This window comes from Schistocerca nitens, chromosome 11, assembly GCF_023898315.1.
Source record: "Schistocerca nitens isolate TAMUIC-IGC-003100 chromosome 11, iqSchNite1.1, whole genome shotgun sequence".
NCBI classification, from domain to species: domain Eukaryota; kingdom Metazoa; phylum Arthropoda; class Insecta; order Orthoptera; family Acrididae; genus Schistocerca; species Schistocerca nitens.
The window spans coordinates 123,276,362-123,417,904 of record NC_064624.1 but is presented as its reverse complement, the minus strand read 5'-3'; the positions used below and the strand labels follow the sequence as shown (position 1 = coordinate 123,417,904).

General features: G+C 42.4%; 1 protein-coding gene across 1 annotated transcript; it reads right to left on the bottom strand.

The window, feature by feature from the left end:
* Positions 1–27,220: 27,220 nt before the first annotated feature.
* Positions 27,221–129,587, bottom strand: LOC126213200 (ATPase family AAA domain-containing protein 3). Its single transcript, XM_049940832.1, has 10 exons — positions 129,245–129,587; positions 126,155–126,368; positions 105,336–105,596; positions 92,774–92,931; positions 81,876–82,026; positions 72,862–72,964; positions 68,362–68,612; positions 57,613–57,780; positions 47,427–47,625; positions 27,221–27,875 (listed from the first exon to the last, which is right to left on the bottom strand). The coding sequence occupies exons 1-10, from the start codon at positions 129,432–129,434 to the stop codon at positions 27,630–27,632; spliced, it is 1,941 nt and encodes a 646-aa protein (XP_049796789.1). The 5' UTR covers positions 129,435–129,587; the 3' UTR covers positions 27,221–27,629.
* Between the last annotated feature and the right edge of the window lie 11,956 nt (positions 129,588–141,543).

The window sequence follows — 141,543 nt, the reverse complement described above, 5'->3', positions numbered from 1 at the left end:
TACATCAGGATGGCCGGACGGGGGATTGAACCGTCGACCTACCGAATGCGAGTCCAGTGTCTAACCACTGCGCCACCTCGCTCGGTGCTCTGGTAAATCTTGCGTAGCCCCATTAGTTCATAACAGTTCACTGATTTTGGGAGTCAATGAAATGGAGTATAAATACATCTATTCATCCTAGTATTGTAGCAATGTATATTTTCTCTGTGTTTAGCTTCGGGTAGCTTCCTTTTTGTATAGATTAAGACATGGTATACAGGGTGCTCCATTGATTGTGACCGGGCCAAATATCTCATAAAATAAGCGTCAAACGAAAACACTACAAGGCACAAAACCTGTCTAGCTTGAAGGAGGAAACCAGTTGACGCTTTGGTTGGCCCGCTAAATGGTGCTGCCATACGTCAAACTGATATCAAATGCGCTTTTTTTTAAAGAGGAACCCCAATTTTTTTTACATATTCGTGTTGTACGTAAAGAAATATGGATGTTTTAGTTGGACCACTTTTTTTGCTTTGTGATATATGGCGCTGTAATAGTCGCAAACATATCGCTCGTAATTTTAGATGAACGCTTGGTAACAGGTAGGTTTTTTAAAATTAAAATGCAGAACGTTGGTACGTTTGAAGATCTCTGCAGGTACCTCAAAAGAGTACCGCCCTTCGATGAGTGCATAGGCATTTATCGAAGTCTTAAGTGTTGCAGGTCCGGCCAGCCAGCAGGAGCAATAGCAACCATTCGTGAGCAGCAGCAGCTGCAGCCCAGCTGTCCCTGCAGCCCAGCCATCCCTGCTGCAGCCCAGCTGCCCAGCAGCCCCTGCTGTCGCCCTCCCACCAGTGGCAGTGGAGTGGGGCTCTGGACCCAGTCTGCATCTACGTCCGTCCGTCCTTGTCCGTCCGTCTTTGTCTGTCCATCTTCATCCGTCCGTGTTCATTCGTCCATCTTTCTTCGTGAGTTCCTTTCCTTCTTTCGTTTTCTCGAGTCCTGTCCTTCTCTTATTCCCTTCTAATCATGACTACGCCCACCAACACTGCCACCACCACAGCTATCATCTTTACGTCACCATCCACCGCTGCCAATACAATTACGTGGTGTGTCCAGTCGCTGCCCCCCCCCCCCCATTGCATTCCCCCACTTCTCACCCTCCCCTCTCCTGCACTCTTTGTCGCCCTGTCCCTGGCTCATTCTCCCCTTGCCTTCTCCTCTGATTCCTTCCCTCCCCTCCCTCAACCTGTTGCCGCCGTTCCTGTGGCCCCTACCAGGGTGATGCCCGCAGGGCCATGAGCCCACGCACAGCTGTCACCATCGTCATCACCATCAGCATCACCTTCCCCATCATCGTCACGCACACCAGCTCCGGCGCCCACAGCGGGACCTGCCACCTCCCTCTATCTTCCGGTTGCTCCTGTCCCCCATGCACCTTCTCACCCTTCCGTCGCGGTTAAGCATCCCAGCGGCACACCCGCCTCCTCTGCTCCCAAAAAATTCCAGCCTCTTCCTCCTCCCACCCCTGTAGATGCCATGGATGTATCCTCGCCTGTCCCTTCTACCACCTCCTCTTCCTTCTCCCCCTCCTCCTACAAATACCTCCTGTCCCGTCCGGATTCCACACTCCTCGAAGCCCGGAACCTTGCCCTGCTCTTCAGCGCGCATTTTCCCGGAGCTACCATTCCCTTCTCTCTCCCCGCCGAGACTCCATTCTCATCACCTCCCCTAGCCCCACCCTTCACACAGACATCCTCTCCAGAATCCCCATTACCCGCTTTGGCCCCAGTGCCTCTCTCACCTGTGCTCCTTTCCCGTCCCCCTCCTGCAAACCCCTAACCCTCGCATAATCCTCTGACATCAACCGCCGCAATCATTTGGCTTAGTCTGATGATCACAGAGGAGGAGGAGGTGGTAGAGCTTAAGGTACACACGTACTTAGAAATACATGATGTACGCCGGATTTTTCAACCCAGCCAGCCGAACCCGCTTTATGCGGGTGCCACTTCGATCGACCTTCTCCTGAATGTGGGTACCCTCCTATTCCATCTACAGTACAAAGTCGATCCCTCCTGTTCCCCTCCTCAATCCCTCTACTACCAGAGGTGCATGTATTATGATGCACACCTTACATCTGAGTGCCGCGAGGCCCCTGTCTACCCACACTGTAAACTGGCGCACTTCCTCCGGCAGTGTCCCAACCTCCAGTCCACTCCTTCCTGCAACACCTGCAACCTCCCGCACCCTACCTACTACCAGAAGTGCAAGGTCCAACCCCCCCCCCCCCCCAAACCACTCCTGAACTCACTGTACCCATCTGCCCTTTGGATGCCCCCATCCTCTCCTGGCAATTCCCTTCATCCCACTGAAGAGCACATCATTAGGCTCATCACCATTATCCTCCAGAACGTCCACCCATTCCAGCGCCCCCATACCCTCCAGCAGATATCCCTCACCGCCCGATCCATCTTCCACCTTAACACTTATGCCACCTATTCCCATCACCAAGCCCTCTTCACCTTTTTCCGTCTCGTCACGTCTAAACCAGTGTCATGGCCCAACAAAACCGTATCTTGTTCAGTAACATCCGTTCCCTTCCCGCAAATAAGAAACTCCTCCTGCACACCCTCACAACCCTCCGCGTGGATGCCTTCCTCCTCAATGAAACCTTTCTTCAGCCCCAACATACCATACATGCATCGCCCTACCTCCTCCACCGCTCTGGTAATCCCATCACGATAGCGTGAGGTGGGGTAGCCATCGGCCAAAATCGCCAGATCCCTGTGCGGCTCCAACCCCTCCTTCCCGACCCCACAGAACACCTGATCCTTAGTCTCTTCTTCCCCGGCCTTACCATTACCTGCGCCACCATCTATGTCCACCCTAACGCCCCTATTCCTTTTGACTTCCTTTCCCACATTGACCTTACCTTCTCATGCTACAAGATTGCCGCCAACCATCCATAGTCATTCCTCTGCTCAGTTACAGTGGTGGCATAAGTTCCTCTCCTCCCTCCAATGCGACCTCATTCCCATTCCTCAGCACACCCACCCTGAATCCAATACCACTCCACATGTCGTCCTCTTCTCCCCTAACCTCCTTGGCCGTATAGCGGTGGATGACCTTGACCCTGTTGGTAGTGACTATCTCCCTGCCCTCCTCACCATATCAGATGGTCGTTTCCACTATCCCGATCCTTGCATCGACCCTTCCCTGACATACGTCCATGATTATTCCCGTGTTGACTGGAATGCCTACCGGGATACCCTCTCTACCCAGGTCGATAGCCACCCCCTTACCTGCCACCACCTTGATGATGTTACCCAAGCCGCCTCCTTTCTCCAGCAGACCTTGTCTGAGGCCGTGGAGGTCAACGTCCCCACCGTCGCCATCCACCCACACCGTCCTACTTTACCCCCACACGCTGTCATCCCCCTCCAAGAATCCTGTTGTCTCTAGCATGCTTTCCTTCACATGCATGTCCCAGACACACTATGACGCCACCGGCAAATACAATGACACATCAGGAACTTGCTCGCAACTAAGAAACGCCGGGACTGGTGACAGACATGCACCGTCTTAATGCTACACTTGCGATCAACTCGTCCAAGTCCGCCTTCCGCCATCTTTCCAGATCTAAACCCCCTCCCCTCCCCCCTACTAACGTCTCCTTCATGATGACCAACCCTTCCCTGACACCCTTACTAAGGCCAATCCCTTTGACTCCCACCTTTCCGATGTCTTTACCCTCCCTGACGATTCCCAGTTTCCGGCCAGGGTGGTCGAGCGGTTCTAGGCACTACAGTCTGGAACCGAGTGACTGCTACGGTCACAGATTCGAATCCTGCATCGCGCATGAATGTGTGTGATGTCCTTAGGATAGTTAGTTTTAAGGAGTTCTAAGTTCTAGGGGCCAGATGACCTCAGATGTTACGTCCCATAGTGCTCAGAGCCATTTTTTGAACCCCCACTTTGATTACCCCCTTTTCCCAGATGTCCACGATCGAACTGACACCTCTGTCCCTCCACTCGCTCCTGGCTTCCTGTATTTGGACAACATTACACACAATGAACTCAATGCCCCCTACACTACTTAGCATATCATCACTACACTCTGCACAAAATGCAACACCACTCCTGGTCTTGATCGTGTTACCTATCACCACCGCTGGGAAGCTCCCGACTCCTTCCTCTCCACACTGGCCCAGCTCTACAATGTCGTCTTGTCCACCGGCTACTACCCCGACCCCTGGAAAACCTCCCGTATCCTGATGTTCCTCAGACCCAACAAACCGCCATCCACTGTCTCGTCCTACCGCCCCATGAGCCTTACCTCGGTCTTGAGCAAGTAGCCGGCTGAAGTGGCCGCGCGGTTCTGGCGCTGCAGTCTGGAACCGCGAGACCGCTACGGTCGCAGGTTCGAATCCTGCCTCGTGCATGGATGTGTGTGATGTCCTTAGGTTAGTTAGGTTTAACTAGTTCTAAGTTCTAGGGGACTAATGACCTCAGTAGTTGAGTCCCATAGTGCTCAGAGCCATTTGAACCATTTTAATCTTGAGCAAGTTCCTGGATTCCATCCTTACCCAACTCATCCACCTGCATCTCTGCCAGCACCGCCTCCTTCCCGCTAACCAGTGTGGCTTTCGACCACCTTTCTCTACTGATGACCTTCTCCTTCACCTTACTCATATCCTCTCTGAACAGCTCAACTACCGTCGGTCCGTCATCTTCCTCTCCCTCGACCATGAGCGTGCTTACGACCGTGTATGGCATTCCGGTCTCCAACCTCCAAACCATCGACTTTCCTACCAATTACGTCCGTCTGATCAGCTCCTTTCGTTCCCAACATCCTTCCTATGTCACTATCCATAACACGGATTCCTACAACTTCAACACCTCTGTCGGTGTGCTCAAGGTTCTGTCCTCTACCCTCTTCTCTACCTTCTGTACACGGTGGACATGCCGCTGCCTACACCAACTGTCCACCTTCTCCAGTATGCAGATGACACCGCCTTCCTTGCCTTCGCCCCCACCCTACAATGCTCCCAACACCTTCTCCAATCCCATCTTGGCTGGTTCACCACTTGGTGTAACCAGTGGTTGCTCAAGGTGAATCATTCTAAAACCCAGGCGATCATTGTAGGCAAAACCACCCCTTACTTCCATCTCCTTGATTTCTACATCACCATTTATGGCCGTCTTATCGCACTCACCCCCAACCTCAAGTACCTTGGCATCACCCTTGACTGTCACCTCTCCTAGACCCCCTTTCTCCAGACAATCCAAACCGAGGCAGACTCCTGACTCCGTCTCCTCAAGCTCCTTTCTGGCTGCACATGGGGTCTGGACCCCTCCACCATCCTCCACACCTATAAATCCCTCATCTGCCCTATCCTCTGCTATGCCCACCCTGCCTGGATCTCTGCCCCTCCTACCTTTTACAAATCACTTCAAATCCTAGAACACTATGCTCTCCGCTTTGCCTATAGCATCTGTCTCCCCTTCCCCATGCGAATCCTGTATGACCTTATTCCATTCCCACACCTTATCCTTTTCCTCAAATAGATACGGATCCTCTACACCTCCTGTAAACTTGATCCACCTCACCCGCTTGTCTCTCCCATCCTTTGCCACCCCTGTCCGCTGCTGCGCCTGTATTCACATGTCCCACCTGCTCTCCATCTCTCCACTCTCCATACCCTCGCCCAAGGTGGTTTCCACCAACTCCCCCTCCCTGAGTATGCCCTCATTCCCTCCATCTACCCCTCCTACCAACTTTGATCCTCCCCTTCCACACCCTCTTTTTTCCTTAGGGCACCCTCTCTCCCTCCTCCCTTCCTCCTCCCTCCTCCCCCCAGGCATCCCCTACCACCCGTACCTTATTTCTTCCCCCTACCATCTCCTCTGCCACTGGCATCTACACTCTCCCCTCTCCCTCCTCCCCCACCTTTTCCCTTTTTGGCAGGTCCCCATTCATGTGCCGGAGTCATCAGTGTTCGTGTGCAGTGCTGACTGTTTTTTATTTTCTACTACACCTGTGAATGGCTCCGTGTTTTTTACTCAAGGGTCTACTGTTTTTTGTCCACCATTCTGTCATTTTTTTCTGTGTCTTCCTTGTTTCTACTTGTGCAGTCTGTGGCTGAAGAGCGGCATAATATTGCCGCTACCTGCCCACCTTTTGTATAAGGTGTCAAAATTACAATAAAGAAAAAAACATTTTATTTCGGTTTTTCCAGTGTGAGACATGTACCTTTGTGAACTTATCATTTCTGAGAACGCATGCTGTTACAGCATGATTAAATGCATTTGGCAATATATGTAACGACATTCATTTACACAGCGAGTAGTTCACCTTCCGTAATGTTTCCACATGCATTGACAATGTGCTGACGCAGATTGTCAGGCAATGTCGGTGGACCATGATAGCATATGTTCTTCAACTTTCCCCACAGGAAGAAATCCGGGGACTTCAGATCCAGTGAACTTGCGGACCATGGTATGATGATTCGACCACCAATCCACCTGTCATGAAATATGCTATTCAATATTGCTTCAACCGCACGTGAGCTAGGTGCCAGACATGCATCATGTTGGAAGTACATCGCCATTCAGTCATGCAGTTAAAAATCTTGTAGTAACATCGGTAGAACATTACGTAGGAAATCAGCATACATTGAACCATTTAGATCGCCATCGATAAAATAGGGGCCAATTATTCTTCTTCCCATAATGCCACACAATACATTAACCCACCAAGGTCGCTGATGTTCCCCTTGTCACAGCCATCGTGGATTTTCCGTTGCCAATAGTACATTTCATTCCCGTTTACATTACCACTGTTGGTGAATGACTTTTGTCGCTAAATAGAACACGTGCAAGAAATCTGTCATCATCCTGTAATATCTCTTGTGTCCAATAACAGAACTGTACACAACATTCAAAGTTGTCGCTATGCTATTCCTGGTGCATATAAATATGGTACGGGTGCAATCGATGTTGATGTAGCATTCTCAACCCCGACGCTTTTGAGATTCCCGATTCTCGCGCAATTTGTCTGGTACTGATGTGCGGATTAGCCACGACAGCAGTTAAAACACCTACTTGGGCATCATCATTTGTTGCAGGTCGTGGTTGACATTTCACATGGGGCTGAACACTTTCTGTTCCCTTAAATAACGTAACTATCTGGCGAACAGTCCGGACACCTGCATGATGTCGTACACGATACGGAGCAGCCTACATAGCACACACCCGTTGGGCATTTTGATGACAGCAGCCATACATCAACACGATATTGACCTTTTCCACAATTGGTAAACCGTCCATTATAACATGGGTAATGTATCATGAAGCAAATACCGTCCACACTGGCGGAATGTTACGTGATACCACGTACTTATACGTTTGTGACTATTACAGCGCCATCTATCACAAAGCAAAAAAAGTCGTCCAACTAAACATTCATATTTCTTTACGTATTACATGAATATGTAAGACAAAGTGGGGGTTCCAATTTTTAAAAAAAGCAGTTGATATCCTTTTGACCTATGGCAGCGCCATCCAGCGGGCCAACCATAGCACCATCTGGAATCCCCCTTCAAGCTAGACGAGTTTCATTCTTTGCAGTTTTTGCATTTGATGCTTATTTCGTGAGATATTTGGCCCAGTCACTATCAATGGACCACCCTGTATACATAAGTTTAATACTGTCATAATTTTTTTCTCAGAAAACAAAGGTTTACTGCGTGTCTTATATGATGAACATGTAATCACCCTAATAGCTTTCTTCTGCAGTAAAGGGATGTCACACACACAACTGGAGTTTCCCCATAAAATGATACCATAGATTGATTATGCTTTGGAAGAAGGGTCTCCACTTAACAAATAATGGTGACTGCAACCACAGTGCCCAATGTGCAACTGTGCTAGAAGCATCTCTGCATGAAGAGAGAGGTGAAGGAAGTCTGTTCAAGCTGTTGGTAGCTGTTTAATTTCCTGGAGCTTGTTCTCATATACAGAAGATCAGTGTTCATGCCAGAGGGATACAATAGCCCTACGTGCAGCAACGCAGAGATAATCTGAGAGGCCTAGGTAGTCGGACTAGAGTCTCGGGAGCAGCTTCGGCAGCTTCAGTACCCACACTCCAATATGACCAGGGATACACATGAACATCACGTTGGCTCCATCACGAGCGAGCGAGTGGAGGCACTCGGAGATTCTTTGTACTAAGCAGTGGTATCTGTATAGCACACAGAGGCTCTGGAGGACACTACAGAACATCAAAACATAATAAACAATTGTGAAGCCTATGGCATCATAATTATTGGGTGGATTGGTAGAGGGTGGAAAGCTGTGCAGTAAAAATCGAGCATTGGTCTACAAGACTGTATCTTAAATGTTTGTTACCAATAACAAAGTAGTATCCAACGCCATGACTGGCCTTAGAGCTATCAGTGTAGAGGAAGGTGTTGTCTCCAGATTACCTGCAAAGTTCGAAACACTTACAGCGATAGATCGAATCTAGAGTAGTGATCTTTGGAAGCAAACTTAAGTCGAAGATGAATGCGGACCTCTGCTCGGAGCCAAGGTGGTGATGGACTGTCACCCATCGAGACCGTGGGAGGTTAAGCTTACGAAGCAGTATATGAAAGTGAAATTTGGGAAGCAACAAAGAAGTTGCTCATACCTGATACAGGCAGTGAAGGGAATTATCAAAAATAGATGCTTTTTAGTGGTGGATTCTGTTTACCAGTAGGTAATATGAACGTCAATACGTGGTAAGTGTGTGATGAGAAAATGTTTGCTGGTTAACAATCAACTGCATTTCTTCTCATAATACAGGTGTGTTCACAAACAGGAGAGTTCAACTTGAGTAAAACAATTTTTATGTTTTCTGTTATTTCCCAGACATGATTCACTGATGCATCAGCAACATCAGTGGGCATAAACACACACACACAACTGACCATTAAAATTGCTACACCAAGAAGAAATGCAGATGATAAGCGGGTATTCATTGGACAAATATAATATACTAGAACTGACATGTGATTACATTTTACACAATTTGGGTGCACAGATCCTGAGAAATCAGTACCCAGAACAACCACCTCTGGCCGTAATAACGGCTTTGATATGCCTGGGCATTGAGTCAAACAGAGCTTGGATGGTGTGTACAGGTACAGCTGCCCATGCAGCTTCAACACGGCACCACAGTTCATCAAGAGTAGTGACTGGGGTATATTTTGACGAGCCAGTTGCTCAGCCTCCATTGACTAGACGCTTTCAATTGGTGAGAGATCTGGAGAATGTGCTGGCCAAGGCAGCAACTGAACATTTTGTGTAACCAGAAAGGCCCGTTCAGGACCTGCAACATGCGGTCGTCCATTATCCTGCTGAAATGTAGTCTTTTGCAGGGATTGAATGAAGGGTAGAGCCATGGGTCGTAACACATCTGAAATGTAACGTCCACTGTTCAAAGTGCCGTCAATGCGAACAAGAGTTGACTGAGACATGTAACTGATGGCACCCCATACCATCACGCCGGGTGATACACCAGTATGGCGATGACAAATGCACGTTTCCAATTTGTGTTCATCGCGATGTCACCAAACATGAATGCGAGCATTATGATGCTGTAAACAGAACCTGGATTCATCCGGATAGATGACGTTTTGCCATTCGTTCACCCAGGTTCGTCGTCGAGTACACCATTGCAGGCCCTCCTGTGTGTAGAGAAACAGCATCAAGGGTAACTGCAGCCACGGTCTCCGACCTGATAGTCCATGCTGCAGCAAACGTCATCAAACTGTTCATGCAGATGGTTGTTGTCTTGCAACCGTCCCCATCTGTTGACTCAGGGATCGAGACGTGGCCGCACAATCCGTTACAGCCATGGAGATAAGATGACTATCACCTTGGCTGCTGGTGATACGAGGCTGTTGGGATCCAGCACGGCTTTCCGTATTACCCTCCTGAACCCACAAATTCCATATTCCGCTAACAGTCATCGTATCCCAACCAATGCGAACAGCAATGTCTTGATATGATAAACCGCAATCATGATAGGCTATAATCTGACCTTTATCAGAGTCGGAAATGTGATGGTACACATTTGTCCTCCATACACGAGACATCACAACAACGTTCTACCAAGCAACACAGGTCAACTGCTGTTTGTGTATGAAAAATCGGTTGGAAACTTTCCTCATGTCAGCTCGTTGTAGGTGTCGCCACTGGCGCCAACCTTGCGTGAATGCTCTGAAAATCTAGTCATTTGCATATCACAGCATCTTCTTTCTGTCGGTTAAATTTCGCGTCTGTAGCACGTCATCTTCGTGGTGTATCAATTTTAATGGCCAGTAGTACACACACACACACACACACACACACACATATATATATATATATATAACAGAGGGAAACATTCCACGTGGAAAAAATATATCTAAAAAGAAAGATGATGAGACTTACCAAACAAAAGCGCTGGCAGGTCGATAGACACACAAACAAACACAAATATACACACAAAATTCAAGCTTTCGCAACAAACTGTTGCCTCATCAGGAAAGAGGGAAGGAGAGGGAAAGACGAAAGGATGTGGGTTTTAAGGGAGAGGGTAAGGAGTCATTCCAATCCCGGGAGCGGAAAGACTTACCTTAGGGGGAAAAAAGGACAGGTATACACTCGCACACACACACACATATCCATCCACACATACAGACACAAGCAGACATATTTAAAGACAAAGAGTTTGGGCAGAGATCTCCTGGAAATTGAAATAAGAACACCGTGAATTCATTGTCCCAGGAAGGGGAAACTTTATTGACACATTCCTGGGGTCAGATACATCACATGATCACACTGACAGGACCACAGGCACATAGACACAGGCAACAGAGCATGCACAATGTCGGCACTAGTACAGTGTATATCCACCTTTCGCAGCAATGCAGGCTGCTATTCTCCCATGGAGACGATCGTAGAGATGCTGGATGTAGTCCTGTGGAACGGCTTGCCAGGCCATTTCCACCTGGCGCCTCAGTTGGACCAGCGTTCGTGCTGGACGTGCAGACCGCGGGAGACAACGCTTCATCCAGTCCCAAACATGCTCAATGGGGGACAGATCCGGAGATCTTGCTGGCCAGGGTAGTTGACTTACACCTTCTAGAGCACGTTGGGTGGCATGGGATACATGCGGACGTGCATTGTCCTGTTGGAACAGCAAGTTCCCTTGCCGGTCTAGGAATGGTAGAACGATGGGTTTGATGACGGTTTGGATGTACCGTGCACTATTCAGTGTCCCCTCGACGATCACCAGTGGTGTACGGCCAGTGTAGGAGATCGCTCCCCACACCATGATGCCGGGTGTTGGCCCTGTGTGCCTCGGTCGTATGCAGTCCTGATTGTGGCGCTCACCTGCACGGCGCCAAACACGCATACGACCATCATTGGCACCAAGGCAGAAGCGACTCTCATCGCTGAAGACGACACGTCTCCATTCGTCCCTCCATTCACGCCTGTCGCGACACCACTGGAGGTGGGCTGCATGATGTTGGGGCGTGAGCGGAAGACGGCCTAACGGTGTGCGGGACCGTAGCCCAGCTTCATGGAGACGGTTGCGAATGGTCCTCGCCGATACCCCAGGAGCAACAGTGTCCCTAATTTGCTGGGAAGTGGCGGTGCGGTCCCCTACGGCACTGCGTAGGATCCTACGGTCTTGGCGTGCATCCGTGCGTCGCTGCGGTCCGGTCCCAGGTCGACGGGCACGTGCACCTTCCGCCGACCACTGGCGACAACATCGATGTACTGTCGAGACCTCACGCCCCACGTGTTGAGCAATTCGGCGGTACGTCCACCCGGCCTCCCGCATGCCCACTATACGCCCTCGCTCAAAGTCCGTCAACTGCACATACGGTTCACGTCCACGCTGTCGCGGCATGCTACCAGTGTTAAAGACAGCGATGGAGCTCCGTATGCCACGGCAAACTGGCTGACACTGACGGCGGCGGTGCACAAATGCTGCGCAGCTAGCGCCATTCGACGGCCAACACCGCGGTTCCTGGTGTGTCCGCTGTGCCGTGCGTGTGATCATTGCTTGTACAGCCCTCTCGCAGTGTCCGGAGCAAGTATGGTGGGTCTGACACACCGGTGTCAATGTGTTCTTATTTCCAGTTCCAGGAGTGTAGAACAGTCAAAAGGACTGTGTCTGTGACACAGTATCCATAGTCAGCTTTTGTCTTCAGGAATTCTGGGAACAGGGGTGATACAAAACTTTTTCTGATTCACCCTGGTGCCCAGAATACTGTATCACAGAGTCCTTTTGACTGCTCGGAGATGTCACTAAACCCACCCAAAGATGAAACAACCATGCATCAGCAGCACCTATTAGACGGAGGAAGTCCGCCAGATGATCAGTTACAGTCCTTCCACCAGGCTGGAGGTACATGGCTCGTGGTGTCTGTAGTTCAACCACGTTTAGACGGAAGTGTGCTGGCGTCTCGGAGTAACCAAAGTGATGTTGCTCGATCATGGAGGAGATACGGAGAGAGAGGAACTGTCTATGACATGCCTCGCTCAGGCCACTCAAGTACTACTACTGCAGTGGATGACTGCTACCTATGGATTATGGCTCAGAGAAACCCTGACCGCAACGCCACCATGTTGAATAGAGCTTTTTGTGCAGGCACAGGACGTCGTGTTATGACTCAAACTCTGTGTAATAGGCTGCATGATGCCCAACTTCATTCATGACGCCCATGGTGATGTCCATGTTTGCAACCACGACACCATGCAGCACAGTACAAATGGGCCCAACAACATGCCAAATGGACCGCTCAGGATTGGAATCATGTTCCCTTCACTGATGAGTGTCGCACATACCTTCAACCAGACAGTCGTCGGAGACGTGTTTGGAGGCAACCCGGTCAGGCTGATCACCTTAGACAAATTGTCCAGCGAGGGCAGCAAGGTGGAGGATCCCTGCTGTTTTGGGGTGGCATTACGTGAGGCCAATTTACGCCGCTCGCTGGTGGTCGGGGAAGGCACCACAAGTGCTGTACAATAAGTGAATGCCATCCTTCAACCGATAGTGCAACCATACAGGCTGGATATTGGCGAGGCATTGACTTCATGGAAGACGATTTGTGTCCCCATCGTGCACATCTTATGAGTGACTTCCTTCAGGATAACGTCATCACTTGACTAGAGTTGCCAGCAAGTTCTCCAGACATGAACCCTATCGAACATGGCTGGGATAGATTGAAAAGGGTTGTTTATGGACGATATGGCCCACCAACCACTCTCAGGGATCTACGCTGAATTGCCATTGAGGAGTGGGACAATCTGGAAGAACAGTGCCTTCATGAACGTGTGGATGTATGCCACGATGAATACTGGCATGCTTAAGTGCAATAGGATGTGCTACTGGGTATTAGAGGTACCAATGTGTACAGCAATCTGGACCACCACTTCTGAAGGTCTCAATGTATGTTGGTACAACATGCAATGTGTGGCTTTCATGAGCAATAAAAAGGGCGGAAATCATGTTTATGTTGATCTCTATTCCAATTTTCTGTACAGGTTCCAGAACTCTGGGAACTGAGGTGATGCAAAACTTTTTTATGCATGTACAGGGTTATTACAAATGATTTTCACAATGCTTTGCACACACATACAAAAACTCAAAAAGTTTTTTTAGGCATTCACAAATGTTCGATATGTGCCCCTTTAGTGCTTCGGCAGACATCAAGCCGATAATCGAGTTCCTCCCACACTTGGCACAGCATGTCCCCATCAATGAGTTCGAAAGCATCGTTGATGCGAGCTCGCGGTTCTGGCACGTTTCTTGGTAGAGGAGGTTTAAACACTGAATCTTTCACATAACCCCACAGAAAGAAATCACATGGGGTTAAGCCGCGAGTGCGTGGAGGCCATGACATGAATTGCTGATCATGATCTCCACCACGACCGATCCATCGGTTTTCCAATCTCCTGTTTAAGAAATGCCGAACATCATGATGGAAGTGCGGTGGAGCACCACCCTGTTGAAAGATGAAGTCGGCGCTGTCGGTCTCCAGTTGTGGCACGAGCCAATTTTACAGCATGTCCAGATACACGTGTCCTGTAACGTTTTTTTCGCAGAAGAAAAAGGGGCCGTAAATTTTAAACCGTGAGATTCCACAAAACACGTTAACTTTTGGTGAATTGCGAATTTGCTGCACGAATGCGTGAGGATTCTCTACCGCCCAGATTCGCACATTGTGTGTGTTCACTTCACCATTAAGAAAAAATGTTGCTTCATCACTGAAAACAAGTTTCGCACCGAACGCATACTCTTCCATGAGCTGTTGCAACCGCGCCGAAAATTCAAAGCGTTTGACTTTGTCATCGGGTGTCAGGGCTTGTAGCAATTGTAAACGGTAAGGCTTCTGCTTTAGCCTTTTCCGTAAGATTTTCCAAACCGTCGGCTGTGGTACGTTTAGCTCCCTGCTCGCTTTATTCGTCGACTTCCGCGGGCTACGTGTGAAACTTGCCCGCACGCGTTCTACCGTTTCTTCGCTCACTGCAGGCCAACCCGTTGATTTCCCCTTACAGAGGCATCCAGAAGCTTTAAGCTGCGCATATCATCGCCGAATGGAGTTAGCAGTTGGTGGATCTTTGTTGAATTTCGTCCTGAAGTGTCGTTGCACTGTTATGACTGACTGATGCGAGTGCATTTCAAGCACGATATACGCTTTCTCGGCTCCTGTCGCCATTTTGTCTCACTGCGCTCTCAAGCGCTCTGGCAGCAGAAACCTGAAGTGCGGCTTCAGCTGAACAAAACTTTATGAGTTTTTCTACGTATCTGTAGTGTGTCGTGACCATATGTCAATGAATGGAGCTACAGTGAATTTATGAAATCGCTTCAATCATTTGTAATAGCCCTGTATATATATAAGGCAATGTACAAACTGACAGACAGTCCAGCCAAAACCGCTAAGGTTAGAAACTTCAGATATGTAGAGGGTGTGAATCTCACACTGTAAACTTCACTTAAGAAGTGATTTTCGAAATTCCTCTCCTGAAGGGAAGAGAGACTTTTTGAAAATATGTCACTATTAACCATCACATGTCATCAGCTCTGGATAAGCATAGTGTATGCCTGGGGTCCTTTTTGACCCCCAGAGTGATTCAAGCAACTTTATGGTGATAAAATTTGAAATAAGTCCACAAAAATAAAAATAATTTATTGAGAAACATATGCACAATGTTGATATTACAACTCCATAGTTTCTTAATATAATTAAGTTACATATAAGTTGTAATTATTTACTGCATTTGTTTCAAATATGAAAACATATTTGTTTAGATCCAAAAATTATTTTAACATTAAATATTCATAACCAACAGAATGTGTAACAATACTGTAATTTATTATATTATGTGTGATATCACTTATATGGAATTTTATTAGAAATACACTACTATTCGCTTTCCGAGTCATATGACAAACAATCATTACACAACACACTTATCCAAGCATGTTTTTTACAGACAAACTTGTGACATCCATCACATTGTTGATTCACTTTCTTGTCCTTTGACCTTGGGCAGGAATCACACCGTTTTCTTTTCAGATCTGGAACATCAGCTTCCTGGTTATCATGTTGTTTTTCATTTAGAAGATCCTTGAAGCCTGAAGATATTACTGCTGAGCGAATGAGTTGTTTTCTGCACAGGAGTGACAGGATTTGTCTTTCAATGTGAGGTATAACTAGTTCATTTCCTAGTTCTGACAGGAATTCTTTCCTCGCATTTTTACTTCTCATATCATGTAATAAATTGGAATACAGAACATAAGCATTGAGACAAGCTAAATCTGATATATCAAAAAAATACAGCTAGTGGTTACCTTCTTGTTCCACGTTTCACTGAATAATGTCAAGTTATCTTATCAATTGTATGAACTCCTGACTTCCTTGAGCTGTGGAGCATTATTATTTAAGGTTTTTTGTGCTCATGCTCACTTGCATGAAATTTTTGGTGCATAGTAGACAACAAAATGAGTAATTTATTTTGTGTAGGAACATATGAAGCTACAACAGTATTCTGTTGTGGTCGATAATGGATGCCTCTGTTTTGATGGCAACATTTCTTTTGGTATCTCTTTTCGAATGGCCCAAAAAGTTTCCACAAGTGTCAATTTTTTTAGCAAGAAGTTCTTGTCCCAAATCAAAACTAGTGAAAAAGTTATCAGTGGTAATGTTCCTACCAGATCGCTTCAGGTGATCAACTAAATCATGTACCACTCATTTCCCTTGATTTATTTCCCTTCCTTCAGCAGATTTCTCCATATACACTTGTGCATTCTGACATAACTGGTCTCACTATCTACAGCAGCCCACAGTTTTATCCCATACTTTCCAGGTTTCGAAGGAATGTACTCCAAAATTCACCCAAAGGCTTCCCACGTGCCTTATGCAAGCCAGCTGTTATAAGCAGACCAAAGAATGATTGCAGATCTGTAGAATCAAGTTCAATGCACTGTTCAAGAGTTGGGTACAGAATTTTACTATCTTTTGCATGATTATTGGTACACATTATTATTGCACTCTGCATCTGATTGGTGATAAAAAGATTGAAACTATCTGTCCTTATCTGTAACTGCGGTCTAAGGTGACGTGGAATATACACAGTTTCACATATTACATTCCTTGAAATCTAGCATGCGCGCATGAAGTGGTCCTATGTTATATGTTATCTGTCCACTTCTAGACACGAACGTTACCAGAATACCATCATCATCTTCTTCACAGTCACTCATATCCACTTCATCTCTGACTTGTATATCTGTCCCTATCATAACTCCATCAGCATCACTGTCAGCCTTGTTTCCAAAAATTGATTTATTATCTCTATCACTCTTGTGCTAAGTCTGCCAAATGCTGCTCGAGACTGCAGCCCCTTGCAAAAAGTATATCACCATGATGAATAAACTATAACACCACGTCTTCCTTCCACAAAATTCAATTATAAACTGTGAATTTGTTGTAACAATGCAAGTGAATGTGTTTTCTATTCACTGTTTAGAACAATGTACAAATGAACGTTATTTGATGAGGTGCACTGTTGCTAAGATTTATTTTTGTAACAAAACTTACATATAATGCTGAAAATCACATATTGTATACGTGGGGTATTTTCTGACCCCACTGCAAAAATTTGAAGTTGTTGTACTACAAACTGTGATATAATCATAAATATTTTACCCAGTTATAATAAAAAGTCCGTGAACAGCATATCTGGAGGACGAGTAGTCTACACCCGTGCGTCTTCTCCGAAGTGTAGCAAACAGAAACCACACTGTTACTAGGTGTGACTTATCTCTTGCTAAGAGGAACGAGACTGTCGCCGTGTTTTTTAAGTGTCTGTCTACTACTGTACCTGTCTGCTTACTGTGTTTTTCAACTACCTTCACCAACTCTTGTATTATATCTTAACTCCCACAAATTTCCACCATTTTTAAAATTTAAATGTCACCGCTTTCTTGCCTGCTTTTATCATTATAATTTTCTTATTTTGTTTTTAAAATTCTGTAGGCTGAAGAGCGGCATACTAAGCTTCTGCCAGTCCACTCCCTTGGGGGGGGAATAGAACACCAATAAAAGAAAAAACAAAACCACAAACAGTTGATAAACATCATTAAGTAACTACATTGCAAAGCATGCGATTGGTGTATGATTCTTGAGCGTTCTGTATAATGAAGTAATGTTGCAAATAAAGGAATGTTGAAATTTTGAAGGATTTGTCCTAGAGAAAATAAAGAAAACTTTGGAGAAACCAGAAGCAGCTGCTGTTTGTCCAGAGCTCAGACAAAAAAGTAGTCCTAAGCACCGCAGGTCAAGGTAAAAGAAGAATATAGAGAGTCTATACAATGGAGATGATCGTATCAAGGAATTGTTATCGAAAGTGAAGATGTCGTAGATGAAGATGAGATGGGAGATATGCTATTGGGAGAGGAATTTGACAGAGGACTGAAAGACAGAAGAAACAAGGCCCCGGAGCTAGACTATATTCTGTCAGACTGAAACCCTCGGGAGAGCCAGCCATGATGAAATTATTCCATCTGGTATGCAAGCATTATGAGAGTGGCGAAATATCCTCCGACTTCAAGCAGAATGTAATAATTTCAGTTTCAAAAAAAGCAGGCGCAGATAGGTCTGAATATCACTCAACTATCAGTAATTCATAAGTCAGGGTTATAAAAATACAAATTCTTTTCAGTGCAATACCTGCTCTTAGTATAATTGCTAGATATGTAATGGAACTGATACAGATTTTATCTCCCCTCTGTCCATCTCCTCTGCCTACTTCCCTGTCTCAATGTCCATTTCCTTCCTTCCTCCCTGCACAAACTTTCATTCACTTCAGCCACCCACACCCCTGTCACCCCAACCCCTTCTGTCTAATCTTGAGTCTTGTTTATACCTCATTTCCTACCATCCAAACTTCGCAGAAGCTCACCAGCAACCTCGCAGAACTAGCACACCAGGAAGAAAGGATTTTGCAAAGACATGGCTTAGCCACAGTCTGGCGGATGTTTCCAGGATGAAATTTTCACCCTGCAGCGGAGTGTGCACTGATATGAAATTTCCTGGAAGATTAAAACTGTGTGTCAGACTGACATACACTATGTGATCAAAAATATGTGGACACCTGGCAGAAAATGACTTACAAGTTCGTGGCGCCCTCCATCGGTAATGTTGGAATTCAATACGGTGTTGGCCCACCCTTAGCCTTGATGACAGCTTCTACTCTCGGTGGCATAGGTTAAATCAGGTGCTGGAAGGTTTCTTGGGGAATGGCAGCCCATTCTTCATGGAGTGCTGCACTGAGGAGATGTATCGATGTCGGTCGGTGAGGCCTAGCACGAAGTCGGCATTCCAAAACATCACAGAGGTTCTCAGGAGAGCTTCTGTATCTGCAAAGTCTGGAAGGTAGGAGACGAGGTACTGGCAGAAGTGAAGCTGTGAGGCTGGGGCGTGAGTCGTGCTTTGGTAGCTCAGTTGGTAGAGCACTTGCCCACGGTAGGCAAAGTTCCGGAGTTCGAGACTCGGTTCAGCACACAGTTTTAATCTGCCAGGAAGTTTCATCCCAGAGGTATTCTACAGGATTCACGTCAGGACTCTGTGCAGGACAGTCCATTACAGGGATGTTATTGTCGTGTTTTGACTCTGCCACAGGCCGTGAATTATGAACAGGTGCTCAATCGTGTTGAAAGATGCAATTACCATCCCCGAATTTGTCTACAACAGTGGGAAGCAACAAGGTGCTTAAAACATCAATATAGGCCTGTGCTGTGACAGTGCCATGCAAAACAACAAGGGGTGCAAGCCCCCTCCATGAAAAACATGACCACACCACCACCTACGAATTTTACTATTGGCGCTACACACCCTGGCAGATGATGTTCACTGTGCATTCTCAATACCCACACTCTGCCATCGGATTGCCACATTGTGTATTTTGATTCGTCACTCCACACAATGTTTTCCACTGTTCAATCGTCCAATGTTTATTGCCGATTATAGCTATATATTACAGCACAAAAGTAAACATATTGTTATAATTAGCGACTACGAATGGGGACATTTATAACTGTATGTTTATGTATACACATTACGTAAACATATCGTTATACACGGCCTTATTGGCCGACTTCTGTGCTCGTGCCTTTGGGTGGGGGGTTTGACTGTGTTGCACCCATTATGTGCTGCTCCACTTGGTCACCCATGTTTCATTAGCAGTGATAATGTTTTGCCACCAAGCATTGCCCTCATCCTCAACACACTGTTTCTTATAGTGTCCCACATCAGAGCGAGCTCGTATCTGCTGTGCAGTGAGCAGCTGCGGTACACATCGTGCGCGCACCCTAGACATTTTGAAGGTTCTTTCAAAATTGTGTGAGTACTGGAGGTGTGCAAGCTATCTCAAAGTTAGATGTGAGTCATGACAAATACCTCCCTGAATTCAGCATTTTCCTTTCTATTGTTGAGATCATGATGCCAATTACTGAGTCCCCATAAGCTCTCTTCAGGTCGTCGTACGTTTCAGTAGTTTTTTTCTTGGAGAGAACAAAAAACTTTATTGCGTAACACTGTTCGTTAAAATTAGGCATGACGATGTTTTGAGTCAATTATGAAACACTTCACTCTCACTAACTGCCAATACTCATTTGAAGGAACTATTGCTGTGAAATTTGCAGCAACTACTGATTAAATTCCATAGTTCAATGGTGCACAAACAGATATCTCAAGCAGACACTTAAGGGAAGGAAAACTGTTCAGTGCCAATCTTTATCGAACATACCTTGTATATTTACCAAAATGTTAGGTCTAAAATGATTTTTTTGCGTTTGGTTGTTGTTCTTGTTGTTGCTATTGTGGTCTTCAGACTGGTTTGATGCAGCTCTCCATGCTACTCTATCCTGTGCAAGCCTCTTCATCTCCCAGTACCTACTGCAGCCTACATCCTTCTGAATCTGCTTAGTGTATTCATCTCTTGGTCTCCCTCTACGATTTTTACCCTCCATGCTCTCCCTCCTATATTAAATTGGTGATCCCTTGATGCCAGAACATGTCCTACCAACTGATCCCTTCTTTTAGCCAGGTTGTGCCACAAAGTCTTCTTCTCCCCATTTCAATTTTGTACCACCTCATTAGCTACATGGTGTACCCACCTAACCTTCAGCATTCTTGTCTAGCACCACATTTCAAGAGCTTCTATTCTCTTCCTGTCTAAACTGTTTATCATCCATGTTTCCCTTCTGCAAGGGGGCTACTTTCAGAAAAAGACTTCCTGACACTTAAATCTATATTCGATGTTAACAAATTATCTCAATCTACACTTTATATCCTCTCTACTTTGGCCATCATCAGTTATTTTGCTGCCCAAATAGCAAAACTCATCTCAATTTGATTTCATTCCATTATTCGCGTTTTGCTTTCGTTGATGTTCATATTGAATCCTCCTTTCCAGACATTGTCCATTCTGTTCAACTGTTCTTCCAAGTTCTTTGCAGTCTATGACAGAATTACAATGTCGTCAGCAAACCTCAGAGATTTTATTTCTTTTTTCTGAACTTTAATTTCTACTCCAAAATTTTCTTTGGTTTCCTTTACTGCTTGCTTGATGTACAGATTGAATAACACCAGGGATTGGCTACAACCCTGTCTCACTCCTTTCTCAACCACTGATTCCTTTTTGATTCCCCTTGACTCATATAACTGCGAACTGGTTTTTGTACAAGTTGTAAATAGCTTTTTGCTCCCTTATTTTATCCCTACTACAGGGTGTATATATGGATAAGGAAAAAAGATTCCTGCATTATTCCCGGATTCCCCAGTTAAAAATACACTTTCTCCCAGGTGAAAATACACTTCTTTCCGTGTCAAGTGACAGTATACTTTTCCTCGGCACTGTAAAAGTCATCAATCCTTTGAATGTTTACGGTTTTATGTACCGACGTAGAATTTCTTGGCACTTTAGAAAATGAAACTCGGGGGGGGGGGGGGGGGGGGGGGGGGGGAACACGTTTTTAAAGACCTTTGATGTGCAGCAACATGTATGCTGCGTATTTTCGTATTACGAAGGTATAAATTTGAATTCCACCAAACACCGCATGTCACTTTCCGAAGCACTGAAATCGAGATTCCGCTGTGCTTTTGGTAAGCCAGTCACAGCTCATGTCACGTGATCTCGCCAGCTGATGACAGCGTAGGACACGTGATGTAGTCAGCCAATAGCAAGATCACTCGTAAGTAGCGCGAACACACAAATAAGAAAAGTTAATGGCTTAAATTAATATACATAGCATTCACATATAATATTGGTCTCTAAGATTAATAAGTTGGAAGAGAAGCTAAGCTTCCACACATAATGATGATATTTTTTGCGCATGTTACACTTTAAGATACATCACACACATGTGCCAGTAAAATTTTTAATAACAACGCAAATGTCTGATCTTCTGGGCTTGAAATTCTTCTAAATGTTCATCGTCAAAGAGTTGATTTTTTAAATGAGAGTCAAACGCTTTGTGATTTAAGAAATTCATCGTACATTCTTGCACATAGTTCATCTTGCGTAAAAGGAAATCTGCTTTGAATGTAATGCTTTTCAAACCACCATTCGCAATATTTTCCCGCGACCTGTTAGAAATAGGTTCCTTTCAGCAGTTGCAAGAAAGCATCACCACGCTTGCGCAGCTACGATGATGCAGGAAGCCCTTTTTGTACGTGTAAAACATTCAAAGATCTTACATTATGTCATAAAAGAAACAAGACATCAAAGGATACTTCAAGGTTGTTGGGATTTCGTAAACCATACTAAAATGCATAATTCAGCTTAAAATGCACATCCGTATGTAAATTCTCTTGGAGTACCAGTACTCATGTTTGGTTCTTTATTACGGCATAATGCCATACGTGCACTTGAAATGCAGCAAACAGCTAGAACTAGCCAATAGTGTGAAATTAAACACTTCGTTTCAAATAAATTGTCTGCCTCAATAAAAAGGATTAATAAAAGCCAAACCTCTTTAGCTTACTGGCAAAAAATAACTTCATTGTTCTGGAAGGCGATTAATGCTTGACTGTCAGAAAGGTGGAAATAAAATCTGAAACTATTAACATATTGTAGCCTGCCGTAATTATGCAAATGTATTTTAATTCATTTGATAGCTCCCGGCCACAAAAATCCGTTTTTGTTATCATTTAACGTGAGAGCAATAAACGAAGAGGAAACAACAAAATCACTGAACATAGACACAGGTCATGTGGAGACTCCCCACCACAACTTGGAGTGCTCTGTGCATCAGACTCGGATCTACGGTGTTTCCGAACCCGGGCAATGTTAAGTAGTGGCGCCCAGCCACACTTCTGTAACCAGAAGCGGGAGAAGGTACTGCTCATACACAACTCAACTGTGCATGCGCAAGAGCCCGCCCGCAATTGCTCAAACGAATCTAATTTAAACAGCTGTCACGTCATGCTCATCTGAGGCAATTTGTTGCTATAAAGCATTGCATAGTGTTCCTAAAGCCTTTGACACACTTTACTGTTGGCAGACGCTTGTATGAGCACTGTTTTGTTGTTGTATACGGCACATTTCCTTTGTAATTTAAGTTTTATTTTCGTTTTTTTCCCTCACATTCATGTTTTGTTGCTGCAGTATTATTCTGCAGTAGCAGGATACAATAATATCTTTTGTTAGCGTTTGGTTCTTACCAGTCAAAATCACAAAAATTTAACTAAAACAATGAAAAATTCCTGGAATTCTAAAGAATTCCCAGGTTTTTCCCGTTTTTTTTCCTGGATGAAAAAGTTCCCGGATCTCCCGGGTCGTATACACCCTGTACTACCTCCAGAGTTTTATATTACTGCAATTATTTATGCTACAGTCTGTTGTTGACAATGATATCTTGCATTAACCTAGCAAACAACAGTTAAAGGATAATTAACAGCTTTCAAAAACGATGTGAGACCACATTACTTGTGATGAGCTTTGCAAATTAGTAGGTAGGGGAGAGGGAGTATTTATATGTAACTCCCATAACAGAATCCATGCCATGATGTTTGGACACTTGCATTCAGAACTGTTGGGGTTCACTGCCATACTACTACATACGTTTTGTGGCCGTGTAGTGCAATAAATGTTGGTCCTCCAAACTTGAAAGCGTAATTATTTTGTATGTGTGGTACCATCTACCTGTGTGCCAAAAATGATCGCAATCTGTCTTGTTCTTATTGGTGGAGTTCTTTTTATGATGATCAGTGTATGAACTAAAAGTTTTGTTGGAAATACTAGGTGGAAAAAGCAGCTGGGTAATTTAGGGGGAGCAATGACTTTTCTTTGTAAATGTTTTTCTCCAAATGTACATGGACACACAGTAACGTAAAAATGCTTTCCACAACCATCAGTGTGAGTAAATTAGCACTACTGATACGCCAAGGTGATTATTTCTGCATGTTAAGATATAACTAGGCTTGTTCCACAGCCGTGAAGGCTTTCCTTCTCGAGTGGAGTTCTGGAACGTGGTGTGTGAATGAACGGGGGATCAGTATTTTCTAATTTATAGCGACACGATTTCAGTTCGGGCTGTAATAAATCATTTAAGCGATTATTTCAACAATATAAAAATCACTGAAACTTTCCTTTCCACCACATAAAATCATTTAAGCCATTGTTACTTCATTGTTTCATCTTGGCTTTTATAGAAAGCCAAGGGTACAATTGGTATATACGCTGCCTATTCCACAAGACTAGTGTATTTGGGAGGCAAGGGATCTTTGGATTCCCTCCCAGCACTCACGAAGTGAAGTGTCAAGTTACACTTGTGTAGAACATACGAGTAAGAGCTTAAGAGTTGTAGCTCTGCTGTCCTGCAGCTGAATACTAGCTGAATTCTGAGAAAATTGTTGAGTGCAAAAAAAAACATTGGACAGAAAACAGGCAACACGCAGCATTGTGAAACTCATATACAATACCATTTGACAGCATCACACTTTCTTGTACTAGTGCATTGCAGCCTAATATAGCCATTTCACACATTTCCTACATTTAAACACACTTTTTTCAGTATAGATTGGGTTTCCACACTTTATTTACACTGTGTCTTAAGCTCTACAGGTTGTTCCATCACTTTCAAACCATATCTATTTAGTACCTTCTTTTTTTTACATTTTTCATTCATTTATGGAAACAAGCATACTATATCTTGAAACAAAGTGATATGGATGCAATATGGCTGACATCAACACAAGTGACATATTGTGATATGCGTGCAAAGAAGGTGAACTTCAGTTCTCTCTCTCTCTCTCTCTCTCTCTCTCTCTCTCTCTCTCTCTCTCTCTCATCCATCGCCCCCCTCTCCATGTTGTACTTTCAGTTTTGCCTCACTTGTTGCTTTGTTTTGGGTTTATTACAATGCAGATGTGTTGGAGTACATTATACAAGCAGAGAAGGTGGCAGAGATTACACAAAAGTTGTAAAGGAAGAAAGGTTACAAGAGGGGTAACTTCAAGGCCATCAGGGACTGAACACGAGTTTGGATGAGGAAAGGGTGGGTGAAGGAACAGACGGAGACTTCAACGAAGGAGGAATCCCAGCATTAGCCTTAACTAGCAACATACAAGACCTGAGAACTAATTTTGAGACAGTCCAGGTCGATTTTTTATCTATTTCTGGTGACTCAGTTCAGTTGAACAATCTTCAGGCCAAAAGTTCCATGGTAAGGGGGCAGCACTGATGGAGTTGTGGCTTCCCGAAGTGCCAGTCAACTGTGTAGAGTAAACAACTTGTTAGGGTGCAGTTGTAGCTATTCCCAGGGTACGATGGTTTTGAACTGTTCTCAGATATTGAACTAGATGCCGTCACCTGGATAGTATATGTTACTTTGACAAGCTGACTTGTAGCCATCCTCATTCAATAATGATTACTATTGTCATTACTGCCCGAGGGTGATATGCCGGCTCATTAAAATATTACACCAAATGAATGACCACATGCAACTAAATAACAGAGAATAATTCAAGCAGTCCCGCAAGTAAACAAGCCCGCGAACAAACATTTAGTTCCATTTACAAAGCTGACAAATACTTAGTACATGGTGCGGCATGTAAAAGCGGCCCGTAGTACGCAACAGTAGTATTCCATTGTGTCTGTGCATGTCGTCAATCATGCAAAATGAAAAATGTCGTCCATACAGTTGTGCACAAACTAAACATTTCCTCTGACATACCGACACTGCGTGAAAGTTTGTTGTTGTGTACGCCAGCTGCAGCCAGCGAAACTTGTTGAAACCAGTTGAGAAAAAAGCCTCGTTGTGTGAACCCGGGTAAGTGCGAGTGTGTGATAATGCCATATTCGTTATCTGAGTGTGTCGTCATTGTTGAAGCATGCATTCATACCGGATCTTTTGTGAAAACAAAGAATTTGTTTTAGGAGACATTTCCAGGGCGTTTTGGGCCAGCAAAAAGATACACGGATTGATTGAAAAATGGTGGCATACAGGACCGGTTCAAAATGCACCCAGGAACCGACCACCACCTCTCTCCACACCTGAATTAAATAAGTAGGTACAGTAGATAATGACAAGAAGTCCTCGTAAGTCAACCAGGAGATCGAGTCAACACATTCAGGCGAGTGAGAGGTCACAGATGTGTTTTAAGGGGACTGAAGTTAAAACCGTGTTGTGCAAGAACTGAAGGTGTCTGACCTGCAAAAGGAGTGCATTTCTGTTCATGGCTGTTGAGAAATGTTGCCAGTGGTGTCTTGGACCCACTAAGGCTCATCATGAGTCATGAGGCGTGGTCCCACCTGCCTGGGCACATAAATTCCCAAAACAACTGGTATTGGCTGACAAAAAATCCACACTCTATCTACTAGGTACCCTTGCATGATGAGAAGATTGGTGTTTGGTGTGCAATTTCCACCACGTGTGTTAGGGGGCCCATATTCTTTGTGCTGACAGTGAACTGTGACGTGTATTTGGAAATTCTGAGAGAGTTTTATTCAAACTTGACAGACTAGGAGTGTCAGTTGTGTTACTTTCAGCAGGACGGTGCAACGTGCCACGCATCAGGTGCATCATTGTGCACGAGATGTTTACACCGGAGAGGACAACCAGCAAAGGCTTGTGGGCTCCTCGGACACTAGACTTGTCCACTTGTGACTTTTCCTTGTGGGTACTGCACTGCACACAACTGAAGGACACAAGACCAGGATCCAGCATGTCATCAATAGCATCACAACACACAAACTGACAGGGTACATACGAATCCCCTCAAGCACGCTCACGTGTGTGCAGAAGTGGGCGGAGGACACTTTCGGCACATACTGTGAAGGGGAGTAATCGATCGTATTCACTACATTACATTTTATTTTAAGTTCATGTGTTGACTTTACAGGCCAGTTCTATGTGCCGCAAAGTGTATTAGATGCTACTACATCACTTTGATCTGGAGACTGTTTAACTGAAGACAGCTAGCAAGAATAAATAAAAAACAAAATTCATTTCTAAGTAATCAGTTGCTGCAGTTCCACAGGTGCCACAACTAAGCTCGTCAATCGCATACGAGACAAAGCAGTACGTCCAGGTGTGGACTAGAATGCTCGCTCTTTCCGAGTGGCAGGAATCAGTAGAAATTACGAGGATTGGAAGTGGTGTAGAAACAGGAAAATCGATTAAGACAAATACAAGTGTTGCAGCACTTTTATGAATCGCACGAACACGGCACGCTACAGGAATTGCAATATAACAGCAGAAGGATCAGTTCTGAGAAACTACAGAAAATGCCCGCGCAGCAGCGGGACGGCAGGTACATCTGCGTGCCGATACACGTACTCGGACCACATACGTACACATATATCCACGTGGCAAGTGAAAAAAATTAATAACAATAACAACAGATACACAACTGTCTTAACTCCGAATCGGAACGAGACGTCTTTCCTCAGTACACTACAGCGTCGAGGCGATACGTCGGGAACGTGCCTCACAGACTACGTGCTCCATTCTGCATCCCACAGAGCCGGGCAGTGGCGTCCACGCACGTGACACTACAGCTGCCGTGCAGCGCTCCGGGCGAGATCGCGCCCGTTCCTCGCTACGTCGGCGGCCGAGGGGCGTCTGCGAAGGTGGCGCCGACCTCCGGCGCGGCGGGTCGCGGCCGGTCGCCCAGGAGGATGCGCTCCACCTCCTGCGGGGTCAGCAGGCCGCGCAGGGGGTCCTCCGCGGCAGGCGGTGCGGAGCCGGGGGCCGGGGGCGCCTGCACCGCCGGCCGGTACGAGCCCTTCTCCAGGTACATCAGTGACTTGTGCTCGCGCCGCTCTTGCTCGCTCTGCCACTGCACCTGTGGTAACACAATCATTTGAAACTTGTATATTATGCACATTTTGTTTCAGTAATTACGTACGGTGTAATTGTCTGGGGGACTGAGGAAACTGATCTACTCAAAGCTTCTGGATTACAGAAAAAGGGTCATCCGAGCCACAGTGGGAGCTAAAAAGAAACAACACTGCAAGTCTTTATTTGAAAAGCTCAATTTAATGTCCATTCTGAGTGTGTATACGAGGTGAACAGAGAGGTAAGCCCACCTTTCAAGAAAACATGTTATATGGACATGGGTCTAGAAACACTATCTCCACATTAAGCTGTTTCTGCAAGGGTCACTCCAAAAGAAATGCACACTTTTTTTTTTAAGTCCATCTTTTATTCTACATGTTTGAAAGTTTTACAGTGTGTATATACATCCTTTAGGAACAATATTTTCATTTCTCCACATAATTTCCATCCCAACTGCCGTACGCCATCTTGGGACCAGCGCCTGTATACCCGCACGGTAAAATTCTGGACCGACCTATCGGAGCCTCTGTTTGGCAGCATGCACAAGGGAGTCATCATCTTCAAACCTTGTTCCACGAAGAGAGTCTTTCAGTTTCCCAAAGAGATGATAGTCACATGGAGCCAGGTCAGGACTATAAGGCGGGTTTTTCAGTGTTGTCCATCCGGGTTTTGTGATCGCTTTCACGGTTTTTTGACTGACACGTGGCCGTGCATTGTCGTGCAACAGAACATGCTGCTTTTGCCGATGTGGTCGAACACAATTCGTTCACTGTGATGCGTCTGTCAGCAGTCACCAATTCGGTAACTCCCTGCACATTGTCTGGAGTGTGTGCAGTACGAGGCCTGCCGCTGCGAGGACAATCCTCAATATTGCCGTGCCCACTTTCGTCACGTAACCTGCTCGACCACCGACTAACTGTACTGCGATCGACAGCAGCATCTCCGTACACCTTTTTCAACCTCTTGTGGATGTTTCCCACTGTCTCGTTTGCACACCACAGGATTCTATGACAGCACGTTGCTTCTGACAAAAGTCAAATGTAGCAGTCATCTTTAAGACATGCTGTGATGGCACCACTCAGAGGAACAGGTAGAACTAAGTTTGAAAACAAGTGGGAAGGATGTATCTACACACTGTAAAACTTTCACACATGCAGAATGAAAACTGTATTTTTACAAAAATATTGTGCATTTCTTTTGGAGTGACCCTCATATAACTCTTCAACACACAGTGCGAAACACGCATGAAAAGAACTTTACAGCACAGTACCTCACACCTACCTAAATGAAACGTTCAAAAATCCCTCCATTTGCGAGGAAGCGAGCATCAAACCTGACATGCTGATGTATGCCTGGAGAACTGTGTATTGTTTCACAGCCTTCCACAACAGGGCCACGAAGACAGTCTTATACCAGGATTCTGAACACCTGAGTGTTCAAATTCTGCCACACATAAAAGTCTATAGTGGGTTGAGGCACGGAAAATGTAGAACCAGTTCGTCTCTACCTATCCATCTGTCACAGTATTTGTTGTTTAGAGGCCTTCTAACACTAACATTGGAATGATGAGGAACACCACTGTACATGAAGTACAGGTTTTGTCTCTGGTTCTTGGAAGTAGTGGAAGGATTGGTGGATGTAAGAGGAAATGGCATACGAGATCTGTTTCCAGACTAGGACTGGGGGATAGTGTATGTCTGTGAAGGCCTTGGTGAGACCCTCAGCATACTGGGCAAAGGAGTCCTTGTCACTACAGATACGCCATCCCCGGGTGTATGGAAGTAACTTTTTGGTGTGGAAGGGATGACATGTTGAAATGCAGTTAATGTTGGTGGTTGGCGGGTTTAATGTGAAGAGAGGTGTGGATGGAGCCATCAGAGATGAGGAGATCAACATCCAGGAAGGTGGCACTCTGGGTTGACGAGGACCAGGTGAAGAGGATAGGAGAGAAGGTGTTCAGGTTGTGAAGAACTGGACACACGATGTCTTGGCCCTGAGTCCAGATCATGAAGATACTATCAATGAACCTGAATAATATTAGGGTTCTGACAGTTTGGAAGGCTAGAAAGGTCTACTCTAGATGGCCCATAAATAGGTTGGCACAGGAGGGTGGTTATGCCACAGATTTGTTCGTACATGTGCCCTTCAAAGGAGAAAAATTTTTGGGTTAGGTTACAGTCAGTAAGGTGTATGAGAAATGAGGTAGTGGGCTTGGAGTCTGAAGGAAACTGGGAGAGGTAGTTTTCAACAGCAGTTGATGAGGGATGTTGGTGTATAGGGAGGTGGCTTCAACAGTGACGAGTAGGCATCTAGGAGGTAAAAGGGTGCAGCTTGTGGGGAGTTGTTGAAGGAAGTGTTTGGCACCTTTGAAGCAGGAGGTTAGATTTCCAGCAATCGGCTGGAAGGTGTTGGTCAATTAGGGCCAAAATTCTTTCAGAGGGGGCACAATAACCAGCTACAATGGGGTGTTCAAAATTGTTGGGTTCGTTAATTTTGGAGAAATGGATTCGGGGGAGAGGTTCTAAACGGGCCTAAGGCTTTAAGCACGGATTTGGAGGTTATGTTGAACTCTGCGATGAGCTCAGTCATGCAGAGTGTATAAGTGGAGGAGTCAGATAATTGGCAGAGACCTTCATCCAAGTAGTCACTGTGATTCATAACAACAATGAGGGAACCTTTGTCTGCAGGTGGGACGATTATGTCAGGATTTGTTTTGTGGTTGTGTATGGCTGCCCTTTCTTCTGCTGAAGGGTTGGTGTTTTGAGGGAGCGGCTAGGGAAGGGTGGTGAGGCTAAGATGGAGGTAAGGAATTCCTGGAAGGTGACCAGCGAGTAGTTAGGTGGGGAGCATCATAGTTGGATGGTGGTATGAACTGGTAGAGTGAGGATTCAATGTTGGTATTAGGTTGGCTTTGGTTGAAGGTTTGGTGGCAAGTAAGCGTTTCCTCTGTAAGGATCAGGAGGGCAGTAGGTCACTGACCAGTCCAGCATGGGGAGTAGGGCTAATGGTGAGGCCTTTGCATAGAACCGAAACTTCTGTGGGCTAAGGGTTTTGGTGGAAAGGTTAACAACAGTGTTACAGGAATGTTTAGGCTCTGGACTTGATGGATTTTGTTGGTAGAGCTGTTGGGGGTTGTGGCAAGTTGATAAGGTCAGCTGGGTAGGGTCCGTGTGCTATGAGGGGTTGACGAGAAGAAACACTGTAGGTAGGGTAGCGGTTGGGCAGTGGCGTCCCAAGGCGGCAGTAGAATGTCAGCAGGTTGGATTCCTATGGAGGTGCTGTCTGGGATGCTCCTCCAGGTGCTGCAGTGCAAGGGATTCAATTTCAGGGATGTTATGTATGTGGCACATACTGCACAGAAGTATTATCTTGCAGAGGGATCAGAGGTGGTTCTCTGATGCCTATGCTTGGAGATATGTTTTTGCAATAAGGTTTCTGAGGGCCAGAGACTGGTAGAATCTGAAAAGGAGAAAGTTACTCTGAAAGGAAGGGTGGTATCCAGAGATAGGAATCTTTTTTTGGGAGGGGAGGGGGCGGGGGGGATCCATAGTTCAGGTAGCTTTTAAGAAACAGAATGTGGGGCTGAGGTTTAGCCAAGGAAAGGTATACTTTTCTAAACTGGTGCAGAAAGATGGAGCATGGGTCCATAGAGGTAGGAATGGCGTACGCGAAACGGGACCGATGTGGAAATGGGCAAATGAAGATGTTAGATGATTGTGAGGGGAAGTCACACACACATGACTTCTATCTCTGGCTTCTCGGGCCAGACAAACTAAAAAGTGTCAAACGAGAGCAATAATATGTAGTGGAGGAGAGATGGGGGAGGGGAGAAAAAGCAGGGTAGAGGTGGGGAAGAGAAAACATGCTGCCTGGTGGAACATGCGGGGACTAGTCGTGGCAGGGAAGGCTACGTGGCGCAGTGTCAGGCTTACGACCCACCCTCACAACGTCACTTCTGGCAGTACCTCACCTCCTATCTTCGTCAACAGACGGAATGGCTGCGGATGCAGAAAGCATTTTCAGTGTATGTACAGATTTTCAGAAATCCAAATCCATGATCTTTTCACAACTTTTTTTGTGAAAGCTTAAAGCACAAGCTTGCGTTGCCTGCACTGCACACTTAAAGTACATGGAAGCTGAGCAAGTTCATTCCCCCACCCCACAACACTCAACCTCTTCCTGCAGGAACCACACTGCATTCTCCCCGCTCCCTCCGTTCTGCAGATGGCAAGTTATGATGTGGAAAAAATTTTTTGGCTGTGAAAAATGAATTTCACTCTGATTGGCGTTGTTGTTGTTGTTGTTGTTGTTGTTGTGGTGGTGGTGGTCTTCAGTCCTGAGACTGGTTTGATGCAGCTCTCCATGCTACTCTATCCTGTGCAAGCTTCTTCATCTCCCAGTACCTACTGCAGCCTACATCCTTCTGCATCTGCTTTGTGTATTCATCTCTTGGTCTCCCTCTACGATTTTTACCCTCCACACTGCCCTCCAATACTAAATTGGTGATCCCTTGATGCCTCAGAACATGTCCTACCAAACGATCCCTTCTTCTAGTCAAGTTGTGCCATAAACTCCTCTTCTCCCTAATTCTATTCAATACCTCCTCATTAGTTATGTGATCTACTCATCTAATCTTCAGCATTCTTCTGTAGCACCACATTTCAAAAGCTTCTATTCTCTTCTTGTCCAAACTATTTATCGTCCATGTTTCACTTCCATACATGGCTACACTCCATACGAATACTTTCAGAAAAAGACTTCCTGGCACTTAAATCTACACTCGACGTTACCAAATTTTTCTTCTTTAGAAATGCTTTCCTTGCCATTGCCAGTCTACATTTTATATCCTCTCTACTTCGACCATCATCAGTTATTCTGCTCTCCAAATAGCAAAACTCCTTTACTACTTTAAGTGTCTCACTTCCTAATCCAATTCCCTCAGCACCACCCGAGTTAACTCAACTACATTCCATTATCCTCGTTTTGCTTTTGTCGATGTTCATCTTATATCCTCCTTTCAAGACACTGTCCATTCCGTTCAACTGCTCTTCCAAGTCCTCTGCTGTCTCTGACAGAATTACAATGTCGTCAGCAAACCTCAAAGTTTTTATTTCTTCTCCATGGATTTGAATACCTACTCCGAATTTTTCTTTTGTTTCCTTCACTGCTTGCTCACTGATTGACCTTAACACCTTTAAAACAAGATTAAAATTAAAATAGTTTTATATTAATTATTAAAAACCTTTGGTATATGAATTAAAGAGATTTAAACAGAAGTTAAGTGGGCACAATTAGACACACAGCTGTTCTAGCCGATACTCCTCCAGCAAACTCATGAGCAAGCAGCACAGCCGTGGGCAGAGCTACAATTTATACGTCACCTCCACTGGGTGTATACACCGTAAATAGCTCAATGAAGCTATGCCTCCAAATTTTTCCATTCGCACCCGGCCCTCGAGGTTGCAAATCACAGTAGCAGACACTTTGCTAACATGGCTTGCACAGACGGACACACAAGTCCCCAACAGATAGAAAAGACTTGTAAGAATTCTGGTGAATATTGTATGTCTAATTTTATTAAATGGACTGCTGGGTATTACATTTTTTGGGGTAGCGCTAACTTGCTACTCCATTCTAGAACCACACCTAACTGACACACAAAAACTGATTCTGGCATTGTGTTAGTAGTAGTAGTAGTAGTAGAAGAAGAAGAAGAGGCTGGATTAGCAAATCTCTTAAAGGAAATGTCACACACAGAACCTGATAATTACATCATCTTACTCTGAATTGGCAGTGAAACTTGATAAATGTTTTTGATTTTCTTCATTCCCACATAGAAAAATCAGCAAGTACTTGAAAGTTTATTTGCCTCTCCTTTGGTCCCCTAATGACAGTTCTTCAAAATGCCACAAAGAGGGAATATAAAGCCTACATCATCTGTGGAAGAACTGAGAACTTCAATTTTTTTTATTTTATAGCATTCCTGCTTCTATGTTGTGTGTAGAATATTTATTTCCTATTTCCTGTGTGATATACGGATGGGAAATATGTGACATTTTTACCATTTTGGTAACTGCCAGTGCTAGTTTGCTTTTATTCTAGATCATAGTTTTCACAATTGTGGAAACCCGCAATAAAATGAGACAGATTGTAATAAAACTCTTTTACACTAAACATATGTGGCAAAACTGACACAAGCAATGTCATTCATGTTGTAAAATTTTCCATCAATCAAAATTTCTGTCACACATGCTCTATGTTTGACAACCATGTCAAACAGCACCATACACAGTCAAATACACTGACAGAAAAAGAAATCTCAACACCAAGAAGCAGTTGTGTGACAAACAAAAGATGGTAGACATTTTTCTACATCTGAAAAATGATACCACCAGTTGCATAAGAGTAGCAACATTGTGGGCCACACTAATTACAGCCACATACAATGTGCAATACATTTCTGGGCCACAACTGTTTAAACAGCCTTATTATGGCTACAAAATGGACCAAAGCAAGCTATAGTGGAAGTGAGTGTGGCTCCCCCACATTTACATGCCACAAGCAAAAATGTTAGTAGGTAAGAGAGATATCCAGCTTCAAGGTTGTACTCTTATTTAAGTAGTCAAACTACGTTTGAAACTTGTGAACTGATGCCAGATACATACTTCTCCAGGATCTTGAAACACTATTTTGAATATATCATAAAATTAATTGGCCAACAACTGGTAAGACCAATATCTATATGAAACGCTGTATACCAGTTGCAACCAGATTGGGGATCACCTTTTTTTTGGTTACTGGTGATCCACACGGAAGTTTGACGCATCTCTTTTAAGTTCACTTCTCACCAATATTCCTCTTGATACAAATTTCCAGCTTGGTCCTACAGGTATTTTATCTTTTCAAGTGTTGCTTTGTTTTCCGAAGCTTGAAGTCAAAGACTTCTTACATTTATCTTAGTTGGTATGGTACTAGCTAATACACAAATCCTTTCAGTATTGAGAACACAATCACTGGTGAAAGCTGACTTCACAGTTCTTATTGGACTGGCATTGTGTCTACTGAGCATTCTTCTCTCGCTAGGAACCGAATTGGCTTTTTAGAGGGTGGGCAACACCAAACAAGTGTGCATTAGTGACCTCAGCTCTAAAGTGACGTGTCATGTCCGACTGTGACGACTGCTCATCAGTGTTGTTATTGGACTAATGTGTACTTCACACTTTTGGTTAGAATGCTTTGTAATCAGCACATGCTGAACATGCACCTGATGTGTGGACTTACAAACAGCAATGCTTCTGCAGCTGGACATTTGTATACTGAACAATACCCTAGATATTTACAGAAAAATAAAGACCTTTCAAAAGAATACATATACATCTTATGGACACAGGCCCTTTTGAGAGGAGATTCTTTCATCATGGAAGATCAAATAGTGACAGAACACTTGCTTTACAAGACTGAGTACTTCATGATATTGAAGACAATAACTGCTGTAGTATGGAAGAAATAGTAGAAAAATAAGAATATGAGTCACTGAAACAGATTGCAAATCCATGAAAGCTCGGTCACTGGGAACGTGTTCAGTACCACACATTCTGTCTACCATACTACTCACTGACAAAGCACAATTTACCAGGGATGGAGTGCAGCACAGAATTTTCACAACACTTGTGTATGGACAAACTCAATAGCTGACAGTTGATAGTTGATGGTTGGAGAGATGACACATTATCTGCAAATCCAGTAATGCTGGCAACTGATGGGTTATGCATGGGGATCGTATCAACCTGTACCGCATCAAAACAGCCTGAAGATGACGCAATGAAGTGTCGAAACTGGTAGTGGCAAAATAAAATAAAATCATAAGGACGGCTGTAGGTTTTTTTTATTTTTTGTCACGATTGACAAAAGATTCCAGAATAGTCCCCCATTCAGATCTCTGGGAGGGGACTGACATGGTGGCAGTGACCATGAGAAAAAGATTGAATAATCAACAAAAGGATAATGTTCTACGAATCAGGGTGCGGAATGTCAGAAGCTTGAACATAGTAGGGAGACTAGAAAATCTGAAAATGGAAATGCAAAGCCTCAATCTAGATATAGTGGTGGTCAATGAAGTGAAATGGAAAGAAGAAAAGGATTTCTGGTCAAATAAGTATAGGGTAATACAAACAGCAGCAGAAAACAGTAAAATGGGAGTAGGATTCGTTACGAATAGGACGGTAATGCAGAGAGTGTGTTACTGTGAGCAGTTTACTGATAGTGTTGTTCTTATCAGAATCGACAGCAAACCAGCACCGACAATGATAATTCAGCTATGTATGCAGATGTCGCAAGTTTAAGATGAAGAGAGAGAGAGAGAGAAAGTATATGAGGATATTGAAAGGGTAATACAGTATGTAAAGGGAGATGAAAATCTAACAGTCGTGGGAGACTGGAATGGAGTTGTAGGAGAAAGAGTAGAAGAAAAGGTTACAGGAGAATATGGGTTTGGAACAAGGAATGAGAGAGGACAAAGACTAATTGAGTTGTGTAACAAGTTTCAGCTAGTAATAGCGAATACCCTGTTCAAGAATCACAAGAGGAGGAGGTATACTTGGAAAAGGCCGCATGATACGGGAAGATTTCAGTTAGATTACACTGTCGTCAGACAGGGATTCCGAAATCAGATACTGGATTGTAAGGCATACCCAGGAGCAAATATAGACTCGGATCGCAATATAGTGGACATGAAGAGTAGGCTGAAGTTTAAGACATTAGTCAGGAAGAATCAATACACAAAGAAGTGGGATACAGAAGTACTAAAGAATGACAAGATTCACTTGGAGTTCTCTAAGGCTATAGATATAGCAATAAGGAATAGCTCAGTAGGCAGTACAGTTAAAGAGCAAAGGACATCTCTAAAAAGGGCCATCACAGAATCTGGAAAGAAAAACATAGGTACAAATAAGATAACTGCAAAGAAACCATGGGTAAAAGAAGAAATACTTCATTTGATCAATGAAAGGAGGAAGTACAAAAATGTTCTGGGAAACTCAGGAATACAAAAATACAAGTCGCTGAATGAAATAAAAAGGAAATGCAAGGAAGGTAAGATGAAATGGCTGCATGAAAAATGTGAAGAAATCAAAAAAGAAGTGATTGTCGGAAGGGCAGACTCAGCATACAGGAAAGTCAAAACAACCTTTGGTGACATTAAAAGCAACGGTGGTAACATTAAGAGTGCAACGGGAATTCCACTGTTAAATGCAGAGGAGAGAGCAGATAGGTGGAAAGAATACATTGAAAGTCTATGAGGGGGAAGATTTGTATGATGTGATAGAAGAAGAAACAGGAGTCGATTTAGAAGAGATAGGGGACCCAGTATTAGAATCAGAATTTAAAAGAGCTTTGGAGGATTTTAGGTCGAATAAGGCAGAAGGGATAGATAACATTCCAACATCATTGGGGGAAGTGGTAACAAAACGACTATTCACTTTGGTGTGCAGAATGTATGAGTCTGGCGACATACCATCTGACTTTCGGAAAAATATCATCCACACAATTCTGAAGACTGCAAGAGCTGACAAGTGTGAGAATTATCACACAATCAGCTTAACAGTTCATGCATCCAAGCTGCTGGTAAGAATAATTACAGAAGAATGGAAAAGAAAATTGAAGATGTGCTAGATGACAATCAGTTTGGGTTTAGAAAAGGTAAAGGCATGAGAGAGGCAATTCTGATTTTGTGGTTGATAATGAAAGCAAGACTAAAGAAAAATGAAGACACGTTCATAGGATTTGTCGACCTGGAAAAAGCCTTCGACAATGTAAAATGGTGCAAGGTATTCAAAATTCTGAGAAGAATAGGGGTAAGCTATAGGGAGAGATGGGTAATATACAATATGTACAATAGCCAAGAGGGAAAATAAGAGTGGACGACCAAGAACAAAGTGCTCAGATCAAACAGGGATGTAGTCTTTCCACCCTACTGTTCAATCCACATATCGAAGAAGCAATGCTGGAAATAAAAGAAAGGTTCAGGAGTGGAATTAAAATTCAAGGTGAAAGGATATTAATGACACGATTCGCCGATGACATAGCTATCCTGCGTGAAAGTGAAGAAGAATTACATGATCTGCTGAAAGGAATGAGCAATGTAATGAATACAGAATATAGACTGACAGTAAATCAAAGAAAGACGAAAGTAATGAGATGCAACAGAAGTGAGAACAGTGAGAAACTTAACATCAGGATTGATGGTCACGAGTAGATGAAGTTAAGGAATTCTGCTATCTCGGCAGTAAAATAACCAATGATGGATGTAGCAAGGAGGACATGAAAAGCAGACTAGTAATGGCAAAAACTACATTCCTGGCTAAGAGAAGTCTACTAGTATCAAATACTGGCCTTAATTTGAGGAAGAAATTTCTAAGAACATACGTCTGCAGTACAGCACGGTATGGTAGTGAAACATGGAAACAGGAGAGAATCGAAGCATTTGAGGTACGGCGCTACAGACGGATGTTGAAAATTAGTTGGACTGATAAGGTAAGGAGTAAGGAAGTTCTGTGCAGAATCTGAGAGGAAACAAGTATGTGAAATACACTGACAAGGGGAAGGGATAGTATGATAGGACATCTGTTAGGACATCAGGGAATGACTTCCGTGGTACTAGAGGGAATGGTAGAGGGCAAAAACTGTAGAGGAAGGCAGAGATTGGAATACCCCTAGCAGGATGTGGAAAACCGCCTAAAAACCACATCCAGGCTGGCCGGCATAGCGGCCCTCGTCGTCAATCCGCCGGGCGGATTCGATCCGGGGCCGGCGCACCTACCAGATTCCAGGAAGCGGCACGTTAGCACTCTCAGCTACTCTGGCGGGTGGTTGCAAATATGTAGACGTGAAGAATAAATTTACTTTTCAGCACGCCTTCATACACGAAACAGAAGCTGTAGTTGAGAAGGGAGACAGATGGAGCTGTAGCCTCTCTGAAGTTCTTCTATCGAGAACAGAAGCACGTCAGCCAAGTTTGCATGGAAAGCTCCCAGAGCAGTAATCAAAAAACCTCCATTACAAAAGTAGTCCTCCACAACACTGTATATCAGGGTGTACTGAAAGCTAATGCCTCCGAATTGCTTATATAAAAACTCATAAACTTTTTTAGTATAACAAACATTATTAACGTTTTACATCTTTATTCCTCATTTCGATTCCCGGCCGGGTTGGAGATTTTCTCTGCCTGGGGACTGGTGTTTGTGTTGTCTGCATCATCATAATCATCAACATCATCACCTGTGACAGTGGCTCGATTGGATTGTGAAAAAAACTGGACTGTGTAACAACTGGGACTTTGTACGGTCGCTGATGACCGCGATGTTGAGCGCCCCACAAACCAAATATCGTCATCATCATCATCATCGTCATCATTCGACATTTATGCATATTTGCAGACTTCTGCCACTAGAGAGCTCCGAATTGTGGCTCTATGTAACGTAACTATGAGGGCGTGACAAAGAATACTGTAATCTAATTTCGAATTCGACGAGTTGGAAGCACACATGGAACATCTTCTCCTGTAGCATGGCAATGTCGTACCACATATGATTGCTGCGACATCTGTAAGAATCCTTGGGTTCATTGTCGTCGATCATCCTCCATACAGTCCCGGCTCGCCCCATTTGTTTCCAGATCTTCACTTTCGTAGCGTTCAAGCGGTACAAGCAGAGGTGAGGTTGAGACTCCGTCAACAGAGTCAGATGTTCTACAGTGACGGTATCAGCGAACAGCTCTCGCTAGGAGAAATGTGTTCGTCGCCGGGGTGAGTTTGTTGAGAAATAAGTATGTCGGCATGAAGAACACAAATATAGAATGTGGATAATGTTGTTTTATTAAGATTTTTCACATAAAAAATCGGAGACGCAGACGTTCAGTTTCCAATGAATGGAAAGGTTGTCAGGGGCTCGTATTTCTTAGCCAGTCATTAGATTATAATAATAGTTAGGAAATGTATCTTTTAGATAAATACACTTTTTTCAAATTGAGGAGGAGGAGGACGAGGAGATTAGTGTTTAACGTCCCGTCGACAACGAGGTCATTAGAGACGGAGCGCAAGCTCGGGTGAGGGAAGGATGGGGAAGGAAATTGGCCGTGCCCTTTCAAAGGAACCATCCCGGCATTTGCCTGAAGCGATTTAGGGAAATCACGGAAAACCTAAATCAGGATGGCCGGAGACGGGATTGAACCGTCGTCCTCCCGAATGCGAGTCCAGTGTGCTAACCACTGCGCCACCTCGCTCGGTTTCAAATTGAGAAAAATAGAAACGTTGAGGTTCGCCGACAACATGTACATTGAGCAGACAGTAAAAGAAATTAAGGACAAATTAAAAAAGAATTAACTGATTGATTGAGGGGGATAGGGACTAAACAGCGAGATCATCAGTCCTGTGGTTCCAAAGTTACACACTGAAGAGAGAGGGTCCATTAAAAGTGGGGAGAGAGGAGTCAAACTATAAAACGAGGAAGTTAAAACACAAATAGTAGAAGGTATAAAACGGTAGTCCAAATCTAAAAACAGGGAACACAGAGGGATAAAAGGGTCGTCTTTGCAAGTGGGAGTGGTCATGGGTCCCAGACTGAGGAAGCATGAAGACAGACCACAACTACAGCCAACCAGCCAGCTCCTGGTACAGGAGCAAAGCAAAACCTTATATCTGAAAATAAAAGCCACTTTCACAGAGGAAACTGAGGACCGATTCGACAATCTGTGAATCGTCCGCCGATATTAAATTTAAGGAATCTGGAAAACTATACTTAGTACAAAGGGTCAAAAGAAGGGGACATTCCAACAATATATGGAATACTGTCAGTCTGGCTCCACAACCACATCTTGGGATGGTTCGTTACGCAAGAGGAAACAGTGAGTGAGTCCGGTATGACCAACACACAGACAGCATAAGACAGTGGACTCCTTCCATCAGGAGTGGAAGGAAGAGTGCCAAATGCAGTGGACTCCTTGATTGTGTGACATTTATTACTTTTGGGCAAAGAGAGATTTCACGTAGATTGGCATATCAGTAGCTGGAATCGAGAAAAAGGAATGGAGGGGGTTATCTGCTTTTCTAGCCACATGGTCAGCCAGTTCATTTCCTGGGATGCCCACAGGACTCGGGACCCAGAGAAAGACAACCGAGCAGATGGCACTGCTAATGGCAGAAAGGTGGTCACGGATAGCAGAGACCAAAGGGTGACGAGAGCAGCATCGGTCAATAGCCTGCCCAAATTAAAACACTGTGGAGGAAGGCCTGGGAAACAAAATGGAGGGCTCTGTGAATGGCTAGGAGCTCCACTGTGAACACACTACACGATCCCGGCAATAAATGGCGTTTGAAACCAGTGGGAGATGTGAAAGCATATCCCACCTTATCTATCATCTTAGAACCATCAGTGTAGAAGATGATGGCACCCTGGAACTCCGCAAGGATGGCACGTACAAGACGCCAGAAAACCATAGCGGCAACAGATTTTAGGACCCTGGAATAGGTCACTTCTAATCCATGGTCTAGGCATCCAAGGGGGTGGGGGGAAGGAGAAAATACACGGGGCGCATTCCAGTGAGTGGAGATGGAGATCCTGACGGGAAAATGAGTCGCATTCCAACTGGCAATCTCACCCTCGGGCAGTTATCATGACGGACACGTCCCTCATTTGCAAACATGACTGGGTACACGGGATGGTCAGGGAATTGACGAATGGCAATCGCATGGGAAACTAAGAGTTGACTCCATTGAATTTGTGGAGGGGGAATCTCAACTTCTGTGAGAAGACTGTCAACAGGACAAGTGCGAAAGACACCAATAGCCAGATGCTCTGCACAACAGTTAATAGCGTCAAGTATTTGCAGAGTGGAAGGAGCCATTGAGCCATAAACCTGACAATCATAATCTAGTCTGGACAAGACCACAGCACGGTAAAGATGGAGAAGAGTGGTATGGTCTACACCCCAAAATATGTGGGCCAGGAGGTGGAGAGCATTAAGCTTCCGCATGCATGTAGTCTTTAGGTGGCAACTGTGAGGCAGCCGTGTCAGCTTGTTATAAAAAATAAGGTCCAAAAAACGTGACCATGCTACAACATCGAGGAGCTGGACACCTAAATACAGTTCTGGATCAGGATGTAGTGTGAGTCGACAACAAAAATGCCTAGCCCACGTTTTGGAGGGAGAAAACTGGAAGCCGTGAGAGATAGCCCACGCAGAGGCCTGTCAGATGGCACCTCGGAGCCTGCACTAAGCAGGTGCTACTGAGTGGGAGCTGCGCCAGATGCAAAATTGTCGACGTTAAACACTGTCCTAACCACAGGCCAAACAGAGATTTCAAGTCCATTGATGGGTATGAGGAAGAGTGGCACACCTAACAGAAACCTTTGGGATACTGTTCTCCTGAATCTGAGGGGCCCAGAGTGAAGTGCCAACTCGAAACTAGAAGAGCCGGTGAGATAAAAACTCACAGATAAAAATTGGAAAGGGGCCACAGAAGCCCCAGTCGTGGAGTGATGGCACCAAGCTGTGTCGTATGCCTTATCTACGTCAAAGAAGACCACGAAAAGGTGCTGGCAATTAGTAAAAGCCTGTCAGGGTGCTATCTGAGTAAATGGTCAGTCGGAGACCGTCCTTCGCAAAAGCCACACTGATACAAGGAGAAACGGCCCCGCGATTTGAGTACCCGACATAACATGAAGCTAACCATCCTCTCAAGCAGTTTACAAAGTACATTCATCAGGCTAATCATTTGTCAGGCTAATTGGGCGGTAGCTGTCGAGAGACACATTGGGTTCTTCCCGGGCTTAAGGACGGGGATAACTATACCGTCTCACTATTGCGGTGGGAAAGCACCCGTGACCCAAATGTGGTTGAAGACCCTGAGGAAATGTTGCACCTGGGTAACGTCAAAATGTCGGATCATCTTGTTGTGGGTGGAATCAGGGCCCGAGGCCGTGTCACACGAAGATGTGAGAGACTGCAAGAATTCCCATTCAGTGAAGGGTCCATTGCAGGTTTCAGCGCGGTGTGAGTCGGAATAGATGGGGTCTGTGCAACTCAGTGTCGCTGCCGGAGAAAGGTAGCGGGATAGGAAGAGGACGCCGATGCCGTCGTAAAGTGTGTCGCGAGGTGTTCTCCGAGGACCGACGGATCAGTGTCCAGAGGACTTTGGACATTAAGACCCTGGACAGTTGACCATCACGGGCAACCCAGATGGCTACAGAGCTCAGACCAAACTAGCAGTTACGTGGCATACACCCCCAGAGAGGAAACGCACCACTTCCCGCATTCCTTTTTACTCTGCTTAATAAGGTAACAGGCGTTAGCACAGAGATGCTTGAAAGTGAGGAGTTTGGCCTGTGAAGGATGTTTGTCGTTTAAACTGCTGCCGTGCCTGTCAGTAGCCCTGGACAGCAACTGCTACATCCACGGTCCACCACGGTATCGGTCGACGGCGAGAGATACGTGTGGGTAGGGGGCCAGCAGCATGAAGAATAGTGGGAAAGACACCTGCACGACTGCATCAATGCATTTTGAGAGGGAGGTGTCAAAGTGCACAGACATATATAAAGGCCAATTGGCTCTGTGGAATGCCCAACATGGGGGCCTGTCTGCCCGGTGGCTAATTGGAAAGTGGTCACTGTCACAAAGATCGTCACGGGATGACCGATGTAGGAAAGCCACAACAGCAGGGGAGGAGATCGTGAGATCGATAGCAGTAAAGGTGCCACGAGCGGCACTGAAGTGGGTGGTTAGTGTTTAACGTCCCGTCGACAACGAGGTCATTAGAGACGGAGCGCAAGCTCAGGATAGGGAAGGATTGGGAAGGAAATCGGCCGTGCCCTTTCACAGGAACCATCCCGGCATTTGCCTGAAACGATTTAGGGAAATCACGGAAAACCTAAATCAGGATGGCCGGAGACGGGATTGAACCGTCGTCCTCCCGAATGCGAGTCCAGTGTGCTAACCACTGCGCCACCTCGCTCGGTACTGAAGTGGGTAGGGAAACCGTCATTGAGGGGAGACAAATTGAAGTCTGTAATAAGCTGATCAAGACCCCTACCCGTTGAAGTGGCACTCCCCCACAGTGGGTGGTGGGTACTGACGTCTCCGAGGAGGAGAAATGGGGGGTGGGAGTTGCTGTATTAAAGTAGACAGTTCAACATAAGGAAGAGGCCTACATGGAAGGAGACAGACATTGCAAATACTGATTGCTGGCATCATTTGCACTCTAACCACTATTGCTAGCAGGTTTGTACAAAGTCACTAATGACATCGGAGCAAACCAAAGTGCAGACCACCAGATGCTACCCTGAGGTGTGCACGATTCCAACAGAACGCCCGATAACCGTGAAATGTTGGAGAGTGGTCACCACGGGAGAGCATTTCTGGAAAAGCAAGACAGAATGCAAAATAGGAGGAAACAAGACATTGTATTTCCAGTAAGTGATAATAGTATCTGTTGCAATTCCACTGGATGATTGTGTGGTGAGAGGAGATAGTGTTACTTGGTCAGTGGTCGCCACAGACAAGGATGGGGTGACATCCATAAATAAGATGTCAGAATCAGGTTGTGGGGGGAGATGGCACCTCTGGGAGCACCAGGGTAGGGGGACTTTTTTCGGGACTTGTGTTTCTTCTCCTCCTCTTTCACAGGTGGAGGAGGGCAGGGTGCAGAAGGAGTACAAGTGTCTGCAAGATCCGGAACCGAAAGAGAGAGGGCGACCTTGGAGCACAAAGATGGTGCATCTCATGGCCATGTTGAGGTAGTAGTAGTAGGCTTCCGGCCCGACAGATACCGGGGAGAGGGGTTGTGGGGAGGGGGGAGAGCCACATCACCAGCAGGTGCCGAAGATGGTGGGCACTTCTTCAGCCAGGCAGGGGAAACGACTCCCGGAGAAGAGGTCACGGGGTCTGCAGGGAGGGGAGGGGAGGGGAGGGGAGGGGGGATGGAGGTAAGAAAGAGGTAACAGGGGGAAAGGATATAACAGGGGCAAAAGTTGAAGAAAGTGACACTGGATGGAGTGTCTCATTTTTGGTCAGCCTCAGCATAAGACAGGCAATCCAGCGATTTGTACTCTCGGATCTTCTTTTCTCTCTCATAAGCTGGGCAATCTGGCAAGCGAGGGGAGTGGCCGTCATGACAATTGTCACATACAGGTGGTGGAACACAGGGCTTCCCTCGTGGTGTGGGTGTTCACAGTCACAACACAGAGTGTCCAACGTACCATGGGGAGACATATGCCCAAAACGCAAGCACCAAAAGCACCCTTATGGGTGGTACGACGTACGGCTTCACGTTACACCTGTAGCACGTAACCTTGACGTTCTCCATGAGGGTACCCCCTCCTCCGCTCTGGTATCGGAGCGGTTGTCTTTGCGACCCTTCTGCACACTTCAAACAAAATGAACGCCACGTGGCTCTAAATTGGCCCGGAGTTCCTCATCAGTTTGCAGGATGAGGCCCCTGTGAAATATCATTCCCTGGACCATCTTCAGAGACTGGTGAGCGGCAATAGACAGTGGGCCATTGCTAAGACAATCACAAGCATGAATAGCTGCATATTGGGCAGCAAAAAAGCTTTGATCAACAGGGAGCCTGACCGCATCTTACAGGGAGGCTCCACATCACCAAACTTGTCCTCGGTATTGTCCACAAGAAACAATGCGTTTGTGGTGGTGAACGTGTCCCCATCCGTCTTAGTACATATGAGGTAGTGGGGAAAGTGTTTCATCCTAAGACTGGCCCTCCTCTCACATTGTAGCCAGGGAAGGGAATGCTGCCGTGTCATACGAAGCGGCATTCAATGATCCTTCACTACATGAAGAGATGGCTGTTTGAGAACGGCCAGATTTTTGCAGCTTCATATGCTTCATGTGCCAAGCATCAGTCCCGATACCACCCCCTCTGATCAGGGGCTCCTCCCACGGGTGCAGCCCAACAGCAAGGGCCACCTGGCACGGCGGCCATTGCTGGGAGTGCCGATACTCCAGGACGACAAGAAACCACTCCGTGGCATACATGGGAGAGAAACAGCTCAGGTGTCCGTAGCTTGATCCCTGTGTTGTAAGGGGGCTCAGCCAGATGGGTATATTACAGCCCCACCACACGGACTGGCTACATGTGCTGGTGACCTAGCAGGGCAGAAGAGGGCTACAGTAGGGAAGGGAGAGGAGAAGGAAGGGGCAGAGGAATCCACACCATTGGCACTAGGTAGGGAGTTCTTCCCCAAATGGCTCACAGAAAATTTAGAAGTGGAGGGAAAACCTCAAGCGGGGACCTAAATGTCAAAAAGGATGAAAGAGATCAGGCAGGAGGAACAAAATTGCAAGCAATACAGGGAACCAGGTGGATAGTGAGGTCGATGCAAACCAGAACACCAAGAGAGGGGAAGGTGGGGGCAACGGGGAACGAGCAAGGATTGGGAGGGAGGGGGAAATGGGGAAGAAGCGAGGATTGGGAGAGAGGGGCAGGGTGAAGGAAATAGAGCAAGGATAGGGAGGGAGGGACAGGGTAAAGGAAATGCAACAAGGGAAAGAAGAATGGACTGCAATAGCTCGGGGCCCCGTGTGTGCCACGCCCAAACTCGTGGAAAGAACCGTGAGCCTCCTTGGGGGAATAAAGAATTAAAGTTCATAGAGAAGAAATAAAATGGAGATGAGATTGTAGTTTTCTCAGAGACAGCCGATCAGTCTGGCTGAATAGATAGTGTCTTGAAAAGAGGTTAAAGAATGAGCATCAACTAAAGTAAGTACGGTAATGGAATGTAGTTAAATTAAATCAAGCAATGCTGAGGAAATTAGACAAGTAAATGAGGCACTAAAACTAGTAGATGAGGTTTAACATTTGGACAATAAAATAACTGATGATGGCAGAGCTAGGGAGGATATAAAATGCAGAAAGACAATAGTGAGAAAAGCATTTCTGAAAAAGAGGAGTTTGTTAACACCTAACATCAATACATGTGTTAAGAAGTATTTTCTGAATGTATTTGCCAGGACTGCAGCCTTGTAGAGAAATGAAATATAGGCAATATACAGTTCACACAAGAAGAGAGGAGAAGCTTTTGAAACATGGTGCTGCGGAAGAACGGTGAACATTCGATCGGTAGATCGAATAACTAATAGGGAGGTGCTGAAACGATGGAGAACAAAATGTACAGCACAACTTGATTAAAAGAAGGGGTCATATCATAGGACACACTGTAAGGTATCAAGGAATTGCCAGATTGGTAAAATAAGTGTTGGTACAAGATTGTAAAGGGACAGCAAGACCAGACTACAATAAGTATGTTGAAGTGGGTGTTGGCTGCATCAATTATGCAGAGGAGAAGAGATTTGCATAAGATATGCTAGTGGGTAGAGCTGCTTCAAACCAATATTTGGACTGAAGACCACAACAGTAACAGTCTTCTTTTTAAGTGGCATATGACCACATGCAAGGGCCTGTTTACACCACAGTACACAAAATGAAAGGTGAGCCAGGTACAGAAACAGAAGACAGCGAGACGCGGGAGCCGCACTTTCCGCAGCCACTCACCTTCTGGCGGTGCTGGTGCACGGCGTCGATGACACGGGCGACCACCATGTCGCGCGTCAGGACGCCGTCCTCAGAGGCGTACGCCGCCGCCTGCCACGCCACGCCCAGCTTGGCGATCTCGCGCCCAGACATGCCCTCCGTGACGCGCGCGATCTCCGAGCACAGCTTGCCGTAGTCAAACTGCGCCACCTTCAGCCGCCTGTGGGGAAAAACACAGTTCGCAGTTTTTAATGCTCGTGACACTTGTTCTGAAGCTCTCAATTTTCACAGAGGTTCCAGCTATAGACAACGGAGTACTTCGTGAAAAAAATCTGCAGAAATACCCCACTCTGATCTCGATAAGGTTATGAACTTGTGCAAAGATTGAATACTCCTTTTAAGCGAACAGAAATGTAAAATTACACTCTTCAAAAAATGAAGACAAGTAATACTGTGTAATTACAGTAAGTCACAACTGGAATCACTCAGTTCAGGTAAGGATTTTGTAGGGATATGAGATGGCTCCATCACATAGGATCAGCCGTAGGTAAGGCAGGTAGCAGACTTCGGTCTGTCGATAGTGTAATAAATCGAGCCTTGTCCGAATGTCTCCCCCAATTGAAATCTACAATGTCACCTGGTTTTTTGGTCAGTGTTTCTATTTATAAAGTATTTAATTTGTGATTTTGGTCATTCTAGTCCTATTCCAGTACTCAGGCCAAACTTTGCCGCATACATATTTTTCCATTTATACACTATGTGATCAAGAGTATCCGGACACCTGGCTGAAAATGACTTACAAGTTCGTGGTACCCTCCATCCATAATGCTGGAATTCAATGCTGAGTTGGCCCATCATTGGCCTTAATGACAGCTTCACGTGCTTTCAATCAGGTGCTGGAAGGTTTCTTGGGGAATGGTAGCCCATTCTTCACGGATTGCTGCACTGAGGAGATATATCGGTGTTGGTCGGTGAGGCCTGGTACGAAGTCGGCGTTCCAAAACATCCAAAGGTGCTCTATAGGATTCAGGTCAGGACTCTGTGTAGGCCAGTCCATTACACGGATGTTATTGTCATGTAGCCACTCTGCCACAGGCCGTGCATTATGAACAGGTGCTTGAACATGTTGAAAGATGCAACGGCCATCCCTAAATTTCTCTTCAGCAGTGGGAAGCAAGAGGGTGCTCAAAACATCAAAGTAGGCCTGTGCTGTGATAGTGCCACACAAAACAACAAGTGGTGCAAGCCCCTCCATGAAAAACACGACCACACCATAACACCACTGCCTCCGAATTTTACTGTTCGCACTACACACGCTGGCACATGACATTCACCAGCCATTCCCCATACCCACACCCTGCCATCGGATCACCACATTGTGTACCATGATTCGTCACTCCACACAACGTTTTTCCACTGTTCACTCATCCAATGTTTACACTCCTTGATTCAAGCGAGGCGTCATTTGGCATTTACCGGCGTGATGTGTGGCTTATGAACAGCCACTCGACCATGAAATCCTAGTTTTCTCACCTCCCGCTTAACTGCCATAGTACTTGCAGTGGATCCTGATGCAGTTTGGTATTCCTGTGTGATGGTCTGGATAGATGTCTACCTATTACACATTACGACCCTCTTCAATTGTCAGCGGTCTCTAGATGAGGTCAGCCTGTGCACTTCTGTGCTGTACGTGTCTCTTCACGTTTCCACTTCACTATCACATCAGAAAGAGTGGACCTAGGGATGTTTAGGAGTGTAGAAATCTCACGTACATGACAAGTGACACCCAATCACCTGACCACGTTCGAAGTCCGTGAATTCCGTGGAGAGCGGCATTCTGCTCTCTCACGATGTCTACTGACTACTGAGGTTGCTTATATAGAGTACTTAGCAGTAGGTGGCAGCCCATTGTACCTAATATGAAAAACATTCATTTTTTTGAGGTGTCCGGATACTTTTGATCACATAGTGTGTGCTGATAATTACTTATGCTACAATATTGCACCACCAAAATTTGTTTTCTAATGAATAAGAGTAAAATCATGTCAAACAAAATATTATCAAATATTCTTATTTTGCAAAGTTGTTTTGATGTTGTTCAAGAAACTCGTTACTATTCTATTTTATCAATTTAACAATCGACATCAGACCAAATTTGTAATGAAACATAAAGTCACTAACTTTAGAAATATTCGCCTTATTTTAATATCCCCATCATTGTTTGTCATTATCACAGTTACATAAAATATTTACATTTGTGGATTATAGCTGTTAATTTGAAACTTTGTTAATAACTGAAAGTGAAACTTAGCTAGATAGTAATTTGGCCTATAGTACTTTCTGGAAACTTCCAGAACAGTTCAGAAATTGTAAATACTATCCGTCTTGGCACAAAATGCACCTGCATCTGAGACTAGTTCTGCTTCTGAGAGAATGAACACATTGTGAATGCTTTTGATTTACGTGGTTAGGAAGACAACGGGTCACTTCTTACGAGGTGTGGCTAGAAAAAAACTGGACTAGTACCGGTGAAAAAATAAAACGAATGCAATAAGGCTGAAAGTCGCGTGGCCTGTCACGTGACTCTCGCTCCGCCTACTGCTCGAGTTTCATCTGCCTCCTGCACTCAGTCTGCCCGTGGCGTCTGTTTTAAGTAGTTGACGTTTTGTCTGTGCGTCGGAAAATGTTGAGTGTACAGAAAGAACAGCGTGTTAACATCAAATTTTGTTTCAAACTAGGAAAATCTGCAAGTGAAACGTTTGTAATGTTACAACAAGTGTACGGCGATGATTATTTATTGCGAACACAAGTGTTTGAGTGGTTTAAACGATTTAAAGATGGCCGCGAAGACACCAGTGATGACACTCGCACTGGCAGTCCATTGTCAGCAAAAACTGACGCAAACATTGAAAAAATCGGTAAACTTGTTCGACAAGATCGCCGTTTAACAATCAGAGCAGTGTCTGAGTTAACAGGAGCTGACAAGGAAAGTGTCGAACAAGTTTACCGATTTTTTCAATGTTTGCATCAGTTTTTGCTGACAATGGTCTGCCAGTGCGAGTGTCATCACTGGTGTCTTCGCGGCCATCTTTAAATCGTTTAAACCACTCAAACACTTGTGTTCGCGATAAACAATCATAGCCGTACACTTGTTGTAACATTACAAACGTTTCACTTGCAAATTTTCCTAGTTTGAAACAAAATTTGATGTTAACACGCTGTTCTTTCTGTACACTCAACATTTTCCGACGCACAGACAAAACGTCAACTACTTAAAACAGACGCCACGGGCAGACTGAGTGCAGGAGGCAGATGAATCTCGAGCAGTAGGCGGAGCGAGAGTCACGTGACAGGCCACGCGACTTTCAGCCTTATTGCATTCGTTTTATTGTTTCACCAGTACTAGTCCGGTTTTTTTCTAGCCACACCTCGTATCTTTAATGTGCATTCAGGGTAATTTTCTTTCTGATCGTGAGCAGTGTTCGTGACTGTGGAATAATGGATTCTGCAAATAAGTAGTAATGCTTTAGGCTTGTCATTTATGAATCCCAGGACCTACTGAAATGCATTTATACTCAGCAGTTATGGAGACCCCTGGATAATGAATGTGCAAGTTAAATAAATAATTAAAAGTATTTGTGAAGATTCCTCTCTTGAACTATTAATCAACATTGCTACCAAAGTTATTACCTGTCCCCCATGTGCAACAACATTATTTTTAATAATTTCACTATAAATAATAAAGTGAGGCTCTTTACAATAGTAAAATGCTGTCAGTCTCCAAAGGAGATAGCTTACAAAATTCCCTTGTGACCCACCCTAGAATATTGCTCGAGTGTATGGGAGTCTTACTAAACAAAACTAACAGCTGATATCAAACGTGTACAGACAATTGTCACAGGTTTGCCTCAATCGTGGGAACGCATCACAGTGATGCCAGAAAAAGTGACTGACAGGCACTGAAGATAGAAACTGAAAGGGTAGGAACTAGAATGGATTCAGTATCCTACCTTCAAAGTTTTGAGAATGAGTACTGAGGAAGGAATCCAGAACAGCTGTGTACATATCGGAACCTCACAGATTGGTAGGCCAAATTAGAGGTGTTCCTATGAGGTCTTGATAAAGTTGTTTTATACATTTACATAGGTTCCTTGGTGTGAAAGGTGTACCTTGTGGTGTGGCTGTTATGATCCACTTTCTGTCACACACTTCAGATATTGGTTTCGTCACAACTGTCATATAATCGGAGTTGATTTACCAAAGCCAATACTACCAATTTCAAACATATGATAAGTACGATAAGCAATTACATCTCTATCGTTAAAACTTTCAAGACCAGGTACACTTGAAACTCCGCTACCACCTCTCACTATGGCTACAGTAAACCATCCATTTCCATGTGAGAATGTGTCGTTTATGTCCAAACTAAAATTAAGAGAACATCCAAGAAATACGCATGGTCCATCTACAAGGGCGTGGGCTGCAACACTCTTCACTGGAATGCGATTTTTCTCGTCTCCTGATGTTGTTGTTAGTTCAATGTTTTCGATTGTTTTGTAGACTGTTGTGCGGGTACGGCGATATCTCCTGTAAGGCACGACGGCGGCGGCATTCAATGCAGTTGCCTGTGCAGCAGCAAGACACAGCCTGAGCGTAGCGCGAAAGAGTGCTTGCTTATATACTTTGCGAGGACATTGATCTTAGATAAGGACTTGGAGTTTTCGCAGTGGCCAGCGGAACGTTATCCCGGACGCGCATACTAGCATCACTAGGTACGCGCAGCCCCGCTGGCGCGCCGCCAAAGCGAAGCGATAAGACTGTTTACGTAACAAAACTGTTGCATCCTCGAACCTCCGGTTCTAGATGTACCCTCGTCCGGTTAGTGGCTGACGCTACAGATCTTTATTTATGGAAATATAGAGTACAATCAGATACAAATTTTACAATGATCCAAAGTCAATGTGATCTGGACTGATACTTTCTGTTTGCACCACATTAAAACTTGGTCTATAAAAAATACGTGCTGATTCGTGGAGTTCCCTCACTTTTCTATGAAGCCTGATGCGCTTAGAGGCGTAAGTCTTCATATGCTAGTTAACAAAAGTAATAGGAAGCAATAACTATAAGCAAAACTAAATAAAGGGTGAAGCCAAACTCCACCAACAAACTTTCAGAGGTTGCTCAGGGATACCTTCTGAGTATTTTGGTAGGCGGGACCCACAGTCTATGGCGGCTCCTTACATAGCTGTTGAATTTCGCTTGCTTTTTTGCCCCAGTTAGCTTTGTATCTGCATCACACTGAAAATATTGCACAACAGCCCAAATGTCAACAGTATGTGCAGTGTGTACTGTTTCCACTCACTCACAATATCTTCTGTTGACAGCAATAATGCCCTCTTTACCTCGCTGCCTGCACATTTGCAATCAGTACTGCTCGGTCCTGTCTAGGGTTTTGTTTTCCAGCAGTGTTAGTCATGCGTTAACAGTGATACGAAGGAGGACTACGAACAGGTTTACTGATAAACAGTTTACCAATACGATCCTCATGTGCGGGTTCACTGAATGCAGTAAAAGTGCTACACGACGAAGTTATACTGAGTTGTTCCTGCACAGACGGCAACCAAACCACTGCCTATGAGAAACGGGATCCCTCCATGAAGTATGTCTCTTTTTAAAAGAAAATTAAAAAGACATCTGATCAATATTCGCACTCACAGCGTTAAAGAATATCTTGAAATAAAAAATTAAATAGTGTGTCAGTATACATTGTAAAGGGAAACTGCAACAAATGTAAAAGAGTGTATAGAATCACTTCAAGCATGCCAGACCAATGCACGAGCCCTGAATGCAAGCCTGTGATGAAGCAAACTGGGATATTTTTACTTCCCCTTTTGTTTTGCCATCTGCCTCCTTAAATTCATTTTTTCATATTTAACTAATTACCATTAACATATGTGAGTATAATCTGCATTTCCATAAAAGAGAAAGGTTGGCCCACAGTTTTAAAGAATATAAGACTAGATCTAATTTTGTGCTTAGTTGTATGTAATTGATTTTCTAATTTATTTAGACTATTCCTAGTTAGTATCTTTCAGTATAGGGCGAGATCAGTAATTGTTTCTTAACTTAAATGCTATTGTTGATGTATAAACAAATATAAATTCTGTACTAATTATAAACATTTGGAGAAACAACTAATTATTTTCTTAAAGGATCTATTTGGCTCTATTGGATAATATGTTAGCAAAGCCAGCCCATCATTAATTCCAAAGTAATTACCAGTTTTGTCAAAAGTATTGTTTGTGTAACTATATTTGTTAATTTCACCATTTAAACAAATAATTCGGCTTAACCTTTGTAGTAGAAGAAGAAACTGTTAACGACAACCAATTTTTTGGTGTATTCAGTTAATTTAATGAGTTAAGTTTTAATTGTAATTTCTGTAAATTTAACTTTGAACAATGTGTAGTTTCAGTACCTATTACTGTGAGAATATATAAGGGCCTGATTCTTGGTCCCAAGACAGTCAGTCCATGGCCGAGTTTCAGATGAGAAACCTGTGTCGGTCAGAACAACAACAACAACAATGCTTCAACTTAACTGTGAAATTAGTGTTGGACAATTAGGCCGTGTGTTAAAACAATGACAGTGTCTGTTCCATACGTACCTTTCTATTCTTCAAGAACTGTGAACTTTGTGGTTAGGTTTTTACTGCTCATCAATGTTCAATAGTAAACTATTGTACAGGATGTGGAGGTTTGCCTGCAAACTATTAATGAGGCTTACGGAAAGTTAAAACAATAGTGCACTGGCGAAATATAATTGTGTATTATTGGGGGGTTGTGAATGGTGAAAGTAAACTACTGTGAAACGCAACTGTGCACCTGTCAGCTACATTATTTAAAGTAGTCAATGTTGTTCTTCCACACCCCATTTTCCAGCCAGTATCACACTGCAGTATGTCGACACCAAGGACAACAGACGAAGAAATAAAGAAGGCAAACTGTCAAAAGCCGATCAACTGTTCTGAAAGTCTTACATGAACAATCGTTGACAGAAGGGTGCAATCGCTGCAACCGGCAGATTTCCCTTGTCGACTGGTGCTTGCAAATTGCTTCCTACAGCGCTGTATGGAAAGACCCCAATTCTACTGCTTTCATGTTGTTTACAGGCGAGTCCCCATTTATTAGAAAGGGCATATTCTGCAGTAGGAATAGCCTCATATGGAATGACAAAAATCCACAAGCACTGGTGTGTTGATCCTATTGACAGGCATTTGCTGTGAATGTATGGGCTGGTAGTGTGGATGATTTTGTGACTGGACCTTACCTTTTTCCTGACACACTGAACAGAGACGTGTGCAGCTTTGAAGCGTCTTGCCACATTTAATAGAAGATGTGTCACTGAGAATTTGTCAGCTTATGTGGTTTCGATACGACAGGCAATTGGCAGACTTTGCTCTCGACATTAGGAACCAAACTGAAGTACAGGTTGGATATGAAAGTGGAATGCTCCTGTTCTGTGGCCAACTCTGTCACCAGACGTGACACCAATGGACTATTACTTCTGGTGGCATGTGGAGCGCCTAGTTTACGAGACTCCGCTCAATAATCGCACGGACCCAGTCACTACAGTTATCGCAACTGTGGAAGTAGTACAATGACCTCCTTTATCGAGCATGTAAGACAGTCGACAGTGTGTCACTGTACACTCTTGGGAAATAGTGGTGCTGAAAATTCTGAACAACACTCGTAAGGGAACAGTTCAGCATTTGTTATTTGCAGTACTGTAGACTGACAGAAAACACTGTGATAAAGGTGTACGTATTACGTCTGAGGGTTGTTGCATTGCTGTGTGTCCTAAATTTTGATTATTGCATATTACAGGCTTTGTCACTCTTGCGAGGGTATTTTCACAGAAATGGGCTGATTGCTGTAACAATCTGAATAAATCATAATTACATTATTTCCCTGTAATGAGTTGCCAGAGGTCTCTTATATCAAAATACTAAGACAGTATCCTTAAACAATCTCTTAAAATTTTGTCAGTGAAGTTTTGATTCACTCCAGACGGCCCAATGAATTCCCCCCGCCCCCTTCACTTTTGATCTATGTTTTCCTTCATCCTCACTACATGTGGTTTCTCTCGCCTTGGGGATGCAACAAACGAGTTCCCTGCTTATGCATGTCCCTAGACTTGTCCCGAGTGCCAAATTGTATATAAAATGTTTCAAACTTTCATTAATAGATGATGCACGAACTTTGTGGCCTCGATTCCCTCTCTAAGTAACGTGCGTCCAAGCTTTTGTTCTGCAAGATTTACACGTGACTGTGGAGTCAGTTAAGCTATGAACCCTTTCCATGTAATTCCAACATGTACAACTGACTTCTCTTATGTTAAAGATGTTACCGAAACATTGTTGTCGATGCAAGCATATCGGGTATCTAAATGCAGTAAGATCAAAGTGTTTCATTCTAATCCATCTTATATAGCTATTAAAAATTCTTCCTCTAAAACAAAATAATGAAAAAATATCAATGTATTCATCATAGCTGATGTATGCCATGCTGTACTTCATCTGAAAGACCAGCCATGTTTATCAGTTGCAGAACAGAAAGACGTGTTGATGATGCCGTTTCTTTCTCAAGAGCACAGGGAGTTTTATGGTAAACTATGTAATATTTTATCCTAAGCAGAAGCAGAATTCAATACTCATCTTTTCTTGACATTAATTTTGTTATTGTCTTGTAAAAATAAAATAATAATAAAAAAAATGGAAGATATGACAAATGGTTTTTGTTAACTGTACTTCCACTAGTTACAACATTACTGCTGCATTTCTGTATTTGTATTACCACAAATAAAATACAGTGCCTCCATATTAAAGGCGCTGGAAACAGAAAATTCTAATTGCCACTTGAATAACTCAGTTCCTTGGTAAAGTACCTACAATATTCTAAATAAAGTATTTATTTTCTAACTTGTCTCATTTTTTACAGTGATGGGTAAGCACGGTATCAGAATACCCTCTCAATTTCTTTCGCATAACACAGTACTTGAATCAGTCAATAACACCCAAAATCACTGCATATTTACTTCACATAAATATCATCACACTGGTAAAACAGGGGGCAACTGTCTGATCACGATATTTCCCCCGAGATCTCCAGGACTTTCTAGGTTCAAATTCCATATTTCTGTGAACAAATTGTTGTATCTGGCAGTATGCTTTGCTTTACTTGTTTTTCTGGTCAAAAATGAAGTTTTTTGAGTTTCCATATTAGATATTACTGATTATTCATAGTTCAGCTAGGATTTACAGTTTTATCTTCAATTCTTTGTCATAAGATCTTACTGCCCCCAAGCAATTCCTTTGTTACTGCTTTCCATCACAAAATAACCTCAAGTACATTATGAGACATTCTTGCAAGAAGCTACTTTGAACCAGTGTCACTGGGATGCCTCAATAGACTTCAATGACAATATAACATCACTTTTCAAACTGGATGTACTTTGCACTGAAATTAGTAAGAATGAACCAAAGCCAGAATATTCAGTTCTGATCTGCAAAACATGTTGTTCAAATATGGTTCCACATTTATATATTTCTTTCATTTGAAAAACACTTTTACTTTTGTGTGAATGAGAAATTCACAGCTACATGACAAATCCTCCCACTCCCCCCCCCCCCCCCCACCCACCCACCCACCCCCCAATTCCGTGATGCTGATAATCACGACTTGGACTTGGATCCCAATCACCCATAGCAAAAAATTCTACAACAGTTCAAATCAGTACCTGAAATTTCCTTATGAGACTGCACAAATGACAATTTCTGGCATAGACTCTTAATACGATTTGTAACAAAATGACTGTGAACATTTCTTTCAATTGATGAACAGATCAATCTTCGAGTCTATCAGAATTCTCTGAAGCTTCCTCAACTCACTCAGTACACTCAATTCCTCAGAGAACTCCCAACTTTGCACATTTTCCAGACAAGTCACCACCGTGTAAAAGACTTGACACATCCCAGCTCAACCACAACGAGAGTTTTCGCATGCATACACGCACGACCCCCCACCCTGCTCCCCTCCCCTCGAACACACACACACACACACACACACACACACACACACACACACAGAGAGAGAGAGAGAGAGAGAGAGAGAGAGAGAGAGAGAGTTTCTTTTAGTGCGATCCTCACCTCTTGCCCTCAGCAGCCGGCTGCAGGACGAACTTGTCGAAGTAGAGCCGGACGAGTCGCTCGCGCTCCTCGGGTCCTGGTAGCGAGAACTCCACCATCTCGTCCAGCCGGTCATTCACCGCCCAGTCGAACTGCTCAGGCGTGTTGGAAGCTAGCACCAGCATGAACCTAACAGGGATACGTGTACGGTCACCCACAACAAACAAAACAGTAGTGATGCTGATACACAGTATTTCCTGCCAAACAAGACTTTAGGCCTGGCCAAAGTGGGAACTAACTCAGAAGGAGACCACCTGGCAAATGGAATTTTGTAATTTTTTAATATTTATGGTATGAGAAGTTTACAACTCAAATCTATTATCTCATAATGCAGTTCAACACAACTTTCAAACCACAGCTGCACACAACAGCTGGGAGAGCACTGCGTTGACTTTACACTGTTCATCTAAATGATGTCCTAAGGTAGAGGAATGATGAAGTGGCCATAGGAACTGACCAGTCATTCTGGCTTGTAATTTTAGAGTTTTCCCAACAGAACTTTCCTTTCAATACAATAGACTAGAGCATGATAGCTACAGGCTACAGTTGACTTACATTAGTTGACGCCTGGTATTTAAAGTCGGAAGTTTAGATGGTTGGTTGGTTGTTTGGGGAAGGAGACTAGACAGCGAGGTCATCGGTCTCATCGGATTAGGGAAACAAGTCGGCCGTGCCCTTTGAAAGGAACCATCCCGGCATTTGCCTGGAGCGATTTAGGGAAATCACGGAAAACCTAAATCAGGATGGCCGGACGTGGGATTGAACCGTCGTCCTCCCGAATGGAAGTTTAGACACTGTCTCTCTACAGCAATACAAAATTGCTTTAAAGTCCTTGTCTTCTACAAAAAGTATGTAAAAAAATCTGACAGTGTTGTACAGATAGTATCTCTGTAGTGTGTGTAAGCATGTCAAAAACCAGTTATCAACTATAATGATCAGCAGAACCATGGTAATTTTTTTTCTGAAATGGGTGAAACTTTCCCTGCTCGGGAAACTATTTCAGACTTGTCACACCGTATCCGAAAACGTTCTGAACTCAGTGAAATAGTTTTTGTCGTTGATTATAAAACTATTTTGCACAGTATTAAAACTTTCTAAAATTGTGTATCACATTTTGTTTGATATACAATTTGGATATGGCCTTTTTTCACCAATATTTAACTAGGTTCTGCCGAACAATGTTGAACATTAGGTGGCTCAGTAAGGTAAAGAATGGGAGAGTATTTGCAGAATTGGCAAGTGAAGTGCAATATGCAGAACACCAACAAGAACAAGGGACATGAGAAAAGGGCACATGTTAAGACAATACAGAATAGCTCACACAGTGTGCTGAGCCAAGTGGCACGGCTATTCTTGCGGCAGCGGCACGTGGTGTTAGTGCTGCCAAAGTGAGGCTACTATGGGACAAGGGAATGCCGCGAGTACCACTGTCACATATTTTGAAGAATGTGATAGGGTCAGTTTCTGGGGGGACACAAAACGAGACTGGTCTGTGAGGAACTGAGGCAAACAGGTCTCACGGAGTTGCTGTGGAGCGATACCGGACAAATGGTCAGCAAAGACAGTGCTGCCGTGTGGATGAGAAACTGATAGAGTGGATGCTGTTTCCTCTCGTTATTTGTACCACACTGCAGTGAAAGCTAGGAACGGCTTCAGCAGATCACAAGGAGCACAATTGGAGTTCTTTTGAAATCAGTGTTGGTATCCTGATGACATCGGGCTCAAGACGAGGTACAGAGTTATGTACAATTGCATAACAGTGTATTAAGCACTGCAAACTGTAAATCACTCAGTACAGAAATTACTAAGTGATCTGTAATGACTCGTTTCTGGATTGTACTTATGGTGTGCGACAGTGGACGTTATGTCACAAAGCGAGACTGTTAAGTCAGTGTATGCTAGATGTGCGACTGTACTAACTAATTATTATTGAAATTGTTTCTATTGCAACAGTGGTTCTGTTCTGTAATCAGTGGTTACAAATTATGCTACGACTTTGTTGACTTATCATGTGTTTAACTGAATTACTGATCATTTAGACATTAAGAGGGGTAGTGTTGTCGGTAGTTGATGCTTTCGTGACAGGGTGCAATACCTAGCAATAGAGTGAGGAGCAGTCAGTGGCAAATTTTTACTATCATACATATGTTGGGTATTTTCTGTTACAAGGCTTTGCTAGGAATCACACTCATGATAGAAATATATTGAATCTAATGGCAATAAATAGACTTGAGCTCTTTCAAGATGTCCACATCGATACTGGTATCAGTGACTGTGATGTGATTGTTGCAACAATGGTTACCAAAGTACAACTAAAACAAACAGGAAGATATACATGTTCAATAAATTAGATAAAAAACCAGTAATGTCATGTCTCAATGAGAAACTTGAAACTTTCAGCACAGGACAGGAACATGAAGAGAAACTCCGGCTCAAGTTTAAAAGAATGGTTGACCATGCACTGGATATATGTGTAACCAGTAGAACAGTTCATAATGGGAGGGAACCTCCATGGTACAAAGTCACTGCAAAGAAACTTCTAAATAAACAGAGATTACTGCATAATAGGTGTAGAACAAAGCCTAGGGTAACAGATAGAGAGACGCTGAAAGAAACACGTTACGCTGTCAAGGGAGCGTGGCGAGATGCCTTCTATGACTACCGCAGCAGAATATTGTAAAATGACATTTCACAAAATCCAAAGAAATTCTGGTCATATGTAAATGCTGTTACTGGCACCAAAATTAGTGTTCAGTCCCTAGTGAATGAGACAGGAACTGAAATTGAGAGAAGCAAAGCAAAATCTGAAATGCTTAACAACATTTTCAAATGCTCCTTTGCAAAGGAAAATCCAGGAGAATTGCCCCATTTTAATCCTCGTAACACTGAAAAGATGAATGAAGTAAGTGTCGGTGTCAGAGGTGTCGAGAAACAGCTGGAATCAAAGTTGAACAAAGCTCCAAGCCCCGATGGAATCCCTGTCACATTCTATACTGAATTTGCAGCTGACAGCCCCTCTTCTAACTATAATCTATTGTAGATCCATCAAACAAAAACCCGTACAAAGTTCCTGAAAAAAGGCACAGGTCACACCCATCTACAAGAAGGGTAGTCAAAGTGATCCACAAAACTACCATCCTATATCCTTGACATCAATTTGTTGTATAATCTTAGAACATATTCTAAGCTCAAACATAATGAGCTACCTTGAACAGAATGACCTCTTCAATGCCAACCAGCACAGGTTTCAAAAACAGCTATCATGTGAAACCCAACACTCACTTTTCTCACATGACATACTGAAAGCTTTGGATCAAGGCAACCACGCAGACGCAGCATTTCTTGATTTCCGAAAAGCATTTGACTCAGTACTGCACCTACGCTTATTGTCAAAAGTACGATCATATGACGTATCGAGTGAAATTTGTGACTGGACTGAGGACTTTTTGGTGGGGAGGACACAGCATGTTACATTCGATGGAGAGTCATCATCAGATGTAGAAGTAACTTCGGATGTGCCCCACAGAAGTGTGCTGGGACCCTTGCTGTTCATGTTGGAGACAATGTTAATAGTAAAATCAGACTTTTTGCAGGTGACATAGTTTATCTATAATGAAGTACTATCTGAGAGAAGCTGCATAAATATTCAATCAAATCTTGATAAGATTTCAACATGGTGCAGAGATTGGCAACTTGCTCTAAATGTTCAGAAATGTAAAATTTTGCACTTCACAAGACGAAAAAATGTACTATCTTATGACTATAATATCAATGAGTCACTGCTGGAATCGGTCAACTCATACAAATACCCGGGTGTAACACTTTGTAGGGATATGATATGGAGTGACCAAATAGGTTCAGCCGTGGGTAAAGCACATAGTAGACTTTGGTTTATTGGTACAATACTGGTGAAGTGCAGTCAGTCTACAAAAGAGATTGCTTACAAATCACTCGTGCGACCCATCCTAGAATATTGCTCAAGTGTGTGGCACCTGTACCAGATAGGACTAACAGGGGATATTGTATGTATACAGAGAAGGGCTGCATGAATGGTCACAGGTTTGGTTAATCCATCGGAGAGTGTCATGGGGATACTGAAGAAACAGAAACGGAAGACTCTTGAAGGCAGACATAAACTATCCCGAGAAAGTCTATAAACAAAGTTTCAAGAAACAGCTTTAAATGATTACTCTAGAGATATGAGAGTGGTCCCATAAGTACCCAGCCTGACTGAGAGATGGCAGTCGTTGTTGAAAATTACCTCTACATTAGAAATTATACGATCTATGAAGCATATGTTTCAAGTTTCAAGATGTCACATTGTTTAGTGTTTGTTTGGCAGCCATCAATAGTGAATGTTGTCAGTGAAATTGTGAAAATGGAGAAAATTGGTCATCGTTATGTGATACAATTTTTTGTTTTTTGTTTTGAAGGGCCTCAGTAAAACAAATATTAAAGCTGAGCTAGAGTCTACTTTGGGAAAGTCTGCTCCTTTGTTGACAACAGTGAAATATTTGGCAGCCGTTTAAACGGGGCCGTACGAGCTGCCAAGATGAGTATCGCAGTGGTCGACCAAATAAGGTGGCGACAGCAGAAACGGTGAAGCAAATCCACAAAGCGCTACAGGACGATCATCAACTGAAAGTGCATGAGCTAACAGACATAGTAGGCATTTCAAGAAGTGCGGTATATCGCATATTATCTGAAAACTTGGACATGAGAAAACTGTGTGCTACGTTTCTGCCACGTCTGCCCACATTTAGCAAAACCAGTGTCATGAAGATGTTTCAATTGAGTGTTTAGTGAAGTTTCGCAGCATCAAAGCAGATTTTTTTTTCTTTTTTTTTTTTTTTCCATGGATGAAACATGGGTCCACCACTTCAAACTCGAGACAAAAGAACAATCGAAACAATGTACACAAACTGAAGAACTGACTCCAAAGAAGGCGAAGACCATTTCATCTGCAGGAAAGGTCATGGCGTCAGATTTTTGGGATCCACATGGGAGTTTCATTGACTACCTCAAAAAAGGAAAAACTACCAACGGCAAACTTATTGCAGCATTTGGGTGAAGAAATCAAGCAAAAAGAGCCACATTTGGCAAAGAAGAAAGTGTTGTTTCTTCAGGACAATGCACCAGCTCACAAGTCCGGTATTGCAATGGCCAAAATTAATGAATTAAAGTACGAATTGCTACCTCATGCACTCGAATCACCAAGATTTAGCCCCCTCAGATTATTTTCTGTTGTCAAACTTGAAAAAATGGCTCGGTGGTCGAACATTTTCAACATATGAAGACACAATGTCAGCAGTTAATGTCTATCTTGAGGAGTTAGACAGTTCTCATTATAAAAAGGGTATCAAACTTTATTGAACATCACTGTACAGAGCTGAAAGATTATGTTGAAACATAAATACATTTTTTTCCAAAATTTTTGTGTTTTATTTGTTGAGTCAGGTACTTATGGGACCACCCTCACATACACTACTGGCCATTAAAATTGCTACACCACGAAGATGACGTGCTACAGACGCAAAATTTAATCGAAACGAAGAAGATGCTGTGATATGCAAATGATTAGCTTTTCAGAGCATTTACACACGGTTGGCACCGGTGACAACACCTACAACGTGCTGATATGAGGAAAAGTTTCCAACCGATTTCTCATTCACAAACAACAGTTGACCGCCGTTGCCACGTGAAACATTGTTGTGATGCCTCGTGTAAGGAGGAGAAATGCGTACCATTACATTTCCGACTTTGATAAAGGTCGGATTGTAGCCTATCGCGATTGTGGTTTATTGTATCGCAACATTGCTGCTCGCGTTGGTCAAGATCCAATTACTGTTAGCAGAATATGGAATCGGTGGGTTCAGGAGGCTAATATGGAACGCCATGCTCGATGCCAATGGCCTTGTATCACTAGCACTCGAGATGACAGGCATCTTATCCCCACAGCTGTAACGAATCGTGCAGCCACGTCTCGATCCCTGAGTCAAGAGATGGGGACGTTTACAAGACAACAACCATCTGCACGAACAGTTCGACGACGTTTGCAGCAGCACGGACTATCAGCTCGGAGACCGTGGCTGCGGTTACCATTGACGCTGCATCACAGACAGGAGCGCCTGCGATGGTGTACTCGACGACGAACCTGGGTACACGAATGGCAAAATGTCATGTTTTCGGATGAATCCAGGTTCTGTTTACAGCATCACGGCGGTCGTATCTGTGTTTGCTGACATCGCGGTGAACGCACATTGGAAGCGTGTATTCGTCATCGCCATACTGGTGTATCACTCGTCGTGATGGTACGGGGTGTCATCAGTCACACGTCTCGGTCAACTCTTGTTCGCCTTGACGACACTTTGAACCGTGGACGTTACATTTCAGATGTGTTACGACCCGTGGCTCTACCCTTCATTCAATCCCTGCAAAACCCTAAATTTCAGCAGGATAATTCATGACCACATGTTGCAGGTCGTGTACAGGCCTATCTGGATACAGAAAATGTTCGACTGCTGCCCTGGCCAGCATATTCTCCAGATCTCTCACCAATTTTAAAACGTCTAGTCAATAGTGGCCGAGCAACTGGCTCGTCACAATGCGCCAGTTACTACTCTTGATGAACTGTGGTATCTTGTTGAAGCTGCATGGGCAGCTGTACCTGTACACACCATCCAGGCTCTGTTTGACTCAATGCCCAGGCGTATCATGTCCGTTACTCCGACAATGGTGGTTGTTCTGGGTACTGATTTCTCAGGATCTACGCACCCAAATTGCGTGAAAATGTAATGACATGTCAGGTCTAGTACAATTTATTTGTCCAATGAATAGCCGTTTATCATCTGCATTTCTTCTTGGTGTAGCAATTTTAATGGCCAGTAGCATATCACAACACAGTATGTATAGCTCACAGAAGGATCATGAGGATAACATTAGAATAATTACTGCGTGGACAGAGACATTAAAACAATCGTTCTTCCCGGTTCTATACATGAATGGAACAGCAAGAAACCCTAATAACTGGTACAATGGGAAGTACCCTATGCCACGCACCTCGCGGTGGTTTGCAGATTACGGATTTAGATGCTAGAGTGACTACTAATAAGGGCTGAGCACCATATGCTGTTCCTTGTCATGTTGCACTTGGTTGCCTGCTGTAGGGCCAATGCATTAATTCTATTTTGTATGTAGATACTTTACATGTTAAATAAATTGTTACTAATATGGAAACCTCATCTGCTTAATATAAATTCCATAACAATACAATTCCCAGTCCAAACACCACTCCACATAAATTCCACGCACCAGTTGCACTTAAGTATGCCATATTAGGTAAAAATTGTAGGCAGAGACAGAGACTGGAATACATTAAACAAATAACTGAGGATGTAGGGTGCAAATGCTACTCTGTGATGGAGAGGTTAGCAGAAGCGAGGAATTTGTGGTGGCACACGTCAAACCAGTCAGAAGACTGATGACTAAATAAAAAAGTAACAACCTATGGAAGTTTTGTTACCATTCTGGAATCTATACAACGCGTAGTACCTCCACCGTATCCCCACTACACACTTATTTGAATACTTTCATCAGATTCTGTACAGCACGTGAAACAAAACATCAACCGATCCACTACCGGAATGACACTCCGAGAAATATCAGGCAGAATGCTTTGCGCAGTGGAAGTGGCGACATGTCAGAGCTGACGACGCCAGCTGTCTACAGCTGACATTACAATACTACTGATGGTAGCAGTCCAGTCAGCTCACTGTCAAATGACAACTACAAGGGTCGATCCAGAAGTATGGTTCCCTTAATTTTTATAAATAAACCACATTATTTATTCACATAGAAATTTAAATTTTTAGAAAAAAACTTAGCTCTAGATCTATTTTTCCATATAACTGTCATCTTTTCCTATGCATTTTTGTAGACGGTGCTCCAATTTTTGTATGCCCATGCTGTAGAACTCTGCCATCAACCCATTAAGAAAGCATTTCACCTCTTCTTTGACTTCATCACACCAGAAGCGTGGCCACCCAAGTGTTCCTTTAACTTGGAGTACAAGTGATAATCACTACCATATTTACTCGAATCTAAGCCGCACTCGAATCTAAGCTGCACATGAAAAATGAGACTTGAAATCAAGGAATAAAAATTTTCCCAAAGCTAAGCCGCATCTGAAATTTGAGACTCGAAATTCAAGAGGAGAGAAAAGTTTTAGACCCCACCTCCAAATCGAAACAAAGTTGGTCCATTGTAATATGAGACACAATTTAGATCGAATGAATAACGATACAGCTACAGTGGTTTGTATCGAGTCGTAAGCTTAGCAGTTAAGCTTTACCAGGTAGCCATTGCTATGCGTCAGGCGCTCCGTCCGTATTTATACAGGTACCCTTCCTTTTTCACGTGCTTCGTCTAGTTTGAATCGATTGCTTATCTTTCTTTGGGCTGATAAGTGCCGTTCTCTTTGTTTGAGGTGTTTATGCCACTCTAAGCTGCAAATGCATTACTGTAATGTGTCATGGACTGTTTGTCGCATTCTGATGATGAGTGTTTATGACCTGTCGCCGCTCGCGGCATGTCTTGCTTTTGTGCGCGCTACCGCCGCTTACAATTAGAAAACAAAAGAGAGGAATCGTCTCATTAGTGAAAGAATGGCAAGAGACTGCTATTTGTTGTTACTTACACTGCTGCTTTCTTTGATAATGATCAACAACAACCAAATAATAGACTGCGTATGATAGATGTTCTGCAACGAGAGTTCAGCGAAAATGTTTCTCCGTTTGAAAATCTATGCAGACGCCTTTTTAGAGCATTACATTTTGCACATAAATTAGAGTCATCTTAGATTTAAAAATCTAGTCAACTGCTGTGCTTCATTTCTGACTGTATCATTATTAGGCATAAGAATAATACGAATATAAACATGACATGATACGTATATTCTTCCGCGTTTGCTGTTGTCTCACTCTAGTTTCGTAGTTTATTAGGCAGACAGGATTTAAATGAGTTTGCAGCAAACATGAAAGAATACATGGCACAATGTTTATATTCGTATTATTCTTATGGTGAAGAGAATACTGCATGTGATTCACAATTCATAAAAGTTCCTATTAGCAACCATCTCTTCTCACAGGTAGGAAAAAATTCAGAATGTAGAGTTGGCCATATTGACATACATCCCAAACAGTCTTGCCAGTCGGATTTTCGTAGTACATTGAAATGCTGCTACATTCGAAGATGAACAATACAGAATTTGTATTTACTTCGTTGGATAATGTACGAAAATGCAATGGTCGAAACTCGGGACGGAGAAAAAAAGCTCGTCTTCCACATTTTTTAATTTATTTACTGATGCAGAGGTTTTTGCGCCAGTATTTATCTTTGTGCCTGCAAAGCATGCCTGTATAGTGCTACATATATTTGACGGCAGAAGTTAGTTGTGGCGTCACCTGCCAACATTTTTCAGAACTTCCGCTTACTTTGCACTCGATTCTAAGGCGCAGGCGGTTTTTTGGATTACAAAAACTGGAAAAAAAGTGCGGCTTAGATTCGAGTAAATATGGTAGGCCCGAGGTCTGGACTGTAAGGTGAATTGGGCAAGTCAGTCCAACCATAGTTTGCTCCCAGGTTCGACGGTAGACGTAAGATCAGGCGTTATCGTGAAGCAGTCGTCCTCTCCTGCAGTTCTGGATAAGTTGCCCGAATTTTTGTAGTGTTTCACAGTAACTGTCTGAGTTTACTGTTGTCCCAGGATCCACAAAATTGATCACCAGTATTCCTTTACAATCGGAAAACAAAATGGCCCAGACTTTGCCAGCAGAGGAGTTTGCTTGAAATCCTTTGCGACTGGTGACACTGGGTGACACCACTGTTTGGAGTTTTCTTTCATTTCGGGAGTGAAATGAAACACCCACATTTTGTCATCCACAACAATGGAGTCCAACAATCCCTCCTTATCTTAGAGACACTTCTGAAGAAACTTGGCGAGCATAGTAAAGGCGTTTCTCCTCGTGTTCTGCTGTCAGCATACGCAGTACCCATCGAATGCAACACTTGTGATGCCCCAATTTTTCTGTCAGAGCTCTTTCAACTGCTTCACAAGAAGTCCCAGGAATCTGAGCAACAAGTTCATGGACGGTGATCGTCCCATTTTGAAGCACTTCTCGGTGTACCATCTCAATAACCGAAGGTCTTTCACTCTGTTCTTCATTGTGGGCCTCCTTCTGGGTGGCACTAAACTCCCTTCACCATTTTTGGGGGCGTCCGGCAGACACACACTTGTCACCACACACTCGTGTAAACTGACGATGAAAAGCCACGTGTGGAGTCCCTTTCGTAGGCAAAATCCAAATTATGGAAAGAATCTCGCACTCGGTGCAATAGACAATGGGCACCGCCACTACGGACAGCTGCCGAGCCAATACTGAGCGCCGCAGCAAAGTGCGGCCAGGCAGAATTGAGAGTGGGGAAACAGCCGTGCATAGCACTGTTGACAGACTTCGCCTATCACCTTCCCACGTGGTTGGAGCTGTTGGGAAACCTTACTTCTGGATCAACCCTCGCATAAATACAGGACTGCAATAACAGGGAAAAGACGTTACTCGGCCATTTTCGGTTGTGAAGCACAGCGCCAAGCAGTTACTGAAGGAACGTTTGCTGAGCGGCAGGTCTGCCTGCAGTCTAAGCTGCGAGTCTCACTTGTTGGACTGCTCGCCCGTGCGGTAGAGGAAGGCGTTGAGCGTGGCGCGCAGGTCCTCGCTGATGGTCTCCGACGAGCGCTTGCGCAGGAACGCGTCCGCCTCGTCCACAAACAGCAGCAGGCCACGGCGTGTAGATCGCTGCGACCAGTCGAACACCTTGTGCACTGCCGTCACGCCCTCGCGGCCCATCGGCGCCACGTCACCACCCGTCATTATGGCGTAGTCCATGCCCGAGTGGGCCGCCAGCCTCTGCCGGACAAAAGTGGTTCCGCCGTCAGATTGTGGCACACTCAGTGAAGTTGCGAAAGGATCTCATCCTATATGCTTTAATGTTAAGAAAATGAAATTAGAAACTGATATTACACATACTGTGACTGTGGAGAGCAAATACTGTGTTACTGCTAACTGTAATAGGGCCCAAATCGCTGTACAAGTCTTCACAGGATTTATGAAACGTTGGAGCAGAAACAGAAGAGTTGAAATAGAAGCTAAATCCACCAAGTGCCTCTCCCCACCCCCGTGGAGACACTTGTGTTCCAGCCGTTTCGAACACGCGTTATTTTAAAGCAGGGCGTAAGGATGAGCATGGGATAACTGCACCCATTTATTGTTTGTGCAGGCGAGACTGGAAGGGAGATAATTCGTCGGCGCTGGCAAGTGTTCAGTGCGACCTGCCAAGAATAAGCAAATATGACTCGGAAGCTCCATGGCCAGCTGCAAAGAGTAATGTAGCTTTGTATTGTTGAAAAACAAATGGAGTGACTTGAGATAGTGACTGTTTAGTAGACGTTGAACTGCTGTTGAGAGTCCGTGGACTGGACATGGATAGTCAGCCACGATAAAAGCTTATGTATTAATTGTGTTCAAAAATGTGTAATTAACTGATCTTGGGTGCCCAGTAATGTATGGGCTTACATCATTTGTTTTTTTGTACAAAGTAGAAATAAATATGTTCTGGTACATTGAATGATATTCCACGAGTAGCGTATTTTTAAATAAGAAGAGAGAGAGAGAGAGAGAGAGAGAGAGAGAGAGAGAGAGAGAGAGAGAGTGAAAATTTCCCCTTCCTAGCTGTGAAATCTTTGGAGAAGCATCCAATGCTAGCAGAAGACATCGGCGCTGCAAGAAAGCAGAACCAGCATTCTTCAACAAGTAAGTCCACGAAAACGCCTAAGCTGGATAGTGAGAGCTTAACATTACACCGGGCCACCGCAGTTTGTGTGTGTGAACTGTCTCACTGAAAGATTTCACCGAGATTGCCACCAATGTTCCAATATCCTTATCAAAAACTTCCCCAACATTAAAAGTATGGTAAGTTATGATGTCACGGCTATTAAAAGTTTCAAGGTCACCAATACTCTCAACACCTCCACAGTGAGCAATAGCCACGGTAAGCCATCCAGTACCATGACTAAATTTATCATCCTTTATAAGCGAAAAATTCAGAATACCATGTGCCAAAACAAAAGGACCATCAAGGACAGCGTGAGAAGCAATGCCTTCCACCTTTCTCCTTGGCCCCAGTACCGATTTCAATATTACCAATGGCCTTTTAAACAGTAGCACTGTGCAAATATAGAGAGTAGCAGTGGTCTTGAATGTTTTAGTAAATGTAACATCACAACTAGCTGTACTTCTAGGGTTAGTGAAATTTTTAATAAGGGTATTTGTACATATTATTTTTATTGTATGATGTTTTTTGTACTCAGGAGTTGTGGACATGATAAACTGGATCAAGATGAAGCTATTTGTGTATGATGTAAAAGATCTGGTGTCTGTAAAACTTGTCGGCAATTTGACTGTATATTATTATGAATAAAGAACACTGATTCCCCCCCCCCCTCGCCCCCCTCTCAGGGGCAGCCTGTGATGCTCTCGGGGTGAGGCACCCCTCAGCACCTCTTAAAGTTGCAGCCCACAACATGCACAACACTGGGCCATATACTGGTGTAGTTTGTGTACTCATGGTCTTCAAAATTTTAATTGGACCCATGTTTGTCATTTTCATGGTTGCAAATGAAATTTTTTGATTTTAAAATGCAACAAGCCACAATTAACAGTTTTTTTTCAATAATTCTGTATGTTCTACAAGAAGACTGCATGAAAGAGAAAAATGCTATCCATATTTAGATTGCATCAACAAGTCTCTTATGTGCATCCACATCAGCAATCTCTTATCCACACCACAAGACGTTAAAATTTTGTAAACCATTTTAATCTAGTTTGGTACACCAAACTTCCAATAGCAGGCCTATCCCTTGTGATTTGTAAAAAAATGATTCAGGTCACCAGAACATTTCTTGCCATCAACAAACCGTTCCAGCTCACCCTAGAGTCTCTCGGATTTCCGAAAGTCTTTCATAATTCTCCTCAGATTTCCACAACTTTTCTATAAATTTCATTTCCCCAATTTTTGGGTACAATAATATTTAAAATAAACTGGATAATATATTGGGACAGTAGTATCTGTTTCAAAAATTGCTCAAGATAATTTTTTTTTCTTTTTTGTTAAAACATGTTAAAGTATTCACGGTTTGGACATTCTCCACTCAAAAGCTGCTCCCCGTATGACCTCTTCTTTCCCTCGCTAATGAAATGTCGTGTGGCTAGGGCCTCCATTCGGGTAGATCAGTCGCCTGGTGCAAGTCTTTTTAGGTGATGCCACTTCAGTGACTTGCATGTCGATGGGGATGAGATGATGATGAAGACAACACAACACCCAGTCCCTGATTGGAGAAAATTTCTGACCCACCCGGGAATCGAACCTGGGCCACTTCGCATGGCATTCTACTGCACTGACCACTCAGCTATCAAGGCGGACCCCTAGCTAATAATCGTATTTTTGTTGCAAACAAATCACAACTACTATCATCAGACAATGCAAGGCATATCTTTTCACTTCGCACCAATACAATAATGCACTCAGCTAGCAACGTAAACACGCAAGCAGCAATGTGGATTGAGGCTGCAGCATAAATGTACCCCTATGGAATTAGTTTGTTTACCATGTGAAATACATTTTTAATGACACCACTGAGAGCCTAATAAAAACACACAGGCATCACATTAAGTATTTTATTTGCAGACTGTGTAACTCTTGTCCTGCAAAATAAGAAAAACAGCTTGAACATCAATAACCACAAAACACAGCTGTGTATGCATCATCCGATATTCTGACCAGGATAGTATACAGGGTGAACCAGACCTCCAACAACAAACTTTCAGACATTGTTGAGGGATATCCTCAACAAAAAACGATAATGTGAGATTAATGATTGTTTCGCAAAATAATGCAGAATTGGCATTTTTAAAAATATCACAAAATTTCTAAATTTTCTGTATAAAAATGTTATACATCTGAGCATACTAGTTACTACTATTCACAAGAACTTCAGCAAACACCTTGCGATCTTCAGCTCTGGTTTTGTGTATTCAAATGCTTAGTACTGTGAATCTGTTTGGATTAACAGTCATCATACAAGGGGTGGGTCCACTGGGGGCCGAACCGCACAATAACCCTAGGTTCGGTGTGAGGCGGCGGTGGGTGAGTGGACTGCTGTAGCCTGTCGTGGGGTTGTGTACCACTGAGGGCTAAGGCGGGGACAAAGCCTCTACGTTGTTTCTCGATACCCAGTTCAATTACATACATACATACATACAGCCAAGTTCTGTCTAGGGTTTTGTTTTCCAGCCGTGTTAGTAGTGTGTTAACATGATACACAGAGGTACTATGGCCAGGTTTACTGATGAAGATTTGGCTGATATGCACTTCATGTATGGGTTCACTAAAGGTTCACTGAATGCAATGGAAGAGCAGCAAAATGACACATGTTCAGTTGTCACCACAGCGACACCAACCATGTCATCCGTACAGTAATCCATGAAAAACCCGATGCTGTTTTGTTTTGTTTTGTTTTGTGCATATTGCATTACAGGCTTCTTCACTTCTGTGAAGATATTTTCTCAGATACAAAAGTGACTAAGGTAACAAACTGAATTTATCACAATTACATTATTACGATAACAAGCTGTCAGAGACCGTGGGTCCCTTACGCCAAAATATTCAGAAGGTACTCCTTAACAACCTCTGAAAATGTATCAGCGGAATTCAGGCTCACCGTATATTGAGCAATGGAATTTCACAATGAATTTTCATTCTGATAATTCAAAACTTCCTAGCAGATTAAAACTGGACAAAGCTCTTATTAACTTAGAGCAGTAACGACATGAGGGTGGGCCGTGAGTCGTGCCCGAGTAGTTCACTCACTGTGTGCGCTGCCTGTGAAATGCAGAGGTCCCCGGTTCGAATCCCAATCCAGCTCAGAGTTTTGATCTGCATGAAGTTTCAAATCAACATACATGTACCACTGTAGTGTGAACATTTCATACAAGATTTAAATGTCAACAACCCCAGTTTCATTGACACCTTGGATAATGCTGTTAACTCTTTCAAACAGTATTCTACTACCCGACAAAGGAGAAAGCTGCCACCACTCACCTTTGCGAACATCGTCTTGCCGGTTCCCGGAGGACCGTGCATCAAGATGTTGCGGTACATACCCTGGTTACGCCGCGTGTTCTTTGTCGCGATGGCAATGTCCCTGTAACAGAGGTTGAAAATCAGAGAGGTGTGAGCTGTTATTAAGGATGTAGCTGTAGCCGTACTAATATTTATGAAAGTTCCCGATAAAGGTTGCTTATTGTAATATGTACCACACATGACTGCAGATACACTAGACTCTCGCTAATTCAGCCATTCCTGGGACATATGGGTGATGGATTAGCCCAAGTGCCAGATTATTGAGTGCCTGAAATTTATTTTATTAATTTATTTTGTTTTTTATTTATTTTGAAAATGTAGGGGATATAATGTACTGTATTTTATTAAACCCAAGGATACGCGATGGTGACATGCTGTATTACGCAACCACTTTACAAGCATTACATCAGTACTGCACGAGTCTGGTTGTTGCATAATGTACCACAGGTAGACCTCAGCAGCTTCAGCACCAGCAGTGTGAGAAATCTTCATGCTCTCTCCTCCTGTGTCCTCTTCTTCATCACTTTCATCATTACTTTCTTGCATGCTTTTGATTATTTCTTCATCTGTTAAACATTGGTCTGTATCACAGTTTCCCTCATTCAGCCACTTAGTAACGTCTTCATCATCAATTTCTTCTCCTCCTGGAAGGTTGTGGAACATGTCAGTGTACAAAGTAATTGATAATTCCGAATTGACTGGCTCATCGATGTCACTCACTACTGGATCCAACTCGGCATCAGTGGACGGCCACAATTTTCACCAGCTCTTCATTATGGTGGCGCTCTCCACTTTATCCCATGCTGTGGCTGCTTGGAAAACAGCATCACGTACAGTGAAACCTCTTTATAACATTCCTCCATATAACGTTTTCCTCAATGTTACGTCCGTTTTTTTTGGTCCCGACTAAAAGCCCATATAAACAATGTTAAATTTTCCTCTTTACTGTGTTTCCTCTATATTACAATTTCCTCCATGTAACACTCATATTTTTGGAACCCTGGTCAATTATTTACCTCTTTATAATGTTTAAGTGACTGGATCTAGACGCATCGTTTTCTGTTCTGTGGATTCACAGTTGGCACCGGCTCGGAAAGCCCGCACTCAGAGTGTTTCATTTGTCCGCGGCAGAACCCGGTCATGTGATATGTAACGCACATTCTGCTTACAATCTTTTTGGCACTATTTCAGTTTCTCGGAGAATTTGATGCCAAAATGGGGAGTGCTGCAAGAAAAGTGCTGCTGTTTGTGGACAGATGTGCGGCACATCCACCAGATGTATCCTTTCTGAGAAACGTGAAAGTATTTTACAGGCAATGAATTTAATTATGTACTCATGGAGGGGAGTCAGTGCTGAAACTATTAAAAACTGTTTAAAAAAGTGGGATTCTGTCAGAATCAGATGGCAGCTCCTGTGGAAGATGTTGCAAGTGATTTGCAAGAGTTTTAGGAATTGATAGGCAGTGATTCTGTCCCTTTTGAGGACTTTGTGGCTGTGGATGACAACGTGGCAACCACAGGAGTACAAAGTATTGAGGAGCTGACTTTAGAGAGAAGCTTGGAGAATAATAGTATAGTGAAAGTGACAGTGACAAGGAAGATGACCCTGTGCCCTCATATACTAAGGCAGCTGAAGGCTTTGCAACATTTAGGAGATATATGATGACCCATAGATTTGAGGACAGAACAGTAGTTCAACTTGCTCATTTGGAGCAAGAAAAGATTGCCATAGTGTCTAGTAGAAATAGAAAACAAACATGCGTGCTTGAATATTTTAAAAATCATAGGTATGTGATTTGCAGGTTGCATAGGTTCCTAGAGTTTGTGCAAATTTAAGTTCCATTTCATAATTTAATTATTAAAGTAATTTTTTGTAACTAATTCTTTTTTAATCTGTACCATTTACAGTGTTTTTATGTAGTATGTTCAGTATATCATAAACAAAATTTGGCTCATATTCTACAATTGGGTCAACTGAAGAACGGGATACCAGCTGTCGGCTTTGGACAATGAAGTCATATCTTAAGAATCTGTTATAACTTTTTACAGTACAAACTGATCCATTTCCTTTCACCCATCCACCTACTGTTTTAATCACAAAAAACTAATCATTGCAATGAATATCATATTACAGTGTTGTGAAAATTTAAAATGTAATCTATGCACCATTTGTCAAAGCTTATTAGTGGTATCCCGATCTTCAATAATGCCCGATAATTATTATTTGGAAGCCTTCCTAGTTATAGTGTTTTCCTCTATACAATGTTCAGAATTTGTGGCCCCTTGAAAAACGTTATATAGAGGTTTCACTGTATATTAATTGCTTTCCAAGCCTTCAGCGTAATCTCTATAGACCGCCAAAACAAGTACCATCACTAGGCAACTTCAGGCAAAACTGTAGACTCATTTCGTAATGCACGTACATCGAATTGAAAAGAAAAGTAATGTCGCAAAAGGCATGTTATGTCTCACTCAAGAGAAGGAAGAAATGAAAGTGCATGCCAGTGTAAAAAAAAAGTGTGGTGTTGCTCTACATTTAGAAGATTGTTTTGAGGTCCATCGAGCCCAACCATCACAGTAGCTTCTGTGCATTAAATCTGATTTAACACTGATCAGGAGAGCATTTAAATTGTCTTTCGATTAAAAAAACTGAAGCAGTAATCAATCAGATACCAGATATTATCAATAACTGACAGTTTGTTTCTAATAAAATAAAAGTACTTTTCACCACATTTCATTTGAGTAACATGTTCCCTAAGACAGATTGTTTGCTGTGTAATGAAATGAAGCTTGTGTCAACACACTAAATCCACTTGTAAAACTGTAAGCTGATGAATAACTAGCCGAGAAATGCACCATGCTAACGAAGGACTGTTCTTGTTGTTGTGGTCTTCAGTCCTGAGACTGGTTTGATGCAGCTCTCCATGCTACTCTATCCTGTGCAAGCTTCTTCATCTCCCAGTACCTACTGCAACCTACATCCTTCTGAATCTGCTTAGTGTATTCATCTCTTGGTCTCCCCCTATGATTTTTACCCTCCACGCTGCCCTCCAATGCTAAATTTGTGATCCCTTGATGCCTCAAAACATGTCCTACCAACCGATCCCGTCTTCTGGTCAAGTTGTGCCACAAACTTCTCTTCTCCCCAATCCTATTCAATACTTCCTCATTAGTTATATGATCTACCCATCTAATCTTCAGCATTCTTCTGTAGCACCACATTTCAAAAGCTTCTATTCTCTTCTTGTCCAAACTATTTATCGTCCATGTTTCACTTCCATACATGGTTACACTCCATACAAATACTTTCAGAAATGACTTCCTGACACTTAACAAAGTTCTCTTCTTCAGAAACGCTTTCCTTGCCATTGCCAGTCTACATTTTATATCCTCTCTACTTCGACCATCATCAGTTATTTTGCTCCCCAAATAGCAAAGCTCCTTTACTACTTTAAGTGTCTCATTTCCTAATCTAATTCCCTCAGCATCGCCCGACTTAATTCGACTACATTCCATTATCCTTGTTTTGCTGTTGTTGATGTTCATCTTATACCCTCCTTTCAAGACACTCTCCATTCCATTCAACTACTCTTCCAAGTCCTTTGCTGTCTCTGACAATTACAATGTCATCGGCGAACCTCAAAGTTTTTATTTCTTCTCCATGGATTTGAATACCTACTCCGAATTTTTCTTTTGTTTCCTTTACTGCTTGCTCAATATACAGATTGAACAACATCGGGGAGAGGCTACAACCCTGTCTTACTCCCTTCCCAACCACTGCTTCCCTTTCATGTCCCTCGACTCTTATAAGTGCCATCTGGTTTCTGTACAAATTGTAAATAGCCTTTCGCTCCCTGTATTTTACCCCTGCCACCTTTAGAATTTGAAAGAGAGTGTTCCAGTCAACATTGTCAAAAGCTTTCTCTAAGTCTACAAATGCTACAAACGTAGGTTTGCCTTTCCTTAATCTTTCTTCTAAGATAAGTCGTAAGGTCAGTATTGCCTCACGTGTTCCAGTGTTTCTACGGAATCCAAACTGATCTTCCCCGAGGTTGGCTTCTGCTAGTTTTTCCATTCGTCTGTAAAGAATTCGTGTTAGTATTTTGCAGCTGTGAGTTATTAAACTGATAGTTCGGTAATTTTCACATCTGTCAACACCTGCTTTCTTTGGGATTGGGATTATTATATTCTTCTTGAAGTCTGAGGGTATTTCGCCTGTTTCATACATCTTGCTCACCAGATGGTAGAGTTTTATCAGGACTGGCTCTCCCAAGGCCGTCAGTAGTTCCAATGGAATGTTGTCTACTCCGGGGGCCTTGTTTCGACTCAGGTCTTTCAGTGCTCTGTCAAACTCTTCACGCAGTATCTTATCTCCCATTTCATCTTCATCTACATCCTCTTCCATTTACATAGTACTGTCCTCAAGTACATCGCCCTTGTATAAACCCTCTATATACTCCTTCCACCTTTCTGCCTTCCCTTCTTTGCTTAGAACTGGGTTTCCATCTGAGCTCTTGATATTCATACAAGTGGTTCTCTTCTCTCCAAAGGTCTCTTTAATTTTCCTGTAGGCAGTATCTATCTTACCCCTAGTGAGACAAGCCTCTACATCCTTACATTTGTCCTCTAGCCATCCCTGCTTAGCCATTTTGCACTCCCTGTCGATTTCATTTTTGAGACGTTTGTATTCCTTTTTGCCTGCTTCATTTACTGCATTTTTATATTTTCTCCTTTCATCAATTAAATTCAATATTTCTTCTGTTACCCAAGGATTTCTATTATCCCTTGTCTTTTTACCTACTTGATCCCCTGCTGCCTTCACTACTTCATCCCTCAGAGCTACCCATTCTTCTTCGACTGTGTTTCTTTCCCCCATTCCTGTCAATTGTTCCCTTATGCTCTCCCGGAAACTCTGTACAACCTCTGGTTCTTTCAGTTTATCCAGGTCCCATCTCCTTAAATGCCCACCTTTTTGCAGTTTCTTCAGTTTTAATCTACAGGTCATAACCAACAGATTGTGGTCAGAGTCCACATCTGCCCCTGGAAATGTCTTACAATTTAAAACCTGGTTCCTAAATCTCTGTCTTACCATTATATAATCTATCTGATACCTTTTAATATCTCCAGGATTCTTCCATGTACACAACCTTCTTTCATGATTCTCAAACCAAGTGTTAGCTATGATGATGTTGTGCTCTGTGCAAAATTCTACCAGGCGGCTTCCTCTTTCATTTCTTAGCCCCAATCCATATTCACCTACTATGTTTCCTTCTCTCCCTTTTCCTACACTGAAGGACTACAATAAATAATTTCCAAAAATGAGAAACATGTGCAGTATGTGTCTCAGGTTGCATACAAGTTTCCCCGTAACTCTCCATGGTAAAAAATGAGACTTCCTCAAAGAATAAGAATGCTTAACAGAAAATATGATTTTTCTTTTCTTTTGTCATATTTGACTCGCATATGCCGTACACAGTAAATTCATACATAGAACTATTGATGTTAATACAGCAATTTTAATAATCAACTTGAGAGCTGGTTAATCACGTACTGCTAAACAATATTTTTTCAGATTTTTAGGCATTTTAGACCCCTCCCCATCTTCATGTAGAAGTGGAGGGATATCCCTTCCACTTTCCTACTGAGTCCAAAGTACACACACTCACTTTTTTTGCACAATGGAAAAAACCTTGGAAAGGTAATCCAAATGAAAAACTCAAACTTGAAAAATAAGAACCTTCGTGTGGTATACATTTTCTGGACAGATAAATGTTGATGTTCTGAAATGTTTGGCTGACACTTTTCCTATTCTTTCAGTTTTTAGTAGTGCAGGGAATTTGACATTCAAATTTTGATATACTATATGACGTACGTGAAGAAAGTAAATTCTTGCTTTTATTTCTTTCCACAGCAGTGCTACAATCTCTGTTCACTGCATGTGCAGTAGTTGCTTTGAGTCAAGGCAAAGGAGGTGTGTTCTCTGTGTACTGTTTATACTGTAAAGTATTTGTTTTGAATGGCAATGTGTGATTAGGTCTATCATTTGTTTTATAAATTAAAAAACGCTAAACCAGACAACATTCTATGATATATTTGTGAGCTGTATGGGGAAAATGTGGCTAGTGGTTCAATAGCAAGGAGACTGGTATGACTGTTCAATAAAGTTGTGATGAAGTGCATGATCACAACCAAAGTGTATGTCCATGTTACAATTAATGACGAAATGGTTTGTGCAGTTGAAGAACTCATACAGGATGTTTACAGTATCCGCTCTAAGAACTTTCCACACATTTTGAGGCCATTTCTTCACACAACTGTTTCTGACAAAAATTGTGTTTTGAAAACTTTGTGCTCATTGATACCAAAAACATTTACAGAGCAACAAAGAAAACAGTGTGTTGGCAGTGCATGTCACTTGTGGAAACATTACAACAAAGATGGTGTCAAAATTTTATTTTTGATTTTTCCAGTTACGTCACGGTTGCATTCAAAAATTGAAATGACTGAGGTAAAGCGTGTCACCAGTAAAGACTAAAGTGAAGTCAATCTCGATACCTCGAAAAGTCATCTGCACAGTCTACAAGGATGTCCATGGCATTCTACTGGTGCATTTTCTTCCCATGATGTGAAACAATCAGTGCAAATGTGTACTGTATGCTGTAAGATGCACCAAACATAAACTGGCCAGTGACAACACTTTTCACTGCAAACTTTAGTGTTTTAAGCAATGTTGTGTTACAAGTTTTATGCACCATTATTATTATTCACGTATGGGCCCAGTAGGACCACACGAGGTACGATCCATCAGTGTCACGTTTGATGGTTGGCCTTTCTTTGTGTCCAAATTTGTTTCATCCTTTCAGAATGAAGTCTCTCTTTCTTTCATCAGACCCTGGTGTTCCAGTCTGTTTTCTAATTTCCCTCTGACCAACTTTCCAATCAAATATCTTTTGTCTGAAATTTTTCCTGTCTGTAAGGTCTGCCTGAGTTATACCGGCTGCTTTAAGATCCTCCTTAATCGCAACAATCCATTTCATTGGCTCAGTTTTGGCCTTACTTCTGGTTTCGTAGAGTTCTACTATTTGTTTTGTCAACCTAGTGGTGCAATTCTTTTAATGTGTCCATAAAATTTAAGTCTTCATTTTCTCATGTCACCATGTATTTATGTGTATTCTTCTATTTCCTTATTACTTCTCAGCCTATAAGCCTATTTTATAATAAATATCAATAATAAGTCTCAATGCTGGCAGGAAAGCTGTACCTCTTACTAATCTCGCCTAAATACATAATACATTTTGGGTTTTGGCCATGACGAAAGACTTTTGCTTCTGTTTCATACTCTTTTTAAATAGGCAAAATTTAAATTGATTTAATTTCCTATGTTGAACAATATAAAGACAATGACAGTAAGAGTAATTTATTCATTTTCGATTGTTGCGCTTCCTACCTTTTGTGGTATTTTAGATTTCCCTGCACTTGGGGTATTACTGTATGCTGTGTTGTTGTGGTCTTCAGTCCTGAGATTGGTTTGATGCAGCTCTCCATGCTACTCTATCCTGTGCAAGCTTCTTCATCTCCCAGTACCTACTGCAGCCTACATCCTTCTGAATCTGCTTAGTGTATTCATCTCTTGGTCTGCCTCTACGATTTTTACCCTCAACGCTGCCCTCCAATACTAAATTGGTGACCCCTTGATGCCTAAGAATATGTTCTGCCAACCGATCCCTTCTTCTAGTCAAGTTGTGCCACAAACTCCTCTTCTGCCCAATTCTGTTCAATACCTACTCATTAGCTATGTGATCTACCCATCTAATCTTCAGCATTCTTCTGTAGCACCACATTTCAAAAGTTTCTATTCACTTCTTGTCCAAATTAGTTATCGTCCATGTTTCACTTCTATTATGGCTACGCTCCATACAAATATCAGTAAAGCTGCATGCCCTTGGGAAAAATTGCGGCTGTAGTTCCCCCTTGCTTTCAGCCGTTCGCAGTACCAGTACAGCAAGGCCGTTTTGGTTAGTGTTAAAAGGCCAGATCAGTCAATCATCCAGACTGTTGCCCCTGCAACTACTGAAAAGGCTGCCGCCCCTCTTCAGGAACCACACGTTTGTCTGGCCTCTCAACAGATACCCCTCCGTTGTGGTTGCACCTACGGTACGGCCATCTGTATCGCTGAGGCACGCAAGCCTCCCCACCAACGGCAAGGTCCATGTTTCCCTGCATTTTACACTTTTTTGGGACAGTCTGCTGGAAAGAGTAAAAATGGGGTATTACTGTATGCCGTAAGATGCACCAAACAAACTGACCAGTGACCACATTTTTCACTGCAAACTTTTCAAAATAGGCACTCTGCGCACTTTACTTTGAAGTGTCACAACAACTACGAGCAACAGCGAAAAGGAAATCAGTTCATTTTGAAGTTGTGGGTATAAATGGTGGAAAAATAATATTTTTTAAGGAAGTAGTTTCCTCAAAACCCAACGAGAAAGACTCCATACCAGAGGACAAGCACAACCAAAAACTGTGCTTTTCATTTTTTTATGTGAAAGTGAAAGCTTTACCGAGAAACTAACTAAAGCAGTGAATGCAGATTTGCTTCATCTATCTGCCCCCTCCCCCAAGCAAATTACACGACTTGAAATTTCACTCCCCACATTGTACAATATGAGTTGCTTGGATTCATCAGCACTCTGTGTTGTGCCGGGCAATTCATACCACCTTCATCCCAATGTGAACCAGTTAAGTCACTTCCACTACGTCTCTATGCACTCTGCCAATGCGAGTTACTTCTGCACCGTATTGCCTCAGTGTGAACTGCACCTGAAACCACTGCCACCGGCACCCACCCACCCGCCCACACCCACCCACACACCCACACCCACACCCACCCACCCACCCACACACACACACACACACACACACACACACACACACACACACACACACACACACCCCGCACACGTGCTACTCACCTGAGCCGCTCCTCCAGCTTGGGCTCCAGTACCACCCCCGTCAGCGCATCCTCCTTGCGCAGCACCATTTTCTTCTTTACGCTCTCCACGGGGTGTCGAATCGTGTCCAGCAGAGAGAACCGCGACGTCTCCCGCACCAGCGACGGCTTCCCTGGAGAAAGGAGTAAAATACAGCCGATTCTAATGTGGAGCTGTTCCCTACATGAAACGTTCCAAAATTCATTAATTCCCACGTAATATCCCTCTCTCAGAATACAATACTGTAGAGTAAAAACAAGCTCTACACTATACTTTGCTCATCGTAGCCTCTCGGCGGACGAATGGCCATACCATAATGCAGAAAAGAGTTGAGCTGACCACCTAGCGGCAGACATGCCGACAAGCAAAATGGGCTCAATTTCAATGACTGCTTCACAACCAGTGCCATCTGGATCCCCCCCCCCAATACCAGTTTCTCTGAACTATGCAGATGGGACTTAACCTTTAAGAGAGTACAGAACCCAAAAAATTTAAATTTTGATATTTTGCAAAATGCATTAAAGGCATCAAAATTTCTGTACCGTATTCTTCTACGTAGGTTGGAACTTAAATAGTGGCTGGCAATACTGCTGTGGAGACACTATGCAATGGAATCTACTACTGTCACTGATAGCACACGTTGTCGACATACCTACCTTACCTCCGAGCAAATGGACTCGCCCATCCCGTGTCACCGGCGTGCGCACAATCGACGGAAACACAGTCACTTGTGAGTGAGCAGTCTAACGTAACGGTGTCACTATGATTTCGAAACAGGAACAGCACAGCTGGATCAAGATTGAATGTGCCAGAGGTCGTACAGCACGACAGTGTCATCGAGGTCTTCAAAACACTTGCGGAGAATCGGCATTGCCGTACACGACAGTGGCACGTCGGGTAAAAGCCTTCGACGAAGGTCGGCAAACTGTGGCAGACGTGCATCGGGCAGGTCGTCCTAGCGTCTCTGAAGAAGAAGTGCGTGCTGTTGCCGCATTAGTGGACAGTCATCGACGCCATACGATTAGTGAGCTCGCCCACGAAACCGGATTAGCACATACGACTGCGCTTCGCATCCTGAAGGAACGCATGGGCATCACGACGGGTTCCGCACGACTTGACAGAAATGCAGAAATAGGTGCGTTACGACGCTGCTCAGACGCACTCGGAGCACTGTGAGCGTGAAGGAGAGGCTTTCTTATGCCGTATTGTAACACTGGATGAGACACGGGCCACATCTTACGAGCCAAAACTGAAACGCCAATCCAACAAATGGCGTCATTACGGATCACCGTGAAAGTCGAAAGTGCATCAGAGCCCAGTACAGTAATTCTCTCGTGTACGATTGTGATGGTGTCATCCTAACGCATTACGTTCCTCCAGGGCAGACCGTCAACGCACAGTATTACTGTTCATTTCTGGAGCATCACACGCGACCAGCTTTGCGAAAGAAGTGGCATCACTTTCTGTGCAACCCACCCGTCATTTTGCACGACAATGCGCGGGCGCACACAGGGCGAGCTGTGGCTGCTCTGTTCGGTCGATGTGACTGGGAAGTACTGTACCATCCACCATACTCCCCAGACTTCAGGTCTTGTGACTTTGATTTGATTCCATTCACTTCAGAACTGTTCCAGAGATTCAACACGCAACAGACTGCTCCATTCGCACCATCAACAGAACAGGCTCTGCTAATAGTATACTACACCTTCCAGATTGCTGGCAACAGGTTCCACACAACGCTGGTGACTACTTTGAAGGACAGTGACAGGTGAAAACACGTAACTCTTTTGTATAGTTACCACTATTTAAGTTCCCACCCTCATATAATGAGGACAAAAAAAGTTCTTGTGAACAGGGCACTCCATTTATTTCGTAACTGCTTTGATGTTGGGCTCAATTTTTGTTGTAGACATGCACAAAACTAGACTACTGACAATTAAACAAGTGTTGTTCCCAGTTGACTCACCAGCAGCTCTTGTTGTGCTAGTTCAAAAATGATGAGCTGTGAAACGGGCTATTATTCCAAATTGCAGTCCCCTGCCACCATACCATCTAGACTGGCATGGCTCGAAAGAAGCAAGTTCTCTCTCCTTTCTCAGAGGGAATGAAAGATAAGTAAGTTTTTTTTAGAACAAATGCTCAGGGGCAGACCGCCATCAGACAAACAACAGGCCACATGCAGCCCACGGTCTGTGTATTCCTACATTAAAGCAATTGTACTGTCTAATCTAATAATAACTGAAAGATGCAAATATGTGCAAGTAGTCAGGAAGTTCTGTTACTTACGAGGTGGAATCCAAAATTTTCGGGACTGGTGCTGCCATCCGGAAAGTAGGAGTAGTAGGTCTTTGCACCAGTGCTTGGAAACTGGACACAATTCGAAATACGAAGAGACAGAGATTCTGGCCCCCACCAGCTTCTACTGGGACAGCATCTTCAAGGAGGCCATTGAAAATTGCGTAATGGACATTCTCATAAACCGAGACACAGGTTTTCAATCAGCGAGGCACGGAAACCATTACTTAGCTCCATAAAGGAATCACGCCTCAAGCGGCCACAAGATCCTGCCATGACGGCTGTCGGGGTCACTCCACGGGATTCCACACTGTGCAACGCCGGGACAGCGAGATCTGGGTTTGCGACTGCAAACGGATTGTCGGCAGCCCCAATCAAAGCGTCAGCACTCGCTATCGGAATGTCGGCAGCCACAATCGGACAGTCGGCGCTGGGAATCGGAGCCCGACGAACGGACATAAATAACACCGACAATTAGCAGACAGACCATTCCATCAGAACCACCTGATGATGGTGGAAAGGTTATTCGCTGAAATATTGTGGGACTTGACGATCGCATCCGACTGGACACCCGAGAGCCCTGGAAACAACACTTATGCCAGGAAAGCCTCTGATCACATAGAAACACCACAGGCCTGTTTTTCCTACTGATCAACATTGTATTCTAATATAGAGCTATCTCCCATTCATCACATCAACTAGGGATTTTTCCTAAGTCATATTGTATCCACTTATTGTCACTCACAAGAGAACCTCCCCATCGCACCCCTCTCAGATTTAGTTAGAAGTTGGCACAATGGATAGGCCTTGAAAAACTGAACACAGATAAATCGAGAAAACAGGAAGAAGTTGTGTGGAACTATGAAAAAAATAAGCAAAATATACAAACTGAGTAGTCTACGCACAAGATAGGCAACATCAAGGATAGTATGAGCTCAGGAGTGCCGTGGTCCCGTGGTTAGCATGAGCAGCTGCATAACGAGAGGTCTTTGGTTCAAATCTTCACTCGAGTGAAAAGTTTAGTTTTTTATTTCCGCAAAGTCATGATCTGTCCGTTCGTTCACTGACGTCTGTGTTCACTGTAATAAGTTTAGTGTCTGTGTTTTGCGACCGCACCGCAAAACCGTGCGATTAGTAGACGAAAGGACATGTCTCTCCAATGGGAACCGAAAACATTTGATCGCAAGGTCATAGGTCAACCGATTCCTCCCCAGGAAAACACGTCTGATATATTCTATACGACACTGGTGACGGCATGTGCGTCACATGACAGGAATATGTTGTCGACCCACCTAACTTGTACACTTGGCGAATGGGTAAAAAGATTCTTCTACCTTGCCCGATTTAGATTTTCTTGTGGATGTGATGATCACTCCCAAAAAAGTGATGATAACAGAAGAGTTTGTCACATAAACTGCAACAAATGAATGCAATAGTTTCACAGTCACACAGTTTTCCCTGTGCTCTGTCAAAATATATGTTTTTAACGTTTTCAAATTTTTCCGTGTGTAGACCGTCAAATCCAGCATATGTCCAAGCAAATCCGAACATGTCCTGGAATTTTGGAGAGCGAAGTTGATTATGTGTGAGTGCCTGAACTTTGATAATTAACACACAAAAGTTACGGATGGACAGACAGATAATAATTGTATGAAAATAAAAAATTAGACTTTTCACTCGAGGGAAGACTTGAACCAAGGACCTCTTGTTCCGCAGCTGCTCACGCTAAGCACAGGACCACGGCGCTCCTGAGCACACACAATCCTTGATGTTGCCTATCTTGTGCATGGACTACTCAGTTTGTATATTTTGCTTATTTCTTTCATAGTTCCACACAACTTCTTCCTGTTTTCTCGATTGATCTGTGTTCAGTTTTTCAAGGCCTATCCACTGTGCCAACTTATAACTAAATCTGAGGGGGCTGCGATGGGGAGGTTCCCTTGTCAGTGATGACACCTTCCCATACACCACATCATCAGCAAACAACCGCGGACTGCTGTTCGCCCTGTCCAACAAGTCATTTATACATACAGAGGACAACAATGGTTCTTTCATACCTCCCAGGGTCACTGCTGACAATACCCTTGTCTCTAACAAATGCTCACCGTCTTGGAGCCAATCACCTATCTGGAAACCTATTCCACATTGTTGTACCCTCGTTAACAATCTGTAGTGGGCCACTGTGTCAGATGCTTTTATGAAATCTTGAAGTATGGAATCTGTATGTTGCCCTTCATCCATAATTCACAGTATATCATTTCAAAAAGGGGCAATAGTTCTTGACAGTAATGTAGCCTTGCAGAGTAACCATTGGACACATGCAAGACCATGAGATGGCTATCAAAATGACTTTCTTCACTGCTCCATAGTGCAGGTTTTATGGCTTTGGTACAACATTTTCCTATTATGGCTATTTGCACTGATGAGTGGTTTTGGGATTCCAGCCCACCCTCCAATTCCCTTCTGGTGCTGACAGGGTTTATGAGTGTGAGATTTACCGGGTGATTAAAAATTCAGCATAAATTTGAAAACTTAATAAGCCATGGAAAAATGTAGAGAGAGAGGGAAAAATTGACACACATGCTTGGAATGACATGAGGTTTTATTAGAACAAAAAAAAGTTCACGAAATGTCCGACAGATGGCGCTGGACAGCAAACGTCAGTGACTGCGCATGACAATCGTGTATAAAAGGAGCTGTAATGAGAGAGAGAATCAGATGCACCAGCAGTCGCAGCATGTTGACGTTACCTGAAAGGGCACTTTTAGTGAAGCTGTATTATCAGAATGGGGAATGTGCTAGTTTAGTGTTATGATCCTATCGCCATAAGAAGGGGATTGGAACGGGTAAAGGTCCATTGACAAATGCAGCTGTGGCGAGAATGATTTCGAAGTTCGAACCCACGGGTTGTTTAGACGATAGACCCTGTAGTGGCCGACCGAGCACAAGGCGTAATGCTGCTGAGACAGTTCAGGAAGAAATGGAGACTGTAGCGGGTTCGTCTATGCACGGGAAAGTCAGCACTCGTGCAGTCGCACATCGCACCGGCATTCCATACACTACTGTTTGGTTGGCACTGAGGTGTACCCTCCGTACAAAATCCATCGGCATCGTGGACTGTTACCTGACGATTTAGTGAAGCGGAGGGCATTTGCAGTGTGGGTGTTTCAATGACGATTGGCTGAGTAACGTGTTGTGGGCCGACAAAGCTCATTTCACGCTCCGAGGGTCTGTCAACGCCCACAACTGCAGAATTTGGGCTACCGAAAATCCTAAAACTGTCATGGAAACTCCATTGCACAACGAGAAAGTCACGGTATGGGTTGGATTTACCACATCTACCGTTATCGAGCCTTTTTTCTTAGAGGAAATGCGTGATTCTGGTTTTGTAATTGCTACCGTGACGGGTGAGAGGTACACCGATATGTTACAGAATCGCATCATCCCCTGCCTAGCTGATAAACACCTGCTGGAACGTACGATGTTTATGCAGGATGGCGCTCCACCCCATAATGCTAGACGCGTGAAAGATCTCTTGCTTGCGTCGTTTGGTGACGATCGTGTGCTGAGCCGCCATTTTCGTCACGCTTGACCTCCCAGGTCCCCAGACCTCAGTCCGCGCGATTATCGGTTTTGGGGTTACCTGAAGTCGCAAGTGTATCGTGATCGACCGACATCTCTAGGGATGCTGAAAGACAAGATCCGACACCAACACCTAACCATAACTCCGGACATGCTTTACAGTGCTGTTCATAACATTATTCCTCGACTACAGCTATTGTTGAGGAATGATGGTGCACATAAGGAGCATTTCCTGTAAAGAACATCATCTTTGCTTTGTCTTACTTTGTTATGCTAATTATTGGTATTATGATCAGATGGAGCACCATCTGTCGGAGATTTTTTGAACTTTTGTATTTTTTTGGTTCTAATAAACCCCACGTCATTCCAAGCATGTGTCAATTTGTACCTCTCTATCTACATTATTCCATGATTTATTCAGTTTTCAAATTTATACTGACTTTTTGATCACCCAGTACTTCTGCAGCAACTTTAGAAGCTGTTGTCCTCTATTTTTTGTCACAGTCCTCTTCAATGACTGACTGTCATGGTCAGTCCAGGGTATACACGCAGACAAAAAACAAAAAAAAATTCCTTGTCTTTTCCCAGACACCCCAGTTAAAAATACACTTTCACGGGTGGGAAAAAAAAAAAAAAAACTTTTTCCTGCGTGAAATTACATTTTTCCGTGTTAAGTTATAATAAACTTTCTCTCGGAGCTGTAAAACTTGTCAATTCTTTGAATGGTGAAGGATATACACACCGGCATAGAACTTACTAGCGCTTTAGGAAATGTAACACATAAAAAAACAAAGCATTGTGGAAAGATCATTGATGCATGGCAACACGTATACTGCATATTTTCTTATTACGAAAGTATAAACACGTATTCCACCATTATACCACGATAGCTTCCAAAGCACTGAAATAGCCAATCATAGCTCATGCCATGTGATCTCGCCAGCTAATGACAGCAGATATTCAGAGCATAGGAAACTTGATGCAGTCAGCCAACAGAACATCATTTTTTGCTGTTTTTCTGAGGGTGTGGTTAGGCAGGATCCTAAGAGTACCAGTTTAATTGCAGCAGCTGAAAACTTCTGACAAGCACGGTTATAAATTTCACTGGTGTGCACCAGACACTTCGTGGGTTCCCTGGCTGAATATGTATTCTGTCGAGTACTTCAACTTTCTCATAGTAAAGCCAGTTATGTGTGAAATTGCTCAAGAACTCACTTCGCACTTTTTTAAGATAACTATACTTTTTGCCATTGTTGTTGCATAATTTGTACTCTTTAAAAGAACTAAAACAAATGTGAAAAACTAGCCTTGAAACTTGGTCTTTTTTAGCATGTGTTACCTTTTAAGACACATCAAATGAAAGTGACAGTAAAATATTAAGTAACTGCATAAATAACTGGTGTTATGGGCCCGAAATTTTGTCTAAGTGGCTGGTCCTCAGCGTTAAGTTTTGGATGAGAGTTTAACGCTCAACGATTTAAGAAATTCATTGCACATTCTCAAATGTACCATAATTCATCTCACATAAAAGGAAATTTACTTCAAAAGTAATGCTTCTGAAATGACCATTCACGATATTTTCCCACGTACCATTACAAATTTAAACTGGTGCGACGTCATGCTCATCAAAACAAGGCCTAGGGGAAAGATACATAAAAGGCAATATGTTGTTACGAAGTATTGTGTAGCCTTTTACACATTTTGCTGTCGGCAGACACTTGTTTGCACACTGTATCAGGTTCTACTAACAAAAATTTAACTGAAAACTAAAATAATGAAAAATTCCCGGTCTTTTCGCGGATTACTCCCAGGTGAAAAAATTCCCAAGTGTTTCCCACATTTCCCAGGACACATGCACCTTGCCAACCTTGTCAGTCAACACACAGTTTTTGTCCATGTTATGACTTCGGGGATGATGATCTTCCACTTACTGTACACTGGGTGTAAATCTTCGATATGGTGCCTCTCGACACATCAAACATATTGGCTCCTTCGGTTACGGAAGCACCACCATTCGAGCACCAACAACTTTCTCACATTCAAATTCATTTACAAGGAGAAGTCCCTAGTGGTGAGACTGACTTTTTTAAATCACTTATATGGTGTTTCACACCTTCACCATCAGCCACCTGGTGACCCCTCATTTGCGAATAATTAACAAAAAAAATAATTCGGAATTTTGAAACGACATTCAATAGCATTAAATACGTTATTTTGTATGACTGGTTGCATGATGTATTGGATAGAATAAGAGTTTTATGTGCACAAAGTTGTGCGTTCCAGTCTCATCAGGTACTTCAGTTTTTATTTTTATTTTTAAATTTTTGTTCAGTTTATTGATTTAATTGTAATTTTTAATTTGTATTCCTTTGTCACATCAATTTAGTAACATTGACTTCTTCATTTGCTCTCATTTTGCTTACTACCATTCTTTTTCTGATTGAAATATTTGTTTATATGATTTTAGTTAATTTTATGTGTGTGTGTGTGTGTGAAATCTTATGGGACTTTACTGCTAAGCTTACACACTACTTAACCTAAATTATTCTAAGGACAAACACACACACCCATGCCCAAGGGAGGATTCAAACCTCCGCCAGGACCAGCCGCACAGTCCAAGAGTGCAGCGCCTTAGACCGCTCGGCTAATCCCGCGCAGCAGTTAATTTTATGTATTAATTTTGATTAAATTTCTTTCATTTTATCATCTTATTTTTTCGACCGAATTATTCCATTCAATATTTCTATTCTTAATTTTGGTTGAATTTCATTTTACTTATGATCTATTCTTTAGTTTAAATCTTCATCTGCATTATTTTGCGAGTAGTGCAACAGCAATTTAGGCTATGTTTTAAAAGTCCGTATAACAATTACCATCCAAAAAAATGCCTGTCTTGCAAAAAAAAAAAAAAAAAAAAATTTTGACACCATTGCACAGTCAATATACATAGATTATTTCGTCCTTTGCTTTTTTATCTAACAGATTGGCATTTTCAAATGTTTAAATATTACGACAGATAAATACAAATAATTAAAATCACTTGGAGATATTATAATAGACATAAATAATTAAATTCACATTCACAAATATTCTGAGCGGAACAAGAATGATATATAGAAAATATGAGAACAAATGAAAAAGTTCATATGATGATTGAAATGTTGTGACATAGGTATGTAAATAAAAATTATGTTCAAACAATTAACTGAATAAAAATAATGATCAGTCATTTTGATGCAGATTTAAAAATTGGATTTGTACCCATGACCTTCAGCATGTAGAGGCCTTACCCTATCCATCACACCACATCAGTCTCCAAAATAATGGTTTTTTAATGCTACTGAGCGTCATGTAAAATTCTGAATTATTACTCACAAACAAGGGCCCACCAGAATAATGGCTTCAAGACACAATACCTTGCTTGAGGCCTCTCCTTGTTAGTTGCAACATAGTGGACTCATAACTACACAAAACACTGTTTTAACCACAACTGACACTTGAGACGTACTGAGGACTTGCATAGATGCTGTTCACGGTCAAGTGCGACAGCGAAACCTGCAGGCTCGGTTAGCATCTGCATATGTGTTTAACAATGTCTTTGAATATAATAGAAAGAAACATTCCATGTGGGGAAAATATATATAAAAAACAAAGATGCTGTGACTTACCAAACGAGAAAGCGCTGAATGAGATTTTCACTCTGCAGCGGAGTGTGCGCTGATATGAAACTTCCTGGCAGATTAAAACTGTGTGCCCGACCGAGACTCGAACTCGGGACCTTTGCCTAACGCAGGCAAGTGCTCTACCAACTGAGCTACTGAAGCACGACTCACGCCCGGTACTCACAGCTTTACTTCTGCCAGTACCTCGTCTCCTACCTTCCAAACTTTACAGAAGCTCTCCTGCGAACCTTGCAGAACTAGCACTCCTGAAAGAAAGGATATTGCGGAGACATGAATTAGCCACAGCCTGGGGGATGTTTCCAGAATGAGATTTTCACTCTGCAGCAGAGTGTGCGCTGATATGAAACTTCCTGGCAGATTAAAACTGTGTGCCCGACCGAGACTCGAACTCGGAACCTTTGCCCAGAACTCGGGACCTTTGCCTGGGCAAAGGTCCCGAGTTCGAGTCTCGGTCGGGCACACAGTTTTAATCTGCCAGGAAGTTTCGAGAAAGGGCTGGTAGATAGACACAAACACACACACAAATTCCAAGCTTTCACAACCCACAGTTGCTTCATCAGGAAAGAGGGAAGGAGAGGGAAAGACAAAAGGATGTGGTTTTTAAGGGAGAGGGTAAGGAGTCATTCCAATCCTGGGAGCGGAAAGAATTACCTTAGGGGGAAAAGAGGACAGGTATACATTCGAGCGCGCGTGCGCACACACACACACACACACACACATCCATCCGCAAATGTACAGACACAAGCAGACATATATGTCTGCTTGTGTCTGTTATGTGCAAATGGATGTGTGTGTGTGTGTGTGTGTGTGTGTGTGTGTGTGTGTGTGTGTGTGTGTGCGCGCGCGCGAATGTATACCTGTCCTCTTTTCCCCCTAAGGTAAGTCTTTCCACTCCCAGGATTGGAATGACTCCTTACCCTCTCCCTTAAAACCCAAATCCTTTCGTCTTTCCCTCTCCTTCCCTCTTTCCTGATGAAGCAACCGTGGGTTGCGAAAACTTGGAATTTGTGTGTGTGTTTTTTATTGTGTCTATCTACCAGCGCTTTCTTGTTTGGTAAGTCACAGCACCTTTGTTTTTTATATATAACAATGTCTTTGCCATGATGTTTCCATATTTTTGTCCAGTCCGTATGTGTGTGTGTGTGTGTGTGTCTGTGTGTGTGTTCGAGAGAGAGAGAGAGAGAGAGAGAGAGAGAGAGAGAGAGAGAGAGAGAGAGAAACGTAGACACACTACACAATATTTAATGAACTACGTGGATCCTGCCACATGCAGTAGGGCTTGCCGAGCACAGGTGTGCAGTTTTATTCAGACATACGCACCGAGGCGGGACTCGACATAGCGGGCAGCGACACCTGTGGCACCCTTGGCGGAGTAGACGCCGAGCGCGAGCAGCGACAGCCCGCCGGCCGCAGCCAGCACCTTGTCCCAGTCCTCCAGCAGCGCGTGCACGCCACTCCCGATCACAGCGCCGGCCGTCCTGGAAACCGACGTCACCCCTTACACCTCCTCCGTCTCGTCCGACCGCGTCACTAAAACTGCAGCCGAAGCAATATTACTTGACGACGCGTACCGTATCAGAGGTCACTCGGCAAAGTATCCGACCTCATTTCTTTTTTGCAAACACCTCACGGATTCGAATCTAGTGTGCTCACACCAGCCGACCTCGGAACTTCGCGCGTGTGCACTAATTTTCTCCTGCCTGTCAGTAGCCTCAGTTGCCAGTGAGCAGCAGTCGAGTGAGGTAGTGTGTAGTGTTCGCATAAATTTTTCACTGCGAGGGAAATGACAGAATGGCTGGAGCAGCACTACTGCAACAAATTTTGCCACAGGGTAACAGCCAGGTGGAAACCGATCGGGAGATTTGGACGGCTTCTGGTGACGGTGCTATGGGCACCACACACATTAAGGAGTGGTACAATCAGTTTAAGGATGGCCACTCGTCAGTGGAGAGCGAGCCACGCTCCGGTCCGGCTTTCGACGTGTCGTAATGACCACCTCGTTCCCGAGGTAAACACCTTGGCGATGTGGGACCGTCGTGAGACTGTCAGAGAAATTGCGCAACAGGTGGGCATCAGCACTTTTTCGTCAGATTCTACTGTGATCTAAGATTTGGCCCCGAAGAGAGTGTCAGCGAAGTTTCTGACAAAGCTGCTGACAGCGGAGCAAAAGCGACTTTGAGCTGAAGTCTCACAGGATATGCTGGACTCCACAAACAGTGACCACGACTTCGTGAACACCGTAATCATTGGTGTGTACGGGTAGGACCCAGAAACCTAGCCCCAGTCGTCACAGTGGGAACATTCCTCACCACTGAGACCAAAGAACGCCCACCAAGTGTGCAGCAAAGTCAAAGTGATGCCAACTGCTCTCTTTGACTCCCGCAGTGTGGTGCACCACAAGTATGTACAACAGGGTGAAACTGTCACCAAAGAGTACTACAGGGCTATCCATCATTGCGTATATGATGCTGTGTGGCATAAGAGATGGACTTGCGGTCAACGTGAAATTGGCACCTCCAATGCGACAATGTTACAACACATTCTTCACCCTTAATTCAGAGTTATTTTCAGGGGAGAGAGAGAGAGAGAGAGAGAGAGAGAGAGAGAGAGAGAGAGAAAAACGATTCTGTACTTCAAAAGGCTCCTTTCTTTCCTGGTATGGCCCCTGTGACTTTTGGCTATTCCCAAAACTCAAGAGGTCATTGAACGGAACAAGATTTCAGACGAGAGAGGACACTATGGCAGCAACGACAGCTGATTTAAACTCTATTCAGAAAGAAGCTTTTTCGACATGCTTCCAACAGTGGCAGCACGACTGGGATAAGTGTGTAGAGTCCCGTGGGAAATACCTAGAGCACGATTAGCGTCCAATGCTCCACATAAGCCAGTTTTTATTTCCCAGAAAAGAAAATTCTTTTCTAATGGACCTCATACCCAGCTGTACCAGGAACTGTCAGTTGTGTGCCTAGATATGGCCACGTTCCAGATTAGAGTAAAGCACACAGTGTAGCGTGACAAAATTTTGAATCCCACTGCAATCCTTACAGCCTCAGCAAAGTAAGGCAAATATTACTTCACAAAACACATTTAAGGAATGTTTACCGAGCATACTTTTGGAAATACGGCAAACTCCTGACAATCTGGGTCTGGATTACTGTCGGTCGACAATGTTCAAAAAAGAAATACAAGTAAAATAAAATCAAAACAAGCTGGGAATATATTTTTGTAATTAAATGAGTATTTTTGTATAGAATATAAATTTTTGGTTGTGAAGACATACATAAGGAAAACATTTGAGAGCATTTAAATAGTGATAGCCACAAATCAGAAGCTAAACTTGTAAGTGCTGCATGTATAGTAAACAAAGTGCACTGGGTAGAGAAAGAGAGTGAAGACAAGGCGACCGAGGAATCCTTTATCGTGCACATTAAGACACTGAAGTGCATCCATCTGCTGTTACAGTGAACAGGACAAAATTTGCTCGACTATGCCTATGTTTTGCCTCTCGCAAAAATGAACTGTCACCAGGGAAAAATCTCAATGAAAAGCAGAATCAGAAGCAGAAGAATCTGGAAGATTATTTCCCACAAACAAACTGAAAGCAATTCATACAGATTCCAGAGTGATTTTTTAAATGAGTTGTCAGATTCCAGCGAGTAACACAGTGGGATTTCAGATGCTGTGTGAAGCATTTTTTGTAAATACAGTAAATAGCAGATTCCGGAAAAAAGTTTATTTCAAATTACCTGTGGTTTTTTCAGTCATTCATGCAGCTTCACGCCACTGTTAGGCTACAATATTGCGTGCTTGCTGTAATTTCGGAATTGTTTTGAGTAACCCCAAATGATAAGCCTCCACCCAAAGCACTGAGGGTGCAGAGCAACTATCGGCGACACTGCTCCGATCAGTGCGTACACCTCACTGGGTCGATCAGTCTCATCTCAGAAGCTGTCGGGAGCTCCTGTCAGACACCACCAGCACGAGCATGACGCTATTTGGTTTTTGTATGCAAAAGCTGTTGAACTAATTGAAATTCAGCACCAATTGACAGAAGAGTATGCACTGACATCAAAAACATTCATAAATAGCGTAGAGATTTCTAACCCGTGATACTGAAACTCACCACAAACAAGGTACCGAGGGACCAATAATTTCCAACAAGACAGCCACAAACATTGCACGAACCGTGCTTGGAGATTGGTGGATTACTCTGGTTGATCTCTCCACTTTGGTTCCTGAGGTTTACCAAACATCAAAGTCACAAAATTTTAAAGTGAGTACGAGGTGGGCACTGCAAATGCTGGCTGGGGACCACGAAGACCAACGAGAGTGTTTCTTCCCACAGATTTCTTCACCACTAAGCAGATGAACTGGACAACACTTTGGACTCTAATGTCACAGATGACAAAACCTGGTCAATCTACGGGGACTGTTCAGTAAAGAATGATCGTAATTTTGACAACATACCTTTACTCATCCTCATAATTTTGATGGTCCTTCTCAAAGTAGTCTCCCATGAATGCGATGCACTTGTCCCAGCGTTTCTGCCAGTCTTCAAATACATGCGAGAAAGCATTTTTTGAAAGGTCCTTCAAAATTGCCTCCGCAGCCTTCACCACTGCTTCTGATGATTGATAATGCCTTATACGTGTTTCTTCATGTTAGGGAATAGAAAAAAGCCACACAGGGCTAAATCTGGACTATAGGGAGGGTGAGGGATCCACTTCACGTTGAGTTTTGCAAGATATTCAGCAACAACATTGGTAATATGCAACCGCGCATTATCGTGGTGCAGCGTCCAGCCTGCTTCACGGAAATGTGGTCTTTTGTGCCTGATATGGACTTGCAATGTTTTCAGGATATCCCTGTAGTATCGTCCAGTTACTGATGTATGTGCAGGTACAACATGCTGATAAACCACTCCATGAATATCAAAGAACGAGATGACCATAACCTTCCCAGAAGAAGCAACCACTGTTGCTTTTTGGGGGGTTGGTGATGAAGGAGATTTCCACACTGAGCTTTGATGTTTGCTCTCAGGATCAAAATGATGTAGCCAAGTTTCATCAGCAGTGATTACATCTGAAAGAAACTCCGGATCTTCCTCTAACATCGACTTTAATGGCATGCAGACCTGCAGGCGAATGTCCTTTTGTTCGGGAATCGACAGTCTCGGGACCCATTGTGCACAAACACGGTTCATGTGTGGCACCCAATGAAATGTTCATTATTTCAGAAAGTGATCTTAAGGTAATTCGTTGATCCTCTCTCACAATGACAGCAGCAGTGTTTATGTTTACTTCTACAAGAGCAGTTACTGAAGCACCAGGTCCACCTTCCTTTGAAATTGATTGTCTCCCCTCTTTAAACACTATAAACCACTTTCGAGCTGAGCTGTAGGGAAGAACAGACTCTCCATAGGCCTGTAACATTGTATAGGCCTCGGCTGAAGATATGTTGAGACAAAAGCAGGATTTCAAAGCCGCATATTGTTCCTCGCACGTTACCTCCATTGCAGTAGTAGGTGATACTGGACACTTCCGAACCTACCTGTCTCTCATAGACGGGAACCAGGAGTCCCAACAATGAAACTACTACGGTGTGTTTGTTGCACATTAAGTTAACAGAATATCATAAGATTAAATTTTAGCATGAGAAATTATGACCATAAAAAATATGATCATTCTTTATTGAATAGCCTTCATACTTTAAACCTGTAACCAAACGACGATCATGCGAGTGGCGATGTTCCTCTTTGTCCGAGCCACTAAAATCGAGACACACACTGCCAGTACAGTTATGGCAACTGTGTTTTGGGATATAAGTGGGGTCTGGTCAGTCAACTCGATGAGCGCAATAAATGCTGTGAAACACTGAAAAATCTGACAATGGACAATTAGGAGCTGGTGAAAAGGAATGTCTTGCAAAGGCGTAAGCATTCTCTGTGACAACGCTTGCCCACAAACCACCACTCTCCTGCAAAAGTCTGAACTGAACATCATCACCTACCCAGCCTGTAGTCCAGACACGGCACCAAGCGAACCACCTGTTCCCTAAGTTCAAAGAACAGTAGCCTGTCAGCTTATATTAAATATCCATCTAGTAACACTTGCATCCTGTGATCCTTTGTGCACTTGGATATCTGATGATGGAAACAAATCCAAAACGTGTCAAGTAAACGATTTGAGTAGTAAAGTCATTTTTCACAAGCTGTATGACTATCTTTGAAGCAAACTATTCAGTGCCAATACAACACTACATTTTAATTTTGGAGAATGTCTTCAACACTAATTTGGAGACATTAAGTTTATTGCCACAATGCAATTTGTAACATTGGCACATTATGGCTGCACATCAACTACTTAAAACTGTCTGTTCAGATCTGACTGCTCAAATGCACATCTGTTGTTTGCAGTTGTTAATTGAAGCTACAATAATTACTGCATTGAGTTGCTTACGCACCAGAAATAAAAGCAGCCTTGAAACTTTTTGAACTGACGATGTACGTAAAGTATGAGAGGCGTTCAAAAAGAAACGAGCCGGAATCTGGAATGCAAAAACCGGCGACAAGAGGACAATATGGTGGCGTCTGTAACGAGGTGTGTTCCGATCAGAGTGTGGAAGTTCACAGCCCGTCGCTAGAGGGCACGTGTGCACGTCACGTGACTACACAGAGCTAGCAGCAGCACGCACCAATCGTCCGACACTGTCAATCGCATTGCAAACAGTGACACGGAAGGCGTCAACAGGAAAGCAAAGAGGTGGTGTTCATTTTCTGACAGCAGAACGAGTAGGAAGAACGGACATTCCTCGACGAATGTCACAAGTGTACGGCGAACACTGCACGTCCCTTGCAAGAGTCAAGGCGTGGCACAAGCGCTTCAGGGCAGAACAGGTGTCGTTAGCCGATGATTCATTGTTTGGAGCACCACACTGCATTGCAGATGACATCGTCCAACTGGTGGATGCACTCATTACCCAGGACCGCCGAGTGACAGTGAAAGCCACAGCCGCCGTGGTCGAATTGAGCGTCAGAAGTGTTCACACCATCGTGAAGAAACAACTGCACATGTGCACAGTGTGTGACCAATGGGTGCCCCACAGTCTTCAACCACACCAGGAAGCATGTCGAATGGCCCACTGTCTTGTTTATCTGCAGTGCTCTGTTCAGGAAGGGAATGTGTTCCTGGCACAAGTGGTGGTGGAGATGAGTCACAGTGTCATCACTTTGAACCAAAATCAAAACAACAAAGTCTCCAGTGGAAGCATCCAGGGTCACCACCACCAAAAAAAGCCAAGGCCATGCACACAACTGCAGGAAAGCGGTTATGCTGACGTTCTTCTTTGAGTGAGATGGCCCCCTTCTGAGTCACCTCCTGCAGCACAGGACAACAGTGAATGCCCAGCGTTACTCGCAAAACCTTGACCTCTATTTGTCAAGTGATCAAATCAAAATGACCAGGCAATCTGATCCGTGGGGTCATTCTGCTCCACGGCAATGCAAAGCCTCGTTCGGCCAACACAGTCGCGGCACTCCTGCAGAAATTCAAATGGGAGTCCTCGGCCACCCTCCACACAGTCCGGACCTCTCTCTCCCTGTGATTACGCCATTTTTGGTCCCCGTAAAAAGGCTCTGAGGGGCAAACAATTGACTTCGGACGACGATGTCCTGCTGTATGTGCGGAACTGGTTAACATCACAGCCCTGGGACTTTTATGAGACAGCCATTCACTGCCATGTGTCAAAAGTGGGGCAAGTGTCTCAACAGCCACTGTCAATACCTCTAACATAGAGGTACTGGCTTCTGTAATTATGCCTCTGGCTCGTTTCTTTTTCAAAGCCCCTTATATTTAATTGTGATGAACTTTTCACAATTATGAAGTTACAATCCGATTGTTATGAAAAAATAAATGTGTATGTGGCTGGCGCCATGAAGGACTTGTCACAAGGAGACAGAATGTCTCCATCATTGTTTGCAATGGTATCACAAAGACACACAGGTTCCTCTATGTTTGTATTGATTGTTTATGCAATCTAAATGATCGATTTCAGAAGTCACCATCCATCACCAGGTGTACATGGGAAACCAGACTCATATATTTCAGTTCAATAAGATAAGAACACACAGAGATAACCGATAGCCATCGCCATTCTGCCACACCATTTTATTACCGGCTAGATGAAACCATAAAGTTATGTGATTTTATATTACATATTTGTTTATTTATTAGCACATTTACAAAATTAAAACTGACTGTGGAGTGTAATAGTCAAAAGTCAGTGGTATGGCCAGTGTAGTTATCTGATATTCATCCACAACCATAGAGAATCGAAATATGATGTGACTGGTTTCCCAGACACCTCTAATGATGCAATGTGTGTTCTGAAGCGAATCATGTATTCAGGATACATTAGATAATGATAAATTTACCTTTTGGAAATGTAAGGGGAGCAGAGAGCCAGTTCTGATGTGATTGATAATGAAAGCAAAATTGAAGAAAAATCCAAGATACATTCATAGAATTTAACAACCTCGAAAAAGCATTCAACAATGCAAAATGGTGCGAAAAGTTCAAAATTATGAGAAAAATAGGAATAAAAGCTACAGGGAAAGATCTACGGTATAAAATATGTACAAAAACCAAGAAAGAGTATTAAGAATGGACAACCATGAATGACGTGCTCATATTAAATAAGTTATAAGACAGGGGCGTCGTCTAGTGGGATTAAAATACAGGGTGAAAGAATCAAAAATAAGATTCACAGATGACATTGCTATCCTCAATGAAAGTGAAGATGAATTACAGGAAGTGTTGAATGGAACAAACAATCTGAGTACAGAATATGAACTGAGGGTAAACCAAAGGGAGACTAAAGTAATGAGAAGGAGCAGGAATGAGATTAACAATAAGCTTAACATCAAAACCAGAGGTCCACAAAATAGACAAAGTGAAGGAAGAAATGTAACCCATAAAGCGTGAACTGTGGAAAAATTATACATGTGTTGATGCAAAACTGGGTGTGAATTAACATTGTGGGCATAGGAAATTTGATGGGAGCGATAAAAAATGTCATAAATAGCAGGAAAATGTAAATCCGGGGTTGTAAAAGTGGGGTTATACCATAGGATGTTACGGTACATCTCGCTTAAGGGGTTAAACCTTCTCTCTATTAATAATTTCATTGGATAACCTTATTTCGATGGTTTTCTTAAGTACACAACCCCAATAACGGAAAGTCGGAGTAATAGATTGTGTCTCTTTAAATGACATATTATGCCCTTCACTGAGACAATGTTCAGTGATGGTAGATTTTTCACACTGGAGCAAAGGTGTGGCGTTGATGTTCCATACACTGGTCATGAACTGTGCAAATAAACTGTCCAAAATAAGCCTTTCTGTAATGACAGGGAATTTTATATACCTCTTGCTTCCATAGTTCCACCTTTAACAGATCCAAGAAGGGCTCTAGTCTTGGTCAAAGGCAAAAATGACACTTTTTTTTAAATTATTATTTGAGGATTCTTTAAATCCCTGCAATGGGTAAAAAGCAACAGATTCACTGATTTCAAGGACCTGTTGTTGGTCCCCATGGTGATCCAAAGTAAACAGCACGAACAATTTGATGATCAGTATATCCATTTTGCCTGAAAACAACCTTAAGGTAATCCATTTCATGTGTCAAATTATCAAAATCCAAAATAGCATAAGCTCCCTTGACCGGTGCAAGCAAAACTCCCATGCTTCAATGTAGTGGATGAGAACTAGTACCATGGAGATAGTGGTCCGTATGTGTAGGTTTACACTATGTGCTATGTCCCAATGTCCTATTTTCTGTTTTATGTACTAAAAGCACCAAAAAGGTGATTTGCCATATTTTTTCCATTCCCATCCCAAGTTTGATGTATGAAAAGCTTCCATTCCATGAGGCCAAATGATAAAAATATCATCCACATATTTCAAAAATATATGTGGGTTTAAGAGCTGTTCTGAGTGCAGCATCATCAAAATCTTCCTTGAAAGGATTGGCAACAATAGAAAAAAGAGGACTTCCCATTGCCATATGGTCAGTTTGTTCAAAAAATGGATCATTAAATAAAAAATATGTTTATGTCAATACATTGTGACACAGCTGAGCCGTTTTATCATCCAAAAGCTGACCAATTAGCAACAAGGACTACTGCAAAGGTACCAGAGCAAAAACTGAAACAACATCAAAGCTAACTAAAAGGTCAGTTGTTCCGAGGCACAGTGGCTTCAAGTGTTGAATAAAATTGATCGAGCCGGATATATTATCACATTTCACATTTCCCCACATGAGAGCTAAGGACCGAAGCAAGATATGTGGCTGAATTATAAGTAGGACCAGCAAAACATTGTGATGTCAGCATGATGAAATCCAGCCGCATACCCATGAACAGCATAAAGTCTAAAAGGGTTATTTGAAATAAAAAATCATAATAAAATCACAAAATCCAATGTCCACTCCATGTTCATACAGCTGGAATCATTCCTGACATGGAACGGGTCCTTCCAGTTGCCATGAGGAGCACAGGATGCAGCCATCTGCAGAGGGTGGCTCACATTGGTACCAATGATGTGTGTCACTTTGGATTGGAAGAGATTTTCTCTGGTTTCGAGCAGCTAATAGAAGTGGTAAAGACGTCCAATCTTGCTTGCGAGATGAAAGCAGAGCTGACCATCTGCAGCGTAGTCGACAGGACCGACTGCAGACCTCTGGTACAGAGCCGAGTGGAGAGTCTGAATCAGAGACTCCGACAGTTCTGGGACCGTGTAGGCTACAGATTCCTCAATTTGCATCATAGGGTGGTTGGGGGTTCCACTGAATAGGACAGGTGTCTACTATACACAGGAGGCAGCTACACGGGTAGCAGGGGCTGCGTGGCGTGGACTGGGGGGTTTTTTAGGATAGAGGTTCTCGGGAAAACACAAGATGGGCTTCAGTCACAAAGGGCGCAGGCTGAACACAGGAAGAACGTAGATACAGGAACCATTGGTTTAACAGTTATAAATTGTTGTAGCTGTGTTGGGAAAGTACCAGAGCTCCAAGCGTTAGTAGAAAGGACTGACGCTCAAATCGTTATAGGCACTGAATGCTGGCTAAGGCCGGAGGTAAGCTCAGCTGAAATTTTTGTGAAGAGCGTAACGATGTTCCGAAAGGATAGGCTAAATACAGTTGGCAGTGCCGTGTTTGCTGCTGTTAGAAGTAGTTTATCTCGTCATGAAATTGAATTAGATAGTTCCAGTCAGTATGGGCAGAAGTCATTCTTGGCAACCGGAATGAAATAATAATTGGATCCTTTTACTGACCTCTCAATTCAGATGATACAATTGCTGAAAGGTTCAAAGAAAAATTGAGTTTGATTTCAGACACGTAGCGAACTCATACAATTATAGCTGGTGGTGACTTTAATGTACTCTCCATATGTTGGTGAAAATACGTTTCATTTCGGAGGTACACATAAAACATCACCCGAAATTGTGCTAAACGAATTCTCCACAAATTATTTCAAGCAGTTAGTTCATGCGCCCACGAGAACAGTAAATGGTTGTGAAAACATACTTGACCTCTTAGCAACAAATAATCCTGAGCTAATAATGAGCATCAAAATGGATGCTGGGATTAGTGAACACGGGGTTGTCGTAGCAAGCTTGAATATTGTAAACCTCAAATACTCCAAAAATAAATGAAAAATATACCTATCAAAAAAAGCAGATAAAAATTCACTTGACACCTCCCTGAGAGACAATCTCCATTCCTCCCAAATTAACAATGTGTAAGTGTAGACCAGATGTGGCCTGAGTATTGGCAGCAACTGGGAGATTATACCAAATAAATCAACAAATGATAGATCTGATCCTCCTTGGTACACAGAACGGGTCAGAACACTGTTGCAGAGACAAGGAAAAAACATGCCAAATTTAAACAGACGTAAGATCTCCAAGATTGGCGATCTTTTACAGAAGCTCGAAATTTAGTGCGGACTTCACTGGGAGATGCTTATAATAGTTTGCACAATGAAACTTTGTCTCGAAACCTGGCAGAAAATCCAAAGAGATTCTGGTCATATGTGAAGTATGCTAGCGGCAAGACACAATTAATGCCTTCTCTGCACGATAGCAATGGAGATATTATCGAAGACAGTGCTGCTAAAGCAGAGTTATTAAACACAGGCTTCAGAAATTCCTTCATCAAAGAAGACAAAGTAAATATTCCAGAATTCAAATCAAGAACAGCTGCCAACATGAGTAATATAGAAGTAGATATCCTCAGAGTAGTGAAGCAACTTAAATCACTTAATAAAAGCAAGTCTTCTGGTACAGACTGTATACCAATTAGGCTCCTTTCATAGTTATGCTGACGAAATAGCTTCATACTTAACAACCATGTACAACCATTGGCTCAACGAACGATCCGTACCCAAAGACTGGAAAGTTGCAAAGATCACACTAATATTCAAGAAAGGTAGTAGGAATAATCCACTACATTACAGATCCATATCATTAAGGTTGATATGCAGCAGGGTTTTGGAACATATATTGTGTTCGAACATTATGAATTACCTAAAGGAAAACGATCTATTGACACATGGTCAACACGGATTTAGGAAACATCGTTCTTGTGAAACACAACCACCTCTTCATTCGCACGAAGTGTTGAGTGCTACTGACATCGGATTTCAAATTGATTCTGTATTTCTGGATTTCCGGAAGGCTTGTAGTGGAACCCGTGTGCTTATGGAATATTGTCATTTGTGTGACTGGATTCATGATTTCCTATCAGAAAGATCACAATTCATACTAATTGACAGAAAGTCATTGAGTAAAAAAGAAGTGATTTCTGGCATTCCTCAAGGTAGTGTTATACGCCCTCTGCTGTTCATTATCTATGTAAAAGATTTGGGAGACAATCTGAGCAGCCGTCTTATGTTGTTTTCAGTTGATGCTGTCATTTATCGACTAGTGAAGTCATCAGAAGATCAAAAGAAATTACAAACCGATTTAGAAAAGATATTTGTATGGTGCAAAAACTGCCAATTACCAACTGACCCTAAATAAAGAAAAGTGTGAGGTCATTCAAATGTGCACTAAAAGGAATTTGTTACACTTCGGTTACACGATAAATCAGTCAAATCTTGAGGCTGTAAATTCAACTAAATACCTAGGAATTACAATTGCAAGCAACTTAAATTGGATGGGACACACAGAAAATGTTGTAGGGAAGGCTAACCAAAGACTGTGTTTTATTGGAAGGACACTTAGAAAATGTAACAGATCTACTAAAGAGACTGCCTACACTACTCTTGTCTGTCCACTTTTAGAATACTACTGCACAGTGTGAGATCCGACAGGATTGATGGAGTACATAAAAAAAGTTTAAGGAAGGGCAGCACATTTTGTATTATCATGAAATAGGGGTGAGAGTGTCACTGGAATGATACAGGATTTGGGAAGGACAGCATTAAAACAAAGGCATTTTTTGTTGCAGCGAAATCTTCTGACAAAATTTCAATCTCGAACATTCTCCTCCGAACATGAAAATATTTTTTTGCCACGAGCCTACATAGGGAAAAATGATCACCGTAACAAAATAAAGGGAATCAGAGCTAGCCTCAGAGAAAGATATAGGTGTTCGTTCCTTTTGCGCACTATACAAGATTGGAATAATAGAGAATTGTAAAGGTGGTTAAATGAACCCTTTGCCAGGCACTTAAATGTGGTTTGCAGAGAATCCATCTAGATGTAGAAATCCCACATGCTTATTGTACTGATTTTAAAAGTACTATTTTTCACATATTATAAGGTAAGGAAATGTTGAATGACCTGGTGCACGGGCTCCCGGGCAGGCTTTTTTCACTTACTTGATGGACTCCAGGACGGTGGTGCGATTCTCGGCGGCCTTGAGGCGGATCTGCTCGAGGGCGATGTCGCGGTTCTCGCGCTCCGCCTTGGCGCGAGCGGCCGCCTCCGCCTCGGCGCGCTTCGCCTCCAGCTGCGAGCGCATCTCCAGCTCGCGGTCCAGCGTGGCGCGCCGCATCGCCTCCTGCCGCTCCACACTCGCCTCCTGCTTGCGCAGGTTCTCCTCGTTCACCTGCTGCTGTTGCTGGAGCTGGTCCTCGTACCTGCCGGACACACACATCTCACTGTATTCACGTACCGACAACATCCGGACATACTACAGCGAACCAATATACCTGACCTCTCAAACAAATGGCAATTTTGTTAATGTGGCTGCAAAACACAAAGTGTCGTGATGAAATCTTCAACCATTTCCAAATGTAATTAAAAAATTATGAGACATAGATACTTGCAGTTTGTGGCACTGTATACAGCAACACAGAAAATTTAATGTAATTTTTTCTAAACAATTTCTTCATGTGATAAATCATTGCAAAAAAAAATTACACCTCAAGAGAGAGCCAACTAATGGTGTGGTATGTGAAAACGAAATCACCTATTGCTTTCCAAGAACCTTCTGACCAAATTTCAACAGCAGGCAACAGACACGATGATTAACACTCAGTATGACGAGTTCCTAGACACTAGGAGTATAAACAGACAGTCATGATCTGGCAGAAAATGCAAACTGGTGAAATGGTAGAGGAGATCAGCGACCTTCTCAAGAAGTCCATCAGAATCAGTTCGTTGGGCATCGAGAGAGTTCAACTCCACTCGCTCGACAGTTCACAAGGTCTGAGACAGGAGGAAGGGCAGCATCAGTCGTGAATTTTTAATCTGTTTATTTGATTGACTTCAGCTGTGTAGCTATCTTCGGTGCTACATGAATAAAAAACACATAGCTATCTTCGGTGCTACATGAATAAAAAACACAATGAGATTCAGGCAGCACAAACCAAAAAATTACATATTAATTTCATTCAAGTCGTGATTACTCAGCTAAAGATTCCATTCAGTCACACACTGACCAGTCTGGTGTGGCATCTGAAGACTACAAAGTGAAAACTGAAATTTTAAATTCTGCATTTAAAAAACATCATTCATGCTGGAGAGCTTTACAAACATTCTGTGTCCCTAAGGACAATGTAGTAATAAGCATCCCTGGCTTAGAGAAACAACAGAAGGCGTCAAAGCAACTAAGTGACCACGTCTGGATGGAATCCCAATCTGGTTTTAAAAAGAGTACTCTAGAGCACTGGCTCTTTACTTAACCTGCATTTATCACAAATCTCTCGCCCACGTCAAAGTCTAAAGCAACAGGAAAAAGGCACTCACAACTTCTTTATACAACAAGGGTAAAAAGATGGACCCGCAAAATTACAGACCAATATCCTTAACATCAGTTTGCTGTAGAATTCTAGAATGTATTCTGACTACGAATATAATAAAATGCCTAGGGACGAAAAAAGCTTTAGTTCACAAATCACCACGGTTTTAGAAAGCATTGCTCATGCAAAAAACAGCTTACCCTTTTCTCATATGATGTACTGCAAACATTGGATGAAGGGCAACAGATTCCACATTCCTAGATTTCCTAAAAGCATTCAACAAGGTACCCAACTGAAGACTGTTAATGAAGGTACGAGAATGTGGGATAGGTTCCCAGATACGGGAGCGGCTCAAAGACTCCTTAAATAACAGAACCCCATGTGTTGTCTTCGACAACGGGTGTTCATCAGAGACAAAGGTATTGTCACAAGTGACTCAGGGAAGTGTCATAGGACCACTACTATATTCTATATAAATAAAGGACCTGGCAGAGAGGGTGAGCAGCAATCTGCAGCTGTTTGGTGGTGATGCTGCGATGTATGGTAAGGTGTTGAAGTTGAGTGACAGTAGGGAGATACAAGATGACTTAAACAAAATTTCTAGTTGCTGTCACAAATGGCAGCTGGCATTAAATGTAGAAAAATGTAAGTTAATGTGGATGAGTAGGAGAAACAGTCCCGTAATGTTCAGATAAAGCACTTGCAGTGTCCTGCTTGACACAGTCACGTCGTTTAAATATCTGGGCATAACACTGCAAAGCGATATCAAATGGCAATTTTGGTAAACTTTTTTTGGAAACAGTGATCAATAGAGTATTATATTCTAACTAAAGTTCAGTCTTGATCACAACACTTATCAACATCAGTTGACTTCGTAACAGCTGAGGAGAGCTCCGCCTACCGTCCTCCAAGGAAGCCATGGGTCTGAAGATGGTTATATAAATATAACCGAAACCGGTCACCTATGTTATTGACACATAAGTGTTGTGATAAAGACTGAACTTTAGTTAAAATTTGATATCAAATGGAATGAGCATTGGAGGACTCTCGTAGGGAAGGCGAATGGTTGACGTCAGTTTATTGGAAATATTTTAGGAAAGTGTGGTTCATCTGTAAAGGAGACTACATGTAGAACACTAGTGTGACCTATTCTTGAGTACTGTTCGAGTGTTTGGGATCTGTACCAGGTCGGACTGAAGTAAGACATTGAAGCAATTCACATGTGGGCTATAGATTTTTTACTGGTGTCAATGCAAGTGTTATGGAGATGCTTGAGGAACTCAAATGGGAATCCCTGCAGGGAAGCAACATTCTTTTCGAGGAACACAATTGAGAAAATTTAGAGCACCAGCATTTGAAGCTGACTGCTGAATAATTCTACTGCTGCCAACCTACATTTCACATAAGAACCATGAAGACACGATACGAGAAATTAGGGCTCGTACAGTCGCATATAGACAGTCATTTTTCTCTCGCTCTATCTGTGATTAGAACATAAAAGGAACTGACCAGTAGTGGTTCAGGGCACTCTTTGCCACACATGCACAGTGGCTTTTAAAGTATGTAGGTATATACAAATTTAGGTGTAGGTATAAGTAACATCGCATATGGTACGATACTGACATTACAGATAACAAACATTTAAACTGAGCTCGCTGCTGACATTTCCGTTCATCTAACCTTCATGTAAGTAGCAAGCTAGTTTTACTCTTTGCTATCTGTAAGGTCTATGTGGTACCATGTGCGATTTTATTTACGATCAGTCATCATGGCAAGGATGTAGTTGGTATATAAATTTATTGTTTACAAGCTGAAGTGTTTGTGATCTGGTTTGAATTTATATTTTAACGTCCAATTCCAATTATGTTCTTTTATTCATGTAACACTGAAGATAACAATATCAGAGAAGGAAAGTTGCTACTCACCATATAGCGGAGATGCTGAGTCGCGATAGACACAATAAAAAGATTCACACAATTACAGCTTTCAGCCATTAAACACTTTGTCAGCAGCGCACACACATACATATACACGCGCACAGCCCCCCCCCCCCCCCCACACACACACTCTCTCTCTCTCTCTCTCTCTCTCTCTCTCTCTCTCTCTCTATCTCTCTATGGTGAGTAGCAACTTTCCTTCTCTGATATTGTTACATTCCATCCCGGATTTTCAACTGTTTGATTTAACAGTGAAGATACCTGCACAGTAGATGAAATGGATCTGCAATACACAGATTAAAAACTTTCGACTGATGCTACCCTTCCTCCTATCTCGGATCTCATTAATACAGCCATTAAGCACACTGTTCCTGATGGAAACAAACCTGAGGACTCCAAAATGTGCTGAATAAAAGACCTGGCTTTGTCATTTACGAACTTCAGAGTGTGCAAGCACAGAAGCAAACTGACTTGCAGCTATGCCACAAATTTGCTATTGACTGGAAGAAGCAAAACCCCAGCTACCAACAAAATGCCACATTCTCTGACAAAGAAACCTTCCACACAAGAGGGAGGGTTAATCAGCACAACGCGACTTGTGTTCAGGAAACAGCCAGAGTTTTCGGGAATGTGTCAGTGACAGCGAAAAAATGAATGTGTGGAGTGCACTATGGGAAGACAGCGTAATTGGACCATTTTTCTTCATTCTTCATTGAACAAACAGTAACAGCAACTGCTTATCTGGACATGCTTGAGCAACTTGCTATCCCTCAGCTAGATCCTTATCAGCCAAAGGTAATTTTTCATGAGGATGCTGCACCACTGCACTGGTATTTACATGTTCCTGACTTCCTGGACCAAACATCTCCACAGCAACAGAAGTCATAGCGCATACACGTTTGTGGTGTACGGCATGGTGTCTTAAAAAACACAAGCTGTAGAGCACCAAATATTCAAGGAGAAGAATTTGGCAGAGCACTAGAGGACATACGAAGCACATCACATTCACTCACAATTATTGAGATCCTTTGGAGAATATAATGTGACAAAATTATTCTGTCCAGAATACGAGATAGATGAGACAAGTGGAATACCATCAGACTTCAATAAAAAAAAAAAAGTAATGATTCCAACTCCAAAAAAGGCAGGTGCTGACAAGTGCCATGGTTGCAAAATACTGACAACAATTATTTAAATGTGAATGAAATTATTGGTAGAAGCAGACCGTAGAGAAGATCAGATGAGTTCGAGACAAATGTTGCAGGAGCACGTAAGGCACACTAAGACTTATGTTAGAAGATGGGTTAAGGAAAGCAAACTCACTTTCATGGCATTTGCTGATTTAGAGATAGCTCTTGACGGAGTTCGAGGAATACCCTCTTCGAAATTTTGGAGGTGGCAGGGATAAAATGTTTGGAGGGAGCGGTTGTTTAGAACTTGTACAGAAACCAGAAACTGAAGGACGTAAGAGGGAAGCAGTGATTGAGAAGGGCACGAGACAGAATTGTACCTCATATCATTGTTATTCAAACTGTGGACTGAGCAAGTATGATGTGTGTTCAGTAAGTAATGCAACACATTTTTTTCTGAAAGCAGGGTGGTTTTATTCAGGATTCCAAACGACCTTATTGTTCCCCTGTATTCAGGTTACAAAAAACTATTTGTCAGCATGTTGTTGTTGTTGTCTTCAGTCCTGACTGGTTCGATGCAGCTCTCCACGCTACTCTATCCTGTGCAAGCTTCTTCACCTCCCAGTACCTACTGCAACCTACATCCTTCTGAATCTGTTTAGTGTATTCATCTCTTGGTCTCCCTCTGCGATTTTTACCCTCCACACTGCCCTCCAATGCTACATTTGTGATCCCTTGATGCCTCAGAATATGCCCTACCAACCGATCCCTTCTTCTAGTCAAGTTGTGCCACAAACTCCTCTTCTCCCCAATTTTATTCAATACTTCCTCATTAGTTACGTGATCTACCCATCTCATCTTCAGCATTCTTATGTAGCACCACATTTCGAAAGCTTCTATTCTCTTCTTGTCCAAACTATTTATCGTCCATGTTTCACTTCCATACAAATACTTTCAGAAACCACTTCCTGACACTTAAATCTATACTCAATGTTAACAAATTTCTCTTCTTCAGAAACGTTTCTTGCCATCATCAGTTATTTTGCTCCCCAAATAGCAAAAGTCCTTTACTACTTTAAGTGTCTCATTTCCTAATCTAATTCCCTCAGCATCACCCGACTTAATTAGACTACATTCCATTATCCTCGTTTTGCTTTTGTTGATGTTCATCTTATATCCGCCTTTCAAGACACTGTCCATTCCATTCAGCTGTTCTTCCAGGTCCTTTGCTGTCTCTGACAGAATTACAATGTCGTCGGCAAACCACAATGTTTTTATTTCTTCTCCATGGATTTTAATACCTACTCCGAATTTTTCTTTTGTTTCCTTTAGTGCTTGCTCAATATACAGATTGAATAACATTGGGGAGAGGCTACAACCCTGTCTCACTCCTTTCCCAAATGCTGATTCCTTTTCGTGCCCCTCGACTCTTATAACTGCCATCTGGTTTCTGTACAAATTGTAAATGGCCTTTCACTCCCTGTATTTTACCCCTGCCACCTTTAGAATTTGAAAGAGAGTATTCCAGTTAACGTTGTCAAAAGCTTTCTCTAAGTCTACAAATGCTAGAAACGTAGGTTTGCCTTTTCTTAATCTTTCTTCTAAGATAAGTCGTAAGGTTAGTATTGCCTCGCGTGTTCCAACATTTCTACGGAATCCAAACTGATCTTCCCCGAGGTCGGCTTCTACCAGTTTTTCCATTCGTCTGTAAAGAATTCGCATTAGTATTTTGCAGCCGTGACTTATTAAACTTATTAAACACCATGCCTGGATTATTGACAAGAAAAATGAAAACTAAGAGGAAGAATGTGTGCAAGGGTCTCATGAATACCTTTACTGAAGAGTGGAAACAGTGTTTTGATGGCGTCATTACCCAGGATGAAACACGGTTGATTTGTCCGAACCTGAGAGCAAAACCAAATCCGTAGAGTGGCGTCATCCGGGTTCCCCTCGGAAGAAGAAACTGAGACTTTCACGAACAGCAGGCCGAAAGGTGATGGAATACTTCTTCTAGGATCAGTGTGGTGTCATTTTCATTGACTTTTTGGAACCTGGCTTCACAATTAACCAGGACCGTTACTGTTTGTCATGGGACAAGCTGCAACTTGCCATCGAGACTGAAACCACAGCTTCAGGTTCAGCTGATCAAGACCACACCATGACAATGCCAAACCCCATACAGCCTTTATGACGCAGCAGAAAATCAGGAACATGGGTTGGAAAATTGTTCCTCATCCTCTCTACAGTACGGACTCGGCTCCGTCTGATGTTTACCTCTTCGGTCATCTGAAGGCCCACCTGTGCGGTAAACCATTTGATAGTGAGAAAGACCTTATTTCCTGTGTCAAGCGATGGTGCAAAAGTCAATCCCCAGAATTTTACCAAAGTGCATTTACAGCATGGAAAGAACATAGGGCCAGATGAGTCACAGCTGATGGAGGCTACATTGAGTAGTCTCAATGTACAGCCTGTATGTTCACAAAAAATTTCATTCTCTTTCTGCAAAACATAAAAAAATTAGAGATGTTGTTGTTGTTGTTGTTGTTGTGGTCTTCAGTCCTGAGACTGGTTTGATGCAGCTCTCCATGCTACTCTATCCTGTGCAAGCTTCTTCATCTCCCAGTACGTACTGCAACCTACATCCTTCTGAATCTGCTTTGTGTATTCATCTCTTGGTCTCCCTCTACTATTTTTACCCTCCTTGCTGCCCTCCAGTACTAAATTGGTGATCCCTTGATGCCTCAGAACATGTCCTACCAACCGATCCCTTCTTCTGGTCAAGTTGTGCCACAAACTTCTCTTCCCCCCAATCCTATTCAATACTTCCTCATTAGCTATGTGATCTACCCATCTAATCTTCAGCATTCTTCTGTAGCACCACATTTCGAAAGCTTCTATTCTCTTCTTGTCCAAACTATTTACCGTCCATGTTTCACTTCCATACATGGCTACACTCCATACAAACACTTTCAGAAATGACTTCCTGACACTTAAATCTATACTCGATGTTAACAAATTTCTCTTCTTCAGAAACGATTTCCTTGCCATTGCCAGTCTACATTTTATATCCTCTCTACTTCGACCATCATCAGTTATTTTGCTCCCCAAATAGCAAAACTCCTTTACTACTTTAAGTGTCTCATTTCCTAATCTAATACCCTCAACATCACCCGACTTAATTCGACTACATTCCATTATCCTCGTTTTGCTTTTGTTGATGTTCATCTTATATCCTCCCTTCAAGACACCATCCATTCCGTTCAACTGCTCTTCCAAGTCCTTTGCTGTCTCTGACAGAATTACAATGTCATCGGCGAACCTCAAAGTTTTTATTTCTTCTCCATGGATTTTAATACCTACTCTGAATTTTTCTTTTGTTTCCTTCACTGCTTGCTCAATATACAGATTGAATAACATCGGGGAGAGGCTACAACCCTGTCTCACTCCTTTCCCAACCACTGCTTCCCTTTCATGCCCCTCGACTCTTATAACTGCCATCTGGTTTCTGTACAAATTGTAAATAGCCTTTCGCTCCCTGTATCTTACCCCTGCCACCTTTAGAATTTGAAAGAGAGTATTCCAGTCAACATTGTCAAAAGCTTTCTCTAAGTCTACAAATGCTAGAAACGTAGGTTTGCCTTTCCTTAATCTTTCTTCTAAGATAAGTCGTAAGGTCAGTATTGCCTCACGTGTTCCAGTATTTCTACGGAATCCAAACTGATCTTCCCCGAGGTCGGCTTCTACCAGTTTTTCCATTCGTCTGTAAAGAATTCGTGATAGTATTTTGCAGCTGTGGCTTATTAAACTGATTGTTCGGTAATTCTCACATCTGTCAACACCTGCTTTCTTTGGGATTGGAATTATTATATTCTTCTTGAAGTCTGAGGGTATTAGAGATGACTGTGCAAAATTCTTTGAACACCTTTTGTACAATACTGCAGGGGCCACAGCAGGAGAGATCGGACAGGTTTGCATGACTGGCTGCTATGATGACAGGCGCCTTGCCAAATAGGTCACTGTGCTTTCGTTCATTGCCAGGTCTACGTGGACATTCAGTCTATGAATATCTGTGACGTCCTGGTCTTCTGCCGAAAGAAACTAAATGACAGCTCTCTGCTTGGAAAGCACCTCTTGTCACAGACACCATTTTGAAGGCTACATACAGCACTGCCACCTATCGGAACTCCATCAAACTATAGGGGCTGAAATGGGAATATTCCACGATGTCCCACAACAAATTCCTCATTATTTCAATCAAAGCAGGCTGAGGCAAAAAATTTTGCTTTACTAATTGAATGCCCCCTCTTGTAGTAAATAAAATCAAAGAGAAAATTGGGAACAGAATTAAATTTCAAGGAGAGGAGTGGGGGGAGGGGGGGGGCAGGGGAGGGGGGGGGGTGAATGAAAACTTTGAGGCTTGCCAATGACGTTGTGATTCTGTTCGAGGTGGCAAGGAACTTGGAATAGTAGCTGAACGGAATAGATGATGACTTGAAAGGAGGTTGTAAGATAAACAGAAACAAAAGTAATAATGGAAATAGTCATACTAAATTAGCAGATGCTGACAAAATTAGATTTGCAAATAAGACACAGAAAGTAGTAGATGTGTGTCGCTATTTGGGTAGCAAAATAAGTGACCACGGTCACGTAAAGAGGATATAAAACTGAGAATGGCAATACTAAGGTATACATTTCTGAAAGCAACATTTGTTAACGTAGGTCATAAATTTACGTCATATACAGGGTGCACCATTTATCTTGACCTCCCTAGATAACTGTTCGTCCAGATGCAAATTACAAAATGTTTCAAGCAAATGTTCTTTAGCCGTCAGGGGGACATCAATCAGTATGATTGCCTTCGTTGCACCTTTGTTTTTTACAAAGATATGAACAGTGGTGTGACTCTTTTAAATGGCGCTCTGTATTTTTTATTCGGTAATTCATTTCCTCTCCTAAAGACCTACTCAAAAATGTACCACAGTGTTACCGTTCACTGAAACACAACGCTATTAATTACATAACACATCACTGGCGTTGACGCTCCCAGCGCTTAGTGCAGGTACTCGGGGTAATGGAAAACATCCACGTGCTGATGTTGACAGAGGACAAATGTAAACACAAGTAGAATGCACGCCCGTCATTCCGTCAACCATCGTCAGTTGAAGAGTTGTGTGAGTAGAATGTACACCGACGACGAGATGATTGAAATGCTACTCATCTATGGGGAATGCAAGTTATCAGAACAGTAATTGCAATACTGTTTTCTTATGTATGGGTACATTTAGTACAGTAGTTTAGTCCTTTTAAATACAGTTGTGTAGAGTAGGCATACTGTAAAGGCTGTACTTCCTACAAACTGCATCGACATAATGTTTCTTTTATTGTTGTTGAAGTTAGGCGAAATGCTACGCAGGCAGTGGAACTGTACAGAGAGTGATATTGTGACAAGAACCCACTTTCCTGACAGATGTTTTCTCGTCCCCTTGTGACGCTTCACGAAACAGGAAGTTTCAACCCACGACAATGCAATTGTCGTAGCACTCGCACAGATGAAGCTGCCGAAGTTACTGTTCTCGCTTCCACTGCTATGGATGCACATGTGACCACACGACAGCTCGAACAAGAGACTGACATTCCTAAAACCAGTGTTTGTCGTATTCTTACACGTCACCGGTTCCATCCTTACCATGTACACCTACATCAAAAATTGCTTGCAATGATTTCCATAATCGTGTACAGTTCTGTCAGTGGGCACAGCAATGAATCCTCACCAACCTGAACTTCTTCTCCAATGTTCTATTTACTGATAAATGTTCCTTCTCAAACAAAGGACAGGTAAATACAAGGAACACGGATTATTGGTCCAGCGACAACCCACAGGTGGAACATCAATGTCAATGGAGAGTTAACGTCTGGTGTTGGATGCTTGGTACTACAATTATTGGCCCTTATTTCATCAATGGTAGTCTAAATGGCACAGCGTATCCCAACTTCCTCAAATGAATTCTTCCACCTCTTCCGGATGAAGTGCCACTAAGAACTAGAATGCTTATGTGGCATCAACACGATGGATGTCCAGCACATAATGTCTCACGTGCACGTCATGTTCGGAACCGAAGCTATCCTGCCAGATGGATCGGTCGAGGAGGAACAGTTACTTGGCCTGCTAGGTCTCCTGATTTAAAATCCTCTGGACTTTTTTCTTTGGGGATGCGTTACAGACATTGTCTATTGCAATATTCCAGCAACTCCGGAGAACATGCAGAAATGTATCGTGCTTGCTTGTAATTCTCTTCAGCAGGCAACACTAGAAGCAGTAAATAATTCCTTCATTCAATGAGTGCACCAGTGTATCGGTGTCCAGGGTCACCACTTTCAGCACCTGTGAATGTCCCACTCCTGGCTAGTGGTACAGGAGAGTCAAAGTCAATTTTGTGTTACGGTTTTACTGGGTTTTCATTTGCTTGCTGACAACTCCAGCAAGTGGACAAGTTTGTGATCCCGGGCTCAAAGTCAGTGTTGTGTTATGTAATTAATGACGTTGTGTTTCAGTGAATGGTACACTGTGATACATTTTTGAATCGGTCTTTAGGAGAGGAAATGAATTACCGAATAAAAAATACTGGGTGCCATTTAAAAAAGTCATACTGCTGCTCATATCTTTGTAAAAAACAAAGCTACAATGGCGGCAATCATGCTCATTGATGTCCCTCTGTCGGCCAAAGAACATTTGATTGAAACAATTTGTAATTTGCATCTGGACAAAGAGTTATTTAGGGTGATCTGGATAAATGGGACACCCTTTATAGTTGATGTTCCCATCACATACTGAGTATCACTTTGACTACGATAATGATGTAGGCTGAAGTGACGAATTAAAGTTTGTACCAGCGTCGTGATTCAAACTTGGGTCTCGTGCTTACTAGACAGCTGCGCTACCCGCTGCATCACGCTGCACTGCGGCTACCACCACTGCACAGTTTACACTAGTACGTCTCCATCTCAGGTTCGAATCCCAGCACTGGTATAAATCTTAATTCATTACTTCAGCCTACATCATTATCATAGGCAAATTTCAGCATTACAAAGTCTTTTCTGAATGTATCTGTCTGAAGTGTAGCCTTGTAAAGAACTGAAACTTGGATGATAAACAATTCAGGAAAGGAGAGAACAGAAGCCTTTGAAATGTGGATGTGGAGAGAAGGAATTTATAGCACAACTTGACTAAAGATGGGATTTGGTTGACAAGACAATTCCTGACGCAGAAAGAAATTGCCAGTAAGTGTGGCTGGTAAAAATAGTACGAGCAGGTCTAGGCACGAATACAGTAAGCACGTTCTAGTGGATGTAGGTGCATAGTTATGCAGAGGTGGAGAGACTTGAGCTGCATAAAGCCTGTCATCAGACTGAAGACAACGGCAACGACATATTAACACACCGACAATAATCAATGTTACGGTACTTAGATGGAAATGACTGCACTTTTATTATTGTCAAACACTTGCTTTCAACAACTCGATTACAATGAATGAAGGTCACTTACGACATAACAAATATTTCAATGAAAGATGGTTGAATGAAAAGTAATGCCTCCACCTTTGTTAATTGAGTTTGGATGGAAATATTTTAATAAAACAAATGCATAAATAATCCTTAGAATGTGATCTTTAATTAACAATATTCACTTTTCCAATTGGATACATTTCTGCAAAAGATGAACAAGTTTTCTGAAGACGTCACGGAAGAAGTCGACACTCTGTTCCTGCAACCAGTCTCACAGTTCTCTCAATGTCTTCAACAGGAGCATAATGATGTCCCCGCAGATCGTCTTTCATTATCGGGAACAGATGGAAGTCAGACGGTACTAAATCTGGACTGTATGGAGGATGCCGTACGGTGGTGAGATTCAGTCTCTGATGTTGTGCTGTGGTGGCACGTGAAGTGTGTGGTTTGGCATTGTCATGCCGCAGGAAAACATTTCCCTTTTCCTTTCAGACACTTGTTAGCCATCATTTCAGAGATTGCAGCACTGCAATGTAATGCTCTGAATTTATTGTTGATCCACAATCAAGGAAATCAACATGGATAGCACCATCTGTGTCCCAGAACACTATGGCCATGATTTTTCCAGCTGAGGGCTGCATCTTGAATTTCTTTTTCTGGAGCGAATCTGTGTTGATACTCCTTAGACTGACGTTTCGTCTCCGGATCATAAAGGTGTACCCACGTTTCGTCTCCTGTCACACTTGAATGGGAAAAGTCATCACCTTCATTCTCGTAACGCGAGAGGAGTTCCTGGCAAGTTTCAAGTCTGTGCGCTTTCATTTCAGGAGTCAGCATCCAGGGTACCCGTCGAGCACAGATCTTCCGATAGCCAAGCAAAGCAATAATGTGACCCACACGTTCTTGTGAAATGCTGATTGTGCTTGCAATTCCTCTCCGAGTGATACGATAATCGTCCTGAATCAATCTGTCAACGTTTTGCTTGTCAAACTCGATGGTTGTTGTCACAGGACGTCCAACTCTCTGTTTGTCATGCAGGACAGATGTTCCCGCCTCAACATCTTTAAACTTACTCGCCCAACAACGCACAGTACTCACATCAACACAATCACCATAAACTGCTTTCATCCTCTGATGAATAACGTTTGGGGTGACACCTTCTGCTGTCAAGAATTCAATGACTGCATGTTGCTTAAATCGCATTGACCGGCCGTCTGCGCAGGGTTCCAAACTTTACACAGTAACAACACAACCGTTCAATGCTAAGGCTTCCCACCAACTGGAGCTGTACAGAAGAGGCTATGGAACAAGCAGTACCTGCCGCATACCAATGCTGCCAACTGTTGAAGAGTTACAAAGGTGGAGGCATTACTTTTCAGTCAACTCTCATACTTAAGTCTCAGGCGTACCTATCAGAAGGAAATATTAGAAGGGTTCAACTGTAGGAATCGATAATATCCCATAAACTGCAATACTGACATTGAACAGTATGTTTGTAATAAAATGAAAATATTTTTAACAGAGTTCACATGTGTATACAGTTCCTTATGGCAGGTCCTTCGAGGTGGAATGAGATTCAAGATTTCATCAATATTCTACATTTAGTTAGTAAAGTGAAAGTTGTGAAACATCCAGCTGGGAAAAGCAGCGAGCTTGTGGATGTCTACAACAAATGGGTCTGAAGATGGTATCATAGACCGAAGTTCATAACCAGATGTACAATATTGTGGTCAGTAACTACAAAAAATCTTTTCTTTAATCACTGTGGACTTTGCTGTGACTGTGTTGCAACTTGTGAGCTATCTCTGCATATAAAAGTCAATGTCCCAACTGACTGACTCACTCACTCACCATCACCCAGCCCATACCACTAAGGATAAAAATTTGAAATTTGCAGGTGGTGGTGATCTTATGCTGTAGGCATCATTTAAGAAGGGATTTTTCGGTATTCCATTCCTACGGGGGTGAAGTCGGGAATGGAAGGTCTTTTGTCGTTACCAAGCAAATTTGAAGCTAGACCTATGAAACTTGGTATTTGGTTTCTTGGACAGAATTAAAAAAACGAGTGTTTCAGCATTTTTGAAAATTTAGCCCTCATGAGGGTAAAATAGAGCGAGAAAGCTTTTTTCAAAAGAATAAATCATTATTAAAGTATTTTTAAAGCTACATCTATGGAATCCAGTGTTTGACTTCTCAGTTATCAATAAAAAGAGTGTGTGAGGCGAAAAAGGGGATGAAATGGTTTTTTTGAAAATATTTCATTATGAAAGTGTTTTCAAACCTAAAGCTATGCAAATTTGAATTTGGTTTCTTGGATAGAAATCAAAAAAATGTGTGTGTGTCACTTATTTTGCAAATTCTACCACTATGGGGTTGAAACGGGGAGTGAAAATTTTTAATGAAATATTTCATCATGCAAGCATTTTTGAAGCTAAATCAATGAAAAGTTGTAGTTGGCTTCTCTTTCAGTAATAAAACACTACACCTTTCAATGTCTTTGGAAAGTTGACCACTTAGTGGTTAAATTCTGTATGAAAATATTTCATTGGAAAGCATTTTTTGAAGCTAACTCTTTGAAAACTGGTATTTGGCTTCTCGGTTGGAAATGAAAAAAATTTGACTCACTATCGCGCGTATACACTTATGGTCGATCATACGGAGTATCAAGAGAAACTGAGACTGAATTGAGGAGTTCTTGGTAGGGTAGACACAGAAGAGCTTCTGTGAAGTTTGGAAGGTAGGAGACGAGGTACTGGCAGAATTGAAGCTGTGAAGACGGGTCACGAGTCGTGCTTCGGTAGCTCAGTTGGTAGAGCACTTGCCCGCAAAAGGCAAAGGTCCCGAGTTCGAGTCTCGGTCTGGCACACAGTTTTAATCAGTCAGGAAGTTTCATATCAGTGCACACTCTGCTGCAGAGTGAAAATCTCATTCTGGAAACAACATGTTATCTTGGACAGAGAGTCATCATCAGATGTAGAAGTAACTTGGGGTGTGCCCCAGAAGATGTGTTGGGATACTTGCTGTTCATGTTGTATATTAATAACCTTGCGGACAATATTAACAGTAAAATCAGGTCTTTACCAGATAATGCAGTTATCTACAATCAAGTAATGTTGCAAAGAAGCTGTATAAATTTTCAATCTAATCCTGATAAGAATTCACAGTGCTGCAAAGATCAGGAACTTGCTTTAAATGTTCAGAAAAGTGAAATTTTACGCTTCTCAAAAAACGTAGTACTGTATGACTAAAATATCAGTCGGTCACTGTTGGACTCAGCCAACTCATACAAATACCAGGATGTAACACTTCGTTCGGATATGAAATGAAATGATCACAGTGGTTCAGTCGTCGGTACAGGAGACTTCTTACAAATCACTCATGCGACTGGTTCTAGAATATTGCTCAGATGTGTGGGACCCTTACCAGATAGGACTAACAGGAGATATTGATAGCATACAGATTAGGGCAGCACAAATTGTCACAGGTTTGTTTAAGCTGTGGGAGACTTTCACAAAGATACTGAAAGAACTGCTGCACTCCATCTGTGAATGGATCAGGAAGAAACCCTAATAACTGGTATAATGGGACGTACCCTCTGCCATGCACCCCATGGTGGTTTGCAGAGTATAGACGTAGATGTAGAATGGAAAGAGGTACTTTCAGGTCATTGCCGAAGCCTCGACATGCAGTAGATAGGACCCTTAATAAACAAATAGCACTGCTTTAACATCAAACCAGAAGTTAGCCGAGGACATAGTATCATTCGCAAGCTGATACGCTCCAAGGGGGGAGCCAAATCCAAGGACCTCAAAACCTCACCACTCACCCTCTGTGGCTCTGCTGGTGAGTACACGCACCCGCATCGGTACAGATCGTGCAAAGCAAGTTTAAATCGCCTTCCAAGAGAGAAGCAGAATCGTCACTGGATGTCTGAAACCCACACCTCTGGACAAGATCCAGCACCTAGCTGGCATTATCAATCCAGCCATCCGTAGAGAAGCAGCAGCATTTAAACAATGATTTAAATCAGCCGAGTCACAATGCCACTTCCTTTACGGTCTGAGGACTTGTCTGGTATATCAGTAATTTTGTTTATGGGTCAGTGAATTTGGGTAACAATTTTAGGTATCTGTAACACATCACTTAACAGTGTGAGTCAGACACAAGAGGCGCCATGGTCGCTCATTTGTCGGCAGAGCAACTGCTGGCCTATACTGTGTACTGTGCTCGCCTCTAAGAGCCAATCATCGCTGCGCCCTGCTCCGTCTACTGCTAGTGGCATGGTAGCTCACAGCTCCCATTATAATCTAAACGTGATCAAACAAATCCCCTATAAAACTGCAAGAGGCGAGACCTGTCAGCTCCCCAGTTTTTTCCGCTAAGGCATTTCAAAATATTCAACAACTGGAAGCCAAGTTAATTTAGAGTCAAATAATAAACCCAAAAAGCATACAGTTTCTTGAAAACATAAAATATTGTGCCCCATTGTGGGCCCTGGTTGGTTAAAACTTCAACAAGCACAGTTAAAATTGACACATGTAGTTTTCTAGGGCAAGAGCTGAAAACCAGTCGTCCTGGCCCAGGTTTCCAGCCTCCTAAGGGTCAGCTGCAGCTGCTTCGTCATCGTTATAAGATCAGACGAAGAGTAGAAGATTGCAAAGTCAACCACAAACAAAGAGCATTTGCCAGGGCTCCTGACTTCAGGGGAAATGCCACTGATAGCAATGGCAAACAATATGACACTAACAAGGGAACCACCCCATTGCACCCCCCCCCCCCCTCAGATTTAGTTATAAGTTGGCACAGTAGATAGGCCTTGAAAAACTGAACACAGATCAATCGAGAAAACAGGAAGAAGTTGTGTGGAACTATGAAAAAAATAAGCAAAATATACAAACTGAGTAGTCCATGAGCAAGATAGGCAACATCAAGGATACTGTAAGCTCAGGAGCGCCGTGGTCCCGTGGTTAGTCTGAGCAGCTGCGGAACGAGAGGTCCTTGGTTCAAACCTTGCCTTGAGTGAAAAGTTTAATTTTTTATGTTCAGACAATTATCAAAGTTCTGGCACTCACACAAAATCAACTTCGCTCTCGAAAATTCTAGGACATGTTAGATTTGCTTGGACATATGCAGGATTTGATGGTCTACACACGGAAAAATTTGAAAATGTTAAAAACATATTTTTTGACAGAGCACAGGGAAAACTGTGTGACTGTGAGACTATTGCATTCATTTGTTTCAGTTTATGTGACAAACTCTTATGTTTTCATCACTTCTTTGGGAGTGATTATCACATCCACAAGAAAACCTAAATCGGGCAAGGTAGAAAAATCTTTTTACCCATTCGCCAAGTGTACAAGTTAGGTGGGTCGACAACATATTCCTTTCATGTGACGCATATACCGTCACCAGTGTCGTATAGAATATATCAGACGTGTTTTCCTGTGGAGGAATCGGTTGACCTATGACCTTGTGATCAAATGTTTTTGGTTCCCATTGGAGAGGCACGTCCTTTCGTCTTCTAATCGCACAGTTTTGCGGTGCGGTCGCAAAACACAGACACTAAACTTATTACAGTGAACAGAGACGTCAATGAACGAACGCACAGATCATAACTTTGCGAGAATAAACTTTTCACTTGAGGGAAGACTTGAACTAAGGGCCTCTCATTCTGCTCACACTAACCACGGGACCACGGCACTCCTGAAATCACAATATCCTTGATGTTGCCTATCTTGCACATGAACTACTCAGTTTGTATATTTTGCTTATTTTTTTCACAGTTCCACACAACTTCTTCCTGTTTTCTTGATTGATCTGTGTTCAGTTTTTCAAGGTCTATCCGCTGTGCCAACTTATAACTAAATCTGAGGGGGGTGCGATGGGGAGGTTCCCTTGTAAGAACACTGTCTTAGGTGACCCCATTCTGTTGAATATAGGAGTCAGAGACGGCATCTCCAATGTGATACTGAAAACACTGATCGTCAAGAAAGGATTGGATAAGAAGTGTCAGGTGTCCACATAGTCCCCATTATGAAGTTAGTGAAGGATGTTGTTCCTCCAAGTAGTGTCATATGCTCTTTTGAAGTCAAAAAACACACAAACCAACACAAACACAAAAAATAAACCAGATTAATCTAGAACACTTTGTCCATTGTTTTTTACTGCAGCTGCTGGTGTGGCATTTGGGTGGAAGGAAGGGGGCAGTGTATGGCTAGAAATCATTGATTTCGATTTCTAGCCATACACTGCCCCCCTCCTCCTACCCAAATGCCATACCAGCAGCTACAGTAAAAAACAATAGACAAAGTGTTCTAGATTAATCTAGTTTGAGACTGTTTATTTTTAAGTAAAATTTCTCTATGTATGAAACTTCCTGGCAAATTAAAACTGTGTGCCGGACCGAGACTCGAACTTGGGATCTTTGCCCGCGAAAGGCAAAGGTCCCGAGTTCGAGTCCCAGTCCGGCACACAGTTTTAATCTGCCAGGAAGTTTCATATCAGCACACACTCCGCTGCAGAGTGAAAATCTCATTCTCTATGTATGTTTGTACAAACGCCTGAAGATGAACAAAACATTTTCGAAACGTTTTGCATTATGTTAGATTAGGCATAAAATAAAAAGTGACTGGTAGCAGAAACTTGAAATAAATAATTATCCCATACAGTCACGGTTCACAAACATAGCCATTATGGTTGAAAATAATAAGGATATGGAAATTTGCTAAAGTGGAAAATTTTAAATAATTCAGTACATTGAAATAATTCAGTACATTGTTCAACAGGCAAAATAATTTAAAACAGGAAATAAACCAACACATTGTGAACAGCTCTAAAACTAATTTCAGTCTAAAGCAGATAATGTCATCCAAGAATCTGTCAATTAAGACCAAACTTAAAGCATACAATGCCATGATAGTGCCAGTATTGCTGTATGGGACAGAAACCCTAGGTACAACAAAGAAGGATGAAGAAAACTTGTCAGTCTTTGAAAGAAAAATTATGTGAAGGATCTTAGGGCTTGTCCAGAAAGGGAACATATGGAGACATAGAAACAAAACAAGAATTGTATGAGCTGATGAGGCAATCGAACATCGTTCAAAAACTGAAAGCGTGGAGAATAAGCTTGGCAGGTTGGTTGGTTGGTTTTGGGGAAGGAGACCAGACAGCGTGGTCATCGGTCTCATCGGATTAGGGAAGGATGGGGAAGGAAGTCGGCCGTGCCCTTTCAGAGGAACCATCCCGGCATTTGCCTGGAGTGATTTAGGGAAATCACTAGCTTGGCAGGCCACATTGCTAGGAGACCAGACACCTGTCGGGCAAAAGCTGTACTTATGGGAAGACCTGACAGTACTCGTCCAATTGGAAGGCCCAGAAAGCGATGGGAGGATGAGCTACAGAAAGACTTTTGCCAGCTAGGAGTCCGTGACAACTGGATCGAAAGTGCACAAGATCGCCATCTATGCAGGAGCATAGTGAGGTCGGTGCATTATTTACAGGGTCCTCGATCGCTGATTTGATTTTGATGATGATGATTATGATGATTATGTAACATCCACGAGATAAATTTTAGCTACAGTGCGACGAGAGGAAATTATGCCTCTAACAGTTATAAACATTATCTATTCGACATACAAAAAAAACAGTGAAAACAATGATAAATATTAATTACTTTTATAATATTTTATGATGTAACTGCACATATCGATGTGTATCATACAAAGAATATGATAATTGTAAATTCCTTTTATGATCTGCGTTTGTCTTCCTTTGTTTTTACCTTTTGTTGGTTGGCTTTTGTGGGTTGTGGATGCATATCAAACTGAGGTCTCTTAAGAAATTGCAATTATTTGTTAATTATTACTTGAGAATAGAGTTCATTATTATTATAAATATGAGTGAATAATTATTTGTAACTTTAATTCCGCTCTCAGTAAGCATTATCTGTGTTAATTATTTCTTTCCCCTGCAAGGAGTGCAGCCATTGATGATAGTGATTTGTATCGCGTTTTTGTCTGCGTTTTCCTTAGAAAAAAATCAAATGTTTGCTTGATGAAGTCTAAATAGTGCTCAATACGAAAGTAAAGTTTAATAAGCATTTCAAATACTTATCCTATTTGCTCTAACAATAGAAAGTCTCTATCAATTGTCTGCCGCCATCTGAACAATTATCTCAGCGGCAAATTCAAATTATGCAACTCTGCAGACATAAATGCCGAAGGTAATAAAAATGTGTAAAAATAAATGTACACCGGTGGCCCCGAACTCATTTTAATGAAAATAATTCGAATCAGATTGGTTCTTTAAAAACAGTGCTCGTAGCACGATCCTTATAACAAACTTTTCTAGCTGATGTACGGAGCCGAAATTAATTACGCACGAGTTGCGAATATTGTTTCAGGTAACATATGTCAGTGTTGTGCGCGGCTGATATTCGGTGGTTTTAATGATCATTTTGCTGAAGATAACTGTTTCCATCATAATCAGTAGTTGGGTAGAATCTGTAGTATGAACTGCGATTTAGTGACACACAACTTACAGACAACACTTTAACACGACGTTAACTTGGAATTCTTTAGCAACTTGACCAAATCTTTAGCCGGGAGAAAAATTATTTAGTAATTACTCAATGTAATAAAATAAGATTATCATTTTCATTTACAAATTAATAAAATACCAAGCCACCGAATAACACAGCGAATGACGATTAGTTCCAGCCGTGACAGAAATTTTAATTTACTCCTTCCACTTCTATCACTATTGAAGATAAAGTTGAGACTCATATGTCTTAAGGGAAATGTGCTATCATTATTATCATTAATAACAATTATTCCAGATTTCTAGAAAGCAACAGAACTGTTGAGCAGCAGCCGCAATCACCCACCTCTTGCGTGCCAGCTGGTCCTGGTATTGCGCACGTGCCTGGTGCTGCTTCGTCTCTTCCTGTAGTGTCTTGCGACGCTCCTCCGCTGCCACCCGCTGCTGTTCCACCTTCATCTGCTCGATGTGTGCCTCGTACTCCTTCAGCTTCGAAGCGTACTCCTGCTGCCGCGTCGTCTCCTGCAGCTTCGACAGTTCTAGGGCCTCTTTCGCGTGTCCTGTGTGGTATGCAGAACAGGTGCTCATCAGGGTGGCTGCCTCACAGGTATGTGGGGTAAGGTGTACTAAGGGGACACTGTACATGAAATTCGTTTACATCTGACATTTTCTGTTTTCTACTCCATAATGTACTTCGAGCTTTCCTGAACATTTTGGTATGTAATACATTCAAATCAGACAATTGTGAGACCTTCAAATAATATTGTAATGAAACTCCCTGACAGATTAAAACTGTGTGCCGGACCGAGACTCGAACTCGGGACCTTTGCCTTTCGGGGGCAAGTGCTCTACCATCTGAGCTACCCAAGCACGACTCACGCCCCGTCCTCACAGCTTTACTTCCACCAGTAGTGGCGATTCATTTCTGTTGGTCAAAGCGAATCGCTGAATCTAATGACTTCTTTCGGCAAAAGATACAGATTGATAACTTTTGTTTTTGACACGGATAACACAAGATATGCAATTATTGATCTAGTTATTATTGACTATAAAATAGCTTAATGATTTTCATACACATTTCTTGTATTACTGTTTCTTGGAATATGACAGGATTTCTTTGGTACAGTTTCGTATTCCATTCTTACAGTTTGATTACAAGTTGGCAAAGACAATGAATGTGACTCAAGGAAAACGTGGTGGCGGACTAATCTGTAGCTTAGCTCAATTACCATTCTGAAAATTTTGAGCAGTATTTTCAAAATGTCCCAATTTCCAACATTGTGGTTACACAGAAACCAAAATCTACAGATCAAATTTTACAGAATATTCTGTTTCATATGGCAAAATTTTACACAGTATATTCCACTATGACACCACAAAATATTAAACATTACACATTATGATGATGTTTACCGGACACTATTTTCTCATTTGTTCCACCATCTTTTCTTTTCATCTGACTAATGATTCACCATATCCATTTCCTGTCATTCACGAGGCAAATAGTTATCAACTACAGAGCAAAATGCAAACACCATTTATACGCTGTAAGCGCGCTTTTACCCAAGCACATAAGGAAAAACACGAACACACAGCAGCCTGGTTCACCGATATCCTTTGTCAAATGCGGGGCTCTAGGATAGGACAGCAACTCCTGAGAAAATTGTGTTTATGGAAGAATGGTTAACAATTCCTTGTCCAAATATAAAATGTACCTGGAAGTTGATGCTTTTAAAAAGCTGGTGCTTCTTCAGATATGCTAAATAGGACTTGAGTGTGACATTGTTCTTTTAAAAAAAAAAAAAAAAAAAAAAAAACTTCATAGCAGTGACTGGCGGATTTGTAATGGTGACGGAGGTTTTGCTAGCCAGGTAGTTTGACAAAACTTATGTAGAACCACTCCTGTATTTTTTAACTGATGTAGGACACACACAATACGAATCATACTGCTCATAACAAACTTTGTCTATTATGTGATAGGATCTTTCTCAATTTTGCAGATCTAGTTGTACTGAAAACAGGGTTAATTATGGAGATAACCTAGATCTTGGGCAACTCTAGACACCACTTTGTTACCAAAACATTTATTTAGTATTCAACTTCTTTGGCTTTGCCAAATACAATTTACTGTCACTTCCCAACCTACCTAGAACTCAGGCTATACTACAGATCACTCTGGTAAGACCAAAATTTCAAGGTAGTGTGGTCATCACCACCTCAAACTGATACTCTGATTGTCAGTTACCAAAGCCAATGAACGAGAATACAAAATAAAGACAGTAGTAACAGACTGACCTAGAAGTCAGCCCAATGTATACATTTGTGGTTGGCAACATATCCTCCATATTTAATACCTGTCACTACGATAGTGAACCAGTTTTAGTGATTTTATCTGAGCTAACTTTCACTAATAATTCAACACACTCCCCTCTATAAATAAACTACTAGGGATATTGGTAAATCATGTATAGCACACTCACAATAGAGAATATTCAAAGAATAGTCTGGTACAAATAATGTATGTACACTATACATTAACTACAAAAAAACGCAAATGACAGGGTCGAAGGGGAGGGAAGCCTTAATGCTCGCTGCTATGTAGGAACTGACTGGAAGTTAACAAGGTTAATTTGCATTTAAATTAGGTTCTTGAAAATGATTACTGTACAGACTCTGGCCTACACAGAGCACAGAAAATCTTACAGTCCATTCTATTTACAACTATGCATTAACTAAGAGTGGTAACCAGCTGTCACTTAATGTAGCTGGGTTGTATGAAAATGGTTCAAATGGCTCTGAGCACTATGGGACTTAACATCTGAGATCATCAGTCCCCTATAACTTAGAAGAACTTAAACCTAACTAACCTAAGGACATCAAACATCCATGCCCGAGACAGGAAGTGCCTAGAACTGCTTGGTCACAGCGGCCGGCACCTGTGTTGTAGCAACTTAATTCAAAGCAGCAGTTCTCCTTAAGTTTACATTTAATGGAACAAGCAAAAACAGTATATGGCTGCCTCATAATTACTGTTTACCACTCGTAACAAAACGTCATATGACAGTGGTTTGTCTTTGTTACTGTATAGGCCTACTATGAATGCATTAATGGACCGAAATCTGTAATAACGTCTGTTGGATCAAAATTAATGGAATGAGAATGACTTATGTCAGAACTTATTCTCATATCGTCATAAAAGCAACTGTCTAAACCAAATCACTGATGCAATATCTGTGTCAACAATGTACTTCGGAATTCTGCAATAGAATGTACATTAACAAATTTAAGTCACCCTAACATTAGTAGCACACTAATAAGTAATAAGTCCTAAAAACTTCTAAAACAATCCGTAAAGAGGCGTAACGTCCTGCTGATATTAACTTGCAAGTAAGGAGGTTATGTAATCACAAACACATATTGCTCAGAATTTACATACGGGATTTTTCGAGTTCTCTTGCAGCCTCTGCGGCTCTTTCCAGAGCTGAGGAATCAAACCGGTACGCCTCCATCTGAGATTTTCTGGCTTTGTCATCACCATCACCCCCAGATGAGATGCCGGGTGGCGGCTGCGGCGGCTCCATCGGCGGGGGCGGTTGCTGCCCTCGAGATCCGAATAGCCACGACATATTTCTGCTCAGCTGTGCGTTATCTTCCCGTGTCACCTCAAAATTTCGACGTATTCACAAAAAACTTCACAGCCGCTCTCACTGTATTCCGACCTTATCCGCAACACGAGGTTCACACTTCAAAGATCTCGATGTAATCATAGCGAAGACATTCGCTTTCTGATGTAACTTAATTTGCACTTTGCTTTATTTGCTTTCTTAAAACATAACAGAAAGAAATCTCAGATACGTTGCTATTTTACCATAGCCAAGTTAAAGCGAAAGTTTTTGCTTAATTTTCTCACGCAGAAATGATTATTACATTTTAGGGCAAACATCTTCACGTTACGTACTACGTAGGGAAACTGGAGAGTGGAGCTAATCTGACTGTTACAGGCGGCCTGGACTTTGGGCATAATGTGCGATGAATAGGAAGAAAAATGCAAAATTCATAAATGTAAAAGATCAGAGCAATTTACAAGAGGCGGAACTGTGCTTTTATAGACGCACAGAAAAAAAATATCGCAAATAAAAGTGTCGTAAGTCACGTAGTGGTGCGTGGAACATTTCGTAGGTTATGTATGTTAAACTGTATGTATATGATATAGGGTAATATACTCGTTGGGGACATATATTGTGTATTTACTGTGCAGTTTTATTTTTTGTTAACTAGGAAACGACATTTACAGTGGACTCGCATTGGGGAGGACGACGGCTCAAACTCGCGTGTGGCCATCATGATTTAGGTTTCCCTTGATTTCCCTAAATCGCTTCGGGCAAATGCCGGGAGGGTTCCTTTTAAAGGGCACGGCCGACTTCCTTCCCCGACCTTCCCTAATCCGATGGGACTGATGAGCTCGTTGTTTGGTCCCCTTCCCCCAAATCACTCAACCAAAACTGCATTTAATATGGTGCGAACGTTGACAGTTTACTCAATAGATTAATCTTTCGCCGCGCTCTTTATTTAGTATTCATGTTTACTGGAAACACCACCCAGTACCCACTCAAGTAAAATGTCGCCTTACAACATAACATACCACAGGGTATGATACAAATCAGCCTGCCACCCTAACCAAAACTTTCATTGCAATGAGGCCCTATCACATTTTAGTCAATATGGTTTAAATAATTATCAAATTGTTTTGAAACGCGGCGCTGATTTTGAAGAGTAATGTGCCTGCATATTGTGTATAGTCTCATTCCTTGTTTCTTAAGAGAGAGAGTCGAGCTGCTCAGTCAATGCATATGGTATGTTTCAGAGTGCTTCAGCATAAATTGTACGTTATGGAAAAAAAATGCTTGTGTCTACATTAATGTAAACCATCAATGGGATCAAAAATGTATCCAAGCAAGCTTAAACAAAAAAAATTAGAAAATATTAGCGATTATAACTTTTTGTCATCTAGGTTTATCAGGAGTTTAAATGGGATAGACATGTAAGTAATTTGTCAAAGACACTGACGTCAGTGTGCTGCTGGTTGTGGATATTAAAAGCTGCAGCAAGTAAAGAAACAGTGGTACAGGCATACAATGCACTGCTTTCCTATCGAGTCATTTTGTGGAGAAATGCTATTCAAAGCATAAATGTATGTAAAATGCAGAGAAAGAGCATTCAGGGTAATATGCGAGCATGAAAAACTATAATATTGTAAACTTCATTTTACTAAATTGGTGTTATAAATGTCCCATGTTTGTTGTTCCTGAAACACCATTCATTTACCATCTCATAAAAACTAGCTAGCTTGTACAGAACAAGCAGGTGCATGATTGTGGTACCAGATGACAAATATTTTCCAGAACATCATTCTGTCAGGAAAGTGTACCTAGTCCACAGTGCCATAATATTACACAGTAACACACTAGAAGAAGTAAAGATTACTCCAGCACCTAAAAACATACAAGAGGCATTTCTGAGAAAGCACCATTTTTATTCTATAAAAGAATTTATAAATATGTAACCTGAGTAATTTTTCTTCAGATACATACTGTTCAACTGTACATAGAGCATAGGAATGTTCATATATTTTCCTTTTTTGTTTTTACTGTATGTTATGCTATTCTGACCTGTGCAGTAGAATTTGTACAGCATATGGTGTGCACCAAAGCAGGATCAAAATACTTACAATACAAAACAGAAATGGTAATTTAGGAAAAAATGAGGCAAAAGATAATTTCTTAGATAATAAATTCCGTAAACATAGACATCTCCAAGCACCTTCAAATTCTCACACTCACAGACTAGTGCAGTATTTATTTCCTAATATTAATGACGTAACAACAAAGACCAGATTCAAGGAACAGGTTGGCCAGAGGCATACAATAAGTCATTCCTTCCAAACTCCTGTAATGTATGGAATAGGTAGGAACATTAATACAGATTATAGTGAGAAGTACCTCTTGATAAAAGATGCTAGGGGAAAAGTTATACTTCCATAGATATAGCCAAATATGCATTAGAAATTTATGCACGGACAGAATTGCTCAATCACATTAGGTAGGTGAACTGTATTAAAAACTTCTTCATATAAGAACAAGTAAATATGCCATAAATATATGGAATTACTTTGTAAAATGCTGCTCAGACATTCAGTCAGATCTCGATAAGATAAGAATGTGGAGCAATGATTGGCAGCTTGCTTTAAATGTTAAAAAATGTAGAACTGTGTGCATCACAAAATGCAAAAATATAATATCCTCTGAATAGAGTATGAGCAAGGTACAATTGGAATGGGTCAACTCATACAAATTCCTGTGTTTATAATTTGTAAGGATGTGAAATGGAACAATCACAGTCTCAGCTGTAGGTATAGCAGATGGTAGACCATGGTGCATTGGCAGGATACTGGGAAAGTACAGTCAATCTACAAAGGAGACTGCTTATGAAAAACTTATCTGACCCATCTTAGAATACTGCTCTAGTGTCTGGGACACATACCAAATTGGAGTAACAGTGGTTATTGATTGCATACAAAAAAAGGCAGCACACATGATTACAGGCTTGTTTGACGCATGGAAATGCGGAGAAACCAGAACAGGCAGGTGCTTCAAGACATATGCCAACTATCCCCCAAAATCCCACTTACAAAGTTTAAAAATTAGCTGTAACGTCTGTAGGAATATACTAAAACCTGCTGTGTATTACTCCGCTACACACCACGAAGATAAAATTAGTCTAATCACAGTGCACACAAGTGTGTTCTTCCCACTCACAATATGAGGAGAAGCCTTAATAAATGGTATAATGGGAAGTACCCTCTGCCATTTGCCTTATATTGTTTTGCTGTGTAGGGATGTACATGTAGAATATTTTTAGTCCATACTTATATCTGCATTTACATTACAGAATCATCCTATACCACTACTGACGTGCATACGGCAAAATATCCGTGTACACTATCCCCATTCAAACAATACACAGCCTTCTTTTCAAAAACTCACTATGCTTCTTTTTTCCCATCTTGCTTCAAAAAGTGTGCCTTCCTTTCACAAAGATGGGGTGCTGAAGACCTTGCTGTTGTCATCATCATAAACAACAACTTTCATGAAGTTGCTATATACATTGATGTGTTTGAAACAGGGAAAGCAGAAAAAAACACCCACCCACACAAAATATCTGGTGATCAAAAAGTCAGTATAAATTTGAAAACTGAATAAATCACGGAATAATATAGATAGAGAGATACAAATTGACACACATGCTTGGAATGACATGAGGTCTTTATTAGAACATGAGGTCTTTATTAGAACCAAAAAAATACAAAAGTTCAAAAATGTCCGACAGATGGTGCTTCATCTGATCAGAATAGAAATAATTAGCATAGCAAAGTAAGACAAAGCAAAGATGATGTTCTTTACAGGAAATGCTCAATATGTCCACCATCATTCCTCAACAATAGCTGTAGTCGAGGAATGTTGTGAACAGCACTGTAAAGCATGTCCAGAGTTATGGTCAGGCATTGGCATCGGATGTTGTCTTTCAGCATCCCTAGAGATGTCTGTCGATCACGATACAGTTGCGACTTCAGGTAACCCCAAAGCCAATAATCGCACGAACTGGGGTCTGGGGAGCTGGGAGGCCAAGCATGATGAAAGTGGCAGCTGAGCACACAATCATCGCCAAACGATGCACGCAAGAGATCTTTCACGCGTCTAGCAATATGGGGTGGAGCGCCATCCTGCATAAACATTGTACGTTCAAGCAGGTGTTTATCAGCCAGGCTGGGGATGATGCAATTCTGTAACATATTGACGTACCCCTCACCCGTCACCGTAGCAGTTACTGACGTTTTGCTGTCCAGCGCCATCTGTCAGACATTTTGTAAACTTTGTTTTTTTATACATTATTATTAATAATAAAACCCCATGTCATTCCAAGCACGTGTCAATTTTTACCTCTCTATCTACATTATTCCGTGGTTTATTAAGTTTTCAAATTTCTACTGACTTTTTGATCACCTGGTATATTTATCAATCTCTCTCTCTCTCTCTCTCTCTCTCTCTCTCTCTCTCTCTCTCTCTCTCTCTGCCAGATCACATTCCACATTCCTTACAGCCAACGAGTCTTGCTGCTTGGAAGACCAGAGAGTCAGGTACGTGATAGATTTTAATTTTTCCTCACATCACAATAACGCAAGTTAATCACAACTGAATTAGCTCATGATAGTCATCTGGTGCATTTCTATGGCACATTACCAGTAATGATGTTCCATATGCTAGTGACGAGGATGGAACACTAAAATTACCAAATGTAAGTTAAAATGCTCTAAGATTGTTGCAATGCTGAAACTGTGATAAATTTTCATTATGTCTACATGCATAGTTTACTAAGGTATGGTATATTATTCAGGGGAAATACAACTTTTGCAAAAACTGTCATTTAAACTTTAGAAGAAAACTGTAACACTAATAAATGATGTCACTCACAGAGAATCGTGTAGAGGTATTTTTAAATAATTAAAAATCATGGCCCTGCCAGCTGTATTTATATGAGAAAGTACCTGTTTCATAAAGATCATCAAGAGTATGCAACTCTGAACAGAAAGTTTCACAATTGTGAAAGCAGGGAATGGAGGAGACTTTCGAAGGGATGTACATTCAGAAACTACGTATCTACATCCATACTCTGCAAGCCACCTGACAGTGTGTGGCGGAGAGTACTTTGAGTACCTCTATCGGTTCTCCCTTTTATTACAGTCTCATATTGTTCATGGAAAGATTGTCGGTATGCCTCTGTGTGGACTTTAATCTCTCTGATTTTATCCTCATCGTCTCTTCGCAAGATATACGTAAGAGGGAGCAATATACTGTTTGACTCCTCGGTGAAGGTATGTTCTCGAAACTTCAACAAAAGCCCGTACTGAGCTACTCTCCTGCACAGTCTTCAACTGGAGTTTATCTGTCACCTCCATAACACTTTCACAATTACTAAATGATCCTGTAATGAAGCGTGCTGCTCTCCGTTGGATCTTCTCTATCTCTTCTATCAACCCTATCTGGTAGGGATCCCACACTGGTGAGCAATATTCAAGCAGTGGGCGAACAAGTGTGCTGTAACCTGCTTCCTTTGTTTTCGGATTGCATTTCCTTAGGATTCTTCCACTGAATCTCAGTCTCGCATCTGCTTTACCGCTGATTAACTTTATATGATCATTCCATTTTAAATCACTCCTAATGCCTACTCCCTGATAATTTATGGAATTAACTGCTTTCAGTTGCCGACCTGCTATATTGTAGCTAAATGATAAAATATCTTTGTTTCTATGTATTTGCAGCTCATTACACTTGAGACTGAGATTGAGATTCAATTGCCATTGCCTTCGTTGCAGATCCTCCTGCATTTCAGTACAATTTTCCATTGTTACAACCGCTCGATATACTACAGCATCATCCGCAAAAAGCCTCAGTGAACTTCCGATGTTATCCACAAGGTCATTTATGTATATTGTGAATAGCAGCGGTCCTACGACACTCCCCTGCAGCATACCTGAAATCACTCTTACTTTGGAAAACTTTGGCAAGACTTCTCTCCATTGAGAATGACATGCTGCGTTCTGTTATCTAGGAACTCTTCAATCCAATCACACAATTGGTCTGATAGTCCATATGCTCTTACTCTGTTCATTAAACAACTGTGGGGAACCGTATCAAGCATCTTGCATAAGTCAAGAAACACGGCATCTACCTGGGAACCCGTGTCTATGGCCTTCTGAGTCTCATGGACAAATAGCACGAGCTGGGTTTCACGCGATCGTCTTTTTTGAAACCCGTGCTGATTCCTATAGAGCAGATTTCTAGTCTCCAGAAAAGTCATTATACTCGAACATAACGTACGAGGGTATGCTGAAAAGTAATGCCACTGAATTTCTTTTTCTGAGAAAATTCAAAGCCCTTAAGTAAAAGAAACATTATTAACATTCTACATCTTTATTCTTCATTTCTGAATATTTATTTCTCAACATGCTCACCCTGGTGTCAAACACAATCCTCCCAACAAAAGACCGACTTGTTGACAGTGTCACTACAGAATGCCTGACAGTTTTGACAGAGCCACACCCTGACCTCTACTTGCACCACTTCATAACTATCAAAGGGAAGCCCTCAAAGGTGTTAGTTAGGGTTTAGAAAAGATGAAAATCGGAAGAGGCCAAGTCAGGATTGTGTGAGGGGTGATCGATGACAGGGAAACCAAGGTGTTGCATTGTTCCAGATGTCACAGCAGTCGTGTGTGGTCTGGCTTTATCATGCTGAAGGAGATGGTGCGCCACGTGTGGACAAACTCTTCAGATTTGTAAAACTCAATTACATCATGCTGTTTCTGAAGCACTGACATAGTTCCATAACACTCCATCATGTTAAGCGGTGCAATTCAGAGCCCTCTAGCAGCAGAGGTGGTCCCTTGTGTCAGCAAAGCAGGAAATTTGACCAAGTAATATGCATGACATGTAATACTTCAGCCAATATTGAGAACAGAATAAAAATTGGGAGGTATTAATTTTCAGCTTGCCTTTATATAAGGACAATGTACTATACAAATCGAAATTCTTTGCAATACATAGCCAGATAAGAGGACAAAAAATATTAAACTTTAATACAATTAGAAGAGAGCTAAGGTCTACTAATAATTCACAGCTTCTACAGTGTTAATGAATATTTGCAAAATTTGCTCAAACATCTGGGTTGTGCTTCATAATCTCTCTACTCGGCAAATTACACTACTGGCCATTAAAATTGCTACACCAAGAAGAAATGCAGATGATAAATGGGTATTCATTGGAAAAATATATTATACTAGAACTGACATGTGATTACATTTTCATGCAATTTGGGTGCATAGATCCTAAGAAATCAGTACTCAGGACAACCACCTCTGGCCGTAATAACGGCCTTGATACGCCTGGGCATTGAGTCAAACAGAGCTCGGATGGCGTGTACAGGTACAGCTGCCCATGCAGCTTCAACCCGATACCACAGTTCATCAAGAGTCGTGACTGGCGTATTGTGACGAGCCACCATTGACCAGACGTTTTCAATTGGTGAGAGATCTCGAGAATGTGCTGGCCAGGACAGCAGTCGAACATTTTCTGTGTCCAAAAAGGCCTGTACAGGACCTGCAACATGCGGTCGTGCATTATCCTGCTGAAATGCAGGGTTTCGCAGGGATCGAATGAAGGGTGGAGCCACGGGTCGTAACATATCTGAAATGTAACGTCCACTGTGAATACGGATCTTCGTGCAAAAGGCATCGTAAAACCTGGTGCGAGGACAGAAAATATTGTTGAAGGCATCTCATAACACAAGAATACAAGGGACAGTGACTTTGTTGTTTGTGTGACTGGTGCAAATGATGTAGCACATAATGAAGCCAAAAAGTGTATAACAGGTTTGAAAATTTTTTTAGATGTAAGTAAGGTGGAAAACACTATTGTTGTGACGATACCTCATAGACATGACTTGATCTATAATTCATGTGTTAACAAAGAGATTCGTAAAACAAATATTAAAATCAAACAACTATGCTCCATTTATGCTAAATGCAATGTAGTGGATATTAGCAGACTTGAAAGAAATTTGCACACTGAACATGGCGAGCATCTAAATTACCATGGGAAAACATTTCTGTGTCAGGAGATAAACAAAGTTGTAAATGAAATACAAGCACGCAGCAGCCATGTCTTAAAAGACAGTCCCACAGAGCATGACTGTACACCTCCTTTTTTTTAGAGAAAACGACATTGCAGACGAAGGAAAGTTAGAAACCACATTAAGTGGAAACTGCAGCAGTCTAATTCATTCAGATAATTGTGCAACCTTAGATCATGTAGCGAAAATAAATGAATACAGAAAGTTCTGTGAAAGCAGAATACCATTATGTAGCAGTAACAGTTTCCTCCGTCTTCATATAAATGTACAATCTCTTAGCTGTAAAATCAATGAATTACAACACTGGCTCGATAAAATCAACTGCAGTGTTCTATGCATCAATGAACACTGGATGAAAGACACTGAAATAGACTTGTGTGTTCCTCTTGGATATTCGTTAGTTACAAGCTACTGCAGAAAAAGTATTACACATGGTGGGGTTTCAAAGTAACCTTTAATTGCATTACTCAGTTATAGACCTTAGTAGAATATGCCTTGAAGCTACAATAGAAGTAGCCGGTGTGGTAATGCACAAACAGAAAACTGTGATTGTCTCAATCTATCGAATCCCAGGCTCTGATGAGATAGTATTTATAGAACAAATTAATAGTTTAATATTGTTGTTGTCAAAATATAAACAGCATAGAATTGTAATTGTAGTTGATATTAAAAGGGCAAAGAGAAAAAATGTAATTCATATGATTAACACTCTGAAGTCATTAAACTATTACTCTCACAATGAAAAACCCACTAGACTGAATGCATGCCTTGATAACATAATTAGCAATGTACAAAGAGACTCCATACAATGTGATGTAATAGAATTAGGTACATCAGATCATGCAGGGCTATGGCTTCAAATAGAAAAGTCAGCCTTCAGTTCTACAGAGAGATAAGTGACATATAGAATTCTAGGTGAATCCAATGTAAACAAAATGATAAACCAGTTAAAAGAAATGGATTGGACTCATCTAATGGATAACAAGAAAATGATTAATAAATGCTTTTCCATTTTCCTGACAGAGATCAAGCATATAGTAGAAATGACATGCCCCTTGGTAACCAAAAGGTACCAGAGTAATATTACTCATAAGCAACAAAATACTAACAAGTGGCACACCCCACAACTTCGCAAATTCAGAATACTACTGATGATTATGAAAGACAAATCTCATAACAGGGACAAGGAAAATTACACTAAAACGAGAAACCTTTACAGATTAGAAATAAAAAAATGCTAAGTGCTGTGCAAATGACGAATATATTTTAAATTCTAAAAATAAATGTAAAGCTGCCTGGATTGTCATTAAAAGGGAAATTAATAATACCAATAAAGAAAGGAGTATCCCTATTGACTGCAATATTCTCAATGAATATTTTGTAAATAGCGTCACCACCCCACCCGTCAATTCTGCCTGTGATGCAGAAGCATTGCTCACTTGTGCAAAACAGACAAGAAGTGAGAGGCTCACTTGGACTCGAATCACATTAAATGATATTCATAAGTCAATAAACAAATTAAGTAATTCCAAAACAGAAGATTATTATGGACTCAGTAATCTCATCATTAAATGTACAGCAAAAGAAATTGAAATGCCACTTCTCTCACTATCAAACAGAGTACTTGGTGAAGGAATATTCCCCGACTGTCATAAGCTCACAGTTACATTGCCTGTGTATAAAAAAGGTGAAAGAAACCTCCCAAAAAACTACAGACCCATTTCAATAGTACCAATCATATCCAAGTTAGTAGAAAATTGTGTGCATAAGAAGATACACAGGTATTTTGAAACCAACAAAATTTTAAATGAACAACAGTTTGGCTTCAGGTCACACCTGTCAACTGTAAAAGCAGTAGAAGCTTCGGTTAGCAATGTTTATGAAGGGTATGAAAAAAGGGTATCAATGTCTGGAACACTTATTGACCTAAGTAAAGCTTTTGACTCGGTGTCACATGACATACTCATCAAAAAGTTAAAATACTATGGCATTGAAGATGACACACTCCAACTATTCAGAACTTATCTAAGCAATAGGATACAACTTGTATATGCAAATAAGCAGAGGTCAGAAATATGCCCTATAGAAAGAGGAATACCACAAGGCTCTGTTATTGGACCTTCCCTGTTCATCGTCTATGTTAATGACTTCTCGAATTACATACCGTGTAAGAACATACTATATGCTGACGATATGACATTAATAAGTACCGGTGAGAACTTACAGAGTGTACTGGACAAAAATAAAGAAATGATGCAAATGGCTAATTACTGGTGTCACGCTAACCAACTGTGCATAAATCAAACAAAAACAGAAGAAATAATATTTAATCTCAAATTAACTAAAAATGAAAACAAGACAGTGAAATTACTTGGATTAATCATAGACCAAAAGCTCTCATGGGAAGGACATACCAATTATCTATGTAGTAAACTATCACGAGTACTTATTGTATAAATTAAGAAACAGTGTGAGCAAGTAATTGCTACTTCACTCATACTATGCTTTTTTTCATTCCCAACTGCAATATGGAATATTGCTTTGGGGTAACTCCCCAGGGGCTGAATGTATTTTCAGATGGCAGAAGAAAGCAATCAGGTGCATGGAGGGGTTAGCACCCAGAGAGTCCTGCAGAAATTATTTTAAATCTCTTGGTGTAATGACAGTGCCAAGCATGTACATACATAACTGTCTAATATATGCCAGAGAAACTCTGAAAAAATTGAACATGAGATGTGATGTGCATGCACACAATACAAGAAACAGTCACCTGCTGGACTTGCCTTCCACAAGACTTGCTGTAGTCCATAATAACTATAAGTACTTAAGCATAAAATTTTTCAATAAGTTACCATGCTCAGCTCGTACAGTACCACTAAATAAATATAAGAATACATTGCAAACCTGGCTAAAAAATAACTAATTCTATACAACTGAAGAATTCTTAGAAACTAGTCATCAAAATATATGTTTTACCTAAGTTATGAAGAAAATGTTTTGATATTATATGAGTTAGTTATTTACTGTGATTCTTTTCTTATGTGTGTATTTAATTACTGTATGAAGAAAATGTTTTGATATTATATAAGCTAGTTATTTACTGTGATTCTTTTCTTATGTGTGTATTTAATTACTGTATAAAACATTGTTTTACATAATGCTGAAGAAAAGGTCTTTAGTTCCTTTTCTCCCCTTTCTGTAACTATTTGAATATCATACTGAAACTAAAACCCTCTGTAAACTTTGACGAAGCCAATTGTATGAAAAATACTGAAAGGCTAATAAAAATATTCTATTCTATTCTATTCTATTCAGAGTGCTGTCAATGTGAGCAAGAGGTGACCGAGACGTGTAACCAATGGCACCACATACCATCACGCCAGGTGATACACCAGTATGGCGATGACTAATATACGCTTCCAATGTGCGTTCACCACAATGTCGCCAAACACGGATGCAACCATCATGATGCTGTAAACAGAACCTCGATTCATCCGAAAAAATGACGTTTTGCCATTCGTGCACCCAGGTTCGTCGTCGAGTATACCATCGCAGGTGCCCCGGTCTGTGATGCGGAGTCAAGGGTAACCACAGCCGTGGTCTTCGAGCTCATAGTCCGTGCTGCTGCAAACGTCGTCGAATTGTTCTTCCAGATGGTTGTTGTCTTGCAAACGTCCCCATCTGTTGACTCAGGGATCGAGACGTGGCTGCACGATCCGTTACAGCTATGGGGATAAGATGCCCATCATCTCGACTGCTAGTGATACGAGGCCGTTGGGATCCAGCACTGCGTTCTGTATTGCCCTCCTGAACCCACCGACTCCATATTCTGCTAACAGTCATTGGATCTCGACCAACGCGAGCAGCAATGTCGCGATACGATAAACCGCAATCGCGATAGGCTACAATCCGACCTTTATCTAAGTTGGAAATGTGATGGTACGCATTTCTCCTCCTTACATGAGGCATCATAAAAACGTTTCACCAGGCA

Bases quoted from the DNA above. Each gene is read 5' to 3' on its own strand.
- LOC126213200 (XM_049940832.1), bottom strand. From the start codon at position 129,434: ATGTCGTGGCTATTCGGATCTCGAGGGCAGCAACCGCCCCCGCCGATG. The intron at 82,027-92,773 runs GTGCGTATGTCT...TCCTTTCTCCAG, and splicing joins CTATGTCGAGTCCCGCCTCG to GGAAGCCGTCGCTGGTGCGG. The intron at 68,613-72,861 runs GTGAGTGGTGGC...TTTGTCCGGCAG, and splicing joins GCAAGACGATGTTCGCAAAG to AGGCTGGCGGCCCACTCGGG.